The sequence below is a fragment of the Vulpes lagopus genome, chromosome 4 (assembly GCF_018345385.1).
Source record: "Vulpes lagopus strain Blue_001 chromosome 4, ASM1834538v1, whole genome shotgun sequence".
In the NCBI taxonomy this organism is placed as follows: Eukaryota; Metazoa; Chordata; class Mammalia; order Carnivora; family Canidae; genus Vulpes; species Vulpes lagopus.
In genome coordinates, this window is record NC_054827.1 from 133,840,738 (window position 1) to 133,972,741 (window position 132,004).

General features: G+C 40.0%; 3 protein-coding genes across 8 annotated transcripts; all 3 read left to right on the forward strand.

The window, feature by feature from the left end:
* Nucleotides 1-9,384: 9,384 nt before the first annotated feature.
* TLR6 (toll like receptor 6) lies at nt 9,385-28,469 on the forward strand. Of its 5 annotated transcripts, XM_041753767.1 has the most exons (4): nt 9,389-9,443; nt 14,890-14,947; nt 24,963-25,136; nt 25,372-28,469. In XM_041753767.1, the coding sequence occupies exon 4, from the start codon at nt 25,441-25,443 to the stop codon at nt 27,829-27,831; it is 2,391 nt and encodes a 796-aa protein (XP_041609701.1). In that variant the 5' UTR covers nt 9,389-9,443; nt 14,890-14,947; nt 24,963-25,136; nt 25,372-25,440; the 3' UTR covers nt 27,832-28,469. The 5 variants fall into 5 exon arrangements, with proteins under 5 accessions (XP_041609704.1, XP_041609701.1, XP_041609702.1 ...); XM_041753768.1 differs by lacking the exon at nt 24,963-25,136 and having other exon boundaries at nt 9,418-9,443; XM_041753770.1 differs by lacking the exons at nt 14,890-14,947; nt 24,963-25,136 and having other exon boundaries at nt 9,385-9,443.
* A 16,017-nt stretch (nt 28,470-44,486) lies between these two features.
* Nucleotides 44,487-49,415, forward strand: LOC121490124 (toll-like receptor 1). Its single transcript, XM_041753773.1, has 2 exons — nt 44,487-44,587; nt 46,783-49,415. Exon 2 carries the CDS (start codon nt 46,850-46,852, stop codon nt 49,232-49,234), a length of 2,385 nt encoding a protein of 794 aa, XP_041609707.1. The 5' UTR covers nt 44,487-44,587; nt 46,783-46,849; the 3' UTR covers nt 49,235-49,415.
* TLR10 (toll like receptor 10) lies at nt 44,487-76,357 on the forward strand. 2 transcript variants are annotated; one of them, XM_041753765.1, is made up of 4 exons: nt 44,487-44,587; nt 69,910-70,031; nt 71,609-71,708; nt 73,347-76,357. In XM_041753765.1, exon 4 carries the CDS (start codon nt 73,409-73,411, stop codon nt 75,830-75,832), a length of 2,424 nt encoding a protein of 807 aa, XP_041609699.1. In that variant the 5' UTR covers nt 44,487-44,587; nt 69,910-70,031; nt 71,609-71,708; nt 73,347-73,408; the 3' UTR covers nt 75,833-76,357. The 2 variants fall into 2 exon arrangements, with proteins under 2 accessions (XP_041609699.1, XP_041609700.1); XM_041753766.1 differs by lacking the exon at nt 44,487-44,587 and adding an exon at nt 65,927-65,960.
* The last annotated feature ends 55,647 nt before the right edge of the window (nt 76,358-132,004 follow it).

The following is a 132,004-nucleotide window of genomic DNA, read 5'->3' on the forward strand; positions in this document are numbered from 1 at the left end:
TGTAAAACCAACTAAACACAGTTCGGAAATGCAGGTCAAGATGCAAAAGCCCTGGGACGCCCCCCTGGCGCAGCGGAGCAGCGGCTGCGCTCAGGTCAGGAGCCGGGTCCCGGGATCGAGTCCCACTGGGGGCTCCCCGCGGGGAGCCTGCTTCTCCCTCTGCCCGCGTCTCTGCCTCTCCCTCTGTGTCTCCCGTGAATAAATAAATAAAATCTTAAAAAAAAAAAAATTCAAAAACATTAGCTGTGGCCCGGGAATTCCACAGTTGCAAGTTTGTCTTAAATAGTCAAATGTAAGAATATGTATGGACAAGGATATTTACTGTGGTTGTTTATGCCCAGGAAGACGCATACATAGTCCATCCCACAATAAAGGATTGTTTTGTTTTTTTTTTTTAAGATTTTATTTATTTATTCATGAGACACACACAGAGAGAGAGAGGCAGAGACACAGGCAGAGGGAGAAGCAGGCTCCATGCAGGGAGCCCGACGCGGGACTCGATCCTGGGTCTCCGCCGAGCCACCGGGGCTGCCCTAAAGGATTGTTTAAAGAGTAGCAGCTTCGAACAGTCTCCTATGCTGTGGCCATTAAAAATTATAACTATGCATCCGACTTGTTGACTTGCAAAGAAAGCAGGCCGTAGCCAAATTTCAAGTCGAGGCCTGGGGAAGTTTACCAAAGTGTATGTACGGTGTATCTTTTCCTGTAAATACATCTATATGTGTATATATTTTACATGAGTTAGGGAAAATACAATTTTAAAAACCGTGATTCTTTCCGAGTTCTGTAATTCTGAGTGCTGGCAAATTTTGTTCAAAAGGCGTGACAGGTGTGTTTTGGTGTTACCATGGACACAAACAATGTGCCTGTGACTTCTGCGCCCGCCTACTAGGGACAGCAGGTACTTTTGCCACACCTGTCCTCCCTCTGCGCTGAACGGCAAGAGCACAATCAGACCTGCCTTGTAAGGGTTGGCTGGTTTCCTTTTCTCCTTTGACCCAAACCACACCTTTCCAATAAAAGAATATCACACAAGGAACCCTAGCCACAAGGGTTTTGTTGCTGACTGCAGATTATGCCCTGCTACTCAACTGCTGCTGCTTCCAAGCCCACCAGGTTTTAGTTCAAAACCTGTTATTTTTTGCAACTTAGAAATTCTTTATTCATTTAAAAAATTCCAGAGTCTTAAAACATATTGAAAAGCAGAGAATAATATGACAAATACTTATTTAAGGAAAAAAGTGGAGAATGACAATAGGTAGATTGAACAACTTTTTTTGTCATATTTATTTTAGAACCTTCTTTTAAAAGAAAATAATGTTAAAGATATTTGGAAATCCTTTCCCTTCCATTCTCCATCTTCCCTGGAGGTAACCATTGTCCTGAGGTGGTTGTATATTCTTCCCACCCTTATTTCTATATTTTACGGCACATACCTTTATCCACAGATACTATACAGGATTCTTTTTCCGGCAGCCCGGGTGGCTCAGCAGTTTAGGCTGCCTTCAGCCCAGGGGTGATCCTGGAGACCCGGGATCCAGTCCCACATCAGGCTCCCTGCATGGAGCCTGCTTCTCCCTCTGCCTGTGTCTCTGACTTTCTCTCTGTTGTCTCTCATGAATAAATAAATAAAATCTCTTAAAAAAAAAAGAATTATTTTTCAATGTTTTAAAATTTTATAAGTAACATCCTATACATTTGTTTACTCAACATTATATTTTTGAGAATCATTTATGTTCATATGTGTAGATCTAATACATTAATTTTGGTCTTTATAGGATTCCACTGTATGAATATCCACAATTTATCTATTTCCCAGTTGATGGAAATTTGGTGCATTTCATGTTTCACTATTATACATAGCGCTGCAATGGCCATCTTTGTGTATGCTTTCTGGTATCCCAGGCTAGAAATGGAATAGCCAGGCCACCGTTCCTAGATTTTTGAAACTGTCCTTCAGTGTGGTCCAACTGAGATGAGGAAACTGGAGGGACTCCGTAAAAATCTACTTTTTGTTCCCTTTCCTGCTTCTATTCATGCTATGACCTACACCCCCACCTTACACATGCCTCATAGTACAAATAATACATGTCCTCCTGTTAAGGGACAAGGAGTTAATGACTTCTTTATTTTTCCAGTACAATAGATAACATCTAAGAAAGGACTGGTTGAGAATGACCAGACAAACCATATTCCAGATCATTGGCTCTAGACATCTCAGTGCCAAGACCCCCTGGCTCCAAGGAATAAGTGACTTATAGAGGATACCTGGACCCTTGTCTTTGTTCTGACCAGTTCTTGGATGCCTGAGAGGACAAATATACTAGACCACAGTCTTCAATAAAAACTCCAGACCCCAAACAAAAACCACAGTAGGGACTTTGGCTTATACTTTGAATGAGAAGAGGATCCTTACAGATTTTGAGTAGGCGTATGTGATGATTCTAGTGTCTGATTCTCACTGGGTTGGAGTGGGATAGGGTGAAGGTGGGTGGGTGGAGGAAAGAGCAGAGGCAAAGAGACCAGTTAGGAGGCCATTGCAATTTATCCATGTAAGAGATGACTATGGTTTGGCCACCATGGGAGCAGTGGAGGGCATGAGAGGTATTTTGCTTTTGGAGATATTTCCAAGAAAAACCCAATGAAATTTGCTCAAGGATTGGATGTGAGGTTTGAGGAAAAGAAAGAAGTCACACATTAGTCCAAGGATTTTGACCCGAATGACTACAAGAATAGAAGTATCATGGGGCACCTGGGTGGCATAGTCAGTTAAGCCTCCGACTCTTGGTTTCTGCTCAGGTTGTGATCTCAGGGTCACGAGATCCAGCCCCATGTCAGATACTGTGCTAAGTGCAGAGTCTGCTTGAGATTCTTTCTCCTTCTCCCTCTGCCCCTCCCTCTTGTGCTCACTCTCTCTTTCTCTTTCTTTTTCTCTCTAAAGATCAATAAGTAAATCTTAAAAAAAGAATAGAAATATCACTTATTGAAATCAGGAAGAATGCAAAAGGGATAGGTTTGGGGTCTGAGGTAGTAAGGATTCAGGCATTTGATTTTCAACAAGAAACGTTTAGCAAATGCTTAGCAGGCAGTTGGATATAAGAACCTGGGGTTCAGGGGAGAAGTCTAGGCTAGAGATAGTAACTGGGGAATCTTCAGCAAATTGATTGTTTTTTTTTTAAGATTTAATTTATTTATTCATGAGACAGAGAGAGAGAGGCAGAGACATAGGCAGAGGGAGAAGCAGTCTCCATGCAGGGAGCCCAACGTGGGACTTGATCCCAGGTCTCCAGGATCAGGCCCTGGGCTGAAGACTGCGCTAAACCGCTGAGCCACCCGGGCTGCCCAAATTGATTGTTTTGCAGCCATAAACCATGATGAGAATTCATGAATTGCAGAAGAGAAGAGGTCCAAGACTGAGTTTTAGCTGTGCCAAATCAGATAAGGAGGACCCAGAAGAAGACTGGGAAGGAATGTAGTGATATAGTACGAAGTTGGGAGGGAGGTGTGTGTGTGTGTGTGGAGGGGTGGGAATGCAGTATGGGGTCCCAGAAGCCAAGTAGGGAAACTTTTCAAAGACTTTTAACTGTGTTAAATCCTGCTGATAGTTCTGATGAACATTGAGAATTGACCCTTGGCTTTGTCAATGTGGAGGTCATTGGTGACTTTAACAAGAATTCTCTGGAGTGGTGGAGAAAGAAACCTGATCGGAGTGGGTTTGAGAGAATAGAAGAATATTTAGAGACAGTGAGTAAGATGACTTTTTCAAGGAGTTCTGGCATAAAGAGGTGCAGAGATGAAGAGATTGGGGGTTCAAATATGAGAGAAGTTGTAGCATCATATGCTATTTAGGACCATACATTAGAGCAAAAAATGACGATGTAGTAGAAAAAAAATAATTGCTAGAGTGAGAGAGTGCTTTTCTTGAGTAGACAAGCAGGAATGGTATTCAGTACTCAATGGGGAGGAATTGGCTCTGGACAGAGTTCATTCAGGAGAACAGAGGGAAGTACAGCTAGACAGCTACAAGTAGGCTAGGGAGTTTTGGGGGGGAGGATGTGGAAATGCTCTTCTGGTCACATTTATTGTCTGCATGAAAAATGAAGCATCATTAGCTGAGAGAGAGTAAGGAAGAAGGTATTGGAAGCACAAGAGAGGGAAGGAGGTATAAGAATGAATGGGCTTGGGAAGGGGAGTAGAAGGGGTAGTAGAATTGCAGTTCTGTCTTGAGGTTGGGATCCAGCCATGAATTTCAAGTAAAACAAGTCAACATGGATGTGTATTTTCTCCAATTGCAACCAGCTGCTCAGGCTTAGTATAGTCAGTCCAGTAATCAGTGGGATTTAACCTGGGAAGAGGAGACAGGAGGAAGGGAACTGAGGGTAAATGCAGAGGGATGATCAAAAGGATAGATCATGACCTTTCAGTCCAGTGCAGTGGAGATGAGGAATTGTTGGCAGCAGAGGGAGAGAGTGGGAGGTGATAGCTGGAGAGTGAGATGTCGGCAACCGAGATTATGGAAAGGGTGCAGCCGTTGGTAGTAATAATATCCAGGATGTCATGAGGGAATACATGGCTGAGGTAGGTTGCAGTGTGAGATCATTAAATGAGAGACTATCAAAGAACTAAGAAGCTGCTGGAATGAAAGAATCTCTACATAGCTATTAAAATCACTAGATTTAAAAAATAATTAAAAAAATAAAATCACTAGATTTATGGCAGGGATAGTGTTGCACTGGGACGGTGAGCAGAGATGAAATACTCAGTGAGTAAGGAAGTGGTTGGCCTCTGTGGATGACTGCCACCAGGAGGGGTAGGTTTCAAGGGCTGAAGGGAGGATGGGTGACCTGGAAGTAGCAGCAAGAGTTAGGACGCCTCCATCACCTCCAGGCACTGAGAGGTTGAGGGGTGCAGTTGAGGGAGTCTAGTGACCACTAGAGGGGGATGTGTTCAGGATGATGTTTAGATCTCAGAGTGTCCAGGTCCTTTGGAACTAGATCACCTGAAGAGCTTTTATTTTCATTTCATTTCATTTTTTTAAGAGATTTTAAAATAATACAGATGTCTGGTGCCATCCCAGGCCATTTAAGTAGGAATCTCTGAACATGTACGAGAGTCCCTGTATCCTCACATCTGTCCAACGTTTGGTGTTATTAGATGTTTTGATTTTTGTACATCCCAGGTGTGGACAATGGTATCTCCTGGTTGTCTAAATTTGTATTTTCCCATATCCTAATGAGGATCCATTCCTTATATGTTTGATATATTTACTTTCTTGTTGTCCATCTCTTTATATCCTTTGCTAATCTCCCCGCATTGAGTTTGTTAGTCATTTTCCTATTGATTTGTAAGAACTCATTATATACTTTAGATATTAATCCTTTTGTAGTTATATGTGTTGCAAATATCTTTTCCCTGAATGCAGCTAGTCTTATTTTTTGATCAGCAGATTTAGATTTTAATATCAACATTTAGGTTATCAATTTTATTTCTAGCAGTTTGTATATTTTATGATATAATTTTCATATAATTTGTTTTAAAACTCTTGCTAGACACAAATATTTATTGATTGATTTTCCAGAGAAAGAGAAAGGCAGTATGTTAAAAAGTAAAAAGCATCAAAATAATGTTTTGCTTCTGTCTGTATTGGGATGGTACATTTGCCATTCTTAGACTTTATTTTACCTACCCCACTATGAAATTTTTAAAAAGATTTTATTTATTTATTTGAGAGAGGGAGAGAAAGAGAGAGAGCAGGGGAAGAAGCAGAGGGAGAGGGATAAGCAGATTCTACATGGAACATAGAGCCTGATGTGGGGCTCAATCCCACAACTCTGAGATCATGACCAGAGCAGAAATCACGAGTCAGATGCTTAACCAACTGTGCCACCCAGGCACCTCGACACTGTTTTATTTTTTAAAAATAAAACCAATGCATATACACATTAAAAAATTAAAGGACATTAAAAAGGACAAAAGAGCATAAAATGGTGCAAAAAAATTTCTCTCTTTTGGTTCTGCTCAAAGTATACATAATAAAAAATTATGCATATAGCAGCATACTATGTAGACCCTTGTGTCAGTGTCCTGTGGCTGTCATAACAAATTCCCATAAACTGGGTGGCTTACAATAACAGAGAGAGATTCATTCTCTCACAGTTCTGGAGGCCAGATGTCCAAAATCAAGGTGCTGGCAGGGCTGTTGGCCTCTGATGGTCCCAGACATTCCTTGGCTTGTGGCTGCTGTGCTCCAATCTCTGCTGGTTCAAAAGGACTCCGGACGAGACAGCCTGTCCTCTCTCTCTCTGTCTCTCCTGGGGGTGTGTGTCTTGTAGAGACACACGGTGTCTTCCAAGGCGGCCTGGTGGAGCGCTGAAGCACACAGATGCTGGGGACAGATCTTATCTGGGTTAAGGCCCCAGGCCTGGTACCCACAACCTAGGGCACTTACCTGTTGCTCCTTCTGCAGTTTAAGTGGAGATAATGATAGTATTTATCTCACAGCACCTTTATGAGGGTTAAGTGAATTAATATTTGTAAAGTACTCAGAACAATGCCTGGCAAGAAGATAACCTAAGTAAATATCTCACAGATATTTACACAGATATTCATTGATTTACAATCAATTATGTTGATTTTATGCAAATAATATCATGCTTTCCACACTCTTCTGCTCCTTGTTTTTTTTTCACTTAAAAGTACATTTTGGGATCCCTGGGTGGCTCAGCGGTTGAGCATCTGCCTTTGGCTCAGGTCGGGATCCCGGGGTCCTGGGATCGAGTCCCATATCGGGCTCCTGTATGGAGCCTGCTTCTCCCTCTGCCTATGTCTCTGCCTCTCTCTCTGTGTGTCTCTCATGAATGAATGAATGAATAAATAAATAAATAAATAAAATCTTTTTTTAAAAAAAGGACACCCTGACATCTTTCTACCTCAACATGTAAAAATGTATGGCTTGTCTAGAATTCCAAAGCTCCTCACTATAATAACTTCTCTTCTGTGTCAAGCACTATTTTAGTCACTTTATATTCATCATCTTCCCTAAAAGTCACAAGTACTCCCAGTTTGGAGAAACGGAGACTCTCTGAGGTTAAGCAATTTGCCCAAGACCGCACAGCTGGAACTTGGTATTGTGAGTTCAGTCTAGTACTGTCTGTTCCACTGCCATCCTGTCTCTGTATAACCTGACTCCTGTGGGTTTTATCACCTCCCTAAGGACATTTCTCAGAATTATAACAGCCTCAACAGGAATAGTCGCCTTGTTCTCGAAAGCCAGCATTATGAAATGTCCTTATGAGCAGTTGTTAAATCATTGTACGATGTGACCAAATCTGCAGTGATGTGTCTGTGTGTGTGTGTGTGTGCACGTGTGTTGTGTATGTAAACATGTGTGCGTGTTGTCTTAAAGACTTCGGTCCAGTGTTGCTTGAGATTCCCTTAAAACCCCAGCTGGCCCGTTTCTCCTCTGCCTGGTTCACAAAGCTGGTTTCCCAGTGTCACAGATACCTGCTGCTCCCTAGCTGTTGCTTTAGTTGGCCCACCAGACCCCTCCACCCTTTGCTGGCCCTCCCCAGGCCAGAGAAGACTTCCTGTTATGGTCAATGAGTAAGAATGAATAGTAAGAAAGCTAGCCTTTCCCTTCCTCCAGAAAGCAGAAGTGATTCTTACCCAAACATCTCACTTTATTACAGGCCAAAGTATAGGGTTATTTTTTTTTTAAGATTTTATTTATTTATTCATGAGAGACACAGAGGGAGAGGCAGAGACATAGGCAGAGGGAGAAGCAGGCTCCCTTTGGGGAGCCTGATGCAGGACTCGATCTTGGGACCCCAGGATCACGACCTGAGCCAAAGGCAGATGTTCAGCCGCTGAGCCACCCAGGTGCCCCCAAACTTCAGGGTCTTAACTTGTTTTTTGGAAAGATGAGGTAATGCTAGACAGCAGGATTGATTATAGAATGATTGTTCAACTAATATGTTCAGTTCTTTACAGGCTCTTGATTAAGTGGAAAGTCTTGGGAATTGGGTATCCTGGCTGCCTGAAGTGTCTGGTTAGCTGGACACTTTCTTTTTGTATCAACCTTTGTTGATCTAAAATTATTCCAAATGGCCTTTAGAAAATTGATTTTCATTTAGTCCTGCAGCATGCCAGTGTCATTTATTATTCTAGAATTAAGAATTAATGCGTCTCAGGGTCCCTGAGTGGCTCAGTCAGTTAAGCATCAGCCTTCAACTCAGGTCATGATCTCAGGGTCCTGGGATCGAATTCCAACATTGGGCTTTCTGCTCAGTAGGGAGTCTGCTTCTGCCTCTCCATCTGCCCCCTATTCATGCTCTCTCTCTGTTTCTCATATAAATCAATAAAAATCGTCTTAAAAACAAAAAAAGAATTAATGCATCTCTTGACCCTTACTAGCTCTGTGACTTTGGGCAAATTCTGCAGCCTTTAAGGCTTTGTTTCTTCATCTACAAAATGGGCACAGTCATAGTATCTACTTCAAAGAATCGTTATTACCATCAAATGCAATAATGGCATATAAAGCCAATAACACAGTGTGTGACACACAATGAAAGCCCAATCAACGTGATTAATAGTAAATAATAATAATAATAATAATAATAATAATAATAAATTAGTGGATCTGGGCTGCTGAAGTGGCTCAGTGGTTGAGTGTCTGCCTTTGGCTCAGGGCATGATCCTGGGGTCCTGGGATTGAGTCCTGAATTGGGCTCCCTGCAGGCAGCCTGCTTCTCCCCCTGCCTGTGTCTCTGCCTCTGTCTCTGTGTCTGTCATGAATAAATACATAAAATCTTCTTTAAAAAAAAAAAGAATTAATGGGTCTAATAATACCAAACGTTGGTCAGAACATGGGGAAAGAGGATGCAACTTCCCCCAGGTGTGGCTATGTACATACATATCAACTACTAAAATCTTGAAAGTTGATTTTTCCAAAAAAACAAATCCTGGACCTAAGCTTATTTTACTTGGAGGCATGGCACCTCATCCAGCTAAAGCATGCTCCAAAATTGCTTGATAGGGGTGGTTGCAATTCTTTTGGAAATGTTAAGTCCACTGCTAATAGAAAACAGGCAATGTTCATTCAATAACTACCCTGGTGACAATGTAACATTCCGGCTGCAAACTCTTACAGATCAGTCTCACCTTAGAAAAACCATTTTTCTTCACCTGGTCCTAACCTGTGCGCTCCTACGAGTTTAAAAACTGGACCGCAGCCCCCCAAAACTTGCTGACCCACCTGCTTTTCACGGGACCTTTGAAAAGGAAATCCCTACGCAGGGGTAATTCCAGGAAGGCTCAACAGATGGCACAAAACCATCTCTGTGGTGTCACTTCCCTGAAACCCAGGACTTGGCCTTTTGTCATGCACTTACTTCCCCGGGGCCCTGTGGCTTACTTTCTCTTTCTTCTAAGCAGGAGACGTCTAGGTAAGTAAACTGGCTTTTGTGGCTCTTCCAGATTAGGGCTCCCATACTTCAACTATGCGAGAAAATGCCAAGGGCGACACCGGAGGCAGGTAACGCTTCTTTGACATTTTTGCCGGATGAGTTTAAGTGCCCCTTTAAAGGGGCCGTGGAGGTCCTTTGCATTTACAAAAAAGCAGGTGGCTTGGGGCTGTCTTGAGAAGACAGTAGAGACGGAGCCCTTGCAGCCGCAGCTCCGCGGAAACCCCGAGCGGGGATACTGCCTGGGTTTGGGGCTGCGCTCCCCAGCCCCCAGCAGCGCCGCGGCAGGGCGGCCGCCCCGGGGCAGCCAGCACCGGGCGTGGGGGGCACAGCAGACGCGAGCGGGAGATCGCCCCCGTCTCAGGGGACCCTAAGTTGTCCTTGGGTAGCTGTCGCCAATGCAGAAGCATCCTGGAGATGCTGTGGGCGCTGTTCCTCTCGCTGTGCCCGGCTCCCCGCGCTGGGACAAGCCCGTCCTAAGCGGAGGGAGTGGCCGGGAAGGGTCTCGAACCGCCTGCTTCCAGGTCTGGCAGCTGGCCTCGGACCGACAGGCAGAGCCTTCTTGCACAGCGGGTGACCTGACTGTGCCCTCGCGCTCCCTCACCGCAGTGTTTTGTCCATCGTGTCTTTTTGGTGGTTTTTGATTTTCACAGATCTTATCCACCCAAGGTTTTTTTTTTTTTTTTCCTCCTCCCCCTTGAAGTAGAGCCTCTTCTGTCTTTTTCTCCCTCCCTTTCTTTGATGCAATAAAGGAAAAAAAAAAAAAAAAACTTTTACCTTTTATCTCTGCTTACTTCCTTTGAAAACAAATTATGAACTCTCTGGCTGACTGCTTTCCCCCCCCTTTTTTTTCCTGCTACTTTCTTTTGCTTAAATAGAAAAGCTCCTGGCCGGCTTGTTAAGAGAAGACACTAGGGACTGCTTGAGGATATAAAAGCCCTTGGAGGAGTATTGTGTGTGTGTGTGTGTGCATGTATGTGCATGTGTGCGTGTGTGTACATGTGTTGGGGGGGCAGGCTGTTCTCAGGGCACCTGGTCAACCTTCCCACACGGTGGCTACATTTCAGTCCCCCATCACCGCACGGTGGAGGGACCTCGCGGGGGCTTCTCATCCACGAGTGTCAACTACCTAGTACCAATATTCCAAATGATATAGACATGTTTCTTTAAATATAAAATATTTTTGCATTAGCTATATTTTGAGACAAATCTTTGGAGTTAAAAAAATGTTCAAGGGACGCCTGGGTGACTCAGCGGTTGGACGCCTGCCTTGGGCTCAGGTCGTGATCCTGGGCCTGGGATCGAGTCCCGCATCGGGCTCCTGCATGGAGCCCGCTTCTCCTCCTTCTGTGTCTCTGCCTCTCTGTGTCTCTCATGAAGAAATAAATAAAATCTTTTTTAAAAAGGTTCAAAATTAGAAATTTTGCAAATACATATAAAAATATAAGAAAGAAAATGAAATTTATTTATGATTCAGAGGTAACCATGATTAGCATTTGGTGTATTTATTTCTTCCCGTTCTCTTTTTCCCGAGGCTTGTGTATTTTGTCAGGTTTTAATCATATTTTACAAAATTACAGTTCAACTACATATACGATTTTGTATTCTTTTATTCATTATATTAGTTATAAATTACAAATATAAATTAATATAAATATAAATTATATTTACATAACATTATATTACTTCAAAAGTACAATATTTGAGGCTGCATGCTATCCCTTGTTATAGGTATATAATAGCTGACTAAACCATTTTCTACACTAGATATTATCATTTTTTTCCATTTTTCTTCATGTCATAAGCATTTTTCATAGTAATATTTTTATGTGTATCTCTGATAATTCCTTTTGGAGAGAATCCTGAGAAGTGGAATTGTTAAAATAAGGATAAGCATGTTTTTTAAGGAATTTACATTTTGTACTAATTTTTCATTTCTGCCAGTAGTAAACAAGAGTTCTTATTTTACTCACACCTACCAATACTATATTTTTTAATTCTTCCAACTTAGTAGGTAAAAATAATCATACTTTTTTTAATCTTTAAGAAACAATTCCCATTTGATTCACTTTCATTTATGCTTAAATATATTAAATTATAGCCATCCTAATATTCCCTTTGTAAATGCTTCATCCTATATCTCCAAAAGAAGTATGTTTTCCTACATGGCCAAAGAATTATCAAAAATTAACATTTATAATTTTTTAATAGAACCTAATGCTAATCCATCTTTTTTTTTTTTTTTTTAAATTCACGAGAGACACACAGAAAGAGGCAGAGACATAGACAGAGGGAGACTGATACAGGACTTGATCCCAGGATCTGGGATCACCACCTGAGCCAAAGGCAGACAGTCAACTACTGAGCTACCCAGAGCCCCCTGGTGGGTCCATCTTAAAATTCCTTCTCCCCTTATTATTCAAGTAACTTCTTTGCTGGGTCTGTCTAAACTGAGATCCAATCCAAAAACATGATTTATCTAGATGCTATGTCCTGTTTTATTTTAATATGCATTTTTAAAAATTCAAGTATGGTTGACATGCAATGTTATATTAGTTTTAATACGTTAGCATCAGTTCACAAGATAATGATTCAACAAGTCTAAATGTTATGCTATGCTCATCACAAGTGTTATTACCATCTGTCACCATATGACACTATTACAATAACTTGACTATATTCCCTTTGATATACCTTTTATCACCTTGACCTATTCATTCCATAACTGGAAGCCTGTACCTCCCACTCCCCTTCACCCATTTTGCCCATCTTCTCCACCCTTCTCCCCTCGGCAACCTCCAAGTTGTTCTCTGTATTTATGGGTCTGTTTTCTACTTTTTTTTGTTTATTGATTTATTTTGCTTTTTGAATTCCACATACAAGTGAAATCATATGGTATTTGTCGTTCTCTGACTTACTTCACTTAGCATTATAGGTCTGTGCCTGTTGTTGCAAATGGCAAGTAATAATTATGGTTGAGTAATATTCTATTGTATAGCTATACCACATCTTCTTTCTCCATTCACCTATGGATAGACACTTGAGTTGCTTCTATAATCTTGACTTTTGTAAATAATGCTGCAGTAAACATAGGGAGCATTTTTATTTTATGTGATATTGGACATAATTCATATTATTAACTATTGATTTTTATTTTTTAAGCACATAATGTGCTCTTCTTTTAAATATTTATTGTTATTTTTTACTTAATTAATTGCTTTTTTTATAGACAGCAAGCATGAGTAGGGGGAGGGGCAGAGGGAAAAAGAGAGAATCTTAAGCAGGCTTCACATCTAGTGTAGAGCCCAATGAGAGGGCTCTATCTCATGACTCTGAAATCAGGACCTGAGTTGAAATCAAGAGTCAAATGTTTAAGTGACTGAGCACCCAGGTACCCCAATAATGTGCTCTTCTTAATTTTGAATGTAGAAATTTGAAGAATACAGGTAACAGCTAAGAGGAAAATAAAACACCCTTATAATCTTACCATGTAGAGATAATTACTTAGTATCTTGATATGTACCTTAATTTTCCCACACATATCTATACATATTTATTGCTGTACATTCAAAAAATAAACTTTTTGTCACTTACACATAGTGTACAGTTTCCCATGGAATTAGGTTTTCACTATTTTTAAAGGCCACGCTGTAATATTTACTTATATGGAGATAACTATAATTTGCTTGACAACCCAGTAATTTTAGATGATTAGATTTCTTTTTCAAAAATTTTGTGCTGGCCACTTTATTTTACTCTTTTACTGGTCCTAACAGTTTTTCCCTTACTTCTCTTGGATCTCCCACACTAACAATCATATAATCTAAAAATAGTGATAATTTTATTTTCTGCATTCCAATATTTCTGTCTCTCATTCCCCTCCTCCATCTTAATTATAATGGCTAGAACTTCTAGAACAATGTTAAATGATAGTGGACATTCTTGACATTGAATTTAACAGAAATTCCTTGGGAGTGTGATATTTAAGTTAGACACTTTATGTATTTTATATGAAGTTTTCAAAGTATCTTTTCAATATCTACTTTATTTAAAGTCGTATTTTTAGTCAAAGGTGAATGCTGGAATATAGCGAATGAATTTTTAGCATCTGTGGAGATGCTCATCTGTTTTTCTTAGTTTATCTATTGATGTATTATCATCATAGATTTGCTAATAATAACAAGCCGTTCTTACAATCTAAAAACATCCTAATTAATCATTACATGTTATCCCTTCAGTAAAGAGCTAGATGGATTTCTTCATTCTGAGCTTTTCCCCACCACCAAGTGATTGGAATTTATCTCTTTTATTTGTATTTTCAAGTAACTATTCTTAATTTTATAATATACATACTTAAAGTTGCATTTTTCTAATATCTTCAATTAATTGGTATCTATCTGTAGATTCTCCCCAGTCAGGCAAGGATCATAGCATGCTTTTTGTTCACTCTGTCCATCTCCCCCACTGTCTACTAATTTCCCTTGTGATTGTTGACAATTTTAATTCCACGTTGTTATTAAAATTTTTGTCATCAATATTTATTGGAATTTAGCACTGAATTTTCCTACCTTTTTTTGCAAAGTATTGCTTCTTGCATTCTTTTTATTGCTTTTTTTGTTAGGGAGTCAGTTTATTTTTCAAAGGATAGTCTATCCTCTGGTAATTCAGATGGTGGATCTGTCTTCCATATCTTTTAGGATTTCTTTTATGTATTTCATCACTTTGGGCTCATGTGTTGTGCTTTGGGAAAATTCCTCTTCTTGTCGTCTGTCTCACTAATTCTCACATCATCAGCATTGCCACTCTGCAATTCAACTCACACAAAGTGTTTTCCATCTTAGTTATTAGGTTTTTAATTTCCACGATTCCTGCTCCATTCTTTTTTAAGATTCTTATCTCTCTCAAAGGATATCTATCTATTACCAATGGCTATTCTACCCTTCTATCTCTGTTTCCTTGGGTGTTAACTTCTATCTTGAGTTTGGTTCCTTTCTATTCTGGTGTTTGCTTTGTAAGTGTCATACTTTTTGATTGTACAACCCAAATTGTGGTTGAAGCTCCATGTCAAACTGCTTGTTGATCTCTTTTCATAGCCTATTCATCAGAAAGGTGGAACAAACTAGTCTGTATTAATTTTATATTGCTGTTGTAGCAAATTACCACAAATTTAGTGGCTTAAAAAACACATCTGGTATCTTACAATTCTGTAAGTTAGTATTCCAACATAGGTCTTGTTGGGCTTATATAAAGGTGCTGGCAAAGGTGCATTCTTTCTGGAGGCTCGAGGGGAGAATCTATTTACTTGCCTTTTTGAGTTTCTAAATGCTACCTGCCTTTCTTGGCGGATGATCCCTTCCTCATGGCAACTCAAGTTCTCACATCACAGCACTCTGACCTCCTCTCCTGTCTCCCTTTTTTTGTTTTTAAGGACCCTTGTGATTACATTGATTCCATTTGAATAATCCAGGACAACCCTCTTATTTAAGGTCAGTGGATTGGAAAATTTTATTCCATTTTCACCTTGAATTCATTTTCCATGTAATAGCATATTCACAAGTTCTGGGATTAGGAGGTGGACATCTTTTAGAAGCTAGTACTCCATCATAGTCCAATCTATTTGTGATTCTCAGAGACTTCTCTTGGGGTCAGTTCCCGTAAAGACTTCTCTTCCTGACTTTAAATGTGTGTGTGTGTGTGTGTGTGTGTGTGTGTGTGTGTATTTTCTCCCCCAGCATTTAGGGGATTTAGGGTGAGAGGAGGAGACTAGAGTATGTGCACAACACATTGTTGACACTAAGAAATTTTAATGTTTGTAATTGAAAACGTGATTTTCTTGACCCAGAAAATGTTTAGAACATATAAAACAGTGGTTTAAAGAATTTATTCTGGGGATGCCTGGGTGGCTTAGTGGTTAAGCATCTGCCTTCAGCTCAAGACATGATCCTGGAGTCCTGGTATCGAGTCCCACATTGGGCTCCCTGCATGGAGCCTGCTTCTCCCTCTGCCTATGTCTCTGCCTCTTTCTCTCTGTATCTCTCATGAATAAGTAAAATCTTAAAAAAAAATAAAAAATAAAAACATTTATTCTATAGTCTGAAAAATGACTTATGAATTTCTGCTTTGTGGTATTTATTTAAAAATTTATTTGACTAAAGAGTAAATATTAACAAGTGCTCCATGAAACCTGGGGACTTAGATATACAATATTCTTTTTTTATAGGTTCAGTATTTCTATTCAATCCTTTATTATTTTATTCAAATCCTCTTATGCTTATCTTATGCTGCTTGATCTAATTGTGACCCAGAGAAATGCACCGTCTTCACTATCAATATCTCCTTGTGTTTTTAGCATTTTTACTTTGTAAATTTTGATGCAGTTATTCATTGTGTAAGTGTCCTTATCTGTTATATTTTCATTGTGAGCTAGCTATTTGTTTTAACCAGTATGAAGGAGTAGCTTCTCTTAGTCTCATTGCCCAATTCTTTGATACTTTGACCTAATGGAGTATTACACATACAAACTGCAACTCTTGATGAATAGCGCCCCCTAGCGTTCTTGTCTTTGCACTCTTTACAAGTATTGTATGGCTTACACATCTCAGAATGCAATAGGTACCCACGCTCAAGTCCCTCCCTACCTCTTGTTTAGTTCTTTTTCCCTCTCTGGATTTGAAATATAATTAACACATAACACTGTGTAAATTTAAGATCTACAGTGTGATAATTATATATATATATCTTATTTATAAATATATATATATATTTATTACAAAATGGTTACCACAGTTAACACATCCATCACCTCACATAATGACCTTTTATTTTAGGTTGTGGGAATCTGCTCTCTTAGCAATTCTCGAGTATATAATATGCTACTGTTAACTATAGTTACCAGGCTGCATATTAAGTTTCCAGAACTCATTCATATTATATCTGGAAGTTTTAACCTTTGACCAACATCTCCTTATCTCTCCCTGTCTTTGAGCCCTTGGAATCCCTTTTCTACTCTATTGGTTTGGCTTTTTTAAGATTTTCATACAAAAAAAAAAAAAGATTTTCATACAAGTGAGTTCATACAGTATTTATTTTTCTCAGCCTGACATTATTTCACTTAGCATAATGCTCTCAAGTTTCATCCATGTTTTCACAAATGGCAGGCTTTCCTTCTGTCTATGGCGAAGTAATATTCCATTATATATATATATACATATATATATGTGTGATTATATGGTATATGTATATATATATGTGTGTGTGTGTGTATTTTTTTTCACGTTTTCTTTACCCTTTCATCTGTCATTGGACACCTATGTTGTTTCCATGTCTTGGCTATTGTGAATAATGCTGCAATGAGTATGGCGATGTATGGTTTTGAGACAGTGATTTCATTGCTTTTGGATATATGCCCAGCAGTGGGATTGCTGGATATATGGTAATTTTATTTTTAATTTTTTGAGGAAACTACTGTTTTCCACAATGGATGCACCAATTTACATTCCTACCAATGGTGCACAAGGGTTCCCTTGTCTCCACATCCTTGTCAACACAAGTTATCTTTTATCTTTTTGATATCCATTCTAACAAACATGAGGTAACAGCTCATTGTGGCCTTGATTTGCATTTCCCTAATGACCAGTGATGTTGAGCATCTTCTGATGTACTAGTTGGCTATTTGTATGTCTTCTTTCAAAAAATGTCTATTCAGGTCTTCTGTACATTTTTAAGTCAAAAAATTTTTTTAAAGATTTTATTTATTTATTCATTAGAGACACACACACACAGAGAGGTAGAGACACAGGCAGAGGGAGGAACAGGCTCCATGCCGGGAGCCGGTTGTGGGACTCGATCCTGGGTCTCCAGGATCACACCCTGGACCGAAGGCGGCGCTAAACTGCTGAGCCACCAGGGCTGCCCAAGTCAAAATTTTTTTAATGTATTATTATTATTTGCTATCGAGTTGTCTGAGTTCCTTATATATTTTGGATATTAATCCTTTATCAGATAATATGACTGAAAAAATTTCTCCAATTTTATAGGCTGACTTTGCATTTTGCTGCTTGTTTCTTTGGTTGTACAGATGCCTTTTAGTTTGATGAAGTTTCATTTGTTTATTTTTGGTTTTATTGCCTATGTTTTTGGTGTCAGGTCCAAAAAATTATTGCCAAGACCAATGTCTGGGAGCTTTCTCTCTATATTTTCTTTTAGGAACTTTATGATTTCAGGTCTTATAATTAAGTTTTTAATCCATTTGGAATAAGTTTTTTGACAGTAGAATAAGATAGGGGTTCTATCTTACATGTGTGTATCCAGTTTTCCCAACACCATTCACTGAAGAGACTACACTTGCCTTATCAAATATTTTTTACTCCGCTGTCAAATATTAGTTGACTATCTATATGCATGGGTTTATTTTTGGGCTCTTGATTATGTTCCATTCATCTGTTTGTCTGTTTTTATGCCAATACCATACTGTTTTGATTACTACGGTTTTGTAGTATAGTTTGAAATCAGGAAGTGTGATGCCTCTAGCTTTGTTCTGTCTTAGGATTGCTTTGGCTAGTTGGAGTCTTTTGTAATTTCGTATGAACTTTAGAATTTTTTTCACTTTTCTGAAAAATGCCATTGGAATTTTAATAGAAATTGCACAAAATCCATGGCTTTGGATACTGTGAAAAATTTAACAATATAATTCTTCTGATCCATGAATACAGGATATCTTTCTATTTATTTGTGTCTTTTTCCACTTCTTTCATCAATGTCTTAAAGTTTTCAGGATTTAGGTCTTTTACCTCCTTGGTTAAAATAATTCCCAGGTATTTAATCTTTTTGATGCATTTGTAAATTAGATTTTTCTTTCATTTCTTTTTCAGAGAGTTTGTTGTTAATACATAAATATGCAACTATTTTTATGTTGGTTTTTTATCCTGCAGCCTTACTGAGTTTAATAGTTCTAACAGTTTTTTAATGAAGTCTTTCAGACTCTCTACATATAAGATCATAGATCTGTAAACAGAGATGCAAACAGAGAGAGAGAGAGAGAGAGACAAAATTCCTTCCCATTATTTTCAGGGAGTCTATTTTCCTGAGGCAAAGCTTGAGTATGCCAGGATTTTAAAAATTTGGCTCCTGATATCTTTTCATGCGTGTAGATGCTTTTGGATCCCACCATTAATTTTCCATCCTTCTTTGTTTTTGGTTGCAAGGTGGGTTTTAAAAGTTTCTGTGTTTTCGTGGGCATTTTGGTGGCAATTGGAAGAGGCTCTAGAAGAGGAGTAGTGAGGGATGTTTAAAGATTTTATTTATTTATTTATTTATTTATTTATTTATTTATTTATTTTAGAGAGAGAGAGAGTGTTGTGTGTGTGGGTGGTGGAGGGGGAGGAAAGAGGGTGAGGGAGAGGAAAGGGGAAAGAATCTAAAGCAGACTCTGCACTGAGCCGAGGTGGGGCTTGATCTCATGACCTTGAGATCATGACCTAAATTGAAACTAAGAGTTGGATGCTTGGGATCCCTGGGTGGCGCAGCGGTTTGGCGCCTGCCTTTGGCCCAGGGCGCGATCCTGGAGACCCGGGATCGAATCCCACGTCAGGCTCCCGGTGCATGGAGCCTGCTTCTCCCTCTGCCTGTGTCTCTGCCTCTCTCTCTCTCTCTGTGACTATCATAAATAAATAAATAAAAATTAAAAAAAAAAAAAAAAAGAGTTGGATGCTTAATCAACTGAACCACCCAGACACCCCTAGGGACTTTTAGCCATATGCCATTATTTTTTAAAGATTTGTTTGTTTATTTATTTATTTATTTATTTATTTATTTATTTATTTATGATGGACATAGAGAGAGACAGAGACAGAGACACAGGAGGAGGGAGAAGCAGGCTCCATGCTGGGAGCCTGTCGCGGGACTTGATTCCGGGACTCCAAGATCATGCCCTGGGCCAAAGGCAGGTGCTAAACCACTGAGCCACCCAGGATCCCCCCATATGCCAATTTGTAATGAAATACTCTAGACAGAAGAGTTTTACTCTTCCAAAGAATGGTTGATTGAGACCCTATTTATCTCTTAACTACTTACTGTTTCCAATGTGCCCTCAGGTAATGAACAGTGGATCCTTTTGTTAATAAAACTGAACAAGTAGTCAAAATCTGCTTTCATTTTTTTCTGCTCCACAAGGCCCTACTTAAGTAATGTTGTCTGCTCTTATCTCCTGGGAGCTTCTAGATGTTTACATGTGTAGATCAGTCCCTGAATAGGGTAGAATGAACCTCATATTCCAACCCTTTGTACCAATCCCAAGTATGGCATCTGTTCCTGCACCTGCCTCCACCCTTCAGACAGGTAATCTTTTCTCATTCACTAAGCATCAGTATCATGAACATCGATGCCTATAATCTGTTGTACAGTGAGACTTTCTGGGCTCTGGGAAAACTGTTATCTCTTACACATGGCAGCTTCAAATTGACATGCTTTCTGATTTCTTCAATGTACTTTTTAATATTTCACTCTTTTCCTGTTTTATCAGCATGTCAACTGTAGGAACTTGATGTTTTCAGATTATCCAATGCCAGATCTTGTCACTTTCAATTTGTTGCTTTTGGTCTAATGTGAATTGGAAAAAAACACATATCCATTTTTATGGGAATTGTGTCAAAGATCCTGTGACTAAAAAGATTTCCTGTGACCACAAAGGGTGGAGTACATATGTGATCTCATCTGCCTCTTCCCACTCTGTAAGAGTACCTCTAATATCTACCTGTAGGTGGTTCTAGGTAGGTGTGGCTGTAAAGACTCTGGTGTAGGTGCAGGATGCTGCCCTGTGGACATCACAGCTGCCATTGCTGCTCTTAGGATGCTGTGGAGGGAGTAAGGCAGCTGTGGGGCCTGTCTGTCCTGCTAGCTTTTGTTCCCTACAGGGGCTTTTAAGTGCTTTTCCATGCAGATCAGAGCTGGAATGGTATAGACTCATGAGTGTATGTCTTAGTTTCTGGGATTAGCTTCTTCTTTTTTTTAAGATTTTACTTATTTATTCATGAGAGACACAGAGACACAGGCAGAGGGAGAAGCAGGCTCCCTGTAGGGAGTCTGATGTAGGACTCATTCCCAGGACCCTGGGATCACCAACTGAGCCAAAGGCAAACACTCAACCACTGAGCCAGCCAGGTGCCCCCGGGACTAGCTTCTGCTTGACCTTTTGCAAAATTATAGTCCCACTGTTTTGTCTCAGTCACAAACATGGGATCCATGGGCTGGTGTGCCCTCAGCCAGTCATTAATGCCCAGTTTGGCATATATTAATCATACCTACTCAGATGGCTCCATGAACAGTGGTATCATCTCTGCTTGCCCAGCTACAACTGGTTTTAGTGAGGTCCAATTCATGAAAGTGGAGATGGTTCTTCACTGTGACACAAATTTGGCCTTATTCCAGTCTTCACCTTCACAAAAGGATTTATCCTGTCATGTACCAAAGAGATTTAGGCATCAAGCCACAGGTGGATGCGCCTTCCAATCCCTCACCTTTCCTTTTTTAAAAAGATTTGTTTTTATTTGAGGGAGAAAGTGTGTGAGCATGAGCTGGGGGAGGAGCAGAAGGAGAGAGAGAATCCTCAGGCAGACTCCCTACTGAGTATGGAACCCCTTAGCATGGACCCTGAGATCAAGACCTGAGCCAAAATCAGAAACTGGATGCTCAATCAATTGAGCCGCCCAGGTGCCCCTCCCCCAATCCTTTTACCTCATGTTGCCTTGACCGATCTTAGCTGAGGACCTGAAAGTCTGGCCAAATGAGTGCATGGTTTCTCAATGACCACCAGGAGTTTATCTCAGGTTCATCTAATCATTCACACCAACAAGCCCTAATAGGCCACACTGTTCACTTTCTTGGAAAGATGTAGGAGAGGAAATATAGCATACACTTCTTACTTTGTACTTACAGTTCATATATAGTCCTTTTAACATGGATACTATTTACCATTCAAGAGTCATTTTTACCAAAAAGTAGTGTTTTCTGGTAACATAGTGGACATTCTACATGTGTCAGATTATCAGAAAAGAGCTAGAAAGTTAATTGTAGGTAAGATTAATCACTGGAGCAAGAGATAGATGGGTTTGTTAACCCTTTACCCATGAGAAGTCACTGGTTGCAACAGATGGCTGAGTTTAGTGCCAAACTGAATACTGGTGTAAACTCTTGAGAATCTCTTATAGTTTCTGGGAATAACTCCTTGATTGTCCTTTTGTAAAATTTTAAATTATCACACTGCGTGATATAACATTTTGGAGGGATAAAGGAGTGCCCTTTAAAAGAGAATAAAATATCCTCTAAGTCCAATGAAAAGAGATCATAGTCATGTAGTTAGCTTTTAAGACAATTGATTTAATACCATTGTCCAGAGACATAGGCAGAGGGAGAAGCAGGCTCCATGCAGGGAGCCTGACGTGGGACTCGATCCCAGGTCTCCAGGATCACACCCTGGGCTGAAGGCGGCACTAAACCGCTGAGCCACCTGGGCTGCCCTATTCAGGGTCTTTTGTTGTTCTAAACAAAGTTTATTTGTTCTAGGTCTGTGAAAAATGATGTTGGTATACTGATAGAGATCTCATTAAATCTATAGATTGCCTTGGGTGAAATGGACATTTTAATAATATTGATTCTTCCAATTCATGAGCATGGAATATTTTAAAATTTTTGTGTCATCTTCAATTTCTTTCATCAATGTTTTATAGTTTTTGGAGTACAGATCTTTCACCTCCTTCGTTAAGTTTATTCCTGGGTATTTTATTATTTTTGGTGCAATTGTAAGTGGGATTGTATCTCTTAAATTCAAATTGGACAACATAGAAGAAATGGGTAAAATCCATTTGTAACCTTCCAAAACTAAATCAGAAAGAAATAGAAAATTTGAACAGACTGATTACTAGCAATAACATTGGATCAGTAATAAAAAAAAAAAAAACTCCCAAAAAACAAAAGTCCAAGAGCAGATGAGTTCACAGATAAATTCTACCAAACTTTAAAGAAACGTTAATATCTGGTCTTCTTAAACTATTCCAAAAAATGAAAGACGAAGAAAAGCTTCCAAGTTCTTTCTGTGAGGCCAGCATTACCCTGAAACCAAAACCAAAAAAAGACACCACACACAAAAAAAGAACTACAAGCCAATATCTCTGATGAATATAGATGCAAAAATCCTCATCAAATATAAGCACGCTGAATCTAATAATCATTTATTTATTTATTTATTTATTTATTTATTTATTTATTTATGATAGTCACAGAGAGAGAGAGAGAGAGAGAGGCAGAGACACAGGCGGAGGGAGAAGCAGGCTCCATGCACCGGGAGCCTGATGTGGGATTCGATCCCGGGTCTCCAGGATCGCGCCCTGGGCCAAAGGCAGGTGCCAAACCGCTGCGCTACCCAGGGATCCCTCTAATAATCATTTTTAAAAAAATCATTCACCACTATCAAGTGGGATTTATTCCAAGGATGTAAGGATGGTTCAGTATTTGCAAAGTAATCAACGTGATACAGCACATCAAGAGAAAGGATAAAACCATATGATCATCTCAATAGATGCAGAGAAAGCATTTGAAAAGTATAACATCCATTCATGATAAAAATCTCAGTCAAAGTAGGTTTACAGAGAACAAACCTCAACATAATAAAGACCTTATATGCAAAACCCACAGCTAGCATCATACTCAATGGTAAAAAACTGAGAGCTTTTTCTGTAAAATCAGAAACAAGACATGATGTCCATTCTCACCATTCTTATTCAACATGGTACTGGAAATCCTAGCCATAGTAATCAGATAAGAAAAAGAAATATAAGGCATCCAAATTGGCAAGGAAGAAGTACAATTTTCACTATTTACATAAGGCATGATACTGTATATAGGAAACCCTAAAGAGTCCCCCCAAAACTACTAGAATTATTAAATAAAGTCAGTAAAATTGCAGCATACAAAATTAATATACAAAAAACTTGCATTTCTATATACTTCTCTTTTTAATGGACTCCATTTTTAAAGAGAAGTTTTAGTTTTAGAAAAAAATTGAGCAAATAGTCCAGGAGAGTTCCCATGTACCCCTTCTCCACAGTATACAGCTTCTCCTATTACAAAATTTTGCATCAGTGAGGCACATTATATAATTGGTATATTATTGTTAACTAAAGTCTATGATTTACACTTAGATTCAGGCTTTGTGCTGTATAGTTCTATGGGCTTTGACAAATGCAGAAGTTCATATATCCACAATTGCAATATCATATAGAATAGTTTTACTGTCCTAAAAAATCCTCTTTGTCCTGGTTATTAATCTCTCTCTTCTCCCAAACACTAGCAACCATTGATCTTTGTATTTTATCTTTAGTTCTGCCTTTATAAAAATGAATGCCATAGAGTTGGGATAGAAGGCATGCAAATAAATTAGAAACTATTATCCATTTATAGAAGAAAAAAAGAAAAGAAGAAAGAGAAGTAACACTACCCAACTTCAAGACTCCCTGTATACAAGACAGTATAGTATTGGTGAAAGAATGGACAGACAAGTCAATGAACCAGAATGAAAAACTCAGAAACAGGCTGACACAAATATAGCCAACTGGTCTTTGACAAAGAAGCAAAGCAATTCAGTAAAGAAGATAGTCTTTTCAAGAAGTGGTGCTCGAACTATTAGACATCCACATGCAACAACAACAACAACAACAACAACGAGGGAAGGATCTAGACATAGACCTTACACTTTTCACAAAAATTATCCCCACATGGATCATAAATCTAAATGTAAAATATAAAACTAGAAAATTTCTAGTGGATAATATAGGAGAAAATCTAGGCGACCTTGGTATAGAGATGATCTACATCAAAAGCATAATCCATGAAAGAAAACATTGTTAAGTTGAACTTCATTAAAATTAAAACTTTCAAAAAAAAAAATTAAAACTTTCTACTTTAAAAGATGCCATTAGGACATGAAAAGATAAGACTCTAGCTTGGAGAAAATATTTACACAACACAATCTGGTAAAGGACTTGTGTTCAAAATATATAATGAACTCTTAAGTTCAGCAATAAGAAAATAACACAGTTTAAAAATGGAGAAAAGATCTGAACAGAGACTTCACCAAATAGCAAATTAGCATATGAAAATATACTCAATATCATATGTCATAAGAGAATTGCTAATTAAAACAATGAGATACCATTGGCTCTCTGTTGATGCATTGCCTCAATGTTTAACCAGGCTATTTGCAACTTTGCCCTAGCCTTCACTTTCTGCTTTCACAAAGCCCAAGGTCAGCCAGGGGTGAAAGTTTAGGATTTTCTTAGGTCTTTTGAGCATGCAGATAGCCCTGGACACATGTGTGGCTTTCTAGATTTCCTGGTATACATGGAGCTTTCCAAATACTTTTTTCTCCCCTGTATTTCTTTTCCCAGCCTCTTCCTTCCTTGGCTTTTGGGTGTGTGTGCTGTTTGTCCCATTTGTTATTCCTTGTTCCAGGTGCCTGTGGCTGGTATGTTTGCCTTTAAAGATTTTCAATAAACATTACCCAGGAGACTGTTCCAGTCCTGAGAAAGTTCTGAAGAGGGTTAAACAAAGCTAAACCCCTGAGTGGATCCCTCAGAGAGTGCCCAGACAGGATAAAACCCAGAACCACAATTATTCGGTAACAAGGTCTGTATTGCCTCCCCTGGAACCAGCAAGCTGCATAACTGGGAAAAATATCACACTTAATTATGTGGACAGAAATGACTCTGATAGTGAATGAAAAGATCATTGAGATTTTGTGTTTAGAAAGTGGAGGTTTGAGGAGCAATCATTCAAAATTTATACATCTTAATGTGTGTTATATATTTTATTTATTTATTTATTTATTATTATTTTTTTTAAATGTGTGTTATATTTTTAGAATTTGGATACATATCAAGATGCTCTGAAGAACAGCAACAACCCTTTGGGGAATAGTCATTTCAACATCATGATCAAAGACAAAGACTCTATTACTGGAAGCTTCCATTTTGTGTACATTGTCACCTTAATAGTTGGAACCATAATCCAATTCTCTGATGAAAGTGAATTTGCAGTAGACATGTCAAATATGAACCTTACTCATGTCCCAGGAGACCTGCCACCAAAAACCAAAATCTTAGATATGTCTCAGAACAACATATCTGAGCTTCACCTCTCTGACATGAGCTATCTCTCAGGGCTAAAAATATTGAGAATTTCTCATAATAGAATATGGTGGCTTGATTTTAGCATTTTCAAATTCAACCAGGATTTGGAATATTTGGATTTATCTTACAATCAATTACGGAACATGTCCTGCCATCTTATCAGGAGTCTCAAGCATTTAGACCTCTCATTCAATGACTTTCATGTCCTGCCCATGTGTAAGGAATTTGGCAACTTGACGCAGCTACAATTCTTAGGTTTAAGTGCTACAAAGTTACGGCAATTAGATCTGCTACCAATTGCTCATTTGCATCTAAGTTATATCCTTCTGGATTTACAAGGTTATTATGCAAAAGAAAGTGAAAAAAGAAGTCTTCAAATTCTAGATACAAAAACACTTCATCTTGTTTTTCATCCAAATCAGTTATTCTCTGTCCAAGCAAACATGTTAGTTAATAATTTAGGGTGCTTACAACTGACTAATATTAAGTTGAATAATGACAACTGTCAAGTTTTAATTCAATTTTTATCAGAACTCACCAGAGGTCCAACTTTACTGAATTTTACTCTCCAACATGTGAAAACAACTTGGAAATGCCTGGTTAGAATATTTAAATTTCTTTGGCCCAAACCTGTACAATATCTCAATATTTATAATTTAACAATCTTCGAAAGCATTGATAAGGAATATATTCATTATCCTAAAACAGCACTGAAAGCATTGAAAATAGAGCATGTTAAAAATGAAGTTTTTCTTTTTTCACAGACAGCGTTATACACAATTTTTTCTGAGATGAACATTATGATGTTAACCATATCAGACACACCTTTTATACACATGCTTTGTCCTCCATCATCAAACACATTTAAGTTTTTGAACTTTACCCAGAATGTTTTCACAGATAGTGTTTTTCAAAGTTGTTCCCACCTAGTTAGATTGGAAACACTTATCTTACGAAAGAATAAATTGAAAGACCTTTACAAAGTAGGTCTCATGACGAAGCATATGACATCTTTGGAAATATTGGATGTTAGTGTGAATTCTTTGGAATATGATAGATATGATGGAAATTGCACTTGGGTTGGGAGTATAGTGCTGTTAAATTTGTCTTCAAATATACTTACTGACTCTGTTTTCAGATGTTTACCTCCCAAGGTCAAGGTACTTGATCTTCACAATAACAGAATAAGGAGCATTCCTAAACCAATCATGAAGCTAGAAGATTTGCAAGAACTCAATGTTGCTTCCAATTCTTTAGCCCACTTTCCTGACTGTGGTACTTTTAATAGGCTTTCTGTACTGATCATTGACTCTAATTCAATTTCCAATCCATCAGCTGATTTCCTCCAGAGCTGCCATAACATTAGGTCCATAAGCGCAGGGAATAATCCATTCCAATGTACATGTGAGCTGAGAGAATTTGTCCAAAGTCTAGGCCAGGTAGCAAGCAAAGTAGTAGAGGGTTGGCCTGATTCTTATAAGTGCGACTATCCAGAAAACTATAAGGGAACCCTACTGAAGGACTTTCACGTGTCTCAGTTATCCTGCAACACAACTCTGCTGCTTGTCACCATTGGGGTCGCTGTGCTGGTGTTCACTGTTACTGTGACTGCCCTCTGCATCTACTTTGATCTGCCCTGGTATCTTAGGATGGTGTTTCAGTGGACCCAGACCCGGCGCAGGGCAAGGAACACACCCTTAGAAGAACTCCAAAGAACCATCCAGTTCCATGCTTTTATTTCATATAGTGGGCATGATTCTGCCTGGGTGAAGAATGAACTGGTACCCTGTCTAGAAAAAGAAGAACTAAGGATTTGTCTCCATGAGAGAAACTTTATTCCTGGCAAGAGCATTGTGGAAAATATCATAAACTGCATTGAGAAAAGTTACAAGTCCATCTTTGTTTTGTCTCCCAACTTTGTTCAGAGTGAGTGGTGCCATTATGAACTGTACTTTGCCCACCACAATCTCTTTCATGAAGGATCTAATAACTTAATCTTGATCTTGCTGGAACCCATTCCACAGAACTGCATTCCCAGCAAGTATCACAAGCTGAGGGCTCTCATGACGCAGCGGACTTACTTGGAATGGCCCAAGGAGAAGAGCAAACATGGACTTTTTTGGGCTAATATTAGAGCTGCTTTTAATATGAAGTTAACACTAATTGCTGAAAACAATGCAGAAGCTTCTTAAAAATCAGGAAATCCCATTTAAGAAACCATCATTAACTTGGATTCTGATGAACATGATGGTTTTAAGTTGCTGTCTAGATGGTGCCTCTAGTCTCTCTACACATTCAGTGAAGACTTCATGAAAACTGTTTCAGCTCATCTGGGGAGCAAGGATGGAGGCTGAGGTGGTGCTCAAACCTGTGTATTACAGGTAGCTCAGTGGCTTCTGGTTCAACCATTCTATTTCAAATGCAAACACCCTTGAGTAAATGCTCATTAGAGGACTTTTGCTCTCCCTTCTCCTTTTCCAAATGGATTCTGTGTGAGCAGGAGTTTATGGGACTTCATGGTGACAAGGAAAGGCTCAACCTCAGAAATGTACACAATGGCCCTTGGAGTGTCTTATGGAGCCTCATTGGCCTCTAGGTGAACTTTGTCATCCTGTTCAACTTTGGAGTTTGGGAAAAAATTAGACCAGTTATAAAAAATAAGGATTTTTTTTCTGAGTATATTATTAAATTTTTGATCCTGGCACACAAATATGTAGTTAACCAGTGAGGACTCATGATTTAATAATTTATATATATAAAGGGAAACACAGTTGACCCTTGAACAACACGGGTTTGAACTTCATGGATCCACTTGTACGTGGACTTTTTACAGTACAGTAGAATAAATATATTTTGTCTTCCTTGTGATTTTCTTAATGTTTTCTTTTTTCTAGTTTATTTCATTGTGAGGATACAATATATAATACATATAAAATATGTGTTAATTGACTGTTTATGTTATTAGTAAGGGCTCTGGTCAACAGGAGGCTATTGGTAATTAAATTTGGGGGTGTTAAAAGTTATACATGGATTTTTGACTGCACAGGGGGTGAATACTCCTTACTTCCACATTGTTCAAGGGTCAGCTGTACAGCCTTCAGTCACAGATTGTTGAGAGCAAAGATATGGATTTATTTGCTTGCGAAGGAAACTCAGAGCCAAATTTATTTATAACTCGTTATTGAATAGGACTTTTCTGGTTGTTTTAGAATTTTAGCAAATGGCTGCCTTCTTGCTGTGTCTCAGATGGCCTTTCCTCTGTGTGCACACATTCGGGTGTCTTTTCCTCTTCTAATAGGGACAACAATCACACTGGATTAGGGTCCCACCCTTATGACCTCATTTAACCTCAACCTCAAAATTTGTATCTCCAAACATAGCCATATTCTAAGGTACTGGGGGTGAGGACTTCAACATGTATATTTTGGAGGGGACACAATTTAGTCCATAACAGATGACTATGCAGATAAGTTAAAAAACATTGTGAGGGAGGTTATTAGTTGTCACCAATATTCCTTCACCTTTAATTTAATTAATGTGTGAATTTTCTCGGAGCACTGGACAACCCAGCTAGAGAGTACATTTCTCAGCCTCCCTTGCAGCTTGATGTAGACATGTGACTGAATTCTGAGTGTGGGATGTAGCTGGAAACTGTGTGCCACTCTGGGTCATATCTCTAAGAAGAATGAGCATGGATTCCTTTGCCCCTTCTACCTTTCTACTGGATAGGAGATACGAACTGGAGGATCCATCCAGAACCTGGAGATGATAGCCACATGTGGAGGATATGCTCCTCATTGTACCATTTTGAGCTTTTCAGGCCAGCCTCTCACCCAGTCCTGGAGTGCTCACCTCTGTTATGTGAGACAGAAGTAAACCTGCACCTTATTTAAACCAGAATATGTTTGGGATCTTTTAACACAGCATCTTCACCTGCACCCTCATAAATACAGACATTAATGCCCCACAGGCAGTGGTACAGCCCTTGACATTTTCCTCCCTATGTACACATATTATGAGAGAAGAGTGTGTATAGTCCATCCTGAAACCTGCAGCAGAGTCCCTGACATCTTGACTAAGCCACCAATACTTGTCCTTTGTACGACCGCTGGCCTCCTAACTGACCTTACTTTTACTTTTTCCTCACATATTCTCCAAAAAGCAATTGGAGAGATTGTTTTTAAAGTGCAAGTTATATCAAGCTCTCCCCTTTTTAAAACTTTCTAATGAGCTCCTCTTACAATTAGAACAAAAGCTGAGCTCCTCATGACCTGTTATCATGGTCTGCTCTCCTCCTGCTCTGAACTCACCTGTGCATCTCTTTCCTCTCTCTCCCTGACCACCACACTCCAGCTACAGCTGCCTCTGGCTCTTCCCCAAAGCTCCACACCGACTCCCACTTCTGTAGGATGAGCAACTTAGAATTCTATTCTAAATTTGGATTAAATAATCATAGAAACGATATATCATTCATAGTAATAGAAGATGCAGAGAATAATGACACAGATTTACATCCATTGGTTAAGAAAGTCCACTTCATGGAGTATATCCTTTTTTTTTTTTTTTAAAGATTTTATTTATTTATTTGAGAGAGAGACAGAGAGAGAGGGAGAGTGCATGTATGTGCAAGTGGGGGAAGAGGCAGAGGGAAGGCAACAGAATCTCAAGCAGACTCCCCATGGGTGTGGAGCCCAAGGTGGGGCTCAATCCCATGACCCATGAGATCATGACCTAATCTGAAATCAAGAGTCAGACACTCAACCAACTGAGCCACCCAGGTGCCCCCACCCGCTGGAATATATACTAAAGAAATAATTGTTCATACACATCCTAAGGAAATGTATGAATATGCATGAATATGCAGTTTATTGCAGTGTTGTTTATAATAGCAAAAATTGAAAATAACTTGAATACTCAACAATAGATTGGTTAAATACATTGTTAATTAAAATATGCATTGTAAATAAAATAGAATATTATTTAGCCAATAATAAAGTTGTAGATGATGAGAAGAATAAAGGCAAAAAAGGTAGATAAAATTAAATTTCCTTACCACTTGCAGCCTATTGACAAATACTTGAAATAGGCAGAGTAAGACACTCCTCGAGGAACTCACTACTGCCTTAATGTTAATACTTTGCCACAGGCAAAATGCAGCCTTAGCTTTACATTAGCCAGAACTCCAGGATCCTAGTAAGTCTTCTTCAGCATGTGAAAATCCTTTTGGGAATTTCCTTTGTCTTTACCACCCCCTCAACTTGAAAGTATATAATCAATCCTTCCTCACAATTCCAGTGCAGCTCTTCCTGCCCAAAGGTCCTGTCTCCGAGCTTTAAGAAAAACACCTTTCTGTACCAAAAACATCTCAACAATGCTTTCTTGAACTTTTGCTGCTGGCCCACATCACATCATCTTGGTGCCCAGTATGTAACCTGAGTCTTCTCATCTGGATTCTAAGCCTAGATGCAAATTTAGTAAGTAGTTCCTCTTCTCTTCCTTTACTTTCATTTCAGGAGCTTTTTAAGGAGTGTGGTCTTATTGGAGCACTTTCATGTTGATCACTCAGGCTGCAATCCTCTATCCTGTGGCTACTCTATGGGAGGGAGCAAAAGACTGCCTTTCACCTGGAGGCTAGTACTCTGGCCAGAATGGTAATAAGACCCAGAAACTTGATGCTCTCCCTTTGTTCTTACTGTTTTACAAAGTTGTCTTTCTTGAGCACAGGGCAGCTAAGTTACTAGGATGGCTGCTGACCTTGACTCCTGTGTGTGTTTTCTTCCTCACTGGTCTAATGTGATCCCCTTCACATCTCTGGTCTAGCCACTTTTGACTATGAGACCTCCAGTAGGAGCTGGCCAAAAACTGTATCAGATGAATTAAAACCCAACTGGGGAACCTCTTCCTAGGGAAGTCGGCTGGAAAGACTACAAGTGTTGGAATGTCACTTAGACCATGAAAATTTTTTTCTTTATTTCTTAATTTTTTAAAAGATTTTATTTATTTATTTGACACACAGAGATAGAGATAAAGAGAGAGTAACACGAACAGGGGGAGCAGCAGGCAGAGGGAGACAGAGAAGCCAGGCTCCCCGATGAAAAAGGAGTCCAATGTGGGGCTCGATCCCAGAACCCTGGGATCATGACCTGAGCTGAAGGCAGCCACTTAACTGACTAAGCCACCCAGATGCCCCCATGATGGATTTCTATTTTAACTGTTTTCTGTCAATGTTTTCTGTCTCTACTAACTACTTAAATCACAATATTGGGCTATTTACCCTTGTAAAGTTTTTCTAGTGATTTCCATGGGATAAAATGGTGGGTTTTACTTGGCCCATTCACCAGTGCCATTTGTAACCTAGCATGCAATGGGGAAGCAGGGGCAAAGGCCAGCATCTTTCCTACAGGACAAGGCAGTGTTCATAGTGATTTAGTTCAAAGGATGCCCCCAGTTGCTTTGACACTAGGAACCTCTGATGTATCCTGCATGGGACACCACCTGGGAGTTTGGGGGGATTTTCTTAGTAATGGTCCTTTCCTAACACTGTATGGCCCCAGTACTCCTTAGTCCTAAACAGGCCTCCCTCCTCCTAATAAATCCAAGCTGTTGGAGGAATCACAGGCGATCCCTCACAAAGAGGACATGACTCTCTCACTGTTCCTCCTCCTAATACACCCTGGTTACTCTTGTGTGTGGGAGCTTCTCTCTCATTCATTTTCTGGGTAAATGGCTATGATTGGAGCCATTTGTCTCTGGCTAGTCTACCTCAGGATGGGAACTTTAAGGAATATTCCCAAGCAGCTGCCAAACTCCTTTTGTTTCAAGGGAAGTCCCTCTGTCCTGATGTGGACTCCTATTTTCACTTGGTAGAAAGAAAACATGTCTTTCACCTGTCCAAGCTGATAAGCTTTAGGACAGGGAGTCTACTTCCTCTGCCCTCTGGGCTTTTATCTACCTCCAACCTTGCTGGCAGCACCTTACCTCTTCTGTCCTCCCCTTTCCTCCCCTTCCTGATTCTGCTCTAGCTTGGTTGTGACTTGCACAACTGGCTCCAATATCATCCTGGGTGCCTCCAATGCCTTTGGCTCCTCCTTCTACCATTGCTATCAAGGAGCAGAGAGCACCCACTTGGACTTAAACCACCCACTTCAGATTACCCCACTGGTGTCCCAAGTAAAAATTGACAATGGGGAACACATTGACTGACTTTTAAGTGGAGCCAAGTGGAAGGTATTTGGTATTTCAATTAATTTAAGTTTGTTAAGTTTAATTAAGATAGACCTATCTTTAGAGTTACCAGCATTATGTATGAAACTTTAATTCTACCAAGGTTTACTAAAGTCAAATAAGCTCCTGTTATTTCTTTTACAATTTGTCAGCAAAAAGATGACTTAAAATGATACTTAATTTTGTCTGTGTCATAGTTTTCATGGGTAATTGTTAAGATAGCTATCAAAGTCTTTGGTAACCTGAAGCCTTAAAGTTTTGCTTGGATGGTGAATTGGATTGAATTTGTTGGACATGTAAGTCTTTTCCAAATAGGATAAAACACTAAAGCATTGATGATGGAATATAGGTGTATGCTTTTGGCTTCGTATTGCAGAGAAGCTGAGGATATTTGCATCTGTTGGTAAAAGGCTTTGTGCTTTATTAAAAGATTGTACTATGGAAAAACACGTTTTTTAAAAATCATGAAATCTACTTGTTGGGGGAACACAGCTGAGGACAAGCATGAGCCAGTGGCAACACATTGACAAGTCCTTGAAACAGGCAAAGGGACATTCCTCTACGGACTTAACTGCCTCAATGTTCATACTTTGCTAAGGGCAGAAGGCAATCTAAGCCCAACCCCCAGGAGCCTGTAAGCCTACTTTAACATATAAAATTTCCTTTAGAAATTTCTTTTATCTCTAAACCCCCAAGATACATGTTGGCAATCATCCTCCCCTCCAAGCACATGGCCCACCAATATCCATCCGAAGGGTCTCATGACTCAGGTTTTATTAGACAGTAATAAATGACCTTTCCCAACATTAGCTAACCCCATCAAGGTCCTAGAAACCTTGCTTCCAAAATTCCTTAGAGAGTACACTATCCTTAAACCCCTCCCAACTCCCAGGCATATAATCAGCCACCCCTCACAGGTGGGGACAGCCATTCTTCCTGCCCCCAGGTTCTGTCCCCATGCTTTAATAAAACCACCATTTTGAACAAAAGACATCTCAAGAATTCTTTGTTGGTCATCGATTCTGAACCTCAACTATATTCCAAAACTTCATCATACTCATAAATGTCAAATCTAAAGAATTCTGGTGTAACAGGCAGTTCACAATTGTAACCTACTTGTGAACAGGCAGTTCACAAGTAGTAACCTACTTGGTTTTCAATGGAGACTTAGGTTCCTAAGAGTTAAAATTCTGCTAAATGTTATTAAGATTGATGGAAATAAGGAAAGCAACTCTGTATGTAGAAAAGTAGGATTTATATGAGAAAGATATAAAGAATGGAAATACCTTTTGTTGAGATGAAAGTAATTTTGTCCTAAAATGAGACTAGTTGTTTGGACAGAAAAGGCTTAGGACAAAATATGAATGAAAAAGAAAGTTGTAGAAGGGTTATAAGGGAAAACTTTGGAAAGGAATTTTATGTGCAGTCAGGACTAAGGTTGAAATGAATAGATTTTAAAAGTACACTGGTATCCTGGGGTGCCTGGATAACTCAGTTGGTTGTGTCTGACTCTTGATTTCAGCTCTAGTCATGATCTCAGGGTTGTGGAACTGAGCCTCCCATTGGGCTCTATAATCAGTGTGGGGTCTGGTGGAGTTCTCTCTCTCCCTCTGCCTCTACCCCTGCTTGTGGGTGCGCTCTCCTTCTAAATCAATCAATCAATCAATCAATCAATAAATAAAATCTTTTAAAATGTACACTGGTATGATTGACACTCTTAAAAAGGAAAGGTTTTCTTGTATTCTTGGTCTGCTTTTGATAAGAAAATGTAAACAAAGTTTTTTTCCCCTCTTTTGTCTGCCTGGAAAACCAAAACTTTTATATTTTGTCTTTATTAGACCTTTGATTACTTAAGATGGTTAAAACTTCTCAATATTAAGGGAGGTAAGTTTTGCTAACAACTATATAACAACATATTTGCCTTTGGAATCTTTTATTACCACCTTGGTTAAATAAATAATTAAGTTTGTAATAATCTGTAATCCTATTTAGGCATCTGCTTTATAACTTTCTGAGGTTTTAAACAAACTTCTCCAAGATTTTAATTGTAAATGAAATCTTTTTGACTAATTAGGCCTTTTTTATTTCGTATGTTAAGTTACTTTAGAAGCAGTGTTAAACAAATAATGATAAACCTTAGGTTATATTGCTTGGGTAAATGCTACAGCTATTCTAGAGATTATCTGAAATTCCTGAAGTTTTCATATGTTTTGGTATAAGGCCAGTACTTGATATTCTGATTCTTGAAGTGTTATGTGTCATGGAAATAACAGAATTTCCTTATCAGCTTTATTATAATGAACTATCCTATCAGATTTTTCACTGTGTCCATATTTAAGCCTTTGTCATATATAGTTATTGTTCTTATTCTCTTGTAAAACATGTTTCATGGGATACGGAATGAATCAATGAATGAATTTAATGAATCAAGGAGATTCATTAAAAGGACTTTTGACAAATACAGGGTTTTTTTTTACATCTTTAAAATCATAAAACTAAAATGGGTAAGAATTTCCAAGACTAACTAAAAAAACCTGCAAACTGAATGAGAATGAGTAACGGGGAACTAAATAAGTTGAGGAAGATATCATTTTTGCGACTCTTGTTTGAAACATTGCTGGTTCATTAGATTAAGGAAATTTTCTCTAAGATATCCCTGATATACAGAAATATGATAAAATATTCCTTTGTGAACAAATTTAACTTTTCTCTCTACCTGAGAGTTAAATGTGAAGCATTTAACTTTTCTCTCTACCTGAATCCTGAAATGCAAAACTCTCAGTGACTGTTCTTTCTTTCATGGCAATTACAATTATTTGCATTAGTAGAATCTGTTCATCAAGTAACAGGGCACCGCTGGAAACATTTGTTATTTTACTAAGACTTTAACTGGAATGTTATATTTGAGAGAGGTGTGCGTAGATCAGATATGATCATACAGCTTTTAGGAAGTAAGGTTGACTTTATGAAGCTTGAAGCCAATAGAGTCCCTTGGAAATGTTGGCTTGACACCTTACAGAGTTCTCAGAAGTCTTACCAAGTGAGTAAAGAATGTCACCTCCTGGCAGGTGCAGGAATGTCAGAATATTTGGAGGACCTCAAGAAGAGGAATTCACCTAAATCTACAGATATTGCAGGCATGTATGATGGTAAGGAGAACAAAGTCAAGAGAAATGTAGATAAAGTTAAATTTTCTTACAACTTGCAGCCCACTGATAAATACCTGATACAGGCAGAGTATGACATTCTTCAAGGAACTCACAACTGCCTTAATATTAACGCTTTGCTAGAGGCAAAATACAACCTTACCTTGACAATAGGCAGATTTCCAGGATCCTAGGGAGTCTCCTTTAACATAGGAAAACCCTTTTGGAAACTTCCTGTTTCTTTACCCCCCCAATTAAAAGGATAAAATGAATCTTTCCTTACAATCCCAGTACAGCTCTTCCTGCTCAGGGTGTCTTGCCCCTGTGCTTTAATAAAAACACCTTTTGCACCAAAAGTGTCTCAAGAATTCTTTCTTGACCATTTGCTCCTGGCCCACATCACATCAGTAGACAGATATTTACTGACATGATATTTATGATGTGTTTATGATGTGTTATAAATTAAGAAGAGCTGATAACAAAACAGCATTCATAGTCTTATGACTTCTGAGTGTGTGTGTGTGTAAATTGGTACAAACTTTCTGAACAACAATTTGGCAGCAGGCATCAAGAGACTAAATCATGCTCATTTACATAAAAAAAAGTCTGCATGGTTGCTATAAAAATGATACTGGTGTATCTCTATATGGTACATTATTGTTGATTTAATTTTTTTCTTTTTATTGATTTATATTTTCTGATTTCTTCTCAGTAAACATTAATTACTTGGATAATAAAAATTAAAGTAATTGAAAAGTTAATGCTTGAGAAGAATGCATTCACATATGTTTGACCTTGTTATAGAGAAGAACTTTTAAACCAAAAAGCAAAGTAGCAGTGGTCCAATGGAGTTTGTATAGATTGTGAGAGCTAATTGTTAAATATTCAGGAATTTTGCAAGCAGGTCAATTGGCAGCTAGAAGTCATCATGGAAATATTTACAGGGCAGATACTGGCAAGTGCTAGAAATCAGGCTTTTTTTGAGTGGTGGTGATGGTGAGTAATCTCGTTTACCAGCACACAACTGAATGATAGTGATAGCAAAGAAAAAGTCAACTTACTTGTTTATAGAAATATGTATGCATTTATTGGTACAAAAGATCATGAAATGAAAAGTAAACAATGGGGGAAGATGTTTCCAAAAAGTTTAACAGAGGGTTGGTGTCAGTAACATAAAAGAGAATGTATAATTAAAAAGTAAAAACATAACCCTGATGAGAAATGGGCAAATAATGTGAACAGGTAATTCACTAAAAGATACAGATTGCAAATAAACATGAAACACCATCAGAGACACTTATAATAAAAGAAAATAAAAATGAAACAATAATGAGATATCACTCTTCATGTATGAAATTGTCTCCAAAATGCCACTTTTGTGGAGAATGTGAGTACTCTGATATCCATGGAGGCAGGTAGATTGGCACAAACTGACTGGAGAGCACTGGCAGTTATGCATCAAGAACATAAAGTTCTATGCCCTTTAACCTATTCATTCCTTTCAAAAGTTTATCCTAAGACAACAGTAAAAAAACTCCAACCAAGACAGTGTACAAAGGTCTTGTTGATATTTTATGAAACTGAAAGAGGGAACCTCCCATCAGGTAAATAGCTAGAGGCAAGGCTGGCCTTGGCCTATAATTTTCTCAGGTGGCAGTTTCAAAACTTTGTCTGGAAAACTTTGAGCAATTAAGGCAGAATTAATTATAAGGCAAATGTCCAAATGATGCCATTTTTCATTCCCAGCTGGCTTGATGGGACATGATTTGAGTTCTAGGGTCAGATGGGTAGGAAGAATGGTGGTATGAGAAAAGTAGGAAGGGCAGGAAGGAAGAAGAGGCACCCCTTCTAAAGCAGGGCACTGTGGTCATAGCACTGTCCTCTTCCTTCTTGATTAAGAAACCATACTCTCTACCCCTTCTTGATTAAAGCACTCAACAAACAAGGACTGGGCAGGGGGGACTTCTTCAACCTAGTAAAAAGTATCAATTAAGTATTCATAGTTAATATCATACTTAATGGTGAAATACTCAAAGCTTTCCCCAAACATCAGGAGCAAGATGAGGATGTCTGCTCTCACCACTTCTATTCAACATTATCCTGGGAATATGCTAGCCATGACAATTAGGCAAGAACATGCTATACAAGGCAGCTATATTGGAAAGAAAGATACTTTGCAGATGATATAATCTTGTTTGTAGAAAATATTTAGGAATCTGCTAAAAAACTAATTAGAACTAAGAAACAAGTTCAGCAAGGTTGCAGAGAAGATATACAAAAGGCCAATATCTGCACATAAAAAGATGCTCCACATCATTAGGCACTAGGGAAATGCAAAATAAAGCTGTAATGAGATACCACTTCATTCCCACTAAGAAGGCTATAATAAAAGTCAGATAATAACAAGTGTTAGCAAGGATGTGGAGAAATTAGAAGACTTACATACCACTGGTGGGTGTGTGATTGGTACAGCTTCTTTGGCAACAGCCTAGAAATTTCCAAAACACTAAACATAGTTGCCATATGATGCAGCAATTCTACCCCTAAGTATATACCCAAGAGAAAATACATCTATAGGAAAACCTGTACACAAATGTTCACAGCATTATTCATAAAAGTCATTTAGTGTAGGCAACCCAATTGTCCATCAACTAACAGATAATAAAATGTAGTGTATCCATACAATGGGAAATTAGTTAGCAATAAAAAAATGAAACACTGATACCAGCCTAACATGGATAAGCCTTGAAAACATCAAACTAAGTGAAAGAAACCAATTACAAAGAAGCACATTTGGATTCCATTTACATGAAATGTCCTACAGGGATTAGTACAATGTATTGTGGTTTTCTAAGGCTGGGGCATATGCAGTAGAGAGTGACAGTGAGAGAGTGTGGTCTACCTCTTTAGGGTGATGAAATTTCTCAATTGATTGCATTAATGGTTGCACAATTCTGTGAATATACTTAAAGCCATTGAATTATATACTTTCAGTAGGTGAACTTTTTTGTGGTATGTGAATTATATCTCAATAAAGCTTTTGTTTAAGAAAGAAGAAAACAACTATAGGTCATATCTAATTGGCAGGATATTTATAATGCCCTAGGTCCAAAAAGAAATGCCTGGGTGTGGGGTGGGCAAGAACTGCTATTGAGAGTAGGTGAGGAGTGCCTAGAGTCTAAGACATGGAAGCTCTATTTGGAGTTAGTTCTCTGGGCTGATATTAACTAGACTTAGGCTTGTCCTCATTTGCATGACTTCATCTAGAACTGGGCTCTCTCATATGGTAGCCACCAGCCCACTGTGACCATTGGCTACCTGAAATGTGGGTATTCCAAATGAAATGTGCTGTAGGTGTAAAACACACACTGGATTTTGAAGACTTAGGATAAAGCACATACAAAATACCTCATTAGTAATTTTTACATTGATTGCATGTTGAAATAATATCTTGGACCTATTAGGTTAAATAAAATATTTAAAATTTTGCAAGGAAACCATATTCTCTGAGAATTAAAGTTTTTTTTAGGACATGTAGATCAAAGTATGATTACAAGTATACAGGATTACAAGTGTGTGTTCATCCACAATAGAGAAGAAAGAGGCAGGTGTGTAACTCAGAGTGGTGGGGAGGAGTCTAAAGGGAAGCACAGAACTTCTGAGCTCTCAAATGCTTTATTTACTGCCCTGTGGGCTTCCCTCTCTAGACCTGGTTCACAAAGTCAAATACCTTTGGAAGCCAGGAGCTGAATTTCTTAGTCAAAGATGACCTTGGGACACCTGGGTGGCTCAGTGGTTGAGCGTCTGCCTTTGGCTCAGGGCATGATCCCTGGGTTGGGATTGAGTCCCACATCAAGCTCCTTGTGGAGAGCCTGCTTCTCCGTCTGCCTATGTCTCTGCCTCTCTGTGTGTCTCTCATGAATAAGTAAATAAAAAAATCTTTGAAGAAAAAAAAAGACGACCCTCATTAGGGGTCTGAGGGAAGGAATGGTTGACATGGAGGAGAAGGAAGTTCATGCTTTCAGTTTCAGAAATATATTTATAGACACATTTCCCCTATTAAACAAATTATGAGGGGATGGGGGGAAACAGAGAGAGCAACAGAGAGGGAAGCTGGCCTTGCTGACTGTGGAAGAAAAAGTTGATTACAGCAAAAAAAAAAAAATGTATCCAATCTATTACTGCACATCATGTAATACTAGGCTAGGGACAAATTTTTGGCACAGTTGTCATTGCTTAGCTTTGTTTGCCTGTTTGTTGTTGCTTTTTGTTATTTTAAAAGAGTGGAGCTGTCAGAATGGATTTCTTGAGTGTGCAGCTAACTAACCCAAAGGAGATGTTATAGACCTTATCGCACGAAAGAGATTGTTCGATAGCATGTTTTTTCAAATGGAGTCTTGAAAAATCACTTTTTTGAAGAAAGTTTGAAAATATCAATGGAAAAAACTTTGAGCACCAGATTTTCTCTGAAAACCAACTTGTCTAAAAAAGGAGACATGATTAGCATCCATTCTATATCAACACATGAATAAGCTTCCCTCTTTATGAGTTTTAGCAGAACTTTGATCTTGAACCCCACCCTCTTTCCTCTCTTGGTCACTCTTAATAGTGGACTGATCAAGAGGCAAGGAGAAAAGTAAAGGTAAAGCACTTGGGATATGTCTGGACCTGTACTTCTACCTCCATCAGCACAGCTGCAACCATATGCATTTTGAATTCAGCCAGTAGTCATCTGTGGTTTGTTAACATCACCTCCCTCGCTTCCTTAGTGGACAATAGTGAGCTGACTATAGTGAAATACAGAGCCCCCCAAATTCTATGTAAATATAGGTCGATTAACACACCAGACCTTATTCTAATATGTGACTAGAAGAAAATATGTCTGTATTTACTATGTAATTTCAGTGGGATTCAGTAGATGGCATAAAAGAGCTTTTCTCTCCATCCCCCAACATTTAAATGCAGTTACCACTGAAATAAATGCTTGAGGAAGTACTTAAAATTTCCTACAGACTGCCAACGCGACAGACGGGCAGGTTGTGTTGGTAAGCAACATTTTTTTTTTGAATTCTATAAAGAAAATAATGGTTTAACTAGTTAGTCTCAAAAGTCTCTATGACTAAGAGAAGTGGGTTAATTCTGATATATGCTTACCAAGTATGAACTAGAATTTGTTTATCAGCTTCTCATCCCACGTCAGTGAAAGGATTTTTTGGGGTGTGTGTGTGTGTATTTGTTGGCTTTTCTCTGTGTGTATTTGTTTTTCTTTGGATGGCACCTCGTCTCATGCATGGCTCGCTTTCAGGAGCTGTCTTTGAGTCGGGAGATGAATATTTGGGTCGCAAAATCTCAAGGTTTTCTACAGAGCTGCTAATACTGGTTTCAGGCACTGCTCTTCATCCCATCATTCCTATTTCTCTCTTTGCAGTGAGAATGCTGAGGAAGAAGGGGGTGTAGGTAAATTACTTGTGGAGGCTGTAAATTACAACCCCTCTATTTTTTTTTTAATATTTAATTTATTTATTTGTGAGAGACACAGAGGGGCAGAGACATAGGCAGAAGGTGAGGTAGAAGCAGGCTTCCTGAGGAAAGCCTGATCCCAGGGGATCGGGGACTCGATCCCAGGACCCCTGGATCATGCCCTGGGCTGAAGGCAGATGCTCAACCCCTGAGCCACCCAGGCATCCCAACCCCTCTGTTTTTATGGGCAGGTTTATTTTAATTTTTTTTCTCTGTGCTGTTCCTACTAGATATTCTTTTCTATTTTCTCAAGCCACTGAAACTATTCTGAGTGCTACTAGTCAGGTGGAATTGTAGATTTTCAAAATGTTTCCCAGGCTACACCCAATTTGATCAAAAGAATTGAAAGTAAGTACATCTTTACAATAAAAAGCAAAAGTTTACAGATCCACATGGAAAATAAAACCAAAATGCTCTTGAACTGGTTCCTATCCTTTTAAACTAATAGCTAGTTGGCCTTGTGTAGGGAAGGTTCTCAATTAATATTTGTGCTACAGAACTTAATAGGCCAGGTTGATTGTATGGATTTTATCCATGAAGTCAAGTCAAAGTCCTGATTTAATTACTCTAAAGACAACTCAAATGTATTGATGTATTATATCATATAAAGTGAGGCCAAATCATACTCATTAAAGTGGACACAAACACATCTAGAGATACTTTTATTTTTGAATTAAAACTTCCTTTTACTGATCAAGTTAGCAAATAATCATCTTATTTGGTAGTAAAATAGTTTGAAGATTCAGTGCTGGCCATCAGGACTTTGATTAAAATTTTTTTTTATTTTTGCTGATTTAGCAAGTTTGGTAAATGAAATGTACAGGTCCTGTAAGTACCTAAAAATCAGTCTCTCTTGTTTCCAATACTTTGACTTCTTTTTTTTTTTTTAATGCTTTGACTTCTTAATCACAGAAATAAAAGTGGTTTAATAAACTGAGCACTTTAAACTGATGATTATAAAGGCAAGGACAAAATGGAGGCTGGAAAAATAGAGGATATTTAAGTCAATTAATTTAGCGAGACATAAAACTGAAGCCATGCTCTCATTAAATGCTGGAGATAGGCAGTTTTATAAATTTATATCCCTTGTGGTAGTTGCTGTTTCTAAGAAAACAAGGACAACTTTTTAAATTTGTTTGTGGTGGGTTCACTGTGTGCAAAGCACTCACATCTGTACATGGAGCCCTGTCTCTGCTCTTCCTTGTCTCTCCTGTCACTCGTGTACTATGCTTGATCATGGTGACCACTGCTACCTTGACCTCTGGAGTTGGCCAGAAGTTAGAAAGATCCCCAGATTTGGATTCAGGCTAAGGAACAAGTTAAGGAATTCCACTTGAATCTTTCTTTTTTAATATTTTATTTATTTATTCAGAGAGAGAGAGAGAGAGGCAGAGACACAGGCAGAGGGAGAAGCAGGCTCTATGCAGGGAGCTGGACGTGGGACTCGATCCTGGGTCCCCAGGATCACACCCTGGGCCATAGGCGGCACCTAACCACTGCACCACCAGGCCACCGGGGCTGCCCCCACTTGAATCTTAAACCCAGGATCCTTTTACTTTGACCTGGCTTTTACTAGGGCGTTCTGTTTTGAGAGATTAGGCACTGACCCAGATAGTAATTGGGTATAATTTTGATTCTCACTAAACTATTTTTACTTGTATGAGTAACTCTTTCAGGAAGCTGGAGAGGAAAAATTGGGAAATTTCTGGGTCTTTCAGCCAAATACAATCAATGCCATAAAAATGCCACCTTTAATTTTTTTTTTAAATTTAGAGATTCTTTTAGTTGACATACAATGTTATATTAATTTCAGATATACGATCTAGTGATTCAGCAATTCTATACAATAAGCTGTGTTCACAATAAGTATAGTTACCATCTGTCACCACATAATGCTATACTATTAGTGACTGTAGTTCTAATGCTGTACTTTTCATCCCAGTGACTTATTTATTTTATAACTAGAATTTGGTCTCTCTTATTCCCCTTCAGCTATTTTGCCCATCCTCCTATCCCCTTCCCTTTGGCAACTACCAGTTTTCTCTCTGTATTTATGATTGTTTTTGTTTTTTTCTTTGTTCTGTTTTTAGATTCACAGTAAGTGAAATCATATGGTATTTGTTTTTTTTTCTCACTTATTTTAATTAGCATAATATCCTTTAGGTTCATCCATGTTGTTGCAAATGGCAAGATCTCCTTCTGTTTAATGGCTGAGTAATATTCCATTGTATGTATATATTATTCCGTGTGTGTGTGTGTGTGCATGTGTTTGTTTATGTGTGTGTGTGTGTATCTTCTTTATCCATTCATCTATCACTGGACACTTAAGTTGCTTCTATATCTTGGCAATTATAAATAATGCTGCAATAAATAAAGGGCTGTGTTTATTGTTTTGGAATAGTATTTTCATTTCCTTTGGATAAATACCCAATAGTGGATTACTTGATCATTTGGTATTTCTTTTTTTTTAAATATTTTTTTATTTATTTGAGGGAGAGGGAGAGAAAAAGAACATGAGCAGGGGAAGGGGCAGAGGGAGAAGCAGACTCCCCACTAAGCATGGAACCCATTGTGGGGCTTGATCCCAGGACCCTGAGATCATGACCTTAACCAAAGTCAGACACTTAACTGACTGAGCCACCCAGGTGCTCCTTGATCAGATGGTATTTCTATCTTTAATTCTTTGAGAAACCTCCATACTGTTTTCCACAGTGGCTGCACCAATGTGCATTCCCATCAACAATGCACAAAGGCTATCTTTTCTCCACATCTTTGCCAACACTTCTTATTTCTTGTCTTTATGGTATTAGCCATTCTGACATGTGGAAAGTGACATCTCATGGTTTTGATTTGTAGTTGCCTGATGATTAGTGATGTTAAGCATCTTTTTGTGTGTCTTTTGGGTGTCACCTTTCCTTTTAACATGCATTTTAATGACTGGGTTCCTTTCTTTACACAGAGTTTATATGAATGGTGATGAAAGGGGAATATTGGGCCCTCTTACATGTTTAAAGAAATCAAGATAACCAAGGCATCATTCGGATACCTCTACAAAAGGGTAAGTCCAAACAGTGCTCCAAATACTAGATAAGTTTGCATGCATACCTTAAGGAAGTTTTATGACTTAGGGTTTTTTCTGGGACTTTTATTATTTAGGTCTTTTTGTGTCCATTGAGAGGTGTGAAGAGATATGTAAAGAATTTGACTCTTTGCTGATACAGATGGCTTGCCTGTCTAATGCAGCTCCAAAAGATTGAATAAGTTCCCTGAAAGATCTGTGTAGCTATGTAGCCCCAGATGAAAGGGTCTCAGGGGTAGGGGTATGCAGATCATACTCTAGGGTTCATCCAACTCCCTCCGGTCTCCTACGTCATTGGAATCTTGGTAACAAAATAGTGTCTGGGCTATAGTGGGTTGATAACTAAAGCAATAAGCATAATCTAGTACTTCATAGGGAATAAATACATATTTGATGAATGAACAAAATCTTTCTGAAGAAGAGGAAACTACTCCTATCCTTGAAAGCTTTCAGTGCTCACCACTCCCTCATGACTTTCAGGCTAGAATCCCAAATTCTTGTAATGATCTGCACCTTGTACGATATTGGCTCTACTACCTTTCATCCTCACTCACTCTATACTAACATTGACCACCTTACTATTCCTCAGATAAACCAACCTCAGTCCCATCTCAGGACCTTTGCACTTGCCTTTTTCTTTGTCAGAAATGCTTTCCCCCCAGATCTTCCCATAGATTACTCATTCACTCCATTCTGGTTTACACTATAATGGCATATTCTCAGAAAAGTCCTCTCTGACCTAATCTTAAAAAGTCATTAGCCACTGTTACATACCTACCATTATTTTTTATTCATTTACTCTGCTTAATTTTTCTTTGTTTTTTTTTTTCTTTTGAGGGAGAAAGAGAGAGAGCACGTGCAAGTAGAGGTTGGGTGCAGATGGAGAGGAGAGAGAGAATCTTAAGTAGGCTCACTTTCCACACAGGACCTGACAGGTGGCTGGATCCCACAACTATGAGATCATGACCTGAGTCAAAACCAAGAGCTGGGTGCTCAACTGACTGAACCACTGACTCTGCTTAATTTTTCTGTATAACATTTAATACTACATGAAATTACATTTAGTCATGTATTTTCTGTCTTCCCAATAGATAATAAGCTCTTTGAGAGTTAGGATTTTATTTTGTTCACTGCTTTATCTCTAGTTCCTAAAACATGGCCAGTAGGTTATCAATAAATAGTGGTTAAATAGATAAATGGATAAGTAAATGGATTTTCTGAGACACCTTTTATCATGATCTAATTACCTTTTGAGTAAGATCAAGGTTAGGCAGGAAATAATGTATAGGTAATAGAAAGTAAAGCAAGAAGAGTCCAAATTCATTCCCCATGGAAAAAGAACTCTTAAGAAAGCCATGAGGTGATATATGTCAAAGGTAGAAAATACACCAGCTGTGAATTCTAGTTTGAGTTCTATATGATCTTTGGAGGGTTGAGGTTAGTGAGCTTTCCATAAATATGTAAAACCATCTGTATTAGTTTCCTGTGGCTGCTGTAGCAAGTTACCATAAACTTGGTAGCTAAAAACAACAAAAATTTATTCTCTCATGGTTCTGGAGACCAGAAGTCTAAAATCAAGGTGTTGGTAGCACTAAACTTTCCTTAAAACCTCTTCCAGCTTCCAGTAACTATCAGTACTCCTTGGTTTGTGGCTATATCCACTTCAATCTCTGCCTCCGTCTTCAGAAGGCCTTCTCTGTGTCTCTGTTGTCTCCATCAAATATATATCCCTCTGTCTTTTTCTTATAAAAACACGTATCACTGGATTTAAAGACCACTTGGATAATCCAAGATGATCCCCTTACCTAAAGATCCTTAACCTAATGATCTCTACAAAGACCCTTTTTCAGAATTAGGTAATGTTCACAGTTTCTGGTGATTAGGATAGGGTTAGAAGGTTGGATATATCTTTTGTTTTTTTTTTTGTTTTTTTTTTTTTTTTTTATCTTTTGGATGAAGTCACTATTCAACCTGTTACACCTTCCATATTAAAAGTTATTTAATTAGAGGTAGTATAATTGTCTACAATGTATATATTTCCCTCGTTTCAGGTTATGTGACTCTAAAGAACACAGTCTTTATTTTATAAATCTCTAGGAAAAAATGTTTAATGTCAGCCATGCCTAGTTTAATAATATCATTTAAAGTGGTTTTCTTTTCTTTCTTTTTTTAAGGATCTTTACCCGAATTGCGATATTCTGAGGAACAGCAACTACACTTAGGGATGTCTAGTGTTACAAAATGATGAAAACTAATTCTAGCATCTTCCAATTTGCCATCATCTTCATATTAATACTTGAGATCAGAATACAATTGTCTGAAGAAAGTGATTTTCTAGTTAACAGATCAAAAACAGGTCTCTTTCACATTCCCAAAGACCTATCCCTGAAAACAACAATCTTAGATATATCACAAAACTATATATCTGAGCTTCAGACTTCTGATATCCTATCACTATCAAAGCTGAGGATTTTGATTGTTTCTCATAATAGAATTCAGTATCTTGATATCAGTGTTTTCAAATTCAACCAGGAATTGGAATACTTGGATCTGTCCCACAATGAGTTGGGGAGGATTTTTTGCCATCCTACCGTGAACCTCAAGCACTTAGACCTTTCATTTAATGCATTTGATGATCTACCCATATGCAAAGAGTTTGGCAACATGTCTCAACTAGAGTTTCTGGGGTTGAGTGCCACACAGTTACAGAAATCTAGCATGCTACCAATTGCTCCTTTGCATATCAGAAAGGTTTTACTGGTCTTAGGAGACACTTACGGGAAAAAAGAAGACCCTGAGAGCCTTCAAAAGCTTAACACAGAAAGTCTTCACATTGTTTTCCCTACAAGAAAGGAATTCAGTTTTACTCTGGATGTATCAGTCAGCACTGCAGTAAGTCTCGAATTGTCTAATATCAAATGTGTGCCAGATGGTAATGGATGGTCTTATTTCCAAAATGTTCTGTCAAAACTTCAAAAGAATTCAAGGTTATCAAGTCTTACTTTAAACAACATTGAAACAACTTGGAATTTTTTCATTATGCTCCTTCAGTTGGTTTGGCATACAAGCATAGAGTATTTCTCAATTTCAAATGTAAAACTACAAGGTTACCTTGACTTCAGAGATTTTGATTATTCTGACACTTCACTGAAGGCCTTATCTATACACCAAGTTGTTAGTAATGCATTCAATTTGCCACAAAGTTATATCTATAAAATTTTTTCAAATATGAACATCCAAAATTTCACAGTGTTTGGTACGCACATGGTCCACATGGTTTGCCCATCTCAAATTAGTCCATTTCTGCATTTGGATTTTTCTAATAACCTCTTAACAGACGTTGTTTTTAAAAATTGTAGAAACTTGATTAAACTGGAGACACTTAGTTTACAAATGAATCAATTAAAAGAACTTGCAAGTATAGCTCAAATGACCAACGAGATGAAGTCTCTACAACAATTGGATATTAGCCAGAATTCTCTAAGGTATGATGAAAATGAAGGAAACTGCTCTTGGACTAGAAGTTTATTAAGTTTAAATATCTCTTCAAATATACTTACTGACTCTGTTTTCAGATGTTTACCTCCCAAGGTCAAGGTACTTGATCTTCACAATAACAGAATAAGGAGCATTCCTAAACCAATCATGAAGCTAGAAGATTTGCAAGAACTCAATGTTGCTTCCAATTCTTTAGCCCACTTTCCTGACTGTGGTACTTTTAATAGGCTTTCTGTACTGATCATTGACTCTAATTCAATTTCCAATCCATCAGCTGATTTCCTCCAGAGCTGCCATAACATTAGGTCCATAAGCGCAGGGAATAATCCATTCCAATGTACATGTGAGCTGAGAGAATTTGTCCAAAGTCTAGGCCAGGTAGCAAGCAAAGTAGTAGAGGGTTGGCCTGATTCTTATAAGTGTGACTATCCAGAAAACTATAAGGGAACCCTACTGAAGGACTTTCACGTGTCTCAGTTATCCTGCAACACAACTCTGCTGCTTGTCACCATTGGGGTCGCTGTGCTGGTGTTCACTGTTACTGTGACTGCCCTCTGCATCTACTTTGATCTGCCCTGGTATCTTAGGATGGTGTTTCAGTGGACCCAGACCCGGCGCAGGGCAAGAAACACACCCTTAGAAGAACTCCAAAGAACCATCCAGTTTCATGCTTTTATTTCATATAGTGGGCATGATTCTGCCTGGGTGAAGAGTGAATTACTACCAAACCTAGAAAAAGAAGAACTAAGGATTTGTCTCCATGAGAGAAACTTTATTCCTGGCAAGAGCATTGTGGAAAATATCATAAACTGCATTGAGGAAAGTTACAAGTCCATCTTTGTTTTGTCTCCCAACTTTGTTCAGAGTGAGTGGTGCCATTATGAACTGTACTTTGCCCACCACAATCTCTTTCATGAAGGATCTAATAACTTAATCTTGATCTTGCTGGAACCTATTCCACAGTATTCCATTCCTAGCAGCTATCACAAGCTCAAAAATCTCATGGCACAAAGGACTTATTTGGAATGGCCCAAGGAGAAGAGCAAACATGGACTTTTTTGGGCTAACCTAAGAGCGTCTATTAATATTAAATTGAGGGAGCAAGCAAAAAAAATAGATCACACATAGATCTAAAAATATTCTCTTGATGCTTTTGGAAAAATGTTCCTGTTTTTGGAAGCTCTATTGTAATTGATTATTTTGTATCAGCACAAATATAAATGCAATTTTGAATCTATGATGTAGATAAAAATGCATTCTTTCAGGCTCTCCAGTTCACCATTTATATGTGGTAATAAAAATTAATGAAATGATATAATTTGGATTTAAATAGTTAACTTCTAACACATGAGAATTTTTGTGGGGAGGGGGGGCCTAGGGCTGAATTCATTGAATTTTTCATGTAATCAAGAGAAGAACCTGTTAAACAACTTCAGTTCCTATAACAGATATCTATAGCTATTGGTGCCCTTCTCGTTTCTACTCAGCATTTTGCATGTTGAAGGCCACCTATTGCTAATGTTGCAGACTCTGCCTGGAGGGTTTTCTCTGGGCCTGTGAGAACTTACTTGGCTCACACAAAGGGCAACTTAAAAGTGCTGGAGATTTTTTTTTTTTTTTTTAGATTTTTTTATTTGAGAGAGAGAGTACGAACAGGAGGGGCAGAGGGAGAGAGAAACTCAAACAGATTCTATGCTGAGTGAAGAGCCCAACTTGGGGCTTGATCTCATGACTGTGAGATCACAACCTGAGCCTAAATCAAGAGTTGGATGCTAAACTGACTGCACCACCCAGGTGCCCCAAAAAGTGTTAGAGATTTTTCTTGGAAGGAGATCTCAACAAATATCAGGAAGAGAATTGGTTGATAAATGACCCAAATTTCTCAGTCATTTTGGAGATAAATCTGGAGTGTGCTTTACATTATCCCTGAGTTGCCCAGTAGAATGGATTTTAATTCTCTATGGTGGAAACAGCTTGGTAAATATTTTTTTTTATTGGCTTCCTTTCTATCCTAACCTTCTACCTTCATTCTTCTTCTAAGGGTGTCTCCTGGGATCACTTCTGCAATAAACTACTTGTAGTTGAATAGTTATCTCAGGGTCTGTATCTGGGGGACCCCAAACCAAGACTGAGTTAAATCTCAGGCCAAATGAAAATTCTGAGTCTGGTTTTCTGTGGCTGGAAATCTTGCTGAAATTCTAGTTGCCTGATCCAGCATGCATGAGAGACTTTGCTCTTTTTTTTTTTTTTTAAGATTTTATTTATTTATTTGTGAGAGACACGGGGGGGGGGGGGGAGAGGGGGGAGAGAAGGAAAGAGAGAGAGAGAGAGAGAGAGAGAGCGGCAGACACAGGCAGAGGGAGAAGCAGGCTCCGTGCAAGGAGCCTGACTTGGGACTGGATTTCAGGTCTCCAGAATCACACCCTGGGCTGAAGGCGGTGCTAAACCGCTGAGCCACCCAGGCTGCCCGACTTTGCTCTTTTGATCAGAAGGAAGAATATAGTTCATTGTGTACTGTTTCTACACATAGTATTCTTGTCTTTGGGAACTATTCAACATGACTAGGGCATGAGCAGGGCACAAGCAGTTTGGAATAGTGTAAGGAATGGGTTATGTTATTTTTTCCTAGTGTTATTTTATTAGATTTTTAAAATAATCCTCATTCATTCAGTTTATCCTTTTAGTCTAACTGCCAGCTCTGGAAAAATGCCATTAGATAGCTTCTCGTCATAGCTGCACCATGTATGTCTCACTTTATGCCCTGTGGTTTCATTAATACCACTTCACATCATGTTCATAGAAGCCTGTTCAACCATTTTGGTATATGCACAAACCTGGAATTGCCAGAGATAAGCCCTAAGGAGATCCTTGACCACTTAAGGGAAGGGATCCATCAGATAAATATTGCTCTTTTTAATTCTTGGGTTAACAAATGAGTTATGTTCTATATCATTCCTCAATGAATCCCCAGTAAGACTTAGCTTTACTCACACTCTGAGATTGGCTTTTCCTTCTTCCTCATTCATTCTTCCTAGTCCCCTTGCTCTTGACCCCTGAGATAACTTCTCCAAACAAACAAACAACCTGCACACAAAGCTTTTGTCTCAGGTTCCACTTTTGGAAGAGGAAATAACGTTTTACATGTATTAGTTGCTTCTTGCCCTAAGAAACTTAAAGTCAATCAGAGGATATTACATGAATCCAGGTAACTAAATAAAAATCAATGAAATAAAAATATGCAATGGAAGTTCAGAACCATCTAGACTGAATGAAAAATAGTCTTAGAAGTGTTGGGTTTTCTACTGGGCACAGAAGGAAAATTTTAACTTTGGATTTTTCAATGTGTGATGATGAGGAATGGAAAGGCCATTCTAAGTAGAGAGATGAAGAGAACAAAGACAGGAATATCCAGGCCTATTTTGGTATTGGTGTCCCAGTTTGACTGAGCCATGTAATTTATGAAAAATGACAGTGAGATATAAGAATGAAAGTTAGATTAAGATCATATTGTCAGGGATCTGGAAAAGTTAAGCTATGTAATTAGAATTTAGGGATATAGATAAATCATCATTTAAACTTTTATGAGGTATTATACTGGAGAGGAAATTAAAACCATGAAATATATGCTAAAAAAATATAAAAGTTCTTGTTTTGGGGCTCCTGGGTGGCTCAGTCAGTTGAGCATCCAACTCTTGATTTTGGCTCATGTCATGATCTCAGGGTCATGAGATTGAGCTCTGCATCAGACTTAGTGTGGAATCTGCTTGAGATTCTTTCTCCCTCTCTCTCTCTGCCCCTCCTGCTTCTCACATCTAAATGCATGAATGAATGAATGAATGAATAAATAAATAAATTCAATCTTTTTTTAAAAAGTTCTTGTTCTGTAAATGAACAGTAGTTGTTAGGACTGGATTATCCTGTTTTCTCTAGGATGATTGTACTTCTTATACTGAATTTCAAGATTTCATAACCAGGCTTCAATGTTCAGCACTAATTGTGTATTAGTTTGCTAGGGTTAATGTAAAAAAGTACTACAAACTGAGTGGCCTAACCACCAGAAATGTGTTGGCTCATAGTTCTGGAGGCTTAAAGTCCAATATTAAGGTGTTGGAAGGGTTGGTGCCTTTTAAAGGGTAGGAAGGAAAGATCTGTTTTAGGTCTCTTCTCCTTGGCTTATAGATGATCACTTATTTGTCTCTGTACATTGTCTTCCCTCTATGCCTGTCTGTGTCCAAATCCAACCACTCCCCTTTTAAAAGATTTTATTTTTAAATTATCTCTACACCCAATGTAGGGCTCAAACTTACAACCCCAAGATCAAGAATTGCATCCTCTACTGACTGAGCCAGCCAGGTGCTCCAAATTTCCCTTGTTTTAAATAAGGATGCCAATAATATTGGATTAGGGGTCATCCTAGTGACCTCATCTTAACTAATAATATCTACAACAACCCTACATCCAAATAAAGTCACATTTTGAGGTATGGAGTGAGAAGTGTGGTTTAGGATTTCAACAAATGAATTTTGGGGAACACAATTCAATCCATTGCATCTTGCAAGTCTAAAAAAATCCTTAAAGGGAGTAATAGAGTCAGTTAAAGTTTACCCCTGAATCTCATAAATGTTTTTAAGGGGGCTACTAGAAGGTTGAAATTCTACTAGTAGAATCCAAAGAATTCCAAGTGGAAGATGAAGAATTCAGGTCAAAGTATGGACAAATATATAGTAATGAAAATAAAAAAAGATTTCACAGGTAAATGAGAAGAAATATTGCAGAATGGGTAAATATGCAAGCTCTGATTCAGAACATCTAGGTTTCAATTCTAGCTCCATTACTTCCATTGCTTACTTACAAATGACCTTGAAGAATTTACTCAAATTTCTAGGCCTAAATTCCATTATTTGTAAAACGTACCCTTAGAGTACCTGTAGCCAAGAACTTTAGGTCTCCAGGAATGAATTAAAGACTGGTTACAATATGTCCTCCCAAATACAGAGTTCACATGGTGAGGTTTCCAAATGGTTCTGCTGAAGCCCTTTTTCCTAGGATTTAGGTAAGAGGGAACACATCTGACCCTTCCATCTTGAGGGTAAATGGAAATCATAATATACCAAAAACTCTCCAAAATCCTCTTCTAATCTTTAACTCCTCTCAGACTCTCTAACCTCACTTATTGGCTGGAAGTCAGCAAATGGTTGCAAAACCAGTTATCTAGTCTCACACTTCACTCCAGAGACCTTAATCAAATTGAGATTAAAACAGTCTCATTAAAAAAAAAAATTTTTTTAAAGTCTCATTTTTATCAGCCTGTTATACTAGTAAGACTGCAGTGAAATGGGCATTTTATTTTTTTTTATTTTTATTTTTTAAATTTATTTATTTATGATAGTCACAGAGAGAGAGAGAGGCAGATACACAGGTAGAGGGAGAAGCAGGCTCCATGCACCGGGAGCCTGACGTGGGATTCGATCCCAGGTCTCCAGGATCGCGCCCTGGGCCAAAGGCAGGCGCCAAACCGCTGTGCCACCCAGGGATCCCGAAATGGGCATTTTAATAGTGATAATGGAAGATCAGAGTAATTTGGCAGTATATACCAAAGGCTTTAAAATAATAATATTCTTTGACCTATAATTCTACTTCCAGAAATCCAGCCTGAGAAAATAAGTTGAAATACGGACAAATATTTCTTACAAGTATGTTAGTTGCACAGTCATCATTGTTAACAGTGAAAAATTTGAAGCATTCCAAATTTCCAATAATGGAGGAATGTGCTATGCTTGTTTAATAAAATATTTTGTAATCATAATCATTAAAAATAGTGAATAGGATTAAGATAATAAATTTTATGTTATGTGTTTTTTATCACAATCTTTAAAAAAAGTACAGGAAGTCTTTTTTATTAACATAAGAGAATGCTTGTATTACAATATAGATGAAAAACATAGGATACAAAAGTTTATGTACAGGGTGGTTTCATATGTTAAAACTATGCAGAATAAAAGGTCTAGATGAAAATATACAAAAAGATTACCACTGCTTTGCCTGTGGCTGGTGCTAGCTTTTGCTTTTATACTTTTCTGTACTTAAAAAATTTACAACCAACAAAAGGAAATGATATCAAAACTAAGTTTTCATCAGCTCCTGGGGAGAAGGCAAGCAAACACCCTGGGGGCAGACAGTGTGGAAACAGGAATCTGAAAAATGCCTGGGGCACACAAAGAGGCAGGTTATTGGCTATTCTAAGAGTGCTTCCCTGAAAGGCAGCATTGGGTGAGCACCTGTTGTAGAATAAAGGAGCTGACTGGTGTCATTCCCCATCCCCTATTCTGCACCCCTCCTCCCTCCACCCCCCAACATAAGGACAGAGCCACCTGGGGGAAGCAGCTTAGAGAAGACACTGGCTGTTTGCTTACAACAAGCCCCACTCTCCTGTGCTCTGGTGGTACTAACCTTCTCAGTCCTAGTACACTGGCCTCTCTCCAGAAAACCAGCACAAACCTTTCCCCCACCATGTCTCCTGACCAGAGTTCTGTACAGATCTCACTTCACAAGCAGACCAGAGCACATCAAGTTAAAATTTGTCACATTCAGGCCAAGGATCAAAAACGGCCCATAGCAGGCAAGGAGAGCTTCTGCAAACAAGTAGCCTGAAGGATAGAGCAGTCAAATCACAACAGCAGAGCACATTCAGCACACACCAGAGAGACTCCCTGAAGCACCAGGCCCTGGGCACCACATGATGTCTTCTTCCTGAGGCCATTACTTTCAGAAGCAGGAGACAACAAGAGAAGAAGGCAGAGACTTAGACATAATGCCAAGACAGAAATTTATCCCAAATAAAAACAAGATAAGGCCATGGCCAGAGATCTAAGTGAAACAGGAATAAGTAACACACCTGATGGAGAATTTAAAGCAATAATCATAAGGCTACTCACTGGGCTTGAGAGAAGAATAGAAGACATCAATGAGACCTTTACCACAGAGATAAAGCAGTTAAAAAGGAATGAATCAGAGATGAAGAGTGCAATAAGCAAGATTGGAAACCGGCTTGATGCAATAAACAGCAGGCTAGAGGAAGAGAGGAATGAATTAGTGACCTAGAAGACAAAATAATGGAAAACAGTGAAGCTGAACAAAAGAGAGAAAGAAGAATTGTGCAACATGAGAATAGATTTGGGGAACTCAGTGACTCCATCAAAGGAAATAATATTTATATTATAGGAGTACCAAAAGAAAAATAGAGAGAAAAGAGGGCAGAAAATTTATTGGGGGAAATAATAGCTGAAAACCTCTAATCTGGGAAGGAAGCAGTCATCTAGATCCAGGAGGCACAGAGAACTCCTACCAAAATCAATAAAAGCACCCCTACACCAAGACATATTGTAATTAAATTTGCAAAATATAGTGATAAGCAATTTTAAAAGCAGCAAGACAAAAGAAGCCCATAACTTATAAGGGAAAACCTATAAGGCTACCTGGATATTTCTCAACAGAAACTGGCAAGCCAGCCGAGAAAGCCGTGGTATATTCAATGTACTGAATGGGAAAATCTGCAGACAAGAATACTCTATCCAGCAAGGCTAGCATTCAAAGTAGAAGGAGAGATAAAGAGTTTCCCAAAGGAAAACTGAAAGATTTGTGACCACTAAACCAGTCCTGCAAGAAATATTAAAAGGGCCTTTGAATGCAAAGGAGAGACCAAAAGTGACAAAGACAAAAAAAAATCAGAGGAAAACCTCCAAAAACAACTACAAATCAAGCAATAAAATCGCAGTAAATACATATCTATCAATAATTACTTTGAACATAAATGGACTAACTGCTCCAATCAAAAGACATACAGTGTCAGATTGGATCAAAACAAAACAAAACAAAACAAAACAAAACAATCTCCATCTATATGCCACCTACAAGAGACTCATTTTATACCTAAGGACATCTACATATTGAAAGTGGGTGGGTAGGGGATGGAGAAATATTTATCACTTGAATGGATGTCAAAAGAAAGCCAGAGTAGCAATACTTATATTGGACAAACTATACTTTAAAACAAAGACTGTAATAAGAGACAAAGAAGGGCACTAAATAATAAAGGGGACAAACCAACAAGAAGATATAACAATCATAGATATTTGAGCACCCAACATGGGAGCACCCAAATCTATAAAACAAGAGCAAACATAAAGGAATTAATTAATAATAACATAATAATTGTAGGGGAATTTAACATCCTACTTACATCAATAGACAGATCCTCTGAACAGAAAACCAACAAAGAAACAATGGCTTTAAACAGCATGCTGGATCAGATGGACCTAACAGATATATGCAGAACATTCCATCCTAAAACAGCAGAATACACATTATTTCAAGTGCACATGAAACATTCTCCAGAATAGGTCACATATTAGGCCCCAAAACAGGTCTCCACTAATAAAAGAAGATTGAAGTCATACTATGCATCTTTCCTGACCACAGCACTATAAAACTAGAGATCAACCAAAAGAAGAAAATCTGGAAAGACCACAAATATGTACTATGTTGAACAGTGGTGGTGATAATGGACATCCCTGCCATGTTCATGACCTTAGGGGAAAAGCTCTCAGTTTGAGAGCTTTTCCCCCATTGAGAATGATATTCTTTGTGGGCTTTTCATATATGGCTTTTTATGATATCGAGGTATGTTCCCTTTATCCCTACACTGTGAAGAGTTTTAATCAAGAAAGGATGCTGTACTTTGTCAAATGCTTTGTCTGCATCTATTGAGAGGATTACATGGTTTTTGAACTTTCTTTTTATTAATGTAGTGTATCACATTGATTGGTTTGTGGATGTTGAACCACCCTTGCAGCCCAGGAATTAAAAAATTTATGGAAACAAATGGAAATGAAAGCACAACTGTTCAAAAACCTTTGGGATGTAGCAAAGGTGGTCCTAAGAGGGAAGTACATAGCAATACAAAACTTTCTCAAAAAATAAGAAAGATTTCAAATACACAGCCTAACTTTACACCTAAAGGAGCTGGAGAAAGAATAGCAAATAAAGCCTAAACCCAGCAGGAGAAAAGAAATAATAAAGATTAGAGCAGAAATCAATGAAATAGAAACCAAAAGAATAGTAGTACAGATCAATGAAACTAAGAGCTGGTCCTTAGAAAGAATTAACAGGATTGATAAACCCCTGGCCAGACTTATCAAAAAGAAAAGAGGAAGAAGAGATGCCTGGGTGGCTCAGCAGTTGAGCATCTGCCTTCACCTCAGGGCATGATCTCAGGATGTGGGATCTGGGATCCAGGATCAAGTCTTGCATTGGGCTCCTGTGAGGAGCCTGCATCTCCCTCTGCCTATGTCTCTGCCTCCCTCTCTCTCTGTGTCTCTCATTAATAAATAAATAAATCTTTCAAAAAAGAAAAGAAATGAGGAAGAACCCAAATAAAATTATTTTATTTTATTATTTATTATTTATTATGATTTATTTATTAAGAGAAGCGATCACAACCAACACCAAAGAAATACAAACAATTATAAGAACATGTTATGAGCAACTATATGCCAACAATTTAGGCAATCTGGAAGAAATAGATATATTCCCGGAGACATATAAACTACCAAAACTGAAACCAGAAGAAATAAAAAAATCTGAACAGACCCATAACCAGCAAAGAAGTTGAAGCAGTAATTAAAAATCTCCCAACAAATAGAGTCCAGGGCCAGATGGCTTCCTAGGGGAATCCTACCAATCATTTAAAGAAGAATGAATACCTATTCTTCTGAAGCTGTTTCAAAAAATAGAAATGGAAGGAAAATCTCCAAGCTCTTTCTATGAGGTCAGCATTACCTTGATCTCCAAACCAGACAAAGGAAATTACAGACCAATATCCCTGATGAACACAGATGCCAAAATTCTTACCAAAATACTAGCCAGTAGTATCCAACAGTACTTTTAATGAATTATTAAAACATTAAAAGAATTATTCACCATGAACAGGTGGGATTTATTCTGGGGCTGCAAAAAAAAATAAAAAAGTAAACATAAACTTTTAAAAACCCCACAAAACAACTAAGTTTTCATCAAAGCTAGGAGTAGTAAAATTAAAAAAAAAAAAGCTAGGAGTAGTAGAAAATAGAGATTATAAAGCTGGCTTCTATACATGAACATTCTGGAATTAAGTACTGGCTCATTTTCTCTGTAGCTCTGTGCCCTTGGATGAATTCTTTAACCTCTTCCAACCCCCTGTTTCACATCTATAAAATTAGCATAAGAATGGTCCTTCCCCCATATGACTGTTATAAGAAATTGGTGGTATAATGTGTGGAAAACCAGTGTGTGGCTATTCGCTCTAAAGTTGGCAGGAGACACTCCAGAGACAGACCACCCTGGCCTGAATTCTGCTGCCCCTTCCACCTTCTTCTAGTGACCTGAGTAGTTATGCATTTCTTCTCTGCTTTATTACCATGAATGAGAATAATCATACTTGTCTCATACTGTTGTAAGGTGCCTTAAATGAGTTAAAACATGAAATATGCATAAAATAGCACCTGGTGCAGAGCAGAAGCTCTGTAAATGTTCGCTTTTATAATGATACTGTGATTATTATTATTGGTATCTTTGTTATCTCATGCCTCTATGTAGAACTGGAGCTGAGCTGCTAATCGTGTGCAGTCCAGACAGTCCTAGGCTGTCTCTAAGATTAAATAAAATCAGAAAAGATACAGAATTTGACTACATAAAAACTAGAAACAACTGCCTGTTAGACAAACAAGCAAATGAATCAGCAAACAAACACAAACAGCTAAACACAGCCAATAGAAAAATGATAAATTGGGAAGTAAACCAGTAGTAAATATCACAGATAAAACTGACTTTTTTAATATAAAGAACTAGCAGAATAAAATAGAAAAGCGCTAAATCCCAATTGGTATATTGGCAACGAGGTAGAGAGCTTGAAACAGGTTTCAGGCAGAAAACAGACACACGAAACTTCAACCTCACTCATGCAACCCAAATATCACCAAAGTTTCTAGTTTTCCTTTTATTTTCAAGTAAAACCACTCAAATCCCCAACCTGCATGGTTGTAGGAAAGCAGTCCCTCCTGAGGATTTCAGAGGCATGCTGAATTTCTGGCTACCTCTCATGTTCTCTCTTTCTGGACTATATCTGGTCCGAAATGTTGGGGAGCCAACACATCTCTGCCTTCCTTCATTTTTCCAGAACTCTGATGGACTTCATCCTCTTTCTAGGACAACAGCCAACTCTTGAATTCCACAAATAAATACCCACACAAGTGGATGCCCACCCTTAATAAAAATCCATTATCCAAGTTAACTAACTAGGTCCTGGGCACTATGTCTCTAAGAGTCAGGGGAAGGAGTGCTGCCCGTTGATGATGTGGTCTATGAGGATGTTAACCTGTCTTCCAAGACAACTTGAAGATACTTCTTGGAATTCAAATAAATATCCCTTCTCCCAAAGAAATTGAAGCATTGGAAAATATGCTAAGGGAAGTTTTTTTTAAAAAGATTTTATTTATTTGTTCATGAGAAACACACAGAGAAAGAAAGAGAGAGAGAGGCACAGAGACACAGGCAGAGGGAGAAGCAGGCTCCATGCAAGAAGCCTAATGTGGAACTCGATCCCAGATCTCCAGGATCACACCCTGGGCTGAAGGTAGCACTAAACTGCTGAACTACCTGGGCTGCCTGCTAAGCGGGGTTTTAAGGACTTAGAGCAGCAAGATTAATTGCCAATGTAAGGGGAAAAAATAAGAAGCAAAAGCCTAAATCTGGGAGGTCCACCTGCATTTAATAAGTGTTCCCAACAGAAAATGGAAGGGAAGACATTGTCAAAGTAATAAAGCAAAGAAATTCCACTGTAAGACATGAATCTCTTTACTCTGCACAGCAAAATAAATGGTACAAAGCACCTCCTCTTGAAATTTTTGAATGATTTTAGAATAATGTTAGATAAGGATCCTAAAAGTTTCCAGAGAGAAAGAGAAAAGCATGTACAATCAGATATCAAGAGGGCATTGCACTTCTCAGTACCAGGAGCTAGAAACTAAACTTGTGTGGGGAAAATTATTTGGAACTTAGGGATTTAGATACAGCTAAGCAATCAACCAAATACGAAGCAGGACATTTAAGTTCCTGCTCTAAATTAACCTTCAAAGACACGTTCTTAGGAAATTACTGGAGTATGTGTCCCCCTAGAGAGGTAAAAACCAGGAAAGACAATGCTATGCATTCTTTATAGTGTTTCTGCCGTACAGATACAAAACACATGGGTAACTTGGGTAAGAGCATAACAATAAATATCTAGTAAAATAATTAGGAAGAGATGAGTATTGAGCACCTATTACTCTTGTTTTTAATATAGTTTTATTTAATTGCAAGCATATACAGTTTAATTTTCAATAATAGTTGTTTTTAACAACTGGCTCACAAAATTCTTGAAAATTAAAAATTAGCCCTCATAAGTGGGTATAACCTAGTCCTAGCACACCACTGGATATATTGGAAGATATCTTAGCATGATTCAGTGTATAATTTTTTCATATTCAGTCAAAACATTGCACATATTTGGTTGTACACAAGGAAATCTAGGGAGATTCCTCATGCTGATGTGTCTTACAAGATGTTTGCTACATGATTGCATTTTTCTATTACGTGGTCTAAAACAAACATGAAACAACTTATTAATAAAACTATAATAATAACTGGCACCTGGATGAGAAATCCAGACGTTCCTCCTTTCTTTCCTACTCTTTTCCCTTTGTCATTCTCCTGTTTAGCCTATAAATTTAATTTTGTCCCCCCTTTTTTTGGGTCTCCATTCCTATCCCATCTCTTCTTTTTCATCCTGATGTTCCCCATTTTGTTGTCCCTTCTTTCCCCTATATTTTTGCTTCCTCCTTTAGATCTGCTATGCCTTCGGCTTTTTTCAAACCTTCCATTTTCTCTGTTTTCTTCTTTAATCTTTCTTTAGTATTTGTTTATCTTCACCCTTCTCTCCCCCATTCCACCTCTAATTTATGACTATCTTCCTCTTTCTTAATCTTCTTCTCTTTGTACTGCCAGCTTTTCTTGATTGCTGCCTTTGTTTCTATGTCTTCTGACAGCCTTTCCTCAATGTCATAGTTTATGGGCAGGACAGAGACTCATGCTGGGGGTACTTTCTGAAGATAAGAAATCTGATCATATATAATATTTTATATGTATATCCCTATATTTTGATATAGTGACTAATATATTACTAAAACTAATTTAACCTGTTTCTTTTTATATCTTTAAATACAGTTACTAGATAACTTAAAGTTACTTATGTGGCTTGCATTATTTTTATATACTATTGGATAGTGCTGCTCTAGTCCTTGATAATGAAGTATTTACCAAATCTCTGCAAAGTCTTTCTTTAGGTTTCCAATACACATTTAGGATCATTCAGCTTATTTGTTCAAACTAAAATGTTCTCCCCTTCTTATATTTGTCAAGTATAGTAAATTTTAGTATCTGTGCTGTCAAAGCAAGCACTCAAGTTTAGTAAATGCATAAATTATCAAAATTTCCTAACCATGTGAGAATCTTGTTACCTTTTATCTTTCAGAAATATAATTCAGAAAAAATAAACTCCTACTGATATTTATAAGTAAACTAGAGGAGCTTTACTCAATTAACACATGCTTCATACTAGACTATGAGCTAGCCCACAATGGCTTCAAGGGAAAGCAGCCCAGTCCCTTCCTACCACCGCTGGAAAGACTTGAGCTGTGTGATTTTCCTCCTGGCCCAGATCAGGGGCCTAGGCCCCATCAAAGGCAAGATGTAAAATAGGCCAGTAGACCTATGTGTCCCTGTGTCCTCTGCCCAATAGAGATGCTCCATTTTGGAGCTCTCTGGATACAAGGATCCAATCAGATTTCTTATCTTCAGAAAGTACCCTCAGCATGAGTCTCTGTCCTGCCCATAATCTATGACATTGAAAAAAGGCTCTCAGAAGACATAGAAGCAAAGGCAGTAATAAAGAGAAGCTGGCAGAAAGAGGAAGAGTCAAAGAGAAGCTGACTCATTACTAGAGTAAAAAACAGCCTTTGCCCACTTTGGAGAGTACAGTAAGATGGCCCCACTATCAGGCCACTGTGGGAGCCGTTGGCTAGTTCTCTGTGGTGCCTGGCAGTGTGTGGCTGTGCTTCCTTCCTTCCTGGAGTATCTTTAAAATAAACCTCCATTCCCCTGTTACACAGGTTCTTTGTTCATTGCAATTTATATATGAAGGAAGAAATATGACAAGCAGAATTCTGAAATTAGGGAAGGTTATAAGAGGGGAAAAGTATGTGAGAGTGGGTGTGTGTTTGTGTGTATGTGTAAGTAGTTACCATGGCAGATATCTCTGAAGCTCACAGTAAGGGAAGAGGAGAAAAAGGGACAGAAAAAGGAAAAAGATTTTGAAGGGAATAAAAAAAATTACATCCTGAAAGTATCAGCACATATGGTTCTAAGCTTACTATTCCTATTACTGATTGCAAATAAGGATTTAAATATGTAGAAATTCCAGGTGAAGGCAGAGAGAGTAGTAGTACATGAACTTTTGGGCACCTGGAACAGTGAAAATGCTGTGGACTTTGGAGCCAGACAGGCTCAGTTTTGAATCCTGACTCCAACTCTTACTAGATGATGACATTGGGCACGTTTCTTATTCTCTCTGAACTAGTTTCATCATGTGTCACATGGGAATAACATAAGACTTTGGTAGAGTTTCTGGTAAGGATTAGCCATTGTCTTGTATGTTATACTTCCTATAATACTTCCTGTATTTGGGAAGCAAATATAAGCTGTTGTGATGATGATTGATCATGATGATGATGGTGACATAGAATACTACTCTTTACCTGGGCTTGACTTTTTTTTGGTAAGTAAATAAAAGTAAGTAAACAAAACTTCTCCATTCACTGACAGGGTGAAGTGTTTAAGCATTTTGGGCTCTGGGAAAAGGAATAATACGTTTTTGGACACCAAAAAAGCCAAGTGATTTTTTTTTTTTCTTGAGAAGACAATGGAGATTGTGAATGTGCTGATCATAGTAGTCTGAGAATTTCTGAGATGAAAGAGATTTTAGAGCCTAGTTCATCCAACAAGCTAGGAGTAACCTCCTCCACACTTCTGATGGGTGTGCATCTAGCGCCTATTTTTACATGTACGGATATATAGACATGTTTGCATATGCTTAGGTGTGCAGTAGACTGTTCATTTTCTGTTGTTTTTCTTTATACTGTTTTTATTGTATGATTCCCCCCTAAATCATGTGTAGAAATACATGCATTACATCTTTATTAAAAACCCCAATATTATTGTTAAAAAATTTCTTGTTTTAAGAATGTACCCCCTTCCCATTTTCACATTTACGTAAACCTATTATAATCATTCATTTTTTTTTATTGGTCTTCCCTTCTGTGGACAATCCATTCGGAAGTTATTATCTTCACTAGTGATGTCCAGCAGTGTCACTTGAATTTTGAGTGTAAATAAAATCTCAAAAAATGTTCCTTAAAAAAAAAACAAAACAAAAATACTGTTCCTTTGAAAAAATTGATGTGCACTCTGCAATCTATATAAATAGTACCATGCTTGTTTTATCACATTACTACAAAACAAGGCCTCTAGCCCCCTTCCCACTATTTTCTAGTCAGATTGCTGAAATTATGGAGTCACCATTCCTGTTCCTTCTTATCACCACTTAGCCACCTCACCAATTTGATGGGTAGGATAACTCATCTGAACCTTGAAGGAAGGCACCAACGAAGTGCTCTAAAATGTTTTGGGAAACAATATTGCAGTTCTACAAAAAATTAAACATAACATTGCCATATGATCCAGCAATTCCACTTCGAGGTATAAACCCAAAAGAACGGAAAGTAGGGACTTGAAAAGGTATTTGTACACCATGGTTTATAGCAACAATATTCACAGTAGCCAAAAGGTGAAAACAACCCAAATATCTATTGATGGATGAATGGATAAACAAAATATGGCATATACACAAAATAAATTATTATTGAGGTTTAAAAAAGAAGGAAATTCTAATACACACTACAACATGGAAGAATAAAGTCCTGCCTTACTATTCTTTTTTTTAAAAAAAGATTTTATTTTTATTTATTTATTTGAGACAGAGCATGTGCATTTGTGAGAAACGGTAGAGGAGGAGGGGAAGAGGGGGAGGGAGAGGCAGACTCTGTACTGAAAGCAGAGCCTAATGCAGGCTCACTTCACAACCCTGAGAGTTAGGCGCTTAATTGACTGAGCCATCCAAGTGTCCCTGCCTTATCATTCTTTAACAAGAGTTATAAATATTTTTTTCTCTAACAAAACTTTGACCTTGAAGTCAGAATGGGAGCAGTTAGAGATGGAAAGATAGATAAAGGAACCAGAATAATGGAGGGTATGGCACTGGGCCTTACCACCACTGGTAGAGAGAAGGATTTCCTTGAGAAACAGGTTATGTTTTGTTTTGTTTGCTAAGCAGGGTCAATTCCCAGTGCAGAGTGTGACATGGGGCTCAAATCTCATGACCCTGAGATCATAAACTGAGCTGAAATCAAGAGTCAGATGTTTACCCAAATAAGCTACTGAGGCAACCCAAGAGACAGATTTCCATCATGGAGGCCAGACTAGTCCAATATGAAAGGTGAAATGAGACATGCATGGACCTAACTGCTCTCAAGAAGGCATTAGAACCTTTTTTGTTTGTTTTGGTTATTACTAGACCAGAAAGTGTAACTGGGCCCCCAACGAACTCTCATGGAGGGAGGTAAGATTTCAGAGATCAGACTAGAATAATCTATGCCCTGCCACCCCAACAAGGGAATGCTGTCCCAGCAAGCTCTAGAGAAGCACCTTTCCTTTCTTTCTTTTTTTTTTTTTTTAAGATTTATTTATTTACTTTAGAGAGAGAAAGAGAGCACAAATGGGAGGGGCAGAGGAAGAGAGAGAGAATTTCAAGCAGACTTCCTTGTTGAGTGTGGAGCCTCACACAGGGCTCAGTCTCACACTCCGAGATCATGACCTGAGCCAAAACCAAGAGTTGGATGCTTAATCTGCTGAGCTACCCAGGGACCTGAGAAGTCCCCTCTTAAAAGGTTAGAAAGGAGTCAAAAATAAGTTTAATTGGGGAATCACCTTTTAAAGACTGTGACAGTTACACCAGGTAGTTAGACAACTGTGACCACGTTTGAGGTGGGAGGTCTGAGAAGATGAGCATAGCATCTTCTAGCTTTTAGCTTTACCAGTGAGTTTTGAGGTGGCTCCATTATTATAAGAGAGGGGGAGAAAAAGGAAGGAAATTGTAATGTACATGACAACATGGGAGAACCTTGAAAACATGCGCTAAATGAAAGAAGCCAGTCACTCAAGGACAAACATTACAGGATTCCACTCCTATGAGGTGCCTACAGTAGTCAAACTTACAGAGATGGAGAGTGGAGTAGTGGATGTTAGAGGCTAAGAGGAGAGGGAATGGGGAGTTGTTTAATGGGTCTAGAGCTTCAGTTTGGGAGAATAAAAAGATCTGCAGTTGGGTAGCGTGATGGTTGCACAACCCTGTGAATGTGCGTAATGGCACTACACTTAAAAATGGTGGATGTTATGTATGTGTATTTTACTGCGATTTTTTGAAAAATGCCTGAAGATTGTAATGAATTTATGCAACATGTAATGCCACTAGCATGCAGCAGAGGGCAAAAGAGTTTGAGCTTCACTGAAAAGCTTGATTCCAGCGCCCCTGCAGCCAGTCTAGCTCTGTCAATGAATCCTCTACACATCTACACCTGCAGCTCTGCTGGAGCCGCCACAAGCCCTGGGGGTAAGAACTGTTAGCCTGGTTTGCTCTAACACTCATGAGAAAGAATTAAGGGTTGAATGGGTCTTTTCTAAAGAAGAGATCATTTGATGGGGGGGGAAAGTAGCCTTACTTAGACTTTTAATATTTATTATTTTGTCTATATTAAAGATAAATGAGTACCTTGGGGGCTACGGATCTAAGAAACTGTCTTGCAGATGCTTGAGGTTTGGGCTTCCTTTCACTAGTTGCTGATTTAACCCAGTCAGTCCTTTTACCCAGAATGGATGGTCCTATCACTGTGGTGAGGTTTCTCCAGCTTTTATTTTCCTGTGATGCATGTTAATGACATCTGCCATCTGGCTATTCAAAGCATAGTTGTTACTCCGTTACTAGTTTAAAAGTTCTGCATTTGTGTTGTATGTAGAAAAGTAGGGGCACATCTGATTGATTTTGTACGTGTAGATCTTGTTCAGTCGCCTGCAGGGGTCCAGAGTGGCCAAAGACAGCCATGTGGCTGCTGCGGAGGACAGAATGATTAACAGCACCTAGGCGTTTGATTCCTAGGAGAGCTTTCTCACAGACCACCTATACTGAGTTATGAGTTAGAGTTCTATGTACTTCCTAAGTTCTGTTTCAATTCTTGTGAATTCATAACTTAGGAATTCATGTAGGCAAAGTCTTGAGCTTTACGACACCTAGCAGTGTCTAATAACAGCTGCTTGCCACTTCAGAGAGGCACATGGGGTGGGAAGGGAGGAAGAAGCCACCGTGATGGCTAGTCCTGACAGTGGAATCAACGTTGGTAATCACATCCTAAATGACTTCATTTCAGGTTTTGAAATGCCTACAGTCTGGGTTCTGGAAGAACCACATAGGTCTGGATTCAAATCCATGCTCTATCTTATTCACTGGGTTTCCTTGGGTAAGTTACTTACCCTCTAAGTTTTAGCTCCTCCCTTTGTGAAATAGGGGATGAAAATAGCTACCATTTTGGTGAGTTGTTAAAGGCATTGAACATAATAGCATGTGAAAGCATTTAGCTCTATGCAGCCACATAGGAAGCACTCAAAAAATGTCATTCTTGTTCTTTCTTATGTTGCAAAGATCATTCAACATGCTATGAAGTTTTAACCCCTTCTCTACTTTTTTGTATCACCAGGAAAAGAGAAATTCAATGATTGAGTGTTCTTTGGTAAACCACAATGGTCATTTCCTAGTGTCTTTTGATTCGGACTTTCAAATCATAAGCTATTAATGAAAGTCATTCTCTGTTTTTCACTTCCTCTCACCATAGTAGTAATAGTAGTAGGAATATGGTAATATACAATAACACCTATTGAATGCATCTTTTATAAAAAAATGATGCCCTACTTTTTAAAATGTTGTAATGAAATGCCATAGTGCACATATATTGACTGAGAGGTAGGACCCTTTTATTTTATTAAGAGAAGTTCAAAAAGAGTTAGTTCCTCTCCCTTCTTTAGAATAAGTTACAGATGAGGTTGTGGTATTGGGTAGGGAGAAGAAGTCAGTAAAATATGGAAGCTATGACACTTCATTTCAGGGGACTTCAGAGGTAGCAATTCTGCATTTTTCAAGGACCATAGCCCCAAACCTTAGGAGCTACAAATTGAAGTACTCTGTGAGACAATAATGTTAAAAACACTTATGTCAACTTAAGGACTCTAACTGCCTGGGCCACATTGGATCCTGAGACAAAAGGAAAAATCGGTAGTAATGATCCTGTCTTTATGAAAAATGTTGTTCCTTGTGGATTTTTGTTAAAATTAATGTTTAAAAATGTTTCATTAAAATATTATTTATCTTGATTATTGACTTTCTTGGCACCCCTTAAAATTTTTGCTTGAAATCACCCTGCTCTTGGCCCAGATGACTGCCACCATTTGTGATAATCTAAACATGGTCACAGTGATTCCTATACATTATCTCTTTTATGCCTCTGCACAAAATACATTTACACATGAAAATATGGAACATTTTGGCAATGAAATAAATAGTCTGTTGATATAGCCAGTAAGTGGCTAAGATAGGACTTGAACACAAATCTATTGATACCTAACACTAAATTCATTCTCTCACCATCTTGCACTGCACCATATCAGGAATTCACAAAATTCATTCATTCGACAAACATTTTTGAGAGCATATTATGTGCCAGTTTGTGCTAAGAGATACAAAATTGAAATCATTCATTCATATATACATTCAAAAAGTATTTTCTGAGCCTGTGCTATGCGTACTCTTCTACAGAGTGGGAATACAGTAGTGAACAAGCTTATCAGCTCCTTTCTTCTCTCATGGGTGTAAGAGGTGGAAGGGACAGTCAATAAATTAATGAACAAAGATTTCAGATAGCAGTAAGTGCTCTGTTTTGAAGAGATATAATAAGATGATGTGAACTAATAGCAAGTTGGCCACTTTAAGATTAGGTGGTAAAGTCAGGTCTCTTAGAGGGAATAAACTTTAAGCCAATATCTAAGTGACAAGAGATATTCAGCCAAGGAAGGATTGGGGAGAGAACATCCCAAGGAGGGGTTAAAGCTAGTACAAGGCTCCAAGGTCAGAACAGATATGGTATGAAGTGAGATCCCAAGAAGAAACAAGAGTAGCTCATGGAAGGTGTTACAAACCAACATCAGGAGTTTGGATTTTGTTCTAAGTGTGACAGTACATAGTTAAAAGGATATAGCCTGGCTGCCATAACAAGATTCACTAGCGTAAACAAGATAGGGCTAAACATAATGGCTCAATCCCTGGCAGTCCTTGTAAGTAACTGATATAAAACCTAAATTGAGTGGCCTTTGCAGACTTACTCATTAGGTTCCTTGGACTGTATAATGAGAAACTTTAAAGAACCAGTATGACTTAGTGAGATATATTTCATTGTGATTAGGGTATTATAACATATTTGAAAACAAATTTACCTTGACTCACCCTAGAGAACCAGGGTAGCAGAGTTGCTAAGACACCAAGTGCTGGACTCACCATGTATTAACTTTGTGACTCTGGGGCAGTTACACGACCTCCCTCAGCACCACCTTCCATATCTGGAGAAGGTGAACAGTGATACTGTTTTTTTTTTTTTTTTAAAGATTTTATTTATTTATTCACGAGAGACACAGAGAGAGGTAGAGACACAGGCAGAGGGAGAAGCAGGCTCCATGCAGGGAGCCCGACAGGGGACTCCATCCCAGGTCTCCAGGATCAGGCCCTGGGCCGAAGGCAGGCACTAAACCGCTGAGCCACCCGAGCTGCCCGTCTCTGTTTTCTTTGTGTGCACGAATATCACCTAATACTTTCATTTCTTTCTTTCTTGTGCCTTTGGCTCACTTTGTTTCTCCTTCTGCATTAGCGGACAGTTGAGTACGTCAAGCGCAGTATCAGTAAAAGCGTGTTACGTGTACGTATGGATCTAAATGTAAACCTACGTTGATTAGACATGAGTGTCCCTTGAGGCGAAAACTTTGATTCAGATGCTTCTGTGACTCACTGATAGCCACGTGCTCTCTGCTCTTCCGTGACCTTATGCCCATTGCTTGTGCTCATTCCTCTGTCCAGGAAGTTCTTTTCAGTTTTTTCACCTCCTGGTGGTGACACTATAAGGCAGTTATTGTAAGAATAAGGATGAAGCTTTATGAAGTTAGTATTACTTAGCTCAGTGAATGCTAGTTGTTATCTAAAAAGACATCAAGTGGCCACTGCCTCATTCACATGACAGAGTCAACATGGAGATGCTATCAGACTTGCTGAATAGATATAAATGTTTAGATTCATCACACAGAATAAATTATTCAGGTCATCTTAAATATGGGTAATGGATTACTGAATGTGAAGTAATATTCCAGGTGTCCCTTTGTCTGAGTTTGTCCCTTCACCATGTCTATGTATTAATTATCTCATTTATTTATTCCAAACTCAATGAGGAGAGTATATTACCTGCATTTTACAGATGAGGAAACTCATGGATGCAGAATTCTGAGGACATTGAGAGAAGAGCCAGATTTCAAGTTGTTTGAACACGGAACAGAGATAATTGAAGAACTAAGATTTTCCCAATATTCATTTTTCAAGGTATGTATTAAGTACCTACTCTGCCAGGAACTTTTCTGGGCCCTGGAGCTGTAGCAGTGAATAGAACCAATAGAACTTCTATTCCTACACAGCTTATATTTTATTTTTTTTTTAATTTTTTTAAATTTTATTTATTTATGATAGGCACACAGTGAGAGAGAGAGAAGCAGAGACACAGGCAGAGGAAGAAGCAGGCTCCATGCACCGGGAGCCCGACGTGGGATTCGATCCCGGGTCTCCAGGATCGCGCCCCGGGCCAAAGGCAGGCGCCAAACCGCTGCGCCACCCAGGGATCCCCACAGCTTATATTTTAGTAAGGGGATAAGAAAAGAGAGACGATAGGGCATCTGGGTGGCTCAGTCAGTTAAGTGTCTGCCTTTGGCTCAGGTCATGATCCTGGGGTCCTGGGATTGAGCCCCCCCCAACCCCCAGCATTGGGCTCCCTGCTCAGGGAGGAGCCTGCTTCTCCCTCTCCCTCTGCCCTTCCCCCTTCTGGCTCATGCTCTCTCTCTCACTCTGTGCTCTCTCTCTCAATTAAATAAAATCTTTAAATTTTTTTTAAATATTAAAAAAATGATAAAATAAGACAAGAAAGACTATAAACAAAATAATAAATGTATATGTAAGGTGGTGAGAAGGGCTAGAAAGAAAAATAACTTTAAGATAAGGAGTGTATTCTGGAAAGAGAATGGCAAGTACAAGTTCAAAAGTCTGATGTGGGATCCTACTTGGGAAGTGTAAGGAATGACCAGACAAGAGTTGAAGATGAGGATTGAAGATGTCAGATCTTTCAAGGACTTGGGACTTTCCTCTGGTTGAAATAAGAAACCAGTGGAGGATTTGGAGTAGAGGAATGGCAGATTCTGAGTGCATTTTAAAGATTCCTCTGTCTGTTGGGAGGAAATAATTGAAGAGGCACAAGGCTTGTAGGAAAGACCCCCTGGGACTCTATCAAGAAAGGAGTCAGTAGGGAAGGTGGGGAGAAGTGGTTAGATTCTAATATTAAATTCATAAACTCGGGAACCCTGGGTGGCGCAGCAGTTTGGCGCCTGCCTTTGGCCCAGGGTGCGATCCTGGAGACCCAGGATCGAATCCCACGTCGGGCTCCCGGTGCATGGAGCCTGCTTCTCCCTCTGCCTGTGTCTCTGCCTCTCTCTCTCTCTCTCTCTCTCTCTCTGTGACTATCATAAATAAATAAAAATTTAAAAAAATTTAAAAAAATAAATTCATAAACTCTTAAACTTTATGTTTTCCCACACCAGGCATTGGGAAAACACCAAGCCAAGGTAAATAGCTTGGTGAGAATTTTACTGCTTATCCATGTCCAGTACACACTGGCCTTCACTTTCCTTAGACTGGTCACTCCTACAGACAAGCAGAAGGAACAAAATATATATTCCATGGGAAGATATGGTATAGTGAGACCTCTCTGTGCTATATACACTGTCTCATTGTTCTGAGGAGCTGTGTGTGCGTGCACCCATGTACCTGTGCAGGCATAGTGTATACATTTTGGCACTGTAGAAAGCCCCCAAGAAATGGAAACTGTTTTCATCATTATTGCTATTGTTTCGCAGTGATCCAGATTGCTTTTGCCACCAACCTGAAGGCCTACAGAAACATAAGGACAGGAACTATTCTGTTTATTTCTATGTTTTGGACCTTCCAAGTATATGGGTAAGTGTTGTAAAAAATCAGATATTAGCTCAATGGACTCTCCATGTCCACAAATATAAAAGTCAAGGAACAAATCCTTAACATGAATTCAGGAGCCCATAGCACTTGGTAATAAAAATTACTTCATCGAGAACTTAAAACCCGCACAAAACCTGCACATAGATGTTTCTAGCTGTTGTAGTCATAACTGCTGAAACTTGGAAGCAACCAAGATATCCTTCAGTAGGTAAATGGATAAAGAAACTACAATACATCCAGATAACGGACTATTATTCTGTGCTAAAAAAAAAAAAAAGCTATCAAACTATGTGAAGACATGGAGGGCTTTTAAGTATGTCTAAGTAAGTGAAAGAGGTTGATCTGGAAAAGCTACATACTGTATGTTTCCAGCTATATGATATTCTGAAAAAGATAAGACTATGGAGACAATAAAAAGATCAGTGGTTGCCAGGGGGTGTGGAGCAGGGGGAAGATGAATGGGCAGAGCACAGAGGAATTTTAGGGCAGTGAATGTATGCATAATGATAAATGCATGTCATTATACATTTGTCCAAACTCATAGAATGTCCAACACCAACAGTGTGAACAGTGTGAACTGTAATATCAATTATGGACTTTGAGTGATGACGGTGTGTCTGTGTAGGTCCATCAATTGTAACATATGTGCCACGCTGATGGGGCATGTTGATAATAGGAGAGGCTGTGCATGTGTGGAGGGCGGGTGATATGGAAAATCACCTTTTCCATATGTACCTTCCCCTCAATTTTGCTGTGAGCCTTAAACTTCTCTACAAGAATAAAGTCTTAAAATTGTTTACTTTCGGGATCCCTGGGTGGCGCAGCGGTTTGGCGCCTGCCTTTGGCCCAGGGCGCGATCCTGGAGACCCGGGATCGAATCCCACGTCGGGCTCCCGGTGCATGGAGCCTGCTTCTCCCTCTGCCTGTGTCTCTGCCTCTCTCTCTCACTGTGTGCCTATCATAAATAAATAAATTAATTAAAAATTAAAAAAAAAATAAAATTGTTTACTTTCAATTGTCTTAAAGCCTCCAGCTATCAAAATGGCATGTAAGGGAGAGTGTTGAGTATGATCTGGCAATGAAGCTCCTAAGTTGAACTGGGAGACAGGCACTTCTATGAACGATTATATATCTCCCTTCTGGGGATCCTCACTTGCTTCAGCGATGGGGATATGGCACAGGCATACATATATATACACTATGCCTGCACAGGTACATGGGCGCATGCACACACAGCTCCTCAGAACAATGGGACAGTGTATATAGCTTGGAAATCTATAACCCAAACTCTCAGATCAAGTCAAAGATACAATATTTATGTTGGAACCCTGTTCCAAACTCTTGGTGAATAGAGTCAATTCTTGGCATTAAAAATAATCTATACTGGGGCATCTGGGTAGGTCAGTTAAGTGCCCAACTCTTAGCTCAGCTCAGGTCTTGATCTCAGGGCCATGCGTTCAAGCCCCACCTTGGGCTCCATTCATTCATTTTAATATTAATATTCATTTTAATAAAAGAATAAGGTATTAAATTATAAATAAATAAAACTATAATCCTACAAGATTTAACAAACAACATAACCACTTAATATTTTAAATATATATCTATATATCTTTCTAGGATTTTGAACTCATTTTCATCATTCATATGAAGGAACCAGTGGTAAAATTCTTGGAATTACAATGAAACGTATCAGAAGCATTTATATATTTTGTAGTATTGCTATGTCAGTGCAGGGCTGGGCTTCGAAGCTGCCAGAAGAAAGGGAGTTGACAACCAATTGCTCCAACATGTCCCTAAGAAAAATTCCTGCAGACTTGACCCCAACCACAACCACACTGGATTTATCCTACAACCTCCTTTCTCAACTCCAGAGTTCAGATTTTCGTTCTGTCTCTAAACTGAAGGTTTTGATTCTCTGCCATAACAGAATTCAAGAGCTGAATATCAAGATCTTTGAATTCAACAGAGAGTTAAGATATTTAGATTTGTCTTACAACAGATTGAAGATTGTAACTTGGTATTCACTGGCAGGTCTCAGGCATTTGGATCTTTCTTTCAATGACTTTGACACCGTGCCTATCTGTGAGGAGACTGGCAACATGTCACATTTGGAAATCCTAGGTTTGAGTGGGGCAAAAATACAAAAATCAAATTTCCAGAAAATTGCTCATTTGCATCTAAAAACTGTCTTCTTAGGATTGAGAAGTCTTTCTCACTATGAAGAAGGTAGCCTGCCCATCTTAAACACAACAAAACTTCACATTGTTTTACCAATGAACACAAATTTCTGGGTTCTTTTGCATGATGGAATCAAGACTTCAAAAATACTAGAAATGACAAATATAGATGGCAAAAGCCAATTTGCAAGTTATGGAACTCAAAAAAATCTTACTTTAGAGAATTCCAAGACATCTATTTTATTATTTAATAAAGTTGATTTACTCTGGGATGACCTTCTCCTCATCTTCCAATTTGTTTGGCATACGTCAGTAGAATGCTTCCAAATCCAACATCTGACTTTTGGTGGCAAGGTTTATCTCGACCACTATTCATTTGATTACTCAAACTCTGTAATGAGAACTATAAAATTGGAGCATGTACAGTTCAGAATTTTTTATATTCCACAGGAGAGAGTCTACTTGCTTTTTACCAAAATGGATATAGAAAACCTGACTATATCAGATGCACAAATGCCATATATGCTGTTTCCTATATATCCTACAAGATTCCAATATTTAAATTTTGCTAATAATATCTTAACGGATGACCTGTTCAAGCAACCTATCCAATTGCCTCATTTGAAAACTCTCATTTTGAAGGGCAATAAATTGGAGACGTTTTCTTTAGTGAGTTTCTTTGCCAACAACACATCTTTGAAGCACTTAGATCTGAGCCAGAATCTGTTACAACATGAAAATGGTGAAAATTGCTTTTGGCCAGAAACCTTGATCACTATGAACCTGTCATCCAACAAATTTGCTGATTCTGTTTTCAGGTGCTTGCCCAGAAATATTCAAATACTTGACTTGAATAATAACAAAATTCAAACTGTCCCTAAAGACATTATTCATCTGAAGTCTTTGCAAGAATTAAATCTTGCATTTAATTTTCTAACTGATCTTCCAGGATGCAGTCATTTCAGAAAACTTTCAATTCTGAACATTGAAATGAACTTAATTCTCAGCCCATCTCTGGATTTTTTTCAGAGCTGTCAGGAAGTTAAGATTCTGAATGCAGGAAGAAATCCATTCCGGTGTACTTGTGAATTAAGAGATTTCATTCAGCTTGAAAAATATTCAGAGGGCATGATGATTGGATGGTCAGATTCATATATCTGTGAATACCCTTTGACTCTAAAGGGGACTCTGCTAAAGGATGTTCATCTTCCTGAGTTATCGTGCAACACAGCTCTGTTGATTGTCACCATTGTGGTTATTATGCTAGTTCTGGGGATGGCTGTGGCCTTCTGCTGCTTCTACTTTGATCTGCCCTGGTATCTCAGGATGCTAGGTCAATGGACATTGCAGAGGATTAGAAAAACAACCCAAGAACAGCTCAAAAGAAATGTCCAGTTCCATGTGTTTATTGCATACAGTGAACATGATTCTACCTGGGTAAAGCACGAATTAATCCCCAATCTAGAGAAGAAAGAGAAATTGATTTGCCTTCATGAGGGAAACTTTGACCCTGGCAAGAGCATTATTGAAAATATCATGAACTGCATTGAGAAAAGCTATAAGTCCATCTTTGTCTTATCTCCCAACTTTGTCCAGAGTGAGTGGTGCCATTATGAACTTTACTTCGCCCACCACAGTCTCTTCCATGAAAATTCTGATTACATAATTTTTATCTTACTGGAACCCATTCCACTCTACTGCATTCCTACCAAGTATCCTAAGCTGAAAGCTCTTATGGAAAAGAAAGCATACTTGGAATGGCCCAAGGATAGGCGTATATGTGGACTTTTTTGGGCAAATCTTCGAGCTGCTATTAATGCTAACTTATTAGAAACCAGAGAGATGTATGAACTACAGACATTTGTGGGGCTGAATGAAGAGTCTCAAGGTTCTGCAATCTCTCTGATAAGAACTGACTGCCTATAAAATCCTCCCTTCCCCTAGGGAGATTGGGGCCTGCATACACTGTTGGGATAGAAGTTGATACAGTCTTTATGATAGTAATTTGTCAGTGTCAGTAAGATGAAAAATGATTATTTTTTCATGTCAGTTCCTGGAAGGATTTCTAAGAATATATTCTACAAAATCACAAATTTGCAAAGGCTATGTAAAAAGATTTTCATCCTAACATTGTTTATAATCATGAAAAATTGAAAACAGCTCACATTTCCATAGAATAAAGATTGATTCAATAAATCATAGTTCATTAATGCAACAACATATTACACAGCCATTAAAAAAATGAGGTAGTTCTATATTTACTAGAATGGATAAAATTATACTAATATGATGGTTTACATATTGAAATAAAAGTCTAAATGAATCTCTACCAGTACAATGGTATGGTAACACTGGCTTGGATCTGGGAGCTTGTATTACAGAAAACATTAGGTTTCTATTTGTATATTTCTGTAACATTGGAATTGCTTTAAGTGAATCTGTATTTCTTTTGTAGGTAGAAAAAAACAGCAAAGAGAATTTTTGAAGCCTACACATCCTACTCATTTTGCTTGATTCTTCCTTTCTAATCTCATCAGTCATAGAACAAAAACAAGCCTTTTTAAATTTTGCAAGATTATATTTCAAAAAATGCTACTTCCCCGATGAGAAATTTTTCTGTAGTTTCTATAGGCTTACGTACTTATAAAGGAAGAAAATGGCCCTACTTATTTAAGATCTGACACCAATCTCCTTTTACCTCCCTGCATCCTATCATTGAGCCCTATCAGGTTATCGGCCCTTTCCCAGAACATTCGGTCTCTTTCTCTGCCTCCCAGGCCCTAGCGTTTGATATCATGATGGACTGTTCAGGGAATCTTACATCTCATTCAAGGACAATCCAAATGTCAACTCTTTTTTTGAAAACTTCTTCACAAAAAAAAAAATAAAAAGAAAGAGAAAGAAAGAAAGAAAGAAAGAAAGAAAGAAAGAAAGAAAGAAAGAAAGAAAAAGAAAACTTCCTCACTTCCAAGTATGATGTTCCTTGATGCCACATAACACTTCAGACATATTTCTATCACCAAACAGATCATTTATGTTTTTAAAGTTTCCCTTTCTTATTATACTATGAGCTCCTCAAAGGCTAGGACAGACTTCCCTCTGTCCTTATTTTCAGCATCTATTTGCTCAGTCCTTGGTTCAGGGAAGGTGTCAATGAATGTTTATGTTAGGTAAGCTAGAGGAGCTTAGCAGGGACCCAACTGGCTTCAGGGTAAAAAGGTGAGAAGAATAAGAATCTAGAATTGAAGGATTTCTGAGTATAGCTTGAATCACATGAAATTGCCAGTATGTGGTTGCTCTTGACCTATAAGAACATCTACTTCATCCCATTCAATCTAATAAAACTAATCTCCTAAGCAGGGTAAAATTGGGATCTGCATCTATTTTATTTCCTTACAGTTGCAGTCTTATGAATTCTCATGCTAGTAGTCATTTGAGAAATTGTAATCAAAATGGTCAACCTGGGAGTATAGGGACAGAGTCGGGTGTCAATCTACAAGCCAGGCTGTGGTACCATTTAGCTAATGACCAGTCTACTCCAAGGAGTTAGAGGTCAGTAGCCTTGAGGCTGAGTGTCTCTCTTCTCCCCCCACTGATGAGCCCATAGTCTGTTTGGTAGAAGGGGAAACCCAAGGAAACCACAGTGCAGGGAGAGCAGAGAATGGGGAGAATGCATTTCCAACCAGGCTCTCAGCATCTGGGCCACTGCTATTAGTGTGATTTGTGGCTTCTGGAGGAGTCAGACAGATGCTGTTGGAGGATTTTGTAAATTTTGAATAAATTACTCTGTGTAAGACTCTTACCTTTAAAGGTTAGTTAATTGGGAGCATGTAAAGTAGGTGACACTAGCTCTGAAGTCACCCAGAATTGAGTCATTCCATAGTAGAATCTGAAGTTTAGTAATACAGTTTTAAAAATAAGTATATTTGATCACAACTAAAAAAAAAAAAACAAACGTGTTAGGTATAGCTCTCAGCAATTTCTTGTTTCAGCAGTTGGACTACCCTTCCATCTTACCTATCAGACCACTGTACTATTCCTTTCTCAGAAACTTGGATACCACAAAAAATGTCCTAATTTACTTGGCTTTGACTCTTAAGGCTCATAGCAGAAAATGAATTTTGCATAAGTTTAATGCTGGGACTTGTGCTAGAAGTAGAACCTAGCCTCATGCAAACCTGATGATATATTTTACCCAAGACATCTCATATTCATCGAGAGACCCACTGTGCTCAAGAATGACATTGATTAGGAAGTAAGCATTACACAAGACTGCATGCTATAGTGGGACCGAGCGTAACGACCCTGATCATGTGTTGAAAATGACTTCAGGTCTTGTGAAACAGCAAGACCTTTTCATTTCCTTGCCATTTGTCAACCTGGAGCTTCTTCCACTTTTTTTTCCCCTAGGAGACTGAGCTCTATTATTAATGTTCAAGTCTGTCTTGAGGTCTTCAGGGTGCCTTCACCACAACTGTGCATCTCTGCAGATAAATGACAATCTTGTCAGGATGCCACTGGTCCAATGTTGACAGTGTTCTATAGTCTGTAAACATGCCAAAGAGGTCTATACTAACCTGGGATTATAATCCTCTAATTCCAAGTGGTTTCGAGGGAGAAGAGTTTTATTTTATTTATTTATTCATTTATTTTGGGAGAAGAGTTTTAAATGTAATTTATGGCAAATGTTTCAGAGATTCAACTCCTTTGTGAATTATAATGAACCGTTCCAGAAAAGCACAGACTAGGAATATTTAAACTGAGTGAGAGTTTAGAGCTTATGGAGTATAACTCTAACTTTTAAGTGGAAAATTGAGGCTTTGGAATTTTAAATGACTCTCCTAAGCCTGAAGTCAAACATTAGTCTTTTTACTCCTAGACTGAAGAGGATTTTCTTTCCAATATAGGACAAGGTGCCTCTTACTTTTTGCATTTGATTTTATCTTGATCCTTTCATTTCCATTCTCTACAATGGGGCCCTGGATTGGGCTCCTCGAATGTCCTGCTTATACTGTCCATAATTATTTGTGCCTGGACTCTCAGTCTCTCCCTGTTGTCTCACACTCTTCCCCTATTCCAGCCCCCAACTCTTTGGAGAGCTTTCCTTGAATTTCTAAATCCTTCTTAGGGTCTGGTACAGCCAAGACTGGCAATGTTCTTTAAGTGAGATATCCCTGACTCAGACCCAGACCCACATGGATCCTGGTCTTCATTTGTCCCCTTAAAGATGCTTTCTGACCCTCCGCCTTGCACATGAGGAGCTCTGGAACTCATGCCTACATGGTCCTCTCAGAGTCTGGTGGTTGGGCCCAAATGTGAGTTAGACAATCTGGCAAGCAGATCACTCCTACTGGCTGATGTAGTGTGGGATAACCCAAGATTGGGCCACCAGAGTGGTGCTAACACACTAATTTGGGGGTGACTTTCACATCCAACACAAGATGACTTCCAGGGTCAGAGCTGTTAATAGTCTACCAACAACTCTTTGGTTTGGGCCACCAATTGGGCTTTGTCCTTCTGTGTTTTGACTGTGGTGCCACCTCTTGTCAGTAGCACCTTAGGATAGCAAGCATAGTGGGAGGTGTCTTTTACCTTGCACTCCTCCTCTTCCCCCAACCTCTGGCATTCAGAGTGATAATCACCATTGCTGTAGGCTCTGTGTCATGTGTTAGGTAGTCCTTCAAGGATGGTTTTCAAGACTGAACACCAGTGGGCCTTCCAATCAATATCCTCTCTTATCTGCCATTGATGTGGTGATGTTGCGCTCTCCCTGTCTTAAGCCATGAAGAAGGAAGTACATATCTTGCAGGAATGGAACTGTGCTTCTGTCTTCAGACATGAACCCCTTACCTGACCTCCCCACTGGTGTTAGTGTGTGGAAGGCAAGGGTTTGGTCAACACCAAAAGACCTCCCATTCTGGAAATGCAATGATTACTACATCAAGAGTCCAAGAGAAGACAAGACTGGAAAATACTTTGTTCTCTGTTTATACCATAAAATTCTGAATGGTAAAAGGGCCAAAACCAAAAATGGTTCACAGTTACCTATGTATTCTGGGGAAGGCTTGCATCAGTGAAACACAGTACCAACCTTTGAGAAAGTGTCATTGGCAGGCAGTGTGGATGGATGATACAGTATCATGGTTAAACATGTGACCAGTATTACAGACATGCTATTGGGGAACTTCAGAGGAAAGAAGAGCTATACTGTTTAATGTAAACAGGCTCTGAAGACCTGTGTCCTTGTGATTACAGCAATGCTACCATTTTCTCCTGATGGGGCATATAAATTGAACCAGGGAGAATGCATTGGACAATACAATGCCTGAAGGGATGGTTCCTGAATTTGAACCGGAAGAGATGGTGCTTGGATCCTACAGAGAATCTTTCAACATGCCAACAGGACAATTAACAATACATAAGTAAATCTTCTCTGTCCAGCTTCATAAATAAAACACTACACTTCTCATGGGTCCATGTATTTTGAAACATTTTTAAATCAAATTATTTATAGAGTTAGGAGCTCTGTATTGCAAAAAATCTTTTCCCAGGGCCCTGTACTCCCTGGAGGCAGCTCTGGGAAGGAGAATATCCTACCTTATGCAACCAGAACTTATCTTGCTTCTTATTTCTTGGCTGCTTAACTTGGGTTGGTTTTAGTGTAAGTGGTTGACAGCAGGAGAGTTTTGTCTCAGGTCCTAATGGGTCAGGTGGCAAAATTCAATGGTAAGACCCATGGATCTCACAGAGTGGCAAAGGCAAATTCTTGTACCACTGTATTAAGGTTGTTGGATGTTCCTCCTATGGTTTTTATAAAAAATGGAAAGAAAGAGAGGCGTTTCTTATTTTACGTCATGATGGGTAAAAGCTCCACAGTACTAAGTTCTGTTCTCCCTAAGGAAGAAGTTAGATTTTTAGTTATGTCTCAGAACTTTCTAAACCTAATGACCTGAAATATTTAACTTCCTGGCAACAGTACCTTTGGCCCTGGGGAAAAAATAGGGCAGAAAAAGAAGCTATATATACACAAGGTTAGCTCTAATTGTCCATTAGGACCAATGTCTTCTTTTGATTCCTGGACTCAGTAGTCCTGGGGAGATCCAGAGACCCATCAGCCCTCAACCTCCTCCTGATTCCTTGATTTCTGGAGAAGAGTTGAGTCAGTCTCCCTGATACTGTTTTTAGTATGATGGCCATGTGTGTAACAATACAGACTGCCAACACTTCTTGAGGTTTTTATGTGCCAGACACTGTTCTAAGGATGTCATGAGTTATACTTGCTAATTCTCATAGATCTAGGAGTTAAACTTTATCATTATTCTCATGTAACTAAGTACCCAAGGTGCCCAAAAGTTAAGGTTTCATGGCTAATAAATGACAGAAATGCAAGGCAGTCTGATTGTAGTGCCTGCTTTCCTATCTACCATGCTACACTGCCTCCCAAGAGCTTGCTAACTATTGGTTTCATTCATATTTATATTCACCATGAAAATGCTTGTTCCTACTAGACTGTATTTTTGGATGGAGGTGTCTTGTTGCTTAAGAGTGATTCTCATCATTCAGTGTATAACCCAAATGCTGCCAGGCTTCACTGTGGCTAAAATAAAACACAATATCAATGACCCCAAATTCTTGTCTTACCCCCACCTGCTTAAACAGGAATTCTTGCCCTCCTGCAAAGGTCCCTGTGTATACTGTTAGGAGATCCCAAGGAGGCTCAGTTCTGCTCACATGTCACATTGTCAGCTACATTCCCCATTTGGCACCACCATAGTCATCTGCACACTCTAGCTAACTCAGGTGGCTAGAAATGGGGCCTTTCAAAGCCTTTGAAAGAGCCTTGCACTATTGACACTGCTAGTGAAGGGGTCTCTTAGATGATGTTGCTGTCCATGCTATGGTGTTTTCTCCCAGTAATCCCCAATTAATTTATCCTTGAGGTAAGGAAAAGAGCCATGCTTCCCAAAATAGGGTGTCAACATCTCAGCATTCCAAAGCTGCAATGCTGGAATCCAAAATCTCACCAAGTCAACATGCTCAGCATCTCTCATTATCAGGGAAATACAAATCAAAACCACAATGAGATATCACCTCACACCTGTTAGAATGCCCATTATCAAAAAGATAATAAATAACAAGTGTTGGCAAGGATGTGGAGAAAAGGGAATTCTCACTCCCTTGAGAAGGGAATTCCTTGTTGGTGAGAATGTAAATTAGTGCAGCCACTAGGAAAACAGTATGACAGTTTCCCAAAAATTTAAAAATAGAAATACCATATGATCCAGCAATTCCAAAGAAAGTGAGAACACTAACTTGAAAAAATATCTGGACACCCCCCCTCCGCCCCCGCCACTTTCACTGCAGCATTATTCACAATAGCCAAGATATGGAAAAAACCAAAGTGTCCATTAATAGATAAATGGATAAAGAAAGTCTGGTATAAATCTACCATGGAATATTAGCCATAAAAAAGGAAGGACCTCATGCCATCTGTGACATGAATGGACCTAGAGGCATTGAGCTAAGCGAAATAAGCCACACAGAGAAAGGCAAATGCTGTATGATCTCACTTATATGTGGAATCTAAAAAACAAAATGAAAAAAAAAAACAAAAACAAAACAAATACCAAGCTCATAGATACAGAGAACAGATTCATGTTAGCCAAAGGCTGGCGGGTGGTGGGTGAAATGGGTGAAGGGAAGCAAAGGTATAAACTGCCAGTTATAAAAAAAGTCCTAGGGATGTAACGTACAGCATAATGACTATAGTTAATAACAATGTATTGCGTATTTGAAAGTTGCTAATAGGGTAGACCTTAAAAATTCTCATCCCAAGAAAAAACGTTTTTGTAACTATGTATGATGATGGACATTGACTAAATTTATTGTGGTGATCATTGCACAGTATATACAAATTTCAAATCATGTTTTACACCTGAACTAATGTAATGTTGTATGTCAATCATGTCTCAATTTAAACAGTTAGGAGAGAAAAATAAGACAATCATACTAGTGTTTACAGCTTATTTAAAAATACTTTGAAATCTAGTGTCATATTAAATAACCCTGTTAGAAAACAGATAAACCTCTAAAAATAAAACTGAAAATTACTCAACTGGATGCACATAAATATACATCATAAACCACCAAATCTGTAATAGCCAATTAACTTAAAAAAAAATAAGAAGTGGCTAGGGGCACCTGGGTGGCTCAGTGGTTGAGAGTCTGCCTTCGGTTCAGGTTGTGATCCTGGGGTCCCAGGATTGAGTCCTGCATCAGGCTCCTCATAGGGAGCCTGCCTCTCTCTCTGTGTCTCTCATGAATAAATAAAACTTTAAAAATAAAAATAAAAAGTGGTTATATACACAACCTCAGAAAACTTCATGATTAAAACCCACTAAGAGGAAAAACACTGCATATTCATTACAATAAAAATAGTCCTAGGAGTATGTGTAATCAACCTAACTGGTGAAAACTTTCTATAACTATTACAATATGAAAATAAAAATTTCTGTTCATTTTTAAAACATTGCCAAATACTCATTTGGGCTCTTTTCTATAATATTTTTCTGAAAAGTAGAAGTGAAAAAAATCACTAAACCTTTTGATGCTTAGTAATAAATTTACGAGTGTTTAGTTGTGAATACTTAGCCAATTGGGCAAAAATAAATCTTGGTCCTTTGCTGCTTCCCTTTCAGTTTTTGTCCATTATCGTTCCAGGGCTCATAATTGTATAGAGACCACAAAGTCATGTCATCTTTCTCAGTCTTTACAATTTATATAGCAAATTTGAATTAAAATTTTAAAAAATTTATTCTTTAGAGAGTTAAAAAAATCAGGGCACCGGGGTGGCTCAGTGGTTGAGCATCTGCCTTTGGCTCAGGTGGTAATTCCAGGGTCCTGGGATCGAGTCCCGCCTCAGGGTCTCTGCAGAGAGCCTGTTTCTCCCTTTATGTCTCTGCCTTTCTCTATGTCTCTCATGAATAAATAAATAAAATCTTAAAAAAAACAAAAGTTCAAAAAATCTGCTCCCCCAAGCCAAGCATGTTTGGGTTATATAATGAAAACAAATAGTTGAACTACATATGTTGCACAAGATTAGAAAAAACCCCTCTGTCCTCAAAACCAAGTGTGCACAGCTCAGCACTCCAAAGCCTCGGTGCTGGGATCCAGAGTTTTATTGAGCCTCTCATGAAATCTATTTGTTCAGCAGTCACTCCTAACATTTGTGGGAGCTCCGAACCAGTCCAGGGGCCAAGGAGCATGCTTAGCACCCCATCCCTCCCATTTTCCTTATTCCTTTTACCTCTCCTTTGCAACCCTGTCCCCTGCCCCCACCAAGTACTCTTTCCTCCCCCCACCTATGCATATCAATATACACACAGAAGCGGGGAGGAGTGAACATCATCCAACTAGCCCAATTTTTATTCCCAGTTTGGTTTCAGTTAGAACACACTGCTACATATTTTATTAGGCAAATTGGATGGAGACGTTTGCCCCATAAGGAGGCCCACAAGAGGATGAGGGTGGGATGAAGATGAACAAATTCTCCATTGTCAGAACCTTAGAAAACCTTAGACCCAACATCTTTCAAATAAGCTTGATCAGCTTGCAACTGACTTGATATGATAGTTAAAACCTGAAAGGACAGCAGTTCGCTTTTAATTTTTACATCTCTCGGTCTTAAAACTTAGCATTAAAAAAAAAAAAAAAAAACCACCAAAAACAAAAACCAAAAAAATTTAGCTTCAGGTCCCAAACTAGAAAGGACAAAAATGATATACGGAGGTCATTAAAAAGGAGAAACCAAACCAAACAACAACAAAAAAAGAAAATGAGAAAGAAAAGGACCGAGAGAGAGACAGAGAGAGAGAGAGAGAGAGCTGGCAGGCACTCACTATCCTGCAACTTCTCATTTTGCAGCGCGCCTCTAACCTTAAAGCCACGGCCCGGCCCGGTGGAAGGCAAACGCCCTGGGGTTTACAGGGAGTTTCACTTCACTGGTTCGCTCCTCACCGGGGATGGAAAGCAGAAGTTCACCACATGAAAATAGATCCCGTTGGGCATGCAACAGCAACACCGTCAGCAAAGCGTCTCTTCCTGTTAGTTCACTTCTTCAATTCTCAGCTTGGCTCTTTGCAACCTAATTAGTCGGGCTCTATGAGAAACCCTGCCTGGCCTTGAACCGGAGGCTTTACAGTGTTTGCTGAAGCTCCTGACCGCCCAGTGTTTCAGAAAGTCTGCTCTAAATTCCTTAATGGGCCCTTGTGCCGGAGAAAGAACTACAGGGAAAAACCTTTCTGACCCTCTCCGGAGCTCACCTTGACCTGGGGCACCTGTCCCAGCAGTCTTCAGAGAGCGGACCTGCAAGGGACTCAGGGCGTTGGGATGTTGCAAGAGAGCTGCCCTGATTTTTCTTTTGCTGTTTTCTCAGTTTTCTTTCTTTTTCCTCTTTTGCTACCTCAGAAAGGCAGAGAGTGAAGCTGCTTTTTGGGTCTACTCAATTCTTATTCCTGTCTCCAATCAGAAATAAGTGGGAAAAGAAAGAAAGAGAAAGAAAGAAAGAAGAAACACAGAAAGAAAGAGTGGGGGAGGGAGGGAGAAAGACAGAAAGAGAAAGAAAGAGAGGAAGAAAGAAAAAAAGAAAAGAAAGAGAAAAGGAAAGGAAGAAAGAAAGAAGAAAAGAAAGGAAAGGAAAGGAAAAAGGAAAGGAAAAAGGAAAGGAAAGGAAAGGAAAAAAAAAGAAAAGAAAAGAAAAGAAAAGAAAAAAGAAAAAAGAAAAAAGAAAAAAAAGAAAAGGATCAACAGTGGAAACCAGGGAAAGTCCTTGAAAGCCGGAACCTTGCTGCAGCCTCAGCATCACACCCGAGAGCTTGTTAGCGGCCTCACCTGAAAACTTGTTAAAAATGTAGTATTTCATGATTCATCCCAGACCTACTGAATTAAAATCTGCATTTTTAACAAGCCCCCCCCCCCCCCCCCCCCCCCGCGCGCCGGGATTCCTACGTACAATAAGGTTTGAGAAACTTGGAAAAGAAACTTGAAAAATGAATTCAAGTCTTGCCCCCGAAAGGGCGTGCCCTTGGGTGAAATTTTGGGATCACAGCGACACCTCGTGGTCGCCTTGGTAGTTGCTGTTGTGCTTTCCCGGGGGACAAGCAGCACCTGAGGGCAGCGGGTTCGTTCATCCCTGGATCCCTGGAGCGACAGGTGACCGGGTCTCTCTCCACCACGCTGTCAACGGAAGGGATCCGGGCCCTCTTTGAAGGATGCCTTCTGCTGGAGCTTAGGACGGCTGGTAGGCAGCTGAAACAGCAGGACAACAGATCTCAAAGCATTTCTTCACCCTTCACCAGACTTTTCATAAAATTCACAAAGCCATTAAAACTCAGAGGCACAAGATGGTTTTGGAGATCACCTAGATGAGTGGTCCTCACCTGTCGAGGATGACGATCACGATATAATATGGTTATTACTGAACATTTGTTTCAAGGGCTGGTCTAAGTGCCTGCATGCATTAAGTCCTTTAAACTCCACAAGCCAGCGAGGCAGATGATAGTATATTACCTCTGTTTTGTGGATCCTCATCGACTAATTTTGTTAGTAGTCGTTGTTGGTTGAGAAATATCTAGACGGATATGAAACTATTATGATGAATCTCGTAACTCTGGAAAATAAATTTGCATTGAATGAAGCCTGATGGCTTCATACAATACATATTTTGGGGAAGAGTAGTGCAGATGTAGATTTGTTATCTTACTCAGCCTCAGGCTGTGCTTGAGCACAGAGAGACTTTTGGCTTCTTGCAACAGCTCCAAGGCTCTCCAAAGGATTCGTAGCCCACAGGCTGGGAATCCCCAATGTAGAAGCAACCCTATTGTTGATGCCATAGCACACAGTCCTGAACACACCTGATTTTATCTGGGCTCTGATCCACAAGAGGATCAAGGCCTGCCTTGGCCTTGGATGGCAGACTTTGGGGAGTAGCAGATGAGGACATTGACTTCAAGGAAGTTACCAATGGCTACACCTCTAGCTTGAAAAGCTACACTATAGTGTCCATGGCCAATCTCTTTGTTCTGTTCTCCAACCTATACACCTTAGGAAGAACAATTTTCCTAAAACACAGTTATTTATTTGGGTTAGTCTCCAACTCAAAATTAACTCCAATTATGCCCAGCTGACTACATGAGATAAAGCCCATTCTGATTACCTTGGCTTTCAAAGCAAAATCTTATACCAACTAATCACCTGCTTGTCGCTATTCTCTTCATGTCTCCTATGCTGTCTAGACTATTCCTCGTGTCCTCTAGGTTGTCAGGCCTCAGAGGAGACCTCTACGAGGCCAGCTAGTGGCTAGGGTGACCCTCCCTAGGAAGTCTCGCCTTGGTTAAGTCACTTGGAATGCAGAGTTAGATCCTATGTAGACACAGAAGTTTGACAGCCTTCTCTTAAGAGCAAATGGAGGTTTACTGTAAAAAATATAATTACTGATTTGACCACATAAGTGCACATGCTGGTAGGGATTCTCTTCTACTGCCCTTTTTGGAAGAAGTAGCTTGGTCAGCATGAGTCTTAACTGTTTCTTGTTTCTGGCTGCCCAGTATCAATTCCCTCTTCCTAAAAATACATTATTTCCTTTTTAGGCATCATTTCTTCCCACTGGATATAGTCTGTGAAACAGTGACCAAGATTCTGGCACTTTCCGGTTAATGGGTAGAGAGGTGGCCCAGGTTCTTAGAACAGTAGATAATTGCATGCTCTCTTCCTGTATTTCAATCTTGACCAAAGGATCAAAGAAATAGAAAATAATTCTATTTTATCCCCACACTGGTGCCCTGGTCTTCTTCCGGAGCAGCCTTCTTTTAGATTTCCTGGTGGTCTTCAAATTCTATCCTCCAGGGGTGGAGGTAACTGGGTGATGGGCATTAAGGAGGGCACATGAAGTAAGACTGATGAATCACTGAACTCTACCTCTGAAACTAATAATATACTATATGTTAATTAATTGAATTTAAATTTAAAAAATTGTTTTAAATTCTATCCTCCAGAAATATCCTAGTTCCTGTTTCCAAGTCTCCATTTCACTGATTCTATGAGCCCTTGACATCCTTCCCCCCAAAAAAATCTTTAAGTTAATATGCTATGCAACTATTTCTAGAATATGTTGTGTAAAACACAACCCTTCAATTCTCAGTTGTTTATACCAACAAGAATTTATTTTCCAAAGTCACAGTAGTTTGGGTCAGCTGGGGCACTTGTGTTTCAGACTTCAGATCTGGTTAGGTCTGTTCCACGTGCCTCTCATCTGAAGACAGAAGCAGCTCTTCAGGGCATGCTCTTCTCATGGTAGATGGTATGGGGCAAGGTAGCCCACACAAGCACATTTAAAATTTCTGTCGAGCATTATACACATTAGTCTGCATTTCATTGGCCAAACCAAGTCACATGGTCAAACTTAAACTCACTCGTGCGGGGATATGTATTCTGCTTTACTCTATAGGCAGGCACCGCAAAGTCCCCATTGAAAGGGCATTGACGTATTTGTATCCTGTTGCAAGTAGAGGGTGCAAAATTAGGACCATTAACCTACCTTGGTTAGCCAGAAAGTAATAAAATGTTAACAGAAATTAATTTTAAATAGTTAATTTTATCCATCTTTGCCATGATGGTTTGTGTTGTCTACCTCTTGTTTAAGAAATTTCTGGTCCTGGGATGCCTGGGTGGCTCAGTGGTTGAGCCACTGCCTTTGACTCAGGGTGCGATCCTGGAGTTCCAGGATCGAGTCCCACATCCGGCTCCCTGTGAGGAGCCTGCTCTCCTTCTGCCTGTGTCTCTGCCTCTCTCTCTGTGTTCTCTCATGAACAAATAAATAAAATCTTAAAAAAAAAAAAAAGAAATTTCTGGTTCTTTGACCCAGGAATATGGTAAAGATGGTCCTTTTTATTTTGCTTTTCACATTGAAGTGTTTAGTTCATGGGGCAGCCCAGGTGGGCACCCAACTTTGAATCTTTGCTAATGGCTGACCAATTGGCTCAGTCTTGGTTTTGTTTGTTTGTTTTAAAGATTGATTGATTGATTGATTTTAGAGAGTGTGTGTGCACATGTGAGCAGGGCCTCCGAGGGGCCAAAGGAGAGGGAGAGAAAATCTCCAGTAGACTTCCTGATGAGCATGGAGCCCATGGGGGTGGGGATGGGGAAGCTCAATCCCAAGACCCTAAGATCATGACCTGAACCAGAACCAAGAGTTGGACGCTTAACAGACTAAGCCACCTGTGTGCCCCTGCAGCCTTATTTTTTGAATAGTTCATCCTATTCCCACTGACCTGTAATGCCACCTTTGCCATAGACCAAGCTTCCATAAATGCCAGAGTGCCTTTCTGGATTCTCTCTTCTGTTTCATTATTCTGTTCATCAACTTCAGGGCTGATACTGCCCTTCTCAATTATTCCATGTTTAATCTTTATTTACAATCAACCTATCAAGTTCCACATATGCACACTAAAAATATCGATCAATATTTTGTTTGGAATTTCTTTGAATTAAAGATTAATATGGGGGGAAGAGGGTTTTCAAGATAATAAATCTTCCTCCCAATAGAGGGTTTCTAATTGCATTCTGCAAAGTTTTATAATTTTCTTCTTATAGCATGCAATCATTTGTTAGATTTATTCCTAGAAATTTTATTTTTATGCTGTGATTTAAATGTAATCTTTTAAAAATTACATCTTTTAATTATTTGCTGCATATATAGAGAGAACTTGATCAATTTTTGTATGTTGCTCTCAAAGCCAGCAATCTTTATCATATAGCTACCATTTATATAATCGTTACCATGTGCCAGGCACTGTCCTAAGCATTTTATATGTATAGAATACATTCAAATTCACAATGACTCTCTGAAGGAGGTATTATTATTATAACTATTTATATATAAAGGAACTGATGTTTAGAGAAGTGCAGAGAGATTAAGTAAATTGTCCCAAATCACAAACAGTGAAGCCAGGATTCAAACTCATTGTCCAATATCCAGGGCTATAACCATGAAACTGTATTTGTCTCTTAACCTTGTCAAGCTTTTGCATTAATTCAAATGATTTGTTTGTCTAGTCTCTTAGGTTTGCTGTGTAAACCACGAAAACAACAGATACTTTAAAAAAACAACTAGCAAATACATAGTTAACACACTATTGAAGCTGTGCAAGGGTTGTGTGTGTGTGTGTGTGTGTGTGTGTGTGTTAGGAGGAGGAGCTTTATAAAGAGCAGCATTCTCAGAGCAAATGGAATTCCCCAAACCTTTGGGATTGCTGGTATACTTCACGGAGGAGCCAGGCATTTCAGGCAATGCAGTACTGGCTCCGTCAGGGCATCCAGAGAGGCCTGAAAGGGGAAAGAGGCCCAGGGCCAAGTGCAACAGACAGTGTCAAATGACAGGCCCTCTCCTTCCCCACCCCACCCCCAGATTTGTGCTGAATCCAAGGCCATTTGGGCCCCTCCCTCTCACAGAGCCAGGCCTAGGGGGCCATCTCTGGAGGCTGAAATACGACAATCCCATGGGCTTCTGCTCCAAACAGGCTTGTGTTTGAAACCACTGTATACTTGGCTCTGGTTGTACACACATGACTTTCCTGGTGCTGGAAAAAAGGGGGAAGGGGGAATCAGGAGGATGAAAGGGGAGGTCTTGAGGGATGGGGAATTCTTTTTCCAGTCTAGTGAATGAGGTTAATAAGTGGAAAAATAAAACTACTCTCCGTGAAGGGTCTTTGGAAGGGTTACCAGGCCACAGTAATTAAAAACAAATTAAAAGGCTATATCATTCATGCAGCCTCAATGGCCTGTCACAGCTCTGAGGGAGCTGAGTCTGCTTTGGGGCAGTGGAGGGAGAGCGGGCAGGAGGGAGGGTGGGAAGGAGGGAGATCGGGGAGGACTGTGGGTCCTTGCATGTGGGGTGGCCACCAACGAGAAGCAGGGATCCCGTCTATGTCCCCCTCTGTGGCATCCCAAATGCTAATTCGTGAATTAGGGAATTGATAGAATGATCATCTTCCAAAACCCCATGACAAACTGAACATTTGTTCACACATTTCCAAGGAATGTTTTCTAGGGCTTTGTATGGTGTGGAAAAAAACCCACACCGAGCCAACCTTCAGTTTGGTCATCTTGAGGGTGTCACTAGACTCTCTCTCTGGCTCTCAGTTTCCCCTCTGTAAAATGAAGGTGCAAACTAGATTTAAAAAAATTTTTTTTTTCCAAACAAGTGCTCTCCTGAGTCTTCTCTGAAACTCGGGACAGGTAGGAAGAAGAGAGATAAAAATATTCATTAAGCAATTCAGCCCTTACGGGTTCTGTCATTTTTGACCTCAGACCACTTGTGACATCACCTGGTTGAGCAGTTAATTCTAACAAGCCCATTTCTGTGACATGCTAATGCTGTCCACAGTTCTGGGTGACCCCAGAGGTCTAGGCGCTGCCTCTGCATGGGTTTGGCCCCTCTTGCCACCTCGTGGGAGGTGTGGAAGGCAGCCCACATCATGTCCTTCTCAGGGAGACTGAGCCACTGGGTGGGGAGAACTCAGGCAGGTTCTGGGCCAGCAGAGGGAACCCTGTGGCCCATGTCGAAGTGGGTTCCAGAGATCTACATCTGTATTGCATGAGATTCTAGAGTTTCCCCATGAAACCTTTCTTGAAACCCCAAATTCGGGTTGTGATGTTGTTCCTGTTGTCCAAAGCACCCTGGCTATTTGCTACCCGAGAACTTAAAATTTGTTAGTGGTATTGCCTGTATACCCAGGTTGCATGTGCCCTTTCTCTGGTCTTGAGGTCAGAAACCATGACTTTCCCCCAAAATCCCCGGCACCTAGCAAAGTCCTCACCATACAAAGGTGACGGTATTCTTCAAAAATAGCAGCAGCAATATTTCCAGTGTCACACGTTCTTCCACAAACGTTCCATTCTCCTCCCCAAGGCAAGATCTATTTCCCCTCCCCTCGGGGATGGGGGGGGGGCAGCTCCGTGACTGCCTCCACAAATAGAATCCTGCAGAAAGCTTGATTTCCAAGGCTAGATTATAAAAAGAAATAAGGCTTCTGCTGGACGCCACCTCCCTTGGGATGCTCACCCTTGAAACCAGCCACTAGCTTGTGGGGAGCAAACAATGCCCCCAGCTGACAGCCAGCTCCCACTGCCAGAGAGATGAATGAAGGGACCTTCCAATGATTCCATCCTGTAGACTTCAAGTCTTCCAGTTGAGGCATCAGACATGGGAGGGCAAGACAAGGTGTCCCTGGTTTGTCATGTGCAAACCCACAGAATCTGTGAGCATAATAAATGATGGCACTGCACCACTAAGTGTTGGGGATGTTACCCAGCCCTGGTGTTTGGAACAGTGGTCTATGATAGACACTAAATACATCAGTGAACGGCCAGCTGTAGGTTCTAGAAGATCTCTGTACCCTCCTGGACCCTCCTAGGATGTAGAAGAGAGATAGAGTCATTTCAGGAAGTAAGTAGAAGTATACTTTGTTTCTCTAAAGAGTTAAGGCATATGTATCTATAAATACCTACTTGACTATAATAATAGAAAAGATTCTTTTAAAAATCAGGATCCTATCAAGCCATGAAAAAACATGGAGGAAACTTTAATGCATATGGCTCAGTGGAGGAAGCCAATCTGAAGAGCCTATTGATTGCAGGTTACAGCTACTAAGACCTTCTGGAAAAGGTGTAAGTAAAAAAAGAGAGAGAGAGAGAGAGAGAGAGAGGAGAAGGTGTAAGTATGGGAGCAATAAAAAATATCAGTGGTCGCCAAGGTTTAGTGGGGAGAAGATGAATAACAGAGCACACAGGATTTTTAGGGCACTGAGACTATTCTAAATGCTATAACGGCGGATACATGCTATTATATATCCAAACCTATAGAATGTACAACACTAAGCGTGAACACTAAGGTAAACTATAGGCTTTGTTGGTTTGTCAGTGTTGGTTTCGAGATTATAGTGTTGGTTTCTCGACTGTAACAAATATACCACTCTGGTGTTGATGGTGGGGTCACCTGTGCTTGGGTGGGGACAGGAAGTATATGGGAAAATCTGCATTTCCTATTTAGTTATGTTTTCTTTCCATTCCGTTTTGCGGTAAACCTAAACTGCTCTAAAAAAATAAAGGTTGGGGCACCTAGCTGGCTCAGTCAGTAGAGCATGAGACTCTGGATCTTGGGGTTGTGAGTTTGAGCTCCATGTTGAGTGTAGAGATTACTTTAAATATAAGTTAAAATAAATAAAAAATAAGGTCTATTTTTTTTAAAGGCCATTTAAATATGGCCTTATTTAACAGCCTAGGGATTCCTTCTTCCCTCTCTCCAACCTTCTTGCAAACAAACAAGCTGTGGGTTTCTGGTCAGAAACCTTTGCATCATTGCATTAGAGCTTGAGGGTGAATCCAACCATGTACACCATGGGTTAATTTGCCCCAGGACTTAGTCTTTCCTTCTTCTTTCCTTTCTTTGGTGGACTGCATGTTAGCCGGGAGCTGATCTGTTTCTAACATAATTTAAGGAGTCCTCTGTTGTTGCTTTGAGTGACAGGAAAAAAACTTGAGCCTTAGAAGGCACAGAACTAAATGAATGGCTTAGGAAGAGATTAAAACAAGGACTCCAGGGCAGTTTGAATAATTAATTAAGCCTTCGTTATCCTTGTTTCTCTAACAGTTATTAATTAACTCTTTTCTATAAAAATATCAGGGGAATCATCATTCTTAAAACTGGCCAACATAAACGTGATGTTTAATTTTGTGTTGTAATTAAAATTGGATGTTAAAATGGGCTTTTATTGTTATATGTATTTATTTAATAGGTACCTCCTCAGAAAATTCAGCAGCTGACCATGTCGTTTCCACATGATCTGGATAGAACCTTAATTTATATGGACGTGTGCATGTTTACACAGTTGCTAAACATCTTGGAAGAAGAGTGGTTGTCTCTCTGTGCCACAGAAATTTCTAACCTCCATGGGAGTAGAGATTTGATGACTGGGACACCAAAGGTTCAGTGGGTTGCGACACCACAGGACAGGAAAATGCATGACCAGAAGCCTAGGCTGACAAGGGGGAAGTCTAAGAGCTGTTCTGTGAGGTTTTGCATAGAAATCATCATAACAATATGTTGGCTACTTGAATTGAAATTTAAGAAAAAGAAATCATTATAACAGAGAGTTTCTTTTTATTAGTTAAAAATATTTTAAGAATGTGCATTTGTTAATCGTTTTTTAGTTTTATCCATGTTCAACATGTACAAAGGTTAACATGTCAAATGGTTTTATTTATTGAAAGATTTTATTTATTTATTTATCTATTTATTTATTTATGACAAAAAGAGAGCATGAGCAGGGGGAGGAGCAGAGGGAGAGGGAGAGGGACAAGCAGACTCCTTACTGAGCATGGAGCTCACCATGGGACTTGATCCCGGCACCTTGGGATCATAACCTGAGCTGAAGTCAGATGCTTAACAAACTGAGCCACCCACGTGCCCCTCAAATGGTTTTATAAGGCTTCAATTGAAAACCAGCCATCTTCTACTGTCCCTTCCCATTCCTGCTTTCCTCTCCACAGAGATGATCACTTCTGTTACCTAAAGCTGTTTCTTCTGGAGCAAGTGTGTCTCATATTTCTAAAATATAAGCTCATACTACCATTTTTCATACTTTCATTTGCAAAATGGGTTTCACAACCCCCTAAGTTTGGCGTGACCATTAAAAGGAATTAATTCAGGGGCATCTAGATGGCTTGGTCAGTAGAGTGTGCGACTCTTGATCCTGGGGTCATGAGTTCAAACCTCACATTGGACACAAAGCTTACTTAAAAATATAAAATGATAAAAAAAGGAATTAATTCATATAAAGCACCTTTAACAGTGTCTGGCACTATTGTTATGTTAACTTTTTGGTTTTAGTTATTACCTATTGTCTTCTTACCATTATGTTTAGCTCTATTGTAACACCCCCTTTACACACACACATACACATACACATACACAGACAGTTTCTCCTCCTGGCCAGTATTTTTTATCATAAATTTAAAAAATTTCATGTCATAAATATCATAAATAAAAAAATTATCATAAAATTTTAAGATCTATATTTAGTGTTTACACTATTATAACCTTGAGTATCTATAGCTGAGCTACATAGAATATTATGATTACATTTTCTTACTGGAGTTAATCATTATCTTTTCTTTTTACTTATGTATTTGCTTAGTATAATTCTGACACTAATTGTGATGTGTGTGTTTTTTCCCACACCAGCAAAAATTCTCTTGACACCAGCTAAGTGTCCTGCAATTCAATTCAGTTCTGGCACCATGTGCCTGGAGCTAGTGTCAGATCCCACAGGTTAAGGGCTTGGTCCCACAAGACTGGCCTCTGTCCCATTTCAGATGCAAAATAGCAAGTCCAGGTTGTCACTTGTGCTTCTAACTCACTGGCTATAAATCAGAGGTTCCCACGGTTCCCTCCTTTGATTTGATTAATTTGCTAAAGTGGCTCACAGAACTCAGAGAAACATTTACCTTACTAGATTACCAGTTCTTCATAAGTGGATATAACTCAGGAACAGCCAGGTGGGATAGCTGCATTGGGGGAGGTGTGTTGGGAAAGGGTGAGGAAACTCCATGTCCTGTCTAAGCAGCCACCCTTCTAAATATCCAGGAAGCTTTCCAAACTCCATCCTTTTGGGTAATGATGGAGGCTTTATTACCTAGGGACGATTGATTAAGTCACTGGCCTTTGGCTACTGAGTCAACCTCCAGCCCCTCCCCCCTTTCTGGAGGTCAGGAGGTGGGACTGAAAATTCTAACCAACACGTGGTTGGTTCCCTGGCAACCAGCCCCCCCCATCCGTAGCTTATCCAGGGGCTTTCCAAAAGTCACCTCATCAACATCACAAAAGACATTTGTGTTACTCTAATCACTTAGGAAATTCCAAGGGTTTGGGGAGCTCTGTGCCAGGAACAGGGGCAAAGACCAAATTTATATTTATTATAAATCATAATGTCACACTTCACGTTCTGCACGCTACTCCATAAATCATTTCCAACCGCTCCACCAGAAATGTAAATCTCTTCTCAATATGTTCTACAAGTGTAAAAGTTTTGGGGGGAGATACCCTTTCCAGGGTTCTCTCTTCTGCTGTCTATGCTGGGAAGTTCTAAAAGTCAATTGCACAGCTGTGACCTTGGGATTGCCTTTGACTATTAGCCCAAAATTCCTTTTTGTTCTCCTTAACAGTAGATCCTCTTTTTTCCCCCCCTTCCCATGAAATCTTCTTTTTGATTTACATTTTCATTTTGAGTGAGCACATCCTTCAGTAGGATGAATAGGTTAGGTTATGAATGGTTATGAATGTCTAGGTTATGAATGTCTACAAATGACTCACTTTCCTACATGATTGATAGCTGGACTAGGTATAGAATTCTAAGTGGAAAATATTTTCCCCTTAGAAATGTGAAGACATTTTTTCTAGCTTCCCCCGCAGCACTTGAGAAGTCTGATATTTTATCTTTTGAACGAGGCTTGTTGCTTCCTCTCTGGATGTGTTTAGTATCTTCTCTTTGTCCTTGGAATTCCAAAATGTTATAATTTTGTGTCTTGGTGTGGGACTTCTAAAATCTATTATGCAGGTGGGGTACCTGGGTGGCTCAGTCAGTTAAGCATCTGACTCTTGATTTCAGCTCAGGGTCGTGAGATTGAGCCCCATGTAGGCTCTGTGCTCAGCGGGGCATCTGCTTGAGGTTCTCTCTCTCTCTCCCTCTGTCCCTCATGCTTTCTCTCTCTAAAATAAAATAAATAAATCTTTTTTAAAAATCTATTCTGCAGGGAACACAGTGAGTCTTCTCAACATGAAAACTCATGTCCTTTTGAGTATTTCAATTCCTCTATTTTTCTCTTTCTGGAACTTTTATTCAAACATTATAAATTTGGTCTGGTCTCCAAATTTTCTTCTTTTTTTTCCTTATATTTCCATCTCTGATATTTTTCTACTTTCTCAAAATTTATTTTCCAACCTTCCTATTGTATTTGCATGTCTGCTGTCATAGTTAATGTCCAAGGGCTTTTATATAACCTCCTAATATCTTTCTTTTTGTTTTCCTCTGAACATATTAATGACAGAATTCTGAGGTTTTCTTCTGCTCCTTGCGTTATTTCTGTTTCTACTGAGCTCTTCAAAAATTTATTATTCGTTTTGATCTCAGTGTTCCTATTAGAAAGTTTTCTCAGATATTTGGTTATCCTTATCTCCCATCTCACATTTAAGAGTGAGGCACTAAAAAAATGGATGAGAAGCTGTGTGGGGTGCGTGTGTGTGTGTGTGTGTCCATGAACACACATATCTTGTGAGGGCTATGGGGAGCTTGCCAATGGGTGGAATTTTTTGTAGGGTGATCTTGATGGGCTGTCAGCAATCCAAGACCAGAGTGGAGGAAAGGGGATAAAAGTTCAGAGTTAGGAAGTAAAATTCTATTTCATTCTCAATTTTCTGTTTGGTGCCCTGCCCTGATGTCACTGAATCTAAGTCCCTCTGGCCTACCTTCTTTAGAGAGTTGGCCTCTGGATTTCTGTGGGGGAAGGTAAAGGTTGACAGTGGAGGTGTCTGTGTATTTTTTGTACGAACTTGTACCTTCTGTTTTCAGCCTCACTTTCATCCCAGAGCTGCCAACTGAGAGTCTTTCCAAGACTCTGTGACAAATCAGCTCCTTCCAGGTGGCCCCAATGTTAGCAGTGGTTCAGCCTCTTTTGGTCAGCTAAGTCAGGAAGCACTAGTTCATAAGTTTCCCAGCTCCCAAAATATTTATTTCCTTTTCCACTTTATTTTTCTTTTGTCTTTGGGGTGGCATGGAGAGACACAAAACTGTAAATGGTCTTTTCAACTTGCCACATTTAGCAGGATTTTTGAGGGATAAAATTCAAACAATGTAGTGACAAAATATAAACTGAGCTATGTTAATTTAATTCCTATTAGAGGGATCCCTGGGTGGCGCAGCGGTTTGGCACCTGCCTTTGGCCCACGGCGTGATCCTGGAGACCCGGGATCGAATCCCACGTCAGGCTCCCGGTGCATGGAGCATAGGCATGGAGCCTATGTCTCTGCCTCTCTCTCTCTCTGTGTGTGACTATCATAAATAAATGAAAATTAAAAAAAAAATTCCTATTAGATTCAGTGCTGACTTTTAAAATTTCCTGGAGATAGTACATCTGGTTGTTTTTATAAGGTTTTATATTTCTGTAGGTGTCCTATTTGTGTTGCCTGTTTAGATCAGGGGGGAAAAAAGCACTGGAAATTAATAAATCACCTCAAGAATTAGAAAAAGAATAGAATACCCAAAGAAGCAGCTGGAAGGAAATTGCAAAGATAAAATCAATCAAAACCAGGAGGCGCCTGGGTGGCTCAGTCAGTTAAGCATCTGACTCTTGGTTTCGGCTCAGGTCTTGATCTCAGGGTCATGAGTTAAAGCCCTGTGTTGGGCTCCACACTGGGCGTGGAGCCTACTTAAAAAAAAAGTCAAAATGAACTGGGAAACAATGTACAATAGAGAAACTCAGCAGAGTCAAAAGTAAACCCTGGTGAGACTGATCATGAACAAAAAAGAGAAGACCTAAATTACCAATATCAGAAATGGAAAAAAAGACTTTACCTTAGAGACTAAATACATCATATTATGAAAAATTACATATTTAAGAATTTTATATAAATTGGACAAATTCTTAGAAAAATAACCTTGCAGAATTGACATTAGGCACCTGAGTAGTTCTTTAAATTTTTTTTTAAAAAATTGAATCTGTAATTTAATCCTTCCCATAAAAAACAAAAAGAACCCTCCAGGCTAAAATGGCTTCACCAGAGAATTTAACCAAAGCTTTAAGAAATAAGACCAATTCCACAAAAACTCTGCCAGAGAACAGAAAAAGTGGAACAATTTGCAAGCTGTTTTAGGAGGTCAGCATACCCTTGGCACCAAAATTGAACAAGGACATTTTAAGAAAAGAAAATTAGAGGCCAATTCCACACATACATGAAAAAAAATCCAGAATAGAATATTAGTAAGCTGGACCCAGCCATGTATGAAAAATAAAAAACATCATGACCACATTTATTTATTAAAGCGTTTATTGCAGAACTCCAAGGTTGATTTCCCCTCCAGAAATCATCACCCTGGCCAAAGAAAAGCCGCATTTGTGTTGAGGTGACTGTTTAATAGGCTCTACTTTCAAGCAGAGTTTTGGACAACTGAGTACTTTTCTCTACAACGCACTAACCAAGGCAGAAATGAAGAAAATTTGTCCAAAGTCTAGTCAAGACCATGTTCGTTGGGGTCGTAGTAGAGAGCCAGGCAAGCTGGAAAGTACAAAGTCCAGGACCTAGATCTAGACATGGAGGAGGCCAAGTGTAGGGAAAGAGGCCCCAGTACCCAGTAAGTAGGACCCTCAATAGGTCACACATTCCACCCCATCCCCCATCCCTCATCCCTGCCCCTGGACCCACCACCTTCCAATTCATACAAAGCTTTCCTAAGGAGAATATGCATTCTGGTTTTCAAAATATGTCAGTACTCCCCAAGAGATATTCAATCTTTAATAATAAGTACCCAGTCCAACTTCCTTCTGCTAACATCCCAGTTGGGTTAGCCGGATTCCAATTGTTCCACAGTTGAGCCATGGTCGTCTGTGACACAATGACCCAGAAGGGGAGGGGCTTGCAGGAAAGCATCCAGAGCTGACCCACCTCCCTCCCCTCAGTCACACCAGTCATTCCAGAGACCTCCATCTCCTGTGATATGCCCAGCTACCCATGGTTATTTCTTGGAATCTTGGATTAGCCTTTTTTTGGTTTGTTTTACCCCCACATTTTTTTTCTTTTTCTTCTTTTTTTAACCATCAGAGGTCTTACTCTAGCCTACCAGGTAAGAGTGCTGCTTCTGAAGACAGTTCTGGGTTCAGAATTTGTGATGACATCAATCGAAGTCAATTTAATTAGACACATCTCTTGGTTCCTTCTGTTGCCATAACAGGCGTGAAGTAAGTGAATGTGAGTGACTCCCTCCTTCCCTATCTCACTACCAGGTTATAATTCTGTCGCAGAGATATTTAATAAGTAAATGGTTATTAACAAGTGAGTCCTGAAGCATTTCTGCAAACTGTCAGTTAGCTCGAAGGAAGGCCCAGCTTTCTGTCCCTTCACGTGTTTCGTCGACTGCCTGGCCCGATAAGGTCTTTTTTTTAAATATTTTATTTATGGGACGCCTAATAAAATCTTTTAAAAAATAAAATAATAAAACAATTTATTTATTTATTCATGAGATACACAGAGAGAGAGGCAGAGGCATAGGCAGAGGGAGAAGCAGGCTCCCTGTGGGGAACCTGATGAGGACTCGATCCCAGGACCCTGGGATCATGACCTGAGCTGAAAGCAGATGCTCGACCACTGAGCCACCCAGGCGTCCCTTGATAAGGTCTTTCAAAACAGACTCACCAAATTCCTAGACACAGGGCTCTCTTTGCTTTTGAGCTGGTGTTGGCTGCAGAGTGAGCCGGAATGCTCTGAGTCCATGGCTGTACCCGGAACCAGTTAGGGACCTAGCCTCAAGTTTACCCTTAAGGGGGAAAGGCACAGGAGTCAAGGGCCCACCTATTTCATTTGTGCCATTGTGGGGAGGGTCCCTAAAATAGTTTAGCCAAGCCACATACGTTCAATACCTTTAATTGTGCCACACAAAGCCCATTTCTAAAGTCTACCATGCTACATAACCAGCCACTGTGATCACAAATGAAAAACCATTCCTGACATTTGCTCTGCTGATTGGCAATGCATTAGATGTGGACCGAGATGCAAGAAAAAAAATCAAAACAAAAAACAAAACAAAAACAAAAACAAAGCTTGCCTACTGGCTGCCTCTGGAGCACAGGTCCTGATTAGAATGTTTGCCAACTGCTGTTCATTAGAATAGACCACCTGAGTCGTTGCTTAACCATAGTAATACATATGACACACTGCATATATACAAGTATTTGAAAGTAAGCTAGAGACATTGAAACAACCATCCCTGCCATGTTCTGATTCATGGCCTGGACAAAACATCAACATTGCCATGCCTCGGTTTCCCCATTTGTCTGCACACATGGACTGGTTGGGTCAACAAAATGAAATACTGTTTGCAAAGTACTTAATATTGTGCCCGGCATACAAAAAGCAACTAATAAATGTAAGCTACTATTATAAGCTGTATACTGTATGCCACTGTACATCTCTCATTTGCCTCTCAGAAAGCCCCAGCTGTCAGTCCACACTGTGGTACAAATGGGGAAATGGAACTGAGGTCCACCTAGGTATGCTGGATGTGACCGCGCACCAGGGATTAGATTGCCCTCAGTTTACAAACCAGGAAATGATTTTTCCTCAGTATTTTCAGAGATGACTCATGATAATCAAGCTCATTAGAGACTGATGTATAAATGGACGTTTCAATTTATAAATCATAGTGAGAAATATAGCTGCTACGTACATTGGTTATTTGAGTTCCTGGATGATATCTTTAGTGTGAGTTCATTTTATGCAATGGATGAATTCCTGAAGAATTTGCATTATCCAAAACTCATGTAATTCAAAGCAAATGTTCCCGTATTAATAAATTTAAAGTATGGAGGAGTATGTTCCCAGAGCACACAAATCCTCACCCATTGGCGTGTAACTTCCTTTTAATGGTGCCTTTCATTTCTTCAGCATGATCTCTGGTATTTTGCAAGAATGAATCTGCTAAATTGTAAGCATATCATATCACAATGGCTGTCAGGTCTTCTTCAGAGCCTTTTTATGATACCCAAAGTCGGTAATAAATGCATTGCTTTTGGTGCTTTTCTGTACCACCACATTATAAATGCTCTGATGGCATGGTCATAGGATATAAAAATTTTTTTTGAATTATAATAACCACACAATTGTCACCAAAATCACTTGAAGTTCGAAGCCATGTGAAGAGCAGCATAGTTTAAAAGATACTAACAAAAAGAAGAGAGGATTTCTGTTTTAGAACCAAAGTGTTGCGGCTTATAATTCACTTGTCTGAGCAGGTTTGAAATTGAGCAATTCTTTGTTTCTTTTTTGATTTGGAGGATTTGCATGATTTCTCATTTTGAGCACAAAATAAAAACTTGTGAATGTTTTGCATCACACAGTTACATGTAACTCAAATTCACTTAAAATGTAACTGTGGTACTGACAAATTATTGCTTTTTGCGGTCTTTTTAAGAAGGGTATAGCAGGAAGACCTTGGCTTTGAAGCCACCAGACAGATCGAGGTCTAATTTAGTTTTCTCTGACTTATTAGCTGTGTGAGATTCAGTTTCCTTATGTATAGAACAGGAATTATAAACGCCTGTCACATAGGGTGGTTCTGGAGATGAATATTAATATTTACCACTTCTTATATTTATTGGATTAGTCTCACAGAAATTCCATGACGTAGAAATTACTATTCCATTGAGAACAAGCGCTCGTGCAAGTTAAGTAACATGACCAAGGCCAAATAACTAATAAGCAGCAGAACTGGAATTCAAACTCAGGTTTGAATGGACTTCACATCAAGAGACACTACTCTTTCTTCTAGAACTAAATGAGGTAATACGTTTAAAATGACCGAGTACAGTATGTGACACAAAGTAGGTGATTAATAAATGGCCATTAAGTTTACATTATACTGGGGACCTCCTCCCTCATGTCCAAAACACACACACACATACACACACTCACGCTCAGACACACAATTACGAAGAATTTATATACCACATTGCCTGAACCTTCTTCCTTATTCATCACTCACGGTATAGAAATAAATAATGTGGGCAGCCTCAGTGGCCCAGCGGTTTAGCGCGGCCTTGGCCCAGGTGTGATCCTGGAGACCTGGGATCGAGTCCCATGTCGGGCTCCCTGCATGGAGCCTGCTTCTCCCTCTGCCTGTGTTTCTGCCTCTCTCTCTCTCTCTCTCTCTCTCTCTCTGTGTGTGTGTGTGTGTGTCTCATGAATAAGTAAATAAAATCTTTTAAAAATTTTAAAAAATAATGTTAAAGGAGAAATAGCACTCCTTAAGGCCTTTTCAGAGGGCTTACACTAACAAAAATACCTATTGCTTTTCTTCCTAGATGTAGATAACTCTGGCAAAGTCACCAAGCTATCTGCCAATGAACTGAGTGTGTGTATTTGTTTCCAAGGGCTGCTGTAACAAAGAGACACAGACGAGGAGACTCAAACAACAGACATTTATTGTTTCACAGTCTATGAGTTTCCTTCTGTTGGCTGCGAGGGAGAATCCGTTCTCTGCGTCTCTCATAACTTCTGCTGGTCTGCTTACTGTCAATATTTGGTGTTCTTTGGCCTCACAACTATAACCCTGATCTCCACCTTCTTCCTCACATGGTATTTCCCTGTGTCTCTGTCTCTTCGCAGTCTTCCCTCTGTGCTGCATGGATGTCTTGGTGTCCAAACGTCCCCCTTATATCAGGCACCAGTCCTAATGGATTAGGGCCCACCCTAATGACCTCATTTTAAATTGGTTACCCCTGCTAAAGACCCTATTTCCAAGTAAAGTCCTGGGGATTATGAGTTCAATGTATCTTTTGGGGGAGGGTTTCCGTTCGACCAATAACAGTGTGTAGAAGTATGTGTGTGTAAGAGAATATGTGTGAGCAAGGCTAACACTGGACTTCCCAGAAGACTGGGCAAGGTAAGAATTGTTGACCACCTATTGGCTAGAGGTCTCCTGGCCTCTGGCACACTGGATGTGTTAAGCAGCGACTCTTTGGGTTGCATGGGACAGAGAGTCAGCTAGTAGTAGATAGGCAAAGAGAGAATGCATTGGTTTCTATAACCAAGCTACAGAAGTGGCAGGAAGGGGATAGCCTTAAGGATCAAGGGACCTGAAAGCCATCCATTCTCATCTCACCCTCCACTCTATCTACATGCTGCTTCACTCCTCTGACTGTCTCCATGAATGAGGCTGTGGGCAGGGTGCTAGACCACTCCACGCTTCCAGCCATCCTGCCTCATAACCAGAGAATTAAGAACTTTCTTAGTTGGGGAGGGAAGGATGCCAATAGGCTCCCCTTGGATCACATGACTTTCCTTCAACCAACCAAGCCTTGATTCTCAGGGGAGGAGGAAATAGGATTGGGCCACCCGGGGGCACATGCCCATCTCCAGTCATGGGTTTGGGGCTACTAGGATTGGCAAGGTTGAGATTGGACAGGACTAGTTGCCCACAGAAGAGGACAAAACAATCAAGGCTCATCACAAAAGGGCCCTGGGCACGTTTGCAATTTGCAGCTTCCGGTGCAGCTAGAAGTTTGGCTTCCTGCAAGCTTGCCGAGGGGAGGGGGGAGCGGATGTCCCCAGTGAAGGTGTGACCTATGCTTTTGCTCTGTCCTGGGATCTCACGCTCCTGGTAATTGGATAAGGCCATGGTGGGGACTGCCCTGCTCAACAAAACTCATTTCCTTCTTTGCCTGGACACAGAGTTATGCTACACTTCCCAGCTTGCCTTGCAGTTTCACTGTTGCTGAGCTCTGACCAGATCTCTGAGTTCTAGCCAAAGGAATGAGGCTCAAAGTGATGTATGCTTCTTCCAAGTCTGACCCATAAAACCTCCCATTCTGCATGCTGCCTCCCCTACTGCCAGTTTGCTGCAGATGGGTACAGCAGCTTGAAGCCACAGATGGAAGTCTGGTGGAACCACCACATAGAAGGGGCGTAGGCTCCTGAATCCCTGCTTGGAGGAGAGAAGCCCTGTTTTAGACTTATTCGAGTGAGAAGCGAACTTCCATTTTGGAGCAAATACAAATTTCAGAGCTTTTTACAGCCATGAGTGCTGCCCCTACCGATAGACTTTCTTCCCTCTCTTCACCATTGGCTTCATCATCCCTGGTTTCCCAAATAGCTGGAGGGGAATGCTGGAACCCACAGTGCCATGGACTCTGCCACTTACCAATGGTGTGACTTCAGGCAGATCACCCATCTTCCTTGAGGTGTGGTTTTCTGATCTGTAGAATAATCATGCTCACTTCACAAGGCGGGTGTGAAGATGAAACTATAGATAGTATATGAAAATAGTTGTGGATTCTAGGTGTTGATAGTATATATATATATATATATATACATATATATATATATATATACTTTAAAATATTTATTTTTTTTATTGGAGAGAGAGAGAGAGAGAAAGAGCAAGGGGGGAGAGAGAAGGCCTGAAAGAGGGGCAGAGGGAGAGACTCTTTAAGCCAACTCCTAGCTGAGTGTGGAGCTGACACAGGGCTCGATCTCATGACCCTGAGATCATGATGTGAGCTGGAACCAAGAGTCAGATGCTCAACCAACTGAGCCACTCAGGCACCCCCAGTATTTGTATATTTTTAACTGCCACAAGGCGACTTTTTCCCACCTGGTTCTGGCTACATTGGGTACTATCTTATCAGTACGGAGATTCCTCAGTCTCAGAAAAAAAATCCTTCCTGACTTTGAAAGCTAAATTATGTCCTTGGGCTATGGTTAACTGCTGTTGCCACCAATCTTCTTTCTACCAGCAGGCAGACTCCAGTGGATATTAAATCCCAGGCTCTTGTCCTGCCTCTCTGGATGCTTCGGATAGGAATTCACTTCTCAGTCCCAGGCTTGCAGCCCTCTGCTTCTCCAATTCATTTACTCATTCATTCATTTGTCCATTCATGCACGTGTCCATCCGTCTGCTTATCCATTCACACCCAGAACAAATATTTATTGCATGCCAGCTCTTTGCTGGAGTTAAGGAGATGAAAAGGAAAGGCATATCCTCACCCCTGTGATGCTCCCATTCTAATGAGAAGTCAGAGGAGAGAGTGAGAAGTGCCACACCTGGTATAGGGTGTCGCAGAGGCCCAGAGGAGGCACGTGGTCCAGGCACTGGGGTCACGAATGGTGTTCCACAAGTAGCAGTGCCTCCAACAAGTTTTCCAAGCAAAAGGATGGCAAAGCTCTTTTACTACAACTACTAGCTACCCCTGAAATCAGGCTATTGGGGGAGGTCTTCCACTTGCAAGCTGAATCATCTAGATATACCATCACCACCAATCACCATCATCTCCCTTTCCAAGCCCTGTCCTACCCAACTTCCAAACTTTTTAAGTCTTGGGGTGTCTGGGTGGCTCAGTTGGTTGAGCATCCAACTCTTGGTTTTGGCTCAGGTCATGGTCGGTCTCAGGGTCATGAGATCAAGACCTGCATCGGCTCTGCTCTCAGCTTAGAGCCTGCTTGGGATCCTCTTTCCCTTGCTGTCTGCCCCTCCTTCTTATGCTTTCTCTCTCTAAAATACATAAATAAATCTTAAAAAAGAAAAAAAAGGATACAGGAACCTCTGTAGTCCTATAGCTATCAAAATTTCTTTCATGCTTCATTCTCTCCCCACAAACACCAACATTCCACTCAAAGGGGCATAAATATCTTCGAGGCATTCTGTATCTATTGTATGTATGTATATGTACAATATATACAGTCTTTAAAATGTTAGTTATACATATGCAAATGCTTTAAAATGTAAAATATAAGTATATATGTTTGCATACATATACATACACACAGTGCACACACACACACACACACACACACACCAATACACATATGAATAACCTCCAAATTTCCAAGAACACTAATTGTTCAGTTGCGGTTACTATTGCTACCTCAGACACCAAACTTTATTAAATTTCCCCAAAAGGTGGCCTACAGCTTATTTTCCTGTCAAAAAAAAAAAAAGCCAACAAACCTAACAAACTTGTCTGGCTAGCTGCAAGTGCTTGGTTGATACAAGTTATTTTACCTTTTTCCTTTGAGAAAGATTTATTGTTGGAATAGTGTTAATAATTTCTCTCTCCTTCCTTTGGTGTCTAGAATAATGTGTGCTATGAAGTATGCTAAGGTTTGGATGACTAACAGCTGCCAGGAATTGCATATTTACTGAAGGGTGGAACTGGAGATGTATTTTTTATATATATCATTATCTCTACCATCTTCCCTCTCTGAGCTGTCTTCCTGCTAGGGGACTCCCAGATTATTAGAATTTTTTTTTTTTAGATTATTAGAATTTTTGAGGGCCATGAGAGTGACCCTTAGGGTTCAGAGAGAGGAGAGAAGGTTTCTCTTAGGTTTCATTACTAAAAATAATAATAATGATGATAGCATTTATGATAGCAACAATCAATACATATATATTATTATGCCCATTTACACATATTACCTCATCTATATCTCAATTTCACATATGACTTCATTCATGTCTCATAACTGCTCTGTGAGGTGGGTTCTAGCATTAGAATCCTGATTGCACAGATGAGGAAGGTAAGGCACAGAGAGGTTTAATGATCTGTCCAAAGTAGCACAGCCATGGCAGAGATAGGATTGAACCCAGGCAGTTGAGCTCTAGGTTGCATCCTCCTCACCCCTAAGCCATGTTGCTGTTTAACTATTGGTATGCACTCTGGTCCTGGAAGGACAAGAAAGAGAAGAGCCAAGTATCTGAGGGGAGCAGGAGCTACTCCAAATACCTCCTTAAGACCGACCACTGGCTCTGAACTCAAGGCCCTGAACCTCTGGGTCTCCCCCATGTCCAGCAGGGGGCGCCCATAGTCCACATTTTCTGGGTGCCCTTTTTTTTTTTTTAAGTATTTATTTTATTCATGAGAGACACACAGAGAGAGGCAGAGATTTAGGCAGAGGGAGAAGCAGGCTCCCTGCGGGGAACCCGATGGGAGACTCCATCCCAGATCTTGGGCTGAAGGCATTAGCTCAACCGCTAGCCACCCAGGGGTCCCTCTGGGTACCCTCTTAAGGACAGAAGCCTCAGCTGTTGAGAACCAGAACTACAGACCCTTATCAGGAGAAGCACCAATCTTAAAACTTTGTCTATCATTCTCGAAGTATTTATAGTGAACTAATGAAAGAAATGACCCAGTGTGTGGAAAGAACCAGTGCAATAATACCACTATATTTCTTGGAGGACCTGCAATGGGCATTGAGAATAACCACAAGCCTAACAGACCTGCATAAGCCCCAAGCTTATAGCATCACTCCCTGGCTCCAGATAAACCACTAAGACATCAGAGGCAGGGATTTTTCTCGCCACACTCAGAAAGCATGTGATTCAAACGGGCCCCAGCGCTCGGGGTGGCCTTGAACATACATACAGGCCCTCCCACCTGGTTTGTTAGGTGGTGGAGCCCGTGCCATATGCATCGCACTGCCCTTTGGAACTTCTGTTTAGGTGTTTCCTCTCTAGTGACTTTTGTTCCATGCTTCCTAGGAACTAGAACACAGGAGCAACAGAGAAGGCCAAACTTCAACCTTATGATAGAGAAGAGACCAGTCTTGACACGATTTGTATCTTTCACAGCGGTGGGAGGAGAATAGCTCTACTGGGGTCGGTGGTGTGGGTGGGGGGGTCGGGACCCCTGTCTCAGGCACTGCCTCCACCCTTATAGTACTCTCCAAGAAGACTGGGGAGGGGGGCAGCTTTTAATCAGGAACAGAGTTGATTGCCTAGAGCGGGCCAGTTTCTCCCATCCTCCCTATCCCCCAGCAGCCTGCAGGGCACCCTCACTCCAGCCCCTCCAAGTGATCCCTTTTCTCAGTATCTTTTAGTATAAGAAACCTGATTCAAATTAAAGGAGAGGAAAAACAGAGAGAGAAAAAACCTGATGCCAGCCTCCAGGGCGGGGCTAGACATCTCCAGGCTTCAGATTCTAGTTCTCCCTCCCATGGGCTGGGCAGCCCCCAGGAAGTCTATTTACCCTTTCTTTCTCCCTGCGAGCTGAAGGTAATGAAATGCATGTCATAGGGTCCTGGAGCAGTGGATGAGGGCGTGTTAAGAGGAAGCCCGCTGTGTGGCACGTAGGAAGCACTCTCTAAGTCTTAGCTGTTGTGACCAAACTTACTCAGGCCAGCACTGCTCAGCAAAGGAAGCTTGCGCTCCGTCACCATTGCCAACTTTGTTGTTACCAGGGCAGTGTTTGCGCTCCCCGGCTCTGGGCGACCTTGGCAAACTTCCTGTCTTCCCCCAAGAATACAAGGCCCCTCCTCACCTCCTCAAGGTCATCGACTAGATGCCATGTGAGAGGTTCTCCCTCCTGGAATTGGGTCCCTGGGCACTTATCCTGGTGACTTACTGGCTTGGGCCTGAGGTCAGGTGAAGCGCGAGAGGGCCTCAATCCTGACTTTTACTGTTATTGATTTGTGGTGATTTTAAGGCAGAGGGCACGGCCTCTGGGGCTGGGACTGCAGGCCCAACAATGCGTCCCTTCTCCCATGGCCCTGTTTACCTTCCAGGAGCGGGCAGGGTGTGGCCAGAGCTCCTGGCGTGCAAGAGCACCAGGGTGTGGTGAGGACACTGGGTGTGGGTGCCCAGGACAGGCCGCAGAGGAGGCACCCAGGTCTAAGTGCTGAGGCCACCTGTCGGCCCTGCTCTGCTGTGGAGCAGCTGTAAGACTCAGGCTCTCAGCTCCTCGCACACAACAACAACAGCAACAGCAACACGACTAGCATTAGCTTTCCTGAGTCCTTATTAACCACACATGGCACGCCAAGCTGCCCTTGATCGTTAGGACCTCGGCTGCATGTGAGTCCTGGAACCACCACTCACTGGCTGCGTGACTTCAGGGACATTGCTTAGCCTCTCTGCTCCTCAACATCCTCCTCTGTAAGAAGGGCGGTGGTTAAGGCACTTCTGCTGACAGCAGACCTGGAGGTGCCCATTGGAACCCAAGGCCATCATGCTGGAGCCCAGAAAGGGGAAGATAGAATTAGGCCATTAGACCATGTGATATTGGGGTGGGGAATTTACCTTGATGACGTTAGGATGCTGGGTCCGTGTAGGTGTAAGTATGCAAAGCTAGGAATCCAGGAAAGAATTGCCAGAGGATGCATAAAAAACAAGATGTTTTTTAAAAAAAGATGTTTTTATGTATTTACTCATGAGACACACACACACACAGAGGCAGAGACACAGGCAGAGGAGGAAGCAGGCTCCACGCAGGGAGCCCGATGTGGGACCCGATCTGGAATCACACCCTGAGTCAAAGGCAGACGCTCAACCACTGAGCCACCCAGGTGCCCCCAAAATAAGATTTTATATGAAAATACTCACCTTGATCCTGAGAGAAAATAGACCACCTGGCATCAGTAATAATTGAGCAGAGTCATGAGCGCAGAAAATCAAAATAGAACTCACTGAAGTCAGTGTGAACAAGACTGAGGTCAACTATTTAAAAGATTTTATGTACCGTAAGAAGGCTTCCAATGAAGTAAATAAAGTATAAGTTGTAAAAGAAGAAGGAGGGGAAGGAGAAGGGAAGGAAGAAGAAGAGAAAACGTCTTCCTCCGGTTGTCGGAGGATGAAGTGAGAAAGTCCTAGAATAGTTTCTGGCCCGAGGTAATGTTGAGCAAGTATTAGCAGTTGCTAATGTAAAGTTCACATGCATGACTTCATGCCATACTCATAACAATCCTGAAACAAGCCCTGTACAGAGAGGCTTAGGGCACGCTCAGAGAAGCAAGCAAAGCTGGGATTTGCTCAGGATTATCTGATTCTGAATCTCAATCTCTAGATCCAAAACCACTGTGTCTTGCTGCCTCTCATTTAGCAACATCACCCGAAGAAACCGTGATTGAGTGCCTTGCTTTGAGCCAAGCTGCTGTGACCTTATTTAATTGGTTGAAACATTCCAATTTGATTTGCTCAGCTCATAAGCGCTTGCAGAGCTCTTCTCATGGGGCACTGAGCTGGGTCCTGGACTCATCTCCATGAGGCAGATGTTGGTCTTGCCCACAAGGAGCTCACTGGCCAATGTGCAAACAGAAAAGCCCATGTTGTGATCAAAGAGCTTGACAAATCTAAAGACTCTTTTGGCTTGCAATTGCATTTGGACAGCTTCTTGGACTTCCTTACCTCTTTTGAGGGCCTTAACTAACTAACTGTGTTAACTAACTAACTGACTATCCTGTGTTGCCTGAAATCCCCACATCTAGGTTGAGGTTTAAAGTAGACTGTTACATGGGACATCTGGGTGGCTCAGTTGGTTAAGAGTTGGTGTCCAACTCTTATTTCAGCTCTGGTCATAATCTCAGGGTCGTGGGATCGAGCTGCGCTTTGGGCTCTGCACTGGGCATGGAGCCTGCTTAAGATTCTCCTTCTCCTTCTGCAACCCCCCCTCTCCCCCTGTGTGCTCTCTCTCTCTCTCTCTCTCTAAAATAAATGAATAAAACTTTGAAATAAAAAAAAAATTTTCTAAAAAAACTTTTTTCTCATCGTAAGATGAAAGAAAGGAATAAACTGGGGGAGACATTGACCATCCACTTATCAGTTATCAATTAATCCTTGAAGGACTAGAAAGATCTGGTAAGGGTTTGAGGAAAGGAAAGACACCCCTCTGGGCACAGGCCTCGTCTAAGTAGTGGCTTTGGAAAATTGCAACCAGCTTCCAGAAGAGAGGTTGGGTAAATTTTACCAACGAGAAATTAGGGAGAAAGTAGTAGATGAGATTTGCTATCTGCAGGGGTAACTCCCCCCAAGGTGTGTTGTAGATGGCTGCCTAGGGAGACTTGAGACACTATGCAAAACTGTGGGGATTTCACATGAAACTAACCCCAGTCCCTGCCTCACCAGGTGCCTTGGAGTATAACCTGCAACTAAATGTAAACAAAGAGAGGTGTAACCCAATCAATTGAATTAATCTGAGTGTCCAAAGCCTTGAATGTGACAATACAAAGTGTGTGGCCAGCATAGAGTCCTAGGAAGGGAGCATTTGAGCCCATTCCTTTAGGGTTTATCCAGCCCCCAGGAGGTCCCGAGTTCCAATCAGGAGAGGTGTGAGCTAGTCACCTAGGCCAGGGAAAGCTTTCTCGGGCTCTCCACACACAGGTAAATTTGTCACTTACAGACCTGATGTGTTAGTACTGTGCCCAGGGCTATTCTAAGCACTTGACACCTGATGGTCCATTTAATCCTCACAATAACCCTATGGAGTAAGCGTACTGTGCCCCTCAAAACTCCAAAACGTGTGGCTTTGAGAGGTGGGGTGGTTTATTCAAGATGTCTCCTATGGCTAGGTAGATGGCAGAGAAGAGCAGTCTGGCACCGGGGCTAGAATGAATAGCACTAGCAGACCTTCCAGAAGGCACCAGCCTTCTCATGAGGGGCTTGGGGTCCTCGGTCACGTGGTTGTGGGTGGGTAGGGCACAACACAGAAACACTTCTCCCTGCAACTTAATTATAGGGCATCGGGTCTGTACCACAGTCCTTCTGTAAATGTGGGTCCCATGCCTCAGTTTCCCTGAGCCTGACCTCCTCACGGTGCTCAGGAGAAAATCTAATCCCCCACTAGGATCGAACCCCAGAGCTAATGAATCAGAGTTCCATCAGAAAACAGATGGTCCAAGATCTTACAGGAGAATCAGGACCAGAAACCTGGTGTTTTGGCCTCGGCGATGGTCCTTTATACTTGGAAAGAGTGAGGCTCAGTGGCTGAGCATCTGCCTTTGGCTCAGGTCATGATCCTGGGGTCCTGGGATCGAGTCCTGCATCCGGCTCCCTGCGGGGAGCCTGCTTCTCCCTCTGCCTGTGTCTTTGCCCCTCTCTGTGCCTCTCCTGTATACTTGGAAAGAGAAAGGAAGGACCTCTTACTGGAATGAAGCTGAGGACATGGAGCCAGCCGCACTCACAAGACACACACGTTCGACGTGAATCCCACAATTGAGTTCAGTGGGTACCACGGGGTGTGTTTTCTATCGACCACCTTCACTCACAGGGCAGGGGCTCCTCGAAGTGCCCACCTCGAGGGGGGGGGGGTGGGCCCAGAGGCCTGGCAGTGGAAAGGAGGTGAGCCAGCCCAGTTTCAGAAACTCGAGGTAAGCACCTGAGAGCCCAGGTAGACCTGAGGAACTCACAGGGCTTGGGAGAGGTTGTGAAATGCGGCTGAGTTAAAGTGAAACTGGATGCTTCACAGGCTCTGAGAGTGGAAGTTCTTAGACTTTTTGGGTAAGAGCCTCAGGACTTTCTGTGGTTAGGCAGAGGAGGGCCCTGGGGCCCTAGGGGTGTGGCCTGGGAGTGGGGGAGAGGGGTGGGTGGGAAGGATCCCAACCCCACCCACTTCCAAGCCCTGGAGCCACTAGAGCAGGACCCAGAGGATGCAGTTCTGGTCCGAAAGGGCTCGGGTTTGACCCTTACTGACGCAGTTTCGGGAGAGTAGGCCCTCCAGTGGGAAAAGGGGGCCTCTGGAACCCAGGAAATCCGCCCTTGATCTTAGCCGAAAGGCCGAGAAGTGATGGAGCCCAGGAAATCCGAAAGGGCCCTGAAGCTCTGGCTGCTTCAGTTCAGTTCAGCTTGACCCAACTGAATGCCCCCCACACCCCTTCAGCTGCGTCCACCTGCTGGGGGGCGAGGACACAGCCATGAGTGACCCAGGCGGACGGGCCCTTCTGCCTGCCAGAAGTGCAGGGCCCAAAGGTGGACGCAGCTCAAAGCACCATGCATCGGCCCGGGGTTGCGTCCCAATGGCAGGGCTGCCCCCAGACGCTGGGTCAGAGGATGGAGGGGGCCAGCTGCTTTCCACAGACCGGGTCCCCCCCCGGAAGTGGCTTCTCCTCTGCGGCCTGCAGGGCGAGGCCGGGGAGCCCCCAGGGGACAAGTGGCTTCCAGGCAGCAGCTGCCTCCCAGAAGTTGTTCTCTTTCCAGAATCAGCCCTGCCCCATCCCGAGCCCGGTGGCTCCAGCCAGCCCTCCACTGCTTTTGCAAGATTTTTTTCCTGTGGCATCTAGATTTTCCAGTTTTTTCTGGCAGAAGCTTTGGTTTGCTGTAGGCTCCTTTATCCCCTGTAGAAGTGGAGTTCACATCACTTACTTTCACACATTTCTTTCTTTTTTAATCACACAAGTTGTACACACATGCAATATCCTTCTACAAATGAATTTAAAATTATTAACAAGGCCACAGTAAATGGTTGGCAGTTCTCTTTGCCCTTTTTTGGGATTTTCTGCCCATAGGTAACGGATAAAGATGATCGCCTCTTAAACCTGTTGGTGTCTCCTCTCCAAGTGAAGTTGTGTCCTGTCCTCTCTCTTCCCCTCACTTTCTGGCGTGTCTCAGGGAGAAAAGAGGTGGCTGCACTGAGTTGGTGAGTGGGGAGCAGTACGGGAGGTGCTCAGCTCAGGGTTTCGCCCTCCTTGCACCTGGGAGTGAGCTGTCCCTATGAAAGGCAAGTTCTCCTCTGCCCTGAGTGTTATCAGTGATTGCTGCCACCTCAGCTCCCCCAGGAGGGAAGGCCACCACCAGTCTTACCCAGGCAGTGTGTTGGCCTGGTCCTGGGCTTCGATTAACAGGCCATCTGGACCTCACATGAAGTGTGCCCTCCAGCTTAGCCTTTTTCTGTTAAAAAAAAAGGGGGGGGGGGAATATTTCAAACCACACCTGACATGCCTTTGGCGGAACCTAATTTTCACCCCCGATCTCAGCTGCAAGACAGTGCAGGAAATGTTATTTTTAGCTTTCCAAGCTCTGTAGTCCAAGAAGGCATGTTGGGAAAAGGTTGCATAAATGCAGAGAGCCAATTCTCTCTCCCCATCATGAGTGTGAGCGGTGCGTGTCACAGTATTTCTCGCAGCTACACTAGGGCAGCTAGTTGGTCTTGGAAGCGCCCTAATCAGATGTCTGGTTCAGGAGATGGTTCAGTATTAACACTGTATCATCTACTTCTACTCACTGGAGTCAACTGACTTTACCAAGAGCAGCTGAAGGATACCACCAAGGATAGTCTTAGTTTAGATGGGTTTGCAACACATTCCTAGAAAATACTTAATTTTGATAAACACTACCAAGTTACCTTCTATTTTTTTTAAAAGATTTTATTTATTTATTCATGAGAGAAAAAGAGGCAGAGACACAGGCAGAGGGAGAAGCAGGCGGGTCCACACAGGAGCCCGATGGGGGATTTGATCTCGGGACTTCAGGATCATGCCCTGGGCCCAAGGCAGGCACCAAACAGCTGAGCCACCCAGGGATCCCCCCGAATTATTTTCTAAAAAAAAATCTTTATCTTTTACCCAGAGGCACCTGGGTGGCTCAGTCGGTTAAGCATCTGCCTTTGGCTCACGTCATGATCCTGGGGTCCTGGGATTGAGTCCCACATCGGGCTCCCTGCTCAGCAGGGAGTCTGCTCTTCCCTCTCTCTCTGCAGCTCCCCCTGCTTGTGCTCGCTCGCTCTCAAAGAAATAGATAAAATCTTAAAAAAAAAACTTTGTCAATCCTCCCATTAACAGTGGTTGAGAACGTCCTTTTCCTGTCACCTTAGCAGCTCTGGGGTCTCTTTCCTCTTTTTATTAGCATGACTGCCTTATTCATTCTGAGAGCACAAATAGTAATGTAGTGAGTACAATAGCTATGGTTTATGAAGCAAAACTCGACATTGCACTAAGTTAGGACTTTACAAACACAGTTTCATTCCATTCTGACAACCTCATCACATCAATATGAACCACCCTTGCTTTACAGACCAGGCAAGTGAAGTCCTGAGAGGCTAAAGAACTTGCCGGGTGTTCAGAATGGCAGAGAATGCAGCAGGCATGTGAACACAGGCAATCCCCTCTGAAGCCTGTGTGCTTAGGAGAAGTGTAAAAAAAAAAAAAAAAGAGAGAGAGAGAGAGAGAGAGAGAGAGAAGAACTTAATGGCAAGGGTTCTTATCTTTTTCATATTTTTCATACTAGTATTTGGTTGGTATTTATTATTCAAATGGCTTCTCAAAGTCAGAGTTGTGTCTACCTCCAGCAGTGAAGAAATAGTCTTATTTTTTAGAAGGAAGATCATCCTCAGGTTTTAAGCAGCTTTCTATGAACTCTGGTGGTTGGGGTGGGGATCATGTTGATTTAATCGCTCACCTGGACTTGAGATGAGCACAAGTACAATGGCCTCTATTTTAGAACACACAAAGGAATCCAAGGCTTTCCAGTTTGCAAGTGGCCAGTCCAAGATTCCAGTTGATAGATTCAGTCGTTGACTGCATGTTTGCCCTGTGGTGGTAACTTAGAGGAAGCTGCACAGGGTGTGGGTGTGTGCACGTGCGTGTGTGCCTTCTTTAAAAAGGGTCAGAACAAGGAGAAGTGGGATGTGTGTGTTGGTGGCGGAAGGGCAGTGCTAGCAATTTGGAGAAGCTGACCTTGGCCATCACTCCTTGGAATACTGGGAGACTTCAAAGGCTGACGCGTAGGTCATAGGTTGGCAGGATGAGCCCTGGAGAGAATGATTTCTTCATTTGTTTAAGATAAGATAATGAGGTCTCACTAGGTCTCCTCTGTCCTCTCCTCCCTCCCAGGGCCACACCCAGCTTGCCTCACCCCACTGGGCTCCAAAGCACCACTTCCACCACTGAGTCAGTCTCCAGAGGTGAGACCTGAGAGCGTGCATCCTCTGACTGGGTCTGCAGATGAATTTATCAGCCAAGTTTGCAGCCCAACAGTGTCAGACGTGGATTTACTACGAAGCTAATAAAGCTTCCAGGGATTCACTTGCATGAGTCCTTCTAAGTTCTGGGAGGGCACCGGTGTCCTGCTGCTCTCTTGCCATTTCTCTGTCTGAGATTTGCAATAGTACAATATTTTAACTGCATTTGGCCAAGATTCCTGTCTAACTTCTGTTCGTGTCGATGGGACTGAAGCTGCTGCAGGCACTTTTGGGATTCACTTGAAGGAATATCACCTAAGGGATTTCATTTCGTTGGGGGTTAGTAGAATGTATTCAAGTTTTCACATTACTTCCATGCTGAGTTATTGTCAGCGCATCCCAGTGTGGGACTAATATCCAGGAATACTTTTATCACCCACTGGGCTCGCTCAACGGGCATGCAAACATGAAGCTGCAGCAGCAGAGGTCGTATCACAATAAGAATGTGTCCTGTGGCATCTGGCCAGGTATCCCAGTACAAGAACAACTGGGTCAGAAGCTAATCCATGGAAAATTCTTCCAGCCATCAAGGCACGTAACATCGTAAGCAGGGGACCCATTCTCATCAATACCTGGTCCAAATGGAAGTTCTTTCCTCTCAAGAATCTACCCTTTTGTTTGTTCATTTGTTTTGTTTCTTAAATTCCACATGTAAGTGAAATCACATGGTACAGACAAACAAAACCAGACTGTTTAATACAGAGAGCTGGTGGTTGCCAGAGGGGAGGTAGGTAGGCGATGAGTGAAATAGATAAAAGGGATTAAGAATACACTTATCATGATGAAGCATTGAGTAATGTATAGAATTGCTGGATCGTGATATTTGTACACTGAAACTAATACAGTACTGTGTTAATTACACTTCAATTAAAAAAAGGAATCTACTCAATAATGCAACAAATTACAAGTGAAGCATATATATATGTCTTTCCTTTTTGAAGGAATTGCATGAAATCGATTTTTTTCCCCAGCATTTCTGTATTTATAGGATCCAAATCTGTAGCAGTTCTACAAAGGTGAGCTCTTCGGTGTGTGAAGTCACGAGGTTTATACATCCAATTATTAAAATTAAAAGACAAATTTTAATCAACCACACTAGAGGAAAGAGTGGCTTGTCTTTTTAGTCTCTCTATAAAAAAGATAATGAAATTGTTGCCATAGAAAGAAGCTATTAAAGACTCTGCATCTAAAAAATGCAGAAAATGAGCATTGTGGAGATGGCCAGCCAGTTTGCTAAGAGATACTATGATATTTTTAGAGATTTTATAATGTTTAACATATCTATTGGCTTTTCAATTTTATAGTTCATTTAAATTTCTTTTCTCCTTTGAAATAAATATTCACATTTTCACATAATCATAGTTGATTTTGTGTTTGTATTTTTATAATCACTTTTTAGAGAGTCTTTCCCTTTCCCAAATATATAAGCTTCAGGTTTCATAAAACCTAGATTTAATCCTGACTGAATTATACTGCTTTTTTTTTTTTTTTTTTGAGAGAGAGAAAGAGGGAGAGAACTACTGGGTGCCACGGGTGGGGGTGGGGGTTGGGGGGAGAAAGAGAGAGAGAGAGAGAGAGAGAGAGAGTCTTAAGCAGGCTTCACACCCAGCATGGAGCCTGCCACAGGGCTTGATCTCACAACCCTGAGATCATGACCAGAGCCCAAATCAAGAGTCAGACGCTTAACCAACTGAGCCACCCAACAGCCCCTACACTGCATTTCTGAGACTCACTTCCCACATGGCTGCCTGCCCATCCTTCTTGTCCTGCCTCCCCTTCCAAAAAGGTTGTATTTCTCCTCGATTTCTTTTGTCATTCTCACTTACCAGGATAATCTCCTATTTAATCCCGGCCAACTTGTCTGCCCATGTATTAAATTCTTGTAAAATCAGCAGCAGAGATTTTTGCAATGCCTGGCAGGCAAAATACTTGTAGGCATATTAAATTTGGTCCAATTAAAAGCTCAAATGAAACCAATTGTTTCACTCCATTCTTTATGAGGGAAGAGAGGCCTTTAAAAGAAGTTAGCCAGAAGACTCTTTCACTTCAAACATTCAGGTCAGCCATTTTCTCACATTTTACTTTTAGTAAAAAGAAAGTTCTGATCAGTAAGGTTGAAAGCTTCTGCTTATTAAAAAAAAAAAAAAAAAAAAAAAAAGTACGTACAACAAACCCAGGCTGGGTTGCACAGACTTACATGAGTTTTTAAGGAAGTGGTGGAGGAAGGCATCTAACAGCTCTGCAGCAAGTATACGAGGTACTAGGCTAGTCTACTTGTTTTCTGCATACAATTGAGTTACTCTTGTGTAGACTCATGATGCCCTGAGGCTCTGGGCTGAGGTCTTTTTCTTTCTTTCTTTCTTTCTTTCTTTCTTTCTTTCTTTCTTTCTTTCTTTCTTTCTTCTTTCTTTCTTTCTTTCTTTTTCTTTCCTTCTTTCTTCTTTCTTTTCCTTTCTTTTTTCTTCTTCCTTAGTTCTTTTTTATTTTCCTACCTCCATTGAAACACAAAGTTGTGACTTTAAATATACATGTATTCATTTTTTAAAAAAGCTTTTATTTATTTATATACTTAGAGGTGGGAGGGGCAGAGGGAGACAGAATCTCAAGTAGGACTTGATCTCAGACCCTAAGATCATGACCTGAGCCAAAATCAAGAGTCAGAGGCTTAACTCCTGAGCAACCAGGTGCTCCAAATAGGCATGTACTCTTATAAAACATGTAGTTTTGTTTTGTATGTATGTATGTATGTGTACCTACTTTATATGAATGGCATTTGATATTGTTTCTTACTTTTCTCACTCTGCACTGTTTTTGAGACTATCAGTATTTATTTACATGTGTTCTTTGTATGGTCCTTATAAAGATATTGAAAATATCTCCTTTCATTCTGTTAATTACTGCTAACTTTGCTGGAAAAAACTTTTTTTTTTTTTTTTTTTTTTTGTGCAATCCAATCCATCAAAACCTTGCCACATGGTTTATATATTTTCAGTCTTATTGAAGAAATCTCTCCCTACCCAGAGGTCACAGGGATGGTCTCCGACATGTCCTTCAGTTAGCTTTTAGTTTTTTTCTTTATACCAGGTATCTGTCTTTGTAAATGATAAAAGATAGAAAATCCAGCTTATTTTTCTCCAAAGAGTGATTCAGTTCTCTTCAAGCCATTTCCTGAGTGGCTTTTCATCCATTTATGTATGGCATGGCCTTTCTTACATCACATGAGGCCATATGTGCAAGGATGCATTTCTGACTTGTCTATTAAGTTTCATTGGTCTGTTTTCCTTTGCTTCTCTAGCATATTACTAAAATGAAATCACAGATATCTAGAAACTGAATAAGACACCACTAAATAACTCTTTGGTTAAAAAAAATAAAAATGATACGAACTTCTAGGGCATGCAGGAACCAATGGCGAACTCTGGTAGGAACTTAAAGGCAGCCTTCACTACAAGAGGACTCCAGGAATCCTTCTGCAGTATTCGGTTTGTCCTCTCTTTAAAGGAGACTTTCCACTACGGAAAACATAAACCTTCACCAAGAATGGTAAGTGCAGATCTCTTGATTCTTTGTGTTTACACCTGTTGAGTCCCCATGTGCCCTCCCATATTTTCTGCATTTTCTTCAAAGGAAGACATAATATCAGTAGCACTTCTTCTACTTTTAAAGATTAAAATTACTGAGTGGCAGAATGTAGAAAAAAAAAAAGGTGGGACTTTGGAATACATGTGGATTTATTTATATATAAAACAAGGACTTAAATTTTTAAGGACTTATTTATAATCCTATATGTGTAGTTCTTCCTTAGTTCATTCATTCATATGATATTTTTCATTGAGCCCTTCCCAAAAAGATCACTAGTGAATTTAAGCTAATTCTCTTGGGGAACCCTGGGTGGCGCAGCGGTTTAGCGCCTGCCTTTGGCCCAGGGCGCGATCCTGGAGACCCGGGATTGAGTCCCACGTCCGGCTCCCGGTGCATGGAGCCTGCTTCTCCCTCTGCCTGTGTCTCTGCCTCTCTCTCTCTCTGTGTGACTATCATAAATAAATAAAAACTAAAAAATAAAAATAAGCTAATTCTCTTGGAAGCATTTTTGGAAGATCCTGTACTTTTTCCATAAATAATTTTAAATACTTGCCTTTTTCAACTCTTCCCTATAAATCATTTACTAATGAATAAAAAAGTGACATTCAGGAAAAAAAAATAAGACAAATAACAAAACACTTGGGGCTGAGCAAGCAACAGGCCCATCTCAGGATTCCCACCACCCTATGTGGCATCTCTGTTTGAATCAGAAAGAGGCATGTGTTTCCAGCAATTCCATTCCTGAGGGGCTATGAGAAGTGAGCTAAAGGTCCCTTTGGGCAAAGAAACAGCATTCCTTCATTTATGCAGGGCCTCTGTACACCTCTTTCCAGGCCTGATGGTAAAGTAGATACACATACATACATACATGCACTGAGCAGAATGCATTACACTATGGGGCTACTTCTCCTGTGTGCCAAAATTTATGGGACCCAATTAAAGCAGAACTTAGAAAGAAATTTGTAAGTTTAAACACATTTTAAAAACAAGCAAATAAGGGAGTTGGAAAACAAATGAGTTAGGCAGTTTTCTAAAGCAGTTAAAAAATATCAACATTGCAAACCTAGCAAGAAAGAAGGAAATAATAAAGATAAGGAAATTAATAGAATCAGGTACTAATAGAACTAACACAAAACACTCCAGAAGATAAATTAACAGAATATATTTAGCTGTTTTGGAAAAATTGAGATGATAGACTTCTGGGAAAACTGATCGAGAAAAGGAAAGAGAAGATAGAAATATGTAAAAGGTAGACTAAAAAAGAAAATAGCTATAGGCACAGAGATTAAAAGAGTTTTGAAATGCTATTATGACTATTTTCAAATAAATGTTGACTTAGAAGAACCAGATACATTTCTGGAAAAATGTGAAAGGTAAAAATTGGTGAAGAAAGAAATAGAAAGTTTAAATAAAATGATTATTTAAAACCCTAATTACTTGATAGTTATTAAAAACATAGACCTCCACTGTCCAAGATTTAGCCCAAGCAATTATTAGAAGAATTTTACCAAGCTTTCAAGAATTTCTATCTAAGTAATTTCAGATATTTGAAGGAAAGGGGTTCAATTCCACTGAGAGGCTAAACATATAAACAGATAATGGCCATATCACTGGCAAAAATAGAACTCTGGCCCACAATATGCAATGAGCAGCCCAGGAAATGAAGTCATTATTTATAGTAACCATCCCAGGAAGCCAACATACTAGCTGCAAGTGAGATTTGTAGGAAGTCAGACCACTATCTCTAATAAACAGTCCAGGCAGCCAAACAATACCTTCTATAACAATTGGCCTCAAATAGCCTGGACTTGATTAATAATTGACAGCTTCCCTGATTTTTGCCCTCACTTTCAACTTAGGGCCAACTGGAAAAAGCCAAATGTGTAGCCCTAACCAATCACATAGAATGCCCTGCTTGTACTTGGCCTTCCCCTGTCTTCCACATGTCAACAGCCTCCAATCAAGGCATACTTGAAGTCATTTTTTTTTTTAAATCCACCATAAAGCTTTCCCACTTTTCTGCCTGCCTTCAAGTCTCCGCCAAAACCCAAGTGATGGTGATTGACTCTTTTGCTATATTAAGCTCTAAGTAATAGCCTTTGCTTGTTCTCATCTAGTTGGTCTTCATTTGTTTCCACATGGTTTAGGAAGCTAGTGAAACTGTGATCAGGAAACTGTAAGTTCATTTTACTTATTGTCACAGATACAAAATCCTTAATAAAACATCAGCTACACAAATTTTATATTTTATTAAAGTATGCATATTTATATATCCCATGTATAAGCAGACTTTATGTAACAAAAGCAAAACTGGCTTCACATTTTAAAAAAATCTATCACTGTAACTTACCATATTAATGATTTGCCCAGATAAAAAAGTCCTATAACAGAAGTCATGCTTATTGGAGGCATTTTGGATACATTTCCATAAAGATCACAATAAGACAAGAATGCCACCAATGCTCAATACAGTGTTTCAGAAATAACCCAACAGCATAAGATAGGAGGAGAGCATAGCAGGTATGAGGATTTTGAAGGGGGGGAAAGTAAATAGTTATTATTGCAGGTATTTTAATTATCCTTACAAAAAAAAAAGACCACATAGCATCAGCAGACTAAGTAATAGAGCTAATAAGATAGTTCAGCCTGTTTGCCAGATACAAGATCATCTTATAAAACCAATAGTATTCGTTTATAACAGAAACTAGAAAATATAACAGAAATAAGAAGGGATGAGTAAGCTCACTCCAAACATTTGTGATACCTGGGGCAGGAATACAAATGAAAACCATATTGTATATTTAAATATCAAAAATTTAAAAATCAAAGCTATTTAAATCAAGCTATAAAATGGGAGTGGATTTAACAATATCTATCAGCAAGCTCACCATTTCCTTATCTCACCACACCACCATGTGAAAGAAGAGACAGAAGGCCAACATTTCTTTCTGCCACTAGGCCAATTGGCACATGGCCAGGCCAGGATCCCTGGAAATAGGCTCCCAGACAGAGATTTGCATGCAGGTGGTTTAATGAGGAGTGACGCCTATGGTATAGAGTGCTCCTTGCATGAGACTGTGGGAAATAAGATTAGGCAGGGGGAGAAGCTGAGACACTTTATTTTTGGAAAAGTTCATGAAATATTATTAAATGTGTTTATAAAAATAAAGCCATCACAATTCTAGTATTTCATATCCATCTAGTTGCCAAGGTAAAAATTCAATATCACGCTTCATGCATGTTATGTCTAACCCTACACTGTTTTGCTTTGTTTTTCATTTTCAGCAGTTTGATTATGATGGGTATGGAGGGGGGATTTCTTTGGGTTTATCTCAAGACATTGTTTTGGGATCGAGCCAGTTACTTGAATCTGATGGGTTTTTGCTGTGGTGGTTATTGTTTATTTGTTTGTTTTGGCTTTCAATTATCTGGGGGCGGGGGTTCAGACATTATTTTTTCAAAGATTTCTTCGGGTCTGCACTTTCTTCTCTCTGTTGGCACTCCAGGGATATGAATGTTAGATTTTTTATAATCCTGCTGTGGGTCCCTAAGGATGTGTTCATTTTTTTTTTTGATCCATTTTCTCTATGTTGTTCAGATAATTTGTATTGATGGTGAAGTCATTGACTCTGTCTTCTGTGATCTCTGCTATTGAGCTCATCCTCTGAAATTTTTTTTAAATACCTAAATGCACAGCATGGAACCCAACATAGGCAGGGCTTGAACTCACAGCCCGAGATTAAGATCTAAACTGAGATCAAGACTCAGATGCTTAACTGACTGAGCCACCCAGGTGCCCTATCCAGTGAATACTTTTTATTTTGGATATTGTATTTTTTATTTTAAAATTTTTCATTTGATTCTTTTTTTGAAAAATATCTTTTATTTCTTTGCTGAGATTTTCTAGTTTTCCATTTGTTTCAAGAGTATTCATAATTGCTTTTGGAGAATTTTTATGATCGTTCCTTTAAAATCTTTGTCAGATAATCCCAACACTCTTTAGGCATAAGTATCTGTTGATTTTTTTTTCTCATGCAAGATGAGATTTTTCCTGATTCTTGATATGCCAAGTAATTTTGGATTGTAGCTTAGAAATTCTGTGTGTTATGTTTGAGACTTTGGTTCCTCTTTAAATCTTCTATTTTAGCAGGCAGTCAACACATTTAGATTTAGGACACACATCCTGGCCCACTTTTGTGGGCTGTGGTTTAAATGTTAATTTAACTTTTGAACCTTTGCAATGCTATTCTGGTCTGCCCCACTGTGCACTGCTGAGAGGCCAGTCTGCAGGCTCGGTGGTACTCTACATGGTACTTAATTCTCCAAGCTTTTGCTGTGTTGATTATGGTCCGTGTAATGCTGGGCTCACTCAGAGAGGAGTGATATATTCTGCTCTTTTCTCTTCTCTTCTTTCTCTTCTCTTCTCTTCTCTTCTCTTCTCTTCTCTTCTCTTCTCTTCTCTTCTCTTCTCTTCTTTCTCTTCTTTCTCTCTCTTCTTTCTCTCTCTTCTTTCTCTCCTCTTCTCTCCTCTCCTCTCATCTTCTCTTCTCTTCTCTTCTCTTCTCTTCTCTTCTCTTCTCTTCTCTTCTCTCTCTCTCTTCTCTCCTCTCCTCTCCTCTCCTCTCCTCTCCTCCTCTCCTCTTCCCTTCTCTTCTCTTCTCTCCTCTTCTCTTCTCTTCTCTTCTCTTCTCTTCTCTTCTCTTCTCTTCTCTTCTCTTCTCCTCTTCTCTCCTCTCCTCTTCTTTCTCTTCTCTTCTCTTCTCTTCTTCTCTCTCTTCTCTTCTCTTCTCTTCTCTTCTCTTCTCTTCTCTTCTTTCTCTTCTCTTCTCTTCTCTTCTCTTCTCTTCTCTTTTCTCTTCTTTCTCTTCTTTCTCTTCTTTCTCTTCTTTCTCTTCTTTCTCTTCTTTCTCTTCTTTCTCTTCTTTCTCTTCTTTCTCTTCTTTCTCTTCTTTCTCTTCTTTCTCTCCTCTCCTCTCCTCTCCTCTCCTCTCCTCTCCTCTCCTCTCCTCTCCTCTCCTCTCCTCTCCTCTCTTCTCTTCTCTTCTCTTCTCTTCTCTTCTCTTCTCTTCTCTTCTCATAATCCTTTCCCAACTCTCTAGTTGAAAGCGGAGGATATGCTGCCTCTTTGCTGCTTAGTCCTGGGTAAGCATTGTGGACAACGCTCCTGCCCACTGTCCCCGCTGCCACTGCACCAGTACACAGAGAAAGGGGAGCCACTTAGTGCAGACTATAGGATGGTGATTTGGCTCCATCCTGTAGACTCTACGGCATGGTGGGCAGTGGGGGAGTGTTGCATCTTTTATGGTTACGGTCATAAAGACTAGGGCAGTTATGATCATAAAGGCTCCATCAGTTACGGTTGCACAGTTATGGTTATAAAGGCTCGATCCTGTAGAGCCATCCTCTTCCTGGTTATTTGTTGAAAGAGAGTGGATTTTACTTGGGTATTTTTTTTTCTCTCTCTCTCTACATCGCAATGGTTCTAGGTTGAGAGCTGTTCTAGTTCCCACACCAGTCTATATGGCAGAGAACAAACAAACAGAAAACTACCCCAAGGAATTTGCTGCTGGGTTGTCCCTCAAGTCCTAAGTTCTCTAGCTGGTCTCCCATCTTCTCTTCATCCTTTGGAGTGTATTGAGAGTTGCTTTATATGTCTTATTTTAGAGTTTTCTATAGTAATTAGCAGGAGGAATAGAGTGGAATGCTTTTACTCATATCTTGACTGGAACCAGAGACTCTTTCCTTAAGGCTTTGATTAATTCTGTTACGTCTTTAAATGTACTTATTTTATTTTTTTTTTTATTTTTTTTTTATTTTTATTTTTTGTACTTATTTTATAGTTGTTTCTGACAGTTCAACCATATGGATTTCTTGTGTTGTGCCATTTGCAGGGACAGCTAACTTCTGGATTCAGTATATGTTTCCTCACGTATTTTGTTAGTTTGACTTTGTAAATCAAAGTAGGGCTTTCTCTGCGTCATGGGTTATGAGTATGTTCTTCTAAAAGTGTTTGGTATTTGCTCATAGCCAGGGATTTATATAGAAAGTCTCAGTTTCAGCTACTGTAATCAATATCATGTGGTGTTGGTGAAAGGAGGGACACATAGAATAGTGAAACATGAAGCCCAGAAACTTGACCTATATGTATATGGTTAGATGGTTTTTTGACAAAACTGCAAAGGCAATTTGAAGAAGAGTGACCTTTTCAAAAAGTGGTCAAATGGGGTGCCTCGTTGGCTCAGTCAGTTAAACGTCTGACTCTTGATTTTGGCTTAGGTCATGATCTTGGGGTCTTGAGATCAAGCCCTGCATCAGGCTCTGTGCTCAGCAGGGAATCTGCTTGGGATTCTCTCTCTCCCCCTGCCTCTTCCCCTACTCATGCTTGCATTCTCCTTCTCAAATAAATAAATAAATCTTTTTATAAAAAGTGGTGCTGGATGGGCACCTGGGTGACTCAGTTGGTTAAATGTCTGACTCTTGATTTCAGCTCAGGTCATGATTTCAGGGTTGTGGGATTGAGCCCTGCATTGGGCTCTGTGCTGGTCATAGAACCTGCTTAAGATTCTCTCTCTCTTTCCCTCTGGCTCTCCACCACCACCCACTTCTAAATAAATAAATAAATAAATAAATAAATGAATAAAAAAAAAATTAAATAAATAAATAAATAAGTAAATAAATAAATAAAGTTCTGGAACATATTTAAAACAGTGGACCTTGACTCATACATTATATACAAAAATTACCTCCCCATGTGTCAAATGAAAACCTAAAGTAACGAAACCTCTAGAAGAAAAAAATAGAAAATTTTTGTGATCTTGGGCTAGGCAAAAGTTTCTTAGAACACAAAATGTATGATCCAGGAAAGAAAAAAAATTGATAAATGAAATTTCATCAAAATTAAAAACATTTGCTTTTCAAAGATACTGTTGAGAGAAGGAAAAGACAAGTCATATACTAGGAGAAAATGTTAGCACTTACAGAGATTTTTCAAAATTCAATAATAAAAAACCAAAGAACCCAATAAATAAATGAGCAAAAGACTTGAACAGACTCTCCACTAATGAAGATATGTGGATGTCAAATAAGCACATGAAAAGATGCTTATTGTAAGTCATGAGTGAAATACAAATTAAAAGAACACTGAGATACTTTTCCACCCATTAAGATGGATAAAACAAAGAAAAACACAACACTTGACCACACCAAGTGCTGGCAAGGTTGTGGAATATACATTGCTGGTTGAAATGCAAAATGGTACAGTGACTCTGGAAAATAGCTGAACAGTTTGTTAATGGAACTAAACATTACTGTGGCACCTGGGTGGCTCAGTTGGTTAGGTGTCAGACTCTTATTTTCACCGAGATTGAGGCCTGGGTTGGGCTCTGTGCTCAGAGAGGAGTCTGCTTCTCTTTCTCTCCCACTGCCTCTCCTCCTGCTCATACTTTCTAAAAGAAATAAATCTTTTTTTAAAAAAAAGAACTAAATATTACCTACCACATTTATCAGTCTTAAGCATCTGCCCAAGAGAAGTGAAAACTTACATTAATACAAAAACCTTTACCTGAATATTTGTAGCAGTGTTATTTATAATTGCCTCAGACTGGAAACAATCCAAAATCCTTCAGCTGGAGAATGTATAAGCATATTGTGGTATATCCAAATAAATAATGAAAAGGAACAAACTATTGAAACATATAACAACATAGAGGAATCTCAAATACATGCTGCCAAGCAATAGAAACCAAACTCAAAAGGCTATAATCCATTCTGGAAAAGGCAAAAGTACAGGAAAGCAAAATAGGGCTAGAGATACGGATTAATTGCAGAGGGCTATGGGAGATCATTAGGGAGGATGGAATTGTTCTGTTTTTTGAAAAAATTTTAATTTAAGGGGCATCAGGGTAGCTCAGTCAGTTGAGTGTCTGATTCTTTTTTTTTTAATATTTAATTTATTTATTCATGAGAGACAGAGATAGAGAGGCAGAGACATAGGCAGAGGGAGAAGCGGGCTCCATGCAGGGAGCCTGATGTGGGACTTGATCCTGGGACTCCAGGATCACACCCTGTGCTGAAGGCAGGCACTAAACGCTGAGCCACCCAAGAATGCCAAGTGTCTGACTCTTGATCTCAGCTCAGGTCTTGATCCCAGGGTTGTGAGTTCAAGTCCTACATTGGGCTGTACCCTGGGTGAGGAGCATATTAAAAAAAATTTAAGTATAATTGGCACACCATGTTACATTAGTTTCAGGTGTACAACATAGTGATTTGACAAGTCTATGTGTCACCATGAGTGTAGCTACCATCTGTTACCATACAATGCTATTATGATACCATGAACTATATTCTCTATGCTGCGTGTTTCATCCCTGTGATTTATTCATTCCATAACTAAGAGCCTAGATCTCCCACTCACCATCACCCATTTTGCCCATTCTCCCACCCTGCTCCCCTCTGGCACCTACCAGTTTGTTCTCTTTATTTATGTTCTTTGTCTTAATTGTGTTGACTGCATGACTGTATGTGTTTGACAAAACTCATTGGAATGTGCACTAAAAAGAATAATTTTATTTTATGTAAATGATTCCTCAATATACCTGACGCAAAAAGATGTATTAAGCCTCATTTATGGAAATTAGCAAAATGTTGTCCTCCTGTACCACGTGGAGTGTTGTGGCTGTGCGATTATTGAAGAATTAGTAGTGTTTTTGCAGTTAGACCTGGGATGGTAGGGGCAGGCATCCCAGAAAATGACTCCATATAAGCAAACACAAGCATGTGTGGGTGACACTTTAATAAGAGAAGGCACCAAAATGACCTGGAGGTCACCTAGACCAGAACCAATGTAACAGCTAAGAGAGCAAACTCGAGTTGGACAGTCTGAATTTGAACCTGGCTCTTCCACTGCCTATCCTTGGGACCTTCGGCAAGTTACTTAACTTGACTATGCCTCAATCTCTGTCTGTACAAAGAAAATGATAATAGTCACATGCCTTGGGTGCTAAGAAGTAAACAACTAATACAAAGTGCTTAGACTCAGGCTGAGCATATAGTAAATGCTCAGTTAATGTTAGCTACTATTACCCACTGGCTCCTTCAACCCACCTAAGTACCACTTTGTGCCCTGCCCTGAGACTGGACTTTGGACACTTGGAACAGAATCATCTTTGGATGATTTGAGATCTAGTGAGGGAAGGAGACAGGCAAACAGACAATGCAGAGTGATAAGTGCTAATAATTGACAAAAACACAAGGATTGTGGGGACACAAAAGGAATGAAGGAGAAATTGATCTCTGCAGAGAAGAGGAAGTAGAATTCACCCAAAGAAAGCCCAAAGAGAAGGCAACTTTTGAGTAGCATTTTGAAAGGTAACTAAGAGTTTGGAAACTATCTTCCTGAATACCTTGTGTACCTTTTAAAGACAGAGCCCAGAGAGTGTTTTGAGGATTTTTTTGGGGGAAAAAAAAAGAATAAGAAAAAGAAAAGTTTAATAACTATAGGTGAGGCTTTAAAGAGAGTAGGACTGAATTAAGAAGAACCAGAATCGCATGATCAGAGTTTTATTTTGGAAGGATGGTCCTGGTGTGGAGGACGATGGTCAGAGTGAGATAGTCAGTGAGGGGACTTCTCTGATAGTCCCGAGGGATGGGCTCAGGCAGGAAACCGGCAATGGACATTCAGGAGAGATTTCAGAGGGGGCCAGCTGGATGTGAAGGGTTCAGAAAGATGTTAGTGCCTGAGCTGGGACCAGAACTCAGATTTACCTAATCTGTCATCCACTGTGTAATGATGTCTGTCTTGTGTGCTGCGGAGGGTACAGAGGTGAACAAGTCTCACCCCAGCCCCTGGGGTTCTCATTCTGGTGGGGAAAGAGTCTTAGACAAATAATCAGAGGGTAATGAGTGATTTCAGGGAGGGTAGGGCCAAGCGGTAGAGCATGAAAGGGGTTCAAGGATGATGTGGGAGAAGTGGATTGAATGTGTAGTGGGATTTTAGTTTGTCGAGGGATTGCATGAGCACAGCCATAGAGGCAAGTAACTGACAGGGAGGCAGCTGGACTTTGCTGTGGGAGATGAGATTTGGAGCAGAGGGGCAAGCCTTGAGGGTCCTCAAAAGCTTCCTCTTGGAGTTCTTTAGAGCTGAATTCTGAGCCTGATGGGTTCCCAAGAGTAATGGTTACTTGTATGTCAACTTGACTGAGCTACAGAGTGCCCAGATTAAACATGATTTCTGGGTGTGTCTGTGAGGGTGTTTCTGGCTGAGATTTACATTTTTGAACCTCTGGACTCAGTCAAGTAGATTGCCTCCATGTGGGTGGGCATCATCCAATCCATTGAAGGCCTGAATAGAACAAAAAGGTGGGGGGCACCTGGGTGGCTCAGTCGGTTAAGCATCTGCCTTCTGCTCAGGTCATGATCCCAGGGTGCTGGGGTCAAGTCCCATGTTGGGCTCCCTGCTCAGAGGGGAGCCTACTTCTCCCTCCCCCTCTATCCTCCCTGCTCTCTCTCAGATGAATAAATTAAAAAAAAAAAAAAAGAACAAAAGTGTGGAGGAAGAAGGAATCTGCCCCTTTTGCTTTCTGCCTTTGTGCTTAAGTTGGACCATTGGTCTTCTCCTGCCCTTGGACTAGGACTTACACCATTGGCTCCCATGGTTTTTTTTTTTTTTTTTTTTTGCTCCCATGGTTTTTAAGTCTTCAGATTAGAATTAGATCACTGTTTTTTCCATGTCTCTGGCTTGCAAATGGCAGGCAGATCATGGGAGTTCCCAGCTTCCATGGTCAAGTGAGCCATTTCCTCACAGTAAATCTCTTTCTGTGCATGCATATTCTACTGGTTCTCTTTCTCTCTGGGGATTCCTGACTGATACACTGGGTCAAGAAGCATGAGAGATATGGTCTAGGAACCTGAAGATCCAGCTTCTGTCTTCTATACTTAACTCACATCACTCAGGATGCCCATAGGAATGCATAACCAGGGACATAATAAGCCGAAGCACTCAAAGCAATAAACACGTCTATATTTAGTAAGAACTGCCATCCACCAAAGTAATAAATTCAAAAAGAATTCTAATTTATAGCATGTATCACTCTAATTTAGGGGTCGCTGCCTTTACCAAACACCATGATTAGGACTGGATCAGAAATAGGAAAAAGTAGCAGGTTCAGTTCACACATTTTAAAATGAAATGTAGGGACGCCCAAGTGGCTCCGCGGTTTAGCACCGCCTTCAGCCCAGGCCGTGATTCTGGAGTCCCGGGATCGAGTCCTACATTGGGGTTCCCTGCATGGAACCTGCTTCTCCCTCTGCCTGTGTCTCTGCCTCTCTGAGTGTCTCTCATGAATAAATAAAATCTTTAAAAATAAAATAAAATGAAATGTACCCTCAAAGAGCAATTTGTTGTTTTGTGCACATACAGGTTGCTCTGGTCTCTAACAGTTTAACTTATATATCTCTAGGTATGTGTTTTTACTACCATCTCAACTTGTCCTTCCCAGAACAGAGCCACTTCTTTCCTTTTAGGCACACTAGAACTGGTAACTTGTCCCCAGTGAGGCTCCTAATCTCTTCTTCAATCTGACAGCAAATAGTGGACCAATGATTATGTATTTGTGTGTGCATGTGCATACACATGTGTGTGTGCTGAACATCAACCATTCCTCAAAGACTTTGATTTCTCATAAAATTTGCATTTGTCACCGTTCAGATCACTTACCCACCTCTCTCACGTACGTACTATCTCCTTGGAAGAATGGGTCTGCGGGGCACCTGGGTGGTTCAGCGGTTGAGCGTCTGCCTTTGGCTTAGATCCTGATTCTGGGGTCCTGGGATCTCCCGCATCCGTCTCCCCACAGAGAGCCTGCTTCTCCCTCTGCCTGTGTCTCTCATGAATAAATAAAATCTTTAAAAAATAATTTTAAAAGAGGATGGGTCTGCTTTTGAACTCAGCATATGTCATGTCACTCATATAATGGGAGG

Bases quoted from the DNA above. Each gene is read 5' to 3' on its own strand.
- TLR6 (XM_041753770.1), top strand. From the start codon at position 25,441: ATGATCAAAGACAAAGACTCTATTACTGGAAGCTTCCATTTTGTGTAC.
- LOC121490124 (XM_041753773.1), top strand. From the start codon at position 46,850: ATGATGAAAACTAATTCTAGCATCTTCCAATTTGCCATCATCTTCATA.
- TLR10 (XM_041753765.1), top strand. From the start codon at position 73,409: ATGAAACGTATCAGAAGCATTTATATATTTTGTAGTATTGCTATGTCA.